The sequence below is a fragment of the Argiope bruennichi genome, chromosome 3, assembly GCF_947563725.1.
Source record: "Argiope bruennichi chromosome 3, qqArgBrue1.1, whole genome shotgun sequence".
NCBI classification, from domain to species: Eukaryota; Metazoa; Arthropoda; class Arachnida; order Araneae; family Araneidae; genus Argiope; species Argiope bruennichi.
In genome coordinates this window covers 29,892,144-30,036,322 of record NC_079153.1, presented here as the reverse complement: position 1 = coordinate 30,036,322, position 144,179 = coordinate 29,892,144, and the positions used below count along the sequence as shown (strand labels likewise).

Here is a 144,179-nt window from a genome sequence, read left to right as displayed (position 1 = left end):
AATGACTATGATTACATAAAAAAACTGTTGCTTAAAAGATTTAAATTAACTTCCGAACAACTCAGGCAGAAGTTCTTTACTCACAAACGAGATTCTTCTTCATCATGGCGGGATTTCGGTTTTGAACTGAATAACTTTTTTGAGGAATGGATAAATTGTTTAGAAATAACCGATTTTGAAGATTTAAAGCAGCTAATGGTCGTTGACCAGTTAAAGAGTAAAATACCAAATGACGTACGCGATCATTTTCTCGACGATTTGCCCAAAATAAAGAAAGTAGAAGATTTGGTTAATAAACTGGACGAATATGAAGCTGCACGAAGTCACCTTAAAAAGGAAACAAACAGAAATTGGCGTGTTTCCGAAAACAGAAGTAAATTTGATATCGCGAAAGAAGCTAAAAATTCACCATTGCCGTTCGTTCGTGCTCAAAAGAATTATGCTGATGATAATTACTATAACAAGAGTAATAATAAATGTTTTAATTGTAATGAGACTGGCCATAAATCAACTAATTGCAAGTTTAAAAACAAAGGATTGAAATGTTTCCAATGTGGTAACTTTGGCCACAAAGCCAGTAACTGCCCGCAAAGAGATTTTAAAGTGTCTCTCTCTAATAAAGTATATACTCGTAACTCTCCAAAAACTGTAAATAAGCTTAGTAAAAATGTTGAAATAAATGGTGTAAATTGTGATGCATTAATTGATACTGGAAGTGATAATACTATGATTAATTATGATTTTTATTTGAAAATTGGTAAACCTAATTTAATGACTGATAATGTGAAATTAGCTGGTATAAGTGGAGATAGCATTACTCCTCTAGGTTTTTTTTATTGTGATATATTAATTGATGAATATGTAATATCAACTAATGTGTATGTGTTAGAAATAATGCCGAACGACATAATCATTGGCATGGACGTATTAAATAATCTAAGCTTTTCATTTCAAGAAAATCAAATTATCATTCATGAAAAAAGAGCCCAAATAAATTACACCCGGCTGGTGAGAAACGAGGTCAAGGTCGTATCACTACGTTCCTCGGAGCTGAAAAGAGACAGTCAGGCACCTATTTTTGCTGAGACTGGCAATAAAATAAATACACATCCTCTCCCATACTTCATTCATTTAACGGATTCGATAAACTATGATGAAATCGACATGAGTCATGTAAAAAAACCGTTGAGACAGGAAATAAATCGTCTTTTAAATAAGTATTCGCCAAACAAAACAAAAAGTACGGATTTGCAAATGAAAATAATATTGAGCGATGATATTCCGATTAGTCATAACCCTCGAAGGTTGCCCTTTAAAGAACAAAAATTCGTTGAAACTCAGATTGATAAATGGTTACAGGAAGGGATAATAAAACCCAGTAGTTCAAATTACTCTTTTCCCGTAGTTTTAAGCAAGAAGAAGGATGACAGTTATAGGTTATGCATTGATTATCGTAAGCTAAATAAAAAGATGATTAAAGATCGGTACCCTTTACCCCTCATAGAAGATTTGCTCGACAAACTTGAGCAATCAAAAATATTTACTACTTTGGACTTGAAAAACGGATTTTTTCATGTAGACGTAGAGAAAGATAGCACAAAATTTACGTCTTTTGTAACACATCATGGCCAGTGGGAATTTCTTAAAGTACCATTTGGACTTTCCAATAGTCCGAGTGTATTTCAGCGTTACATTAATGTGATATTCAGGAATTTGATGCTAGATGGAACTGTACTGATTTATATGGATGACATTATTATTCCATCCAAAACCGAGGAAGAAGGGCTAGAAAAATTACAACGTGTTCTAAAGGTTGCATCAGAGTACGGTTTGGAGTTTAATTTTAAGAAGTGTCAGTTTTTAAAACCACAAATAGAATTTTTAGGCTATAGAATCCAAAACGGAACTATACAGCCCTCTGTATCTAAAACGGTAGCTGTACAAAAATTTCCACAACCACAAACTGTTAAACAAGTACAAAGCTTTTTAGGCCTTACTAGTTATTTTCGGAAATTTATACCCCACTATTCAAAAATCGCAAAACCTCTTAGTGATCTACTAAGAAAAGACATTGCATTTAAGTTTGAATCTGAACAAAAGGAAGCTTTTCAAAAACTCAAAGATATTTTAACTCAGGAGCCAGTTTTGCATCTCTATCAACAGGGATCAGTTTTAGAACTTCATACAGATGCTAGCAGTCAGGGGTTCGGAGCAGTGCTGCTGCAACAGGGAACCGACAATAAGTTTTATCCTATTCATTATTTTAGTCGAAAAACTTCCCCACAACAAGAAAAATATAGTAGCTATGAATTAGAAGTTTTGGCTGTGATCGAAGCATTAAAAAAATTTAGACATTATTTACTGGGTTCTAAGTTTAAAATTGTGACTGATTGTTCCGCTTTTCAACAAACTATGAGTAAAAGAGATCTTACACCAAAAGTTGCAAGATGGGCTTTACAATTAGAGGAATTTGATTACCAAATTGTTCACAGATCAGGAAAACAAATGGCACACGTAGATTCTCTTAGTCGAAACGCAGTACTTGTAGTTACTCGTTCATATAGTGAAGTGACCACTAAAATAGCCAATGCTCAAAATCAGGACGAATTCCTTAAGAAATTGAAAGCTTTGATAGATAAACAAGAAGACGGTGAACACATTGTGAGAAATGGAGTTTTATACAAATACGATAATGGTAGAGAATTGCTCATAGTCCCAGAAGCATTACAAAGAGAAATTATTCGAGAAATTCACAATAAAGGACATTACGCTGTGGCTAAGACGGAAGAAATTTTAAAGCAAGAATTTTACATACCAAAGTTGAGGTCAAAAATAGAAAGTGTGATTGCCAATTGCGTGGAGTGTATTCTTTGTAATAAGAAACGTGGGAAAGGTGAAGGTTTCCTTAACCCCATCCCAAAAGAAAATTTGCCTTTAAGTACTTATCACATAGATTTCATTGGCCCTATGCCTTCTACAAATAAGAACTATCAGCATATTTTTTCAATAGTCGACGCTTTTACAAAATTTGTCTGGTTGTACCCGGTTAAATCAACATCTACTCAGGATGCAATAACTAAACTTAAGCTTCAACAATCTACTTTTCGAAATCCGACGAGAATAATAACAGACAGAGGTTCAGCTTTTACCTCAAAAGAATTTGAAACATACTGTCAGGATGAAAATATTGAACATTTCAAAATTAGCACTGGAATTCCTCGCGGAAATGGGCAAATTGAAATAATGCATAAAATTTTAATACCCATTCTATCAAAACTCTCAATAACAGATCCTACCAAATGGTATAAACATGCTGCATCAGTGCAAAAAATAATCAATAGTACTGTTTCGAGGAGTACAAAGTTTACCCCGTTTGAGCTTTTAACTGGTGTAAAATTAAAAGATACAACTGATTTACATTTAAAGGAAATATTGGAAGAAGAATACACAAAAGCAATGATGGAAGATCGAAATAATATGAGAGAAGAAGCAAGGGAAAACATTTTGAAGATGCAAGAAGAGAATCGGAAAAGTTTCAACAAACGAAGAAAAGTGGCGCGCATCTACAAACTTGGTGAATTAGTGGCCATACAACGGACGCAGTTTGGAACTGGACTCAAACTAAGACCAAAGTTTCATGGACCATATCGGATTGTTAAGGTTAAACCTAAGGATCGCTATGACGTGGAAAAAGTTGGATGTCATGACGGACCAAATACAACTTCCACAGCAGCCGATTTCATGAAAGCATGGTCTTCAGACTAAAAAAAAAAAAAAAAAAAATGTTTATTGTTTTATCCAGATACTGTTTTCTTTTTTTTATTCTTTCAGATTTTTCTACTTTAACTTTCGAGGTCGAAAGAGACGTCAGGATCGCCGAATGTAGTGACGAGCGCCTGTTGGCGAGCGCCATCTGCTGGTTGTTAGACGGAGTTGACGCTGGTTAGACGGAGAGCAGATCAGACGGATCTGGGCGAGAGTGAAGACGTAGCAGATCAGACGGATCTGGGCGAGAGTGAAGACGTAGCAGATCAGACGGATCTGGGCGAGAGTGAAGACGTGGCAGATCAGACGGATCTGGACGAAAGACGAGACGCGACGTATTCGACGAAATCTACTGAATGTTCAATTCTTTTATGTTAATGTATATATATCCTAAATGTCCTAATCGTCCTAAATGTAATTAAATGTGCGTTCTAAAATAGTAGTGATTTCTGAGTCCTACATTTATACAATTCTGCTATTATATATTTTTTTACATAAATAGTTGTTTATACAAAGTTATTGTTTATGAAATACATTGAAGTAAACCTAAATTAAATTGCTGAGTGCATATAAAACAATTTGTTTATTTTCATTACAAAGAGTTATTTTTATTACAAATACTCAATCCATGAACTTATTTTCAGTTTTGCAACTTTCTTTATATTTACTTTTTTATTTGCTACCAATTAAAAATCGTCCTTGTTTTGTTATATAATTCAACAAATTTGTTGTTTGTGTACTGATTTTTCTTTTGTAAATTTGGAAAAAGATTAACACACACATTGCAAAATATTACGGAAATTTAGCAAAAAATAGTTTATCACAGGCATTGCAAAATTTAGATTGGTTGAACAAACCAATTTAATGATGTGGTGTTAAATGAGTTTCTTATTCTTGTTTAATCGGTAAATTAAACATCTTAATTAACCTGTAAAATAGTTAAAGGAATTCAATTACGGATTTGGGGCGCTAAGAACTATTTATTTGTAAAATATAACCAGATTTCATTTTACTGTCTATTATATATATATATATATATGGTGAGTAGATGAATAGTATCTAATCTGAGACATCTAATGAAAAAAAAATCACTATTTATTATGTCCGTTTTGAAATAATTCCTATCATTTTGCTGTAGAAAATGCGGCTGGATTGTAAGGTACAATTATAGGTCCAACCCAACTTTTTTTGATATATTCATCAATATGTTTCCTTATCCACGGGAGATAAGCCTCAACCTTAGTGTAGACTCCCGGAAAACCTGGTTCTGCACAGCGAAAGCCGAAGGAAATGATGCCCACCAGTGCCCATCTGTCCTTAGTGTACTCTCGGAGCAATGGGCCTCCAGAATCACCCTGAAATTGAAACAGAATTAATTGAGATTTATATACGAAAATCTAATAACAATATGATATTCATAAATTATTTTTACAATTTAAAAATTGTAACAGTGTTACGAGTTTATAATATTGCTTCATTACGCAGTAGGTGTTGGTAATTAAGATAATTCTACATATATATATGGCTGCTGAATGAATGTCATGTCAAGGACCCATGGCCTTGGTGAAAATAAATGAAGGATCCAGAATATCCCAGAATCTTGGCGATAGTATCATTAGGATTCAAGTTTCTGCGTTTGTTCTAGAATATTCGATGCGCTGTCAGAGAGACTATAAAAAGTTATTCGAAAGACGGAATCGAAAGAGGAGCCTAGCAATGGTTAATGAGTGTAGCCAGATGTGAGTAGTTGAGGCGATGTCTCTCTTTCGAGTATTGATATCCTGAGAATTTTTTTGAGCATTGCGTGCTGTTATTATTGCTCGTTACTAATATTTTGCTTATGTGTTACTGTTTATTGTAAATACTATTCTTGTACACATTATGTTTATGTTTTGTGTGTTGTGTTAAATCGTCTTTGTTAAATCTGAGCCAGTTGAACTTTTCATTCTACGAAGACAGTTGCAGATTTTTCCATAACAAACGATATTCAACGAGTGACACGTACACCCCATATTTTTTCACTAAATGATGCAGACTAGAGAGAAAATAAAAACAACTGTGCAAGCCACTGGTGAAAGTGCAGCGTGTAGTCTGATTCACAGAGACTATGGAAAATAATGGAGCAGACATGGGAAAAAAAAAAAAAAACCCTGAACATCGACATTGTCCGGCTACTAAGCGTTCACGCATTATCGTATGTAGTTCAAGAAGACAAAATTTTTCGTGTTATTTTTTCATATGTTGAAAAGCGTTATATACTATATAAAAGTATATAAAAGTTATTAAAATCTGAAATTGTAAAGATAATACATGTACACCTTTCTTTTGCCAAAATCTAAAATAATCGCTCATAAAGGATTTAAAAGAGATTTATGAGACTGAAATGTCATGAACTCACCAATCATAACATTAATTTTTGAATTAGTGAATACCTAAGTCGTAGAATGATCGTTTGTTTGATATTCTTGTGGTATAAAAGTTATTATTTAATGCCAGTTATTTTTCAAAAATAATTTTAATAATCCAACAACATTCATACTTTAACGAAAAAAATTCATTATTTTTATTCATTTGAAAAAAATAATTGCAGATAACAGTTCTTGAATGCCATAATTTAAAGAATCTGGTGATAGTAGATTCCATATTCAAGTCTTGTATACATAATGGAATGCGTATAAATGGTTCATATAAATAATGGTCTTATTATAAACAATGCAACAATGAGAGACTTTAAAGCCTATTTTAAATGTATTTCCATAGGAAGAAAAATTTGCAAAATCTTATTCAAGGGATGTTGAATAGAAGAAAATATTAAGATTTTCTGAGAACAATATCATGTTATTTACTGTTATCTATATGTTGTTTATTTACTGTTATATATATATAAAATACGAGTGAATGCATATTCAAAGCATATTTTAGAGCTTTTTGATATATAAATTAGATATTCTGTAACCGACATATAATTGCAAAAAATTGAAAAAAAAGTAGACAATTAACATTTAAAATTTTGTATTTTTGAAGGAATGTGATAAAATGACACACATGTGTAATGAACAAGTTACATCACAGTGGTACTGATATTTCATTTTCAAGAACATATGTCACAAGAAAGAACAAAATAACGAATCAACTCGAAGCAAATCTTTTGCTTAAGAAGCATATGATGTTAAGAATTCAGTTAATCACGTGATCTTCCTGGGTGGAACTAGCTGCCAATCATGTATCACGTGGTCTCCCTGTTGTTGTTTAGAATATATTTTTTTTCCAGTAGAAGCGAACTGGACACCTGTACTAGGAGGAGTGTTATCTCTGCTCTCGGTTCTCCCTCTCCCGAGAAAGTTGATGTGTAGTTCTCTAGGTCTTCTATACTTTGGCGTAATCATGTGCCTTTTGTTGTTGATGTTACCAATAAACCCCATAAAAGACAACCTGTGTCTTCAAGTCTTTTCACCCAGACCACAATCTTCACTATCAAATGAATTATTGTGCAATCAAGAAACGCAACGATAATTTATTTTCATATGACATTTTTTAAAGTTTATAAGAATTAAGCTACTGATGTGATTTATATATATGAATCTTAATACTATTGATATCAAAAAATAAATAGAATATACAGAATAAATAAGTTTTAAATATAATTGTGGTAATGCATGAATATTATTGTTTTCGTGCGTTTCACTTTGTGCTTTAAAATCAGAGAATATTTTTTGTACCTCTATGTAATTATAATTTCTATAATTTTAAATTTAAAAATGACTATTGATTATTTTTGTTTGTTCGAAGAGGAATTCCGTTTTCCCTCAACGCTGGACGTAATTATATTTTTTCACAATCAACTTCAAACTTAAGTCGCATTGTCGTTGCATATTTTGACAGCTGATATAACAGGATTTGTTTGTAAAAAAGTTAGTTTGATTCGGCACGATAGTTTTTGTTTGACGCTCTATCATGTACATAAAATCGAAACTAGCATTTTCGGCACATTTTACTTTTTTACTATCGAAAAGGTAAAAATGCTGTTTAAGCAAGAAAATGAAAATCATTCGATGTGTATGGAGAGAATGTATCTACAAAATGCAAGTACCAAAAATGGTTTGCAAAATTTTGTCCAGGCAATTTGATGCTGAAGAGGCACAATATTCTGAAAAGACAGTTGAACTGATGGCGGCAAAATTAAGTTGCTGATTAATGTTAATAACATGAATCAGCGTTTTTATAATAATATAAGGCGTCGAATACAGCCTGAGTAAAAACTTTAAGGCCAGTAAAAATTTTTGAGAAAATGGAAACATATAAACTGAGGAATTAAAATACCATTTGATTGATAATTATTGAGCTTAAATAAAAGTAAAAAAAGTAGAAAAATTAATTTGCAAATATTTTATTATTAGAAAATATTACAGAACACACAGATGAATATTTGGGCCTGAGTAAAAACTTTAAGGCCAACATAGAAAATAACATATAAGAAAAAAAATTACAAATTCTTAGAAGGTTGTGTAGGAGCCATTTCTTCGAATTACTTCAAATATTCTTGTTTTCATGGATGAAACGAGTTTTTGACAAAGGGTGGGGTTGGTTTTATACCATTCAACTTCGATAGTAAATTTCAGCTCTGTTGTTGATGTAAAATGTCTCCCATTTGCATAAACTCTTCTTGATAAGTCACCCCAAAGGTTCTCAATTGGGTTGAGGTCAGGTTATCTACCTGGCCGTTTCACAGTTTCAACATTGTTGACTTGGAACCAATTTTTTGTGCTGTTACTCGAATGAATCGATGCATTTGTCTTGCTGATATTTACAATTTTCTCCAGCAAGACATTCAGCATTTGGCAAAAGATGATTTGTTAGGACATTTTGGTATCCTTGTGAATTCATTCTACCTGAAACGAATGCAATTGAGCCCACACCATTGTAAGCAAAACAGGCCCAAGTCATGACAGACCCTCTACCTAATTGGCGCTTGGAGAATATTTCTTTTTCATTTCTTATATCATGCCAGTATAAATACCAGCCATCTGGTCCATCCAAATTACAATTTTTTTTCGTCAGAAAAAATAATTTCTATCCATTGGTTGTCCCAGGTCATGACTTTCTGGCCAAAGTTCAAACGCTCTATTTTGTGTCTCTGCAGTAACTGAGGCTTAGTCAATTTTGCTGTATAAGTGAACCTTCCAGACCTTCTAATTGTGTTATAAATCGTTTTTTGACAAACTTTTAAACCTGTCGTCGGAATCAGTTTCCTGGTTGAGTACTTTCCAGTAGATGCAAGTTGGCAAACTCTTCTTTCATCACGTGAGGACAAAGTTTTAGGTCTTCCCCCAGTATTCTTTTTACCATAATTGCCTTTCAATTTAAAAAAAATTGTTGACTACAGTCTTTGACCTTTCTATCTTTATCGCAATAGCACGACTACTCATTCCTGTTGAAGACAAAGCTTCGATCTGTCCTCTTTCACGATCAGTTAACTTCTGACCCTTCGCCATCTTCACAAAGATCACCAATACTTCGAATAAACGTATGACAAATATGAAAATTGCAGCGTTGTCACAAGCTAGTAGTTGCAATGGTAATTACACGATTATATTATATTTATTTCTTAAAAAATGACTGGTGGCCTTAAAGTTTTTACTCAGGCAGAAATACTAACTTTTTACATAACCACATGTTTCTCATAATTATGTATTTACAAATTATGTTTATGGCATTTATTTCTTATCAATGAACTTTAATAATTAATATTATTTGAATCCCTTTTATTTCATTTTACATTTTCTCAAAATTTTTTACTGGCCTTAAAGTTTTTACTCAGGCTGTAACAACTCTAGAGATCTCTGAAATATTAAATTTATTGCACTCAAACATTCATGATCGAGGGAAATGCCTTTGTTTAATTTCAAAACTAGACATATAGGCACCCATGTCCTTACAGAGATTTGTGATTTTCTTCTCAAATATATATATAAAAAAATTACCAATTTTCGAAGCGAACGTTTTCGAAATACTTTAAAAACCAATGTTAAAAAAAAAAAGGTGATGTTGTTTGTTTGATGGGTTTGCAAAGGAATCGGTTCCATTTTGAGTTTTTACGGGACAGCAGTGAATTCTGAATTAAAATCAATAATAATAATAATAAAAAAAAACTGTCATGAACGATATGAACGATCAAATTAAATGATTGACGATACAAATTAAATGTTATGATCATGAATGATACAAATTAAAGGATTTGCTCAAACAGAAAGAGTCAGAATTGATCAATAGGAAAGTTATAATGTTCCACCAAGATAATGTGAGACCTCATACAAGCTTAGCAACTCTCCAAAAGTTTGTGCAGCTTGGATGGGATCTACTTCTTCATACATCCATTCTCCAGATCGGGCATTTTTGGTTTATTACTTCTTACGAGCTTTACAAAATTTTTTAGAAGACTAACCTTTATTTCAAATGAGGACGTCAAAAATGACTTGAATCAGTTTTTTTGACGGTTAAAATCATACCTTTTATGAGCATGGAATTATATTATTGCTAGAAAGATGGCAAAAGATATTGAACCAAAATGGAAAATGTGCCATTCATTAAAATAGTTATTCATTGAAAGGAAAACGTCTTTTAATACCACCAAAGGGGGGGGGGGAACAAATAAAAAAAACGAAATTACTTTTCGAACATTTCGATGATAAAAATATATTTCAATATTAATAATATGCGTATGTAAAAAATGAAAGAAACATACCCTGCAAGAATCCACTTCACCTTTTTCGTGACCTGCGCAGATCATATTCTTTGTTATACCATTTGGAAACTGATTATTGGGTAATTTTTCGTAGTTCGAATTGCAATCTCGGTTTCTAACAATTGATATACCGTGAGCCTCTTGTAATGTCCTAGTGCTTCGACCACCTACAAAGTACAAATTTACAGTAATTGATTGAATTTTACTGATTCATTCAGATTCTAAAAGGATAATCAATCATTATGAATAAAACTAAGAATAAAAAAGTTATGTATACTTTCAACTGAAAATGAATGAAGGAAAGAAATAATATTAATCTTGCCGTTCTGAATTTTACTTTTCTTTTAATAGTAATATATGCAGGGCAGGATTAAACACTTTAGGGGCATCTCAGGCAACAAAAATCTCGGGACTCTTTCCCTCCTCCGAAATTTAAAAACTCAATTTTTTTTATTGATTTTAATTTCATCTTCATACAAGCAGTAAATAGCAAATTTTTACAAACTAAAATAGAAAAATGCATACTTTGCAGATCTAAAAAATCGTTTTCAGTTACATAGCGAATAAAAAATGCTCAACTGAAATTTAAAAGTAATTTTAACCCAAATAATTAAAAAAAAAGAGGCATGGTTTATTGGTCAATGATAAAAACAAGATGTTCTACTGGCATAGGGAGGGCAAGTGGCGCCAGGAGCGTAGCACGATTTTTTCACCTATTCCTGACCATCAAAGTAATCCACATAGGTTTAGAAAGTGTAAACGGCTCTATGATGCTGTCATTATCTTTAGCAACCTTTAGATATTTCAGTTGAAAAGGAGACATAAAGGTACAAATGATTTACTCATGGCATCCACCCCCTGAGAGTACATCTATACCCTCTTTCCCCTCTGTTTCTTATGCTCCAGGGTTGTCATCTATTCTGCAACCATTCAGCATTAAAGCAATTTGACATTAAGTATCCACGGATAGTGTATCATGCTTTAAATTGAAATCATCCATCATGATACATTAGCATAGCACGAGTTTTTTTTTCACTTCCGACCAATTCTAAGTAATCAATAATGATTTAGCAAGCGTGAATGGCTCACAGACCATGGCATTATCTTTAGCACCCTCTAGATATTTCATTTTAAACCTCTAGATTCTTTTTTTTTCCATTTTATATACGTAAAGGTACAATTGATTTACTCATGGCGTCCACACCCAGAGAGTACTTTGTCCTCTGTTCCTTATACCACTGAACCGTCATCTACTCTGCAAACATCGACCATTACTGCGATTTGATATTTAAGTATTCATGAACAGTTTACTTAAATGCTTGCAAGTGAAGTCTCCAGCTTCTTCTTCTAATAACGGAATCAAACAAATGTGTTGAATATCCAAATAAATTCATGGCTGTTTTATTGAATTGATTTTTTAGAATATTTGTCGAAATCAAATTGAATCAAAGGTAGAGTGGCAAATGCAGACAGACTTAGACGCACTTAGTGACACACTTAGATGACACATACTTAGTTTCAAATGCAGCCACCTTCAGAAAACTGAAGAAATCAACTCTAGATACTCCCTATAACGAGAAGACGAAAGACTTCTTAAAGTGTTGTAACGATTTCATTAATAACAAACTGAGTAACAGAGCGACTTTTATTATTTAATTATTATTTCGGCTCGAATTAAGCAAATGGTTTGAATAGTTAGAAGCTTCGGGCAAAGCCCTTAAGGGGTCTTTAAACAATGTATGTTTCACACCATTTTTTAGTATTTCAATTTTCAAAACCAGAATATTTTTATTTTTATTATTTTAATCTTTACAAAAGCAGCTTTTAAATGATAAATATTGTAACTGATTTAAATAATAAAACGCTCTTCATGGAAATAGGTTTCAGTAATTCTTATACAAGACAACTTCAAGTTAATTTTAAACAAAATGGTGGAAAAAGGAAATGGTGGAAAGTTTTAAACAAAATCTCAACATTTCAATACAATGTTTATAGAAGCCGTTGACATGCAAAATTCAATCAACTGCAGAAGAGATTGTGCCAGAACAATTTGAAACCATCTTATTCTGAAATTTAAGTTAGTCTTGATTTTAAGTTGAATAAATTTGAATTCATGGTGCTTGTAAATCAAATAAAAATGTAAAATTAGATTGCTTTGAAAATATACCTCCCTCTGAAAAAAAATACCTTTGGGTCCCCAAATAGTTGTCTGTTTGATAAACATTGCCTTATAGGATGATGAGTGCTCGTAAAATATTTCACCTTCTAAAATACTTAACGAATTTTCATTCACTCCGATTCATAGAATGATACTCTTAGTTGTTTTGTTGAGACAAAAAAGTCCTTCAAAATTGATATATCCTTTCGTAAACATCCGGGAATTTTACGATATGTCAGCTATCCGTAATACGGTTAGTTATTCTATTTAGAATTTATAATTATCTCATAAAATGTAATTTTTTTAGTTATATTTTAGAATTTTTTTACCAATCTTACGTGGAAGAATTCGAGTTAAATAGCTATAAACATCAAAAAATTTTCTGTCATAAACTTACCAAAAGATAATTGCCCCCAGCCTAGTACCGTTACATTGTCACCGTGTTTTAAATTATCTTCTTCTGGTACGCAGATCGCAATTGCGTCATTCGGTACTCTTTCTTTGAGACGTATGAGTGCAATATCATCATAGTAAAGGCCGGGTTGATAGTTTTCATGTGCCTTTATTTCGTCAATTTCGTAACTCGGATTTGATGCCATTAAATCAACTTCACCGATTTTGACCGTATACTGACTGGTGTTTAACCTGAAAGAAACGTTCTTAGTATAGACAATTGTTACATTTTTTCTGTTGCATTAAAAAAATTATTTTTATTTAAAATATTGTTTTGCGTTTTAGTAGTGTTTTTAAATTTTTCATGACCCAAATTTTAGATAATATAGCGTTCACTTTTAATTGCTATTACTTATATTTACATTCACAAAATTGATAAAATATATCTTAGGAAAACAAGATATATCTTAGAGTTAAATAATGACGAGTTAAACATTCTGCATTGCAGTAAAACTGGTATATTCTCATAAAAAAGAGTATATACCTAAAAATGAATTAAATTGTAGATTTTTTAGTTTTAATGAGCTTTTTAAGATGTGCTATACATTTTTAATTTTGCATCCTTTCCTTGCCTTCTGTTGTACCTGACTGTAAAAATTTATTCTGATTCCAATAAATATTTTTTTTTAGAATTCAGTGTGTTTCATTTTTTAATAAGCACAATTACTACTTCATATTCATTTCTGATAAAAAATTAAAAATAGTCCACCGTCTATTAAAGAATTATAAACAATCAAAATTTTTTGCTGTGAAGTAAATAAAGCAAATATATCTCTAAATTTTGTGAGCGTTGTGAAATTATAGGATTTTGATGCACAAAACAACAACATGGTCTTGAATAAATTTCAGCAATCTATATTTGTGATATGGTTTGATATCCTGCCGCACACATAATCCTGCATTAAAAAAATTTGATTACAAAGTTATGTATTAGTATTATGCATCGAAATAAGCTTTAAATAATAATTTTTGAAGTTTAGTATCAGAGCTTGAATGAATTTTCAATAATCACAAAACCTATGGAATTAAAATGTATCACTTTGCTCCATTATCAGAACGCTATTTGTATATTTATTTCTTTTATGTTTAATAAAGTTTACAAATACATTTTATTTACTGAAACATGTGATTAATATTTAATATATTGTAACGAAACTTGTTCTAACATGGCGCGGGCTCAATGGTAATATGCTATGAACTGAAAGCGACAGGTCGCAAGTTCGTAATTGGCTGCAGGCAAGTTGCCTAAGAATTGTTTTGTTATTGATTTACTTTCTGTTATTTCTCGTTTGTTCTAGAATGTTCTTATAATTTCTGTATCTTTCTAAATCTGGAAGTTTCGAGTCACTTCGTCTTGTGGATAAAAACAGATGTAAGGTTTAGTTCCTTGAATAAAGTCCCGAGGTGAGATTAGCGAGTGTTATCTTTGACTTTAAGTAACACACTGTTTATCTACGCTTCATACTCGCGACAATATTTTATTGACTAATATTTGAGCATTTAATCGATTCAATATATGCCATACATATAATTTTATAACAGTATATCTTTTTGAAAATTTTGGTTATGCTGCAGAAGTAATAACAGAGAATCAGGAGATGAGGGAATCATGTGCTTTTGAATTTGAATGTTATTAAACTGTTAATCACAATAGTATGTTGATTTAAATGAGTAAAAAAATAAAGCTTTAACTACCCTCTGGGATCAAAGCAATGGGCAGCTGTCAGAATGTGCATGTCGTCTATGACAGTTCCACCACAAAACGGTCTCTGAGCGTTCCTGTTATATATTCCAGCCTACAATAAAAGAATGTAAAATATAATATTTCAAGGTATTCAAAATCTAACGTGCAAACTGTTAGAAAAGAGAGAACACACGGACAAGTCAAAATTGCATCAGAAAGCCTGAGCGGAAATACTAACCGGGTGAGGTAGAAGGCTTCGCTTTCCAGCTTTTTGGTTGTATTGATGATGTATGAGTTAGCTAATCTGAAATTCTAATTGAGGACGTTTAAAACTACGATCAATGAGACGCTACGTAACCGATTTTATCGGAGGAGTACTTATCTGAGCTGCCAAATTTCGACAATATCTAGTAGCGTTTGTGACGGATGGGTATGAGCGAGGACAGAACCTGGGACCTTGTGGTTCGCAGTACAGTAACATGACCATGATACAAAAGCAATTGCTCGGGTAGCGAAGTTGTTAACTGGCTTATAAGCTATTCACCACACGTTCAAAAATTCTTATTTTGCTAATGTGAGATAAGTATAATAATAAGAAGAAAGGGTAAAAACACTGAAGTTAGGGTGATGTTTCCAGTTATTCATTCCTATGCAGTTCAGACTCCTTTCCGTGCTTTTGTCTTCCATAAATTTTGTATTCAGGATTTTGAATTACCTTATATATTTCTACATACATATTTAATAGTTTATTCAATATTACAGAACTTCATCAGTAAGTAGCATTTTTATGATTCATTGAAAAAGAGTTATAAAAGTAAATACTTCACGGTTTAGCTAATGACGAATATTCTTCCAGTTCTTATATATGCAAGTTGAGTAACAAAGATTTTTTGATATATATTTTTATATGCTTAAAAGTAGAACATTTTTTTATGTCTTACTTATTTTTCTTCTTGCCTCTAACTTAATGAAATGTTTAAATTCTGATAATGGTAATCTTGTAGCTACTGATTTACCGTTCTAGTAAGTTAAGTGTATTTTAAGTGATCGAATCATTGAGAACAGAATTTCACAATTCATCGCAAGTTTCTTAAATTTAATTTACCCGCGAAATTACACCTCTGCTATGTTTTTTCATTAAGAAGACCGATGCAGAAAATGAGTCGATAAAATATGCTACCAATGTTCCCTGGCGCCATCTAAGAAATAACAAGTTAACTAAAATTGTAGATGACTTGCTAAGAGAATACCGTGATATTAATCTCGTTCTAAAAACACACAAGAATTTTTAAGATTGGTTGCTATAAATATCATAAATCATGGCGACTGATAAAGAACAATATTCAAGCACTCATTTAATTAGAATCTCATTGGAAATTTCTTAATCGTGAAGCAGAGAATGCTGCTAAAATATCGTGATTGTTAAATATGTAATAGGCAGGAATTACGCTTTTATTTAATTTTATTTTCGTTATCCACGTTTATCAAATCGTCGCCAATGAATACTGACATGTGCAAAAGTAGAATGCGGTTTAGTCTTTCAGCATTTCCACAAAAATTTTGCAAAATTAAATTGATTTAAAAACATTTTTTTAAAATACAGTGTGTACATTTATTAGTGTAATAGAAATATCAATTTTTAATTTTTAAATTTTTATTATTCAATTTATAATTTATTATTTTAAATGTTAAGTCATCTTGAAATAAATTCATCTCTCATTTATTAAAAGGTAATACAAGATACATGAAATCAAAATTTAATAAAATTATTCAATTAAAGGATAATTAGAGCCAGAAAAGTTTAAAATAGGGTATTATCTTTGAAAATGAAAATGCGAACAAATTAAAAAATATAAACCTTTAGCACATCAGGAAGTTGACGAAAAAGTCTTGACAAATACGAAAATAAATAAATAAACCAAATCAAATATTCTGCTAAATAAGATAAACTGAATCTTTTCGAGAAAAGGACGAACTTTGTCCAATGAACTTTCAAAAAGTGAATATTTATTGAAAACAGTTTAGTCTTAGTACAGCTTAATTTAGCGAAAAATACTTTTCATAAGTTTTTTCTGAGGCATAACTTTATCTCTGTCTGTGTTGAAAGAAGAGATTATTTAATTTGCTTGATTAATACCATGTTTGATACTAAATTACGTGAGAGAATATTGGGAAAACATTCAGGAAACACAACAATTTTCTGCTCAAACATTAATTCAGCCCACTAGTTTTCCTTGGAAATCAAGTTAACAAGGCAATGAAATTCGAATAACAAATCAGTATACCTTTTTTTTTTGTATTTTAACTCGATTCGATTAAAATAATCATTTTGTTTTCCCGAAAAACCTGTTTCGGGCATTTCTTTTTAAAAATATTTTATTACGTGTTTCTCTGCAAGATATATAACATCTCTCTAGGAATTTCTTTCGAAAAATGAATAGAAATTCTTATTTTAAGAAATAACTTGCACTTTTTAATGTGTTTAATTTTTTCTAACGATTACTCTGCAATGAATAAAACTAAATATTCGAGTACAGATATCTTGCAAAATAATAACTTTTTCCATTCATACTATTTATATAGGCAAGTAAATAGTGAATACAAAACAAGTTATTATATAAAAGAAAATCTACACAGAAACGTATTATTTGCTTTCAGTTTCAAATAGAAATGTCGATAACTGAATAGGTAACAATCAAATATTCCATTACCCTGGCTTAGCCGTTAATGACTGTCTGTTCAACAGTTTTTTGAATCTCGTCCCTGGAAGGAGTTGAGAATCAAGACAAAATATCTTTAATAAATTAAATTCATAGTGTAAAACTTATACAAAGTCTAAAATTCTTTTTGCACGAATATGACGTTGTCACAAGAGTTTACATTTTAGTTATTTTTGTTTTCATAATTCTATGTTGCAGTCTTCCTCTGTCTTAATCTATCGTCGTGTCTTGCATGTAGCATGACTAAATCAGAAGGAGTAGTCCCTCTGAAACGTTCTCGTATACTTCTTGATATAAATGAGCAATCCCCCCCCCTTCCCTCATATGAAAACTGTGGACTTAGGCAAAGGCGTTAGTACAACGTGTGTTCAAAATTTTATCACAAAGAATTCGGGACAGGAGGAAGGCGGGAGGCAGGCAAGTCAAAGGAGTGTTTCTATCTTTCGACACTCGCGTGACAAGATTATGCGCATGAACATTTTGTACTTAGTAGTATAGTGGATGACTTTTAGATGTCTTTTTTTTTCTCGCTTGATTGAAATCGACATTTGATAGAAAACTGCAATTGATCATGCACCAAATTTCGTTTATCTAGATCGCTTCGTTTCTGAGTTATCGCCTTTACATGCATGGGAATATTAGGACACGGAAGCGGAGTTTGTTCAATTTGATACTAATTTGCACTTTAGATGTTAAAATAATGTACCAAATTTTATCTATTGAACTCTTTACTTAAAATACTTATCGTTTTAATTTGTATTCGAACAGCGAGATAGACAGACTTCCTCGGAGAAAATTTCGTTCTGTAATGAATAGACAGATAGTCCTTTAGCAGGGATAGAGAGAGAGAAAAAACATTAACTGACGGAAATGTAGCGTTGTTAAGATTTGTCTAAATTGTTCTGTGTTAATCGTGTTGTATCTAATTGTTTGTGACTGCAGTTCATTAGATCTTAAATCTAATTTTATTTGAGATAGCTGGCGTTTGTCTTTCTTAAATCACTCATTCGCCAATTGGTGCCACTCATTGGTGAATGAGTGATCACTCATTCACCAATGAGTGAAAGAAAGATCACTCATTCACCAACGTGTGGCTAATTTGTGATTTTGTGAATAACAGGATTTGACTAACAGAAACCTACAAATTTGGTGTATAGACCATATACCGAATTCCATTCATCTATCTCAAAGTATTTCAGAGCTACTGTGTTCACAGACATAATAATAATTCCAGAAATGTATTTTTCAGATTCCTACTGATCTGAAAGGGTAAATTCCTTTAAAATCTCGTGTTCACATTTTTCGGCAATATAAATGCTTTCTTTTGTACATTCTTCGTAAAAGTCACAATTGAAAGTAAAAATCATGCTTCATGTGGACTGTGATTATACCTCAATTTCTCATTTCATGAAGTACATATATTCTGAACCACTGCATTACAGTTTTTTAAATACTCACCATCCATGACCACTTTTGGTTGACAGGTGTGCCACCTACTACAACTATTTCCGTTCTTTCCGACGGATCTGGGGTAACATCGTCGATATTCCGGATTGCACTTTCTGGGATATCTGAAGAAGGATCTACCTCTCTAATACCGCAATCTAAAATAATAATAAAAAAAAACTGATTATATGCTTTTGTACTAAGATATAAATTATCACTTTTACCAAAGTATTTAAATTGTAAAATTATTAAATATATTTTGTTAATAATCATTTAAGAAATCTCAGTTTTTTGAAGTATCAGGGTTCATTGAACCACTGGTTAGCAGATAATATAGTTGTGATTTGTACAATGTAGCTATTATAGTGTGTCCCCTTGCATAGACTTTATCGGAGGAACGTCTTGTCATCGGCATTAGGTCTATTATGCAGGTAATACCACCATTACTGTATCTCAAGGAAATTGAGAATCTTCTTATTCCTGTATTTGAGATGACTGTCTTCTCGCCGGAAAGAGAATTAAAAGTATTATATAGTATTTTTCAATTAGTTTTAAGATTAAATAGGATTCCAGGTGACTTTGGATTGTATCAAAAGTGACCTAATGACCTTAATTTTAAAAAAAATGACTTTCTTTCGAAAAATTTTCTTTATGTTTCCAAAGAGAGGTAACCACAGCTTAAATATTCCGCCCTACCTAACTAAGGTATACGGATCAAATTTGAATGACCGAGTCACCACGCCAGCATCGACCGGAAATAAGATTGAGTCCTAAGAGCCCTCACCGGCCACGGTACAACCCTTCCCGTGTGAAGTACGTCCTGCCATTGTTGGAAGTAGCCGACCTTAACCATTTCTGTGCCTATCCGGGTGATGAGAAGCAACCACAATACCGGAAGCTTCTCTTCCGCATATCTGAGGTGCCCTCTGGTGGGAGCCGAAGAAAGATAAAGAAAATTCCGAGCTTTTATATAATCAAAGCTCGGAATTTTTTCTTATCTTTTTTTCGGAACAGTTTTAATGGAGTAAATGGTGTAAAACATGTTTTGGCAGATAGCTTCGTTATTATTGAGTATGTGAGTTCCTCAGAAAATATTTTCACGAAAAAATGAAAATTTTAAACAATTTGAATTATTTTAAAATTTAAAACAAAGAGATAATAAAAATGCTTATATTCTTCCTTCAAATATAAAAGATCATAATGGAATATATTCAAAAAAAATAAAGCACCCATTTAAATTCACAGATCAAATTGAGGCTCCGGAAATTTTATAAAACAAATAATTTTACTGAAGCTTTAATAATTTATTATTAAAGCAGTTAAGCTTTAATAATTTAAAGAAAAGGAACTAAATAAGAGAACAGAATAAAGAGCAGTCGACATATATCGAATTTCGCAATGTAAGGAAAAGAAGAAAGGGAGGAAGTTTCATTTCTTTTAAAATGGTTATAAGAAAGGACGTTCTGTTCAATTTTCAAATCAACAATTACGTTACAAAATTAGGAAAAATAATTGAAAATGATTTTATTTTATGAAATAATAAGTTTAATGTTTGTTTCTTTTAAGATTGGATTTTTTTCTTTTCTAATGGAGTTCAGATGTATATATGTTTTCTCTGAGAGCAAAATCACTTATAGCTTAAAAACAGAGATTGAATCTCAATATTTTATTTTATTTGTAATCGAATGACGATAAAATATTCTTATATTGTTGATGTTCTTTCTTTTTTATTCTTTTATGTTTTATTGTTATTCTTTCTTTATTTTATTTATCCACTTTGGGGCAATATGACCAGTTCTGGTCTAGCTCAGTGGAACATAAACAAGTGGAACAGGCGTTATACTAAAGCAAGAAATATATTTAAAACAGAACAATTTTGTCGTATTAACGTCTTCCATCATTTTAATAACCAAAGGGGAAATATTTTTCGCAAGTTCTCATGTACTATAGTCATGTTCAGATAATATTGTATATACATTAATTTATAATGAATTAAGTATATGCAACCCTTAATTGTTAAATTTTATCCATGATTAAGAAAAATTACTAAGCATTAATAACAACTGATGCATAACTGAAGGGCAATATGTCTATTACAAAAAGAAATGTCTTTTTTAAAAACATTCGTACTTCCTGCACTAGTAAGGCTGACTTTCAGAGGTTTACTCTCTATGTCTGGCTGTATATTTACTGCATCGACAGGTGCTGATTTCTGTTCAATAGAAGGTGGTGCTTCTTCCCCAGAATCTTGAGATCCTTCTTCTGTTGCAGGAGTTTCATCTTCTGAAGGGAATAAATCATCGTCATCATGCAATTGTTCTTGATGAATATAGCGAGGGCAGCACACTAGTGGCGTCCTATACGACCATCCGCATATCTTGGGCTGAATACCTGCATTGAATAAAGTCCAGGCAGCTGGACAATGTGTAATAACGCAGCAACTGTAATCCTGTGGAGGACATTGGCTTATTTTCTGATTCTCATAATGCACTCGTCGACCGACAGCCACCAAGGCATAAGCCGTCAATACTAAAGAGAAGAAAAGAAAGCGATCAATAGTAATAATTGGATAAACATTCACTAATTTTTATGCATTAATCCTTATGCAAGAAATTACTTATCTAAGGAATATCTTTTAATATATAAGTACCAATTTTGATTCAGATATAGTTTAATTTTAGAGTTCTACTGGTTTCTTTCGCCACTTAATTTTTCTGACATAGTTTGACGATGCAGAAAAAGTTGCACATTAGAGAGAAATACGATAAAGCAATTTATACAGAATCTATAAAATTTTTTTCCTCTTGCTTGAAGTTAGATAATAGTAGTATTAAATTCTGGAAAATTGAATTTTGGGAGGACATTTCTCACCATGAGGAGGAAAATGGCAGTGAAATGATCACTCTAGATGGAAAGATGTAGATATTTTAGAACAATTACAATTTTTCATGGTTATGTGAATATTGTGCAGCAAATTTAACCACACCTTTATTAATAATAAATATGAATTGGTGTCTGTTGGCGCTACACAGTCCAGACCATTTGATATATAACTACCAAATGTGGCACATATATACTTTAGAGAATGTGCATTTTGGCTCAATTTTTGTAAAACTGTGATTAAAATTTTAATTACTTAAATTCAGAGAGTTTTTGAGACCCTCCTGTTATAACATCTAAAGATATTACTGAGCAATTATTACCATTTTTATTATTTATTTTAGAATTTCGTTATTATATTTTTGACGGTTATCAATTTTATTTTTGTACGAATAATTTTGATTGCTTCTGAAGAAATTGTTCACATGTATTTTTTCTATAGTTAAAAGCAAGGAAGGGAAAATAATATATATAATAAATACATATACGCAGGGTATAATATACAATAAAAAAACAAATATATAACAAAATAGAAATATAACAACAAAAATATAAGTGAAAGTCGAAAATAAACCAGAGAAAAGAAAAAGTGCCTTTTACATATGAAAAAAATGAAAGAAGTTCCGCTGTTTTACGATTTTTTTTCCCATTTTTACTATTGATTTATGGATATATATATGTTGAATTTACAACAATAAATTTGTGCGCCATTTACCTGAGAAATAAAAAATTAAAGATTAAGCACAGCATAACACAACATGAAACTAATGTTAAATGATGCAAACCGTTACGATTTCCAATCATTTTTGACTCTTGAATCGAGTGCCTTAAAATGGGCATTCGATTCTGAATGTAATGCCTAAAACAATGAATCATTTTCACAGTATCTAAATCACACTTTTATTGAGAAAATCCAAACCATTGCCATAGTTAACTAATCACGAGTCAAGTTCAAAATTCTATAGATGATATCATCTCAGAAATACACAATAATTGGAATACATATCCAAAATTCTAAGAAGTAATGACAAAAGTTTTTAAATGACAAATTTTTGAACGTAACCACGTAATTTCTTAACGATTTTTTAACTATTGTTTAAGGAATTGTTTTAAAAGAATACTCGAAATGATCAATGTTTTATCATTCTGAATGCGGGAAAGTCGCTATTCAATACTGTTGATAATTGCTGCAAAAATTTAAATTCCTGATAAAATAGAATCTATGCAGTTTTTTTTTTTCTTTTTTTACCCTTCTGTTTTTTCAACGCGCCACAAAAAGTCTAGATTAAAATCACAACAATCAATAATTAGACAGCTCAACTTTATTATGGAATGTTACTTACATTAAGGTGTAAGGCTTTTAAATAGCGTGTTAATGTTTATCAAATTTGAAATTTGAAAGTATATCATTAGAAGAGTCAAAAGACCAATCTTTGCAAAATCATTGAAATTTCTTTCACTCATCAATCTCGGTGAACTAGCTAGTCGCCAAAATGGCAAAACTAAATAACATATTCCATCTTCTGAAATATTATATTTAATAATTATAAACATCATTTTTAGCATATTTCATCCAAACTAACAAGCCCAAATAGTATAAGCAAAATGCGCTGCATTATTTTAATGTTGGAGTCATTTGCCTTTTTTTATTTTCTTGTATATGCAGCATACAAAGACGATGTAAATGCTAAAAAATTAACTCGAAATTTTGATGAATTGCTGTGTGCCAAAATTACTTGAACACGAGAAACACATTTTTGTAATTATGTTTGCCTGTCGAAAAATCAGAGGAAGTCTTGTTTACAACATAAAGGAAGTAGATGGATAACATTTAATACACAGACTTAACATATAAAATGTAGGTACTAGTTAAATTTGAAATTGAATTCTTCAAGGTATTGACTGCTTGTCTGACTGTCATTTCGTAAGAATGTAAAGGCGATGGTTCAAAAATGTATTGAGTTTGACAAATGAAATGTGGTTACGGTCTTTACACCAAATTTATTACATTTTGAACGAAATCTATTTAGTGGAAGTCTGTCTGTCTGTCCCAGTCGAGGGGAACACAATAATTGCACAATGTGAAGAACCAGATAGATAAAAGTCAATACCCAAATTTGCATTTAATAAAGTTTGAACCAAATTTGTCAATTTGATACAACAAACTATCAATATAAATCCTATTTTTATTAAAACAATGTAGCTTAAGTATCGTTTATGTTCAAAAATACTTTGTTGAAAGAACCCTAATCCTCAATTAATGCAAAAGAGATTTAAATACATTAATAAAAACTAACCAATAATCCCAAAAAAACTAGTTTATCGTTAAAGGTGGCTAGTATTAAATACATATAAGTAAATATATACATGTTAAAGACATTAACAAAATAATTATTTTAAATTTCAAAAGTCAGTGAAGAAGGAGAGTTAATCACGATCTTTAGATCTTAAAGTTCTGCTCAAATATTTAAAGACTTGGAATATAAAAATTAAGTTATTTTAATTATTAAAAACGGTAAAAATAGAATTTATACAAAGGAGAAATTCCACAATATTGAAAATTCTAATGCAAAATTAAGGTAAACACTTTTTACATTAAACAATCTCATTGCAAAATGAACGATAATTTGTACTTACTTAATAATTTTAGAAGTGACCAAAACATCCTTTATCTCTTTTTAACCGCCTTGTCCTTTGTTAGAAGAGAATGAGATGCCAACGGTTCGTCTTAGTCACCAGATAACTTCCAGATGTCCACTTTGGGTTTCTACAACAAGCGATTAAATTGCAGTTGTTATGTTGTGATGCCTCCTATGCAATGTTTTCTTTTTGATTTTTAGTTTTTTTCTAATTTAATGGGATTCTCTTCTCTCTTTTTTTTTTCTTATTTTTTTATCGCGAAGCCAATTGAACGGAAAAGAATTTCATGAAAAACCTGTTTTCTTGCTTTAAGTACGTACAATCGAATGAATGAAGGTTTTGTACGATAAAGTACGAGAGTGGCTTTTTCCAAATGTACTTACTTTGGTTTTTGGTGCGTTATTAAAGGTAAACGCTCGCATTCGTGTAATAGGAAGGAAGGAAAGTGAAATCTGTACAGAAACTCAAAATTTGTCACTATGCATTGATTTCTTTCTCTTTCCTTCCTTCCTTCGTACTTTCTGTTTGTTGTTGTAATAAAAACTATCTCGCAGATGTTTCTTGAAAATCTGTTCAATTTTGGTGGAAGTTCCGGGTTATAAGAAGAGATCTGTGGTGTTATAAATCATTACTTCATTCGTAGTTTCAGATCAATCGTACCATCAAATCACTTTGAAAAATAAGTTTGCTAAATTTACAATTTATTAATAAAAAAATGCTGTCAAAATTTTCAGTATTTACTGAAAACATTAAGAAATATTTCTAACCAAGTTTGTTTTAGTACATATTCCAATAACTAATCGAATATTTTATTTTTTCATATTCAGAATACAAAAAGAGGAAGTAGTTGTAAATCTAAAAAGAAATTCGACATTTTGACGAATTTCTTATTTTACATTGATCAACTCGAGTCCAAGAAAACATTTCTTAATAGTATATTTGTTCATCTGTATGTGAGCACCATAGCTCAAAAAGAATTGAAAGAAGAACTAGAGCGATGATATTTGGTATGTGACCCTACCACCAAATGCTCCAAATTTGGATTTTTTTTCAAAGTTAGACTAAATTGTTGAAGAGAAGTCTATCTGTCAATTAATATGCTTATGCTCAAAGAACTAGATAAATGAAATTCGGCACGGGATTTTTCGATCAAAAAATGCAGATGGATATGAAAACTTTTTGGACAAAAAGTTTTGAGATAAATAGACAAAGGAATGACTATCTATCTCAATGCTTATTCACATGAACACTGAGCATGATAATTGAAAAAAAAAAATGCAATGATTTTGATAAATGAAATTTTTATGTTGTTTTTCTACAAAAATTTTAGATATGATTTGAAATCGGTTTCTAATCTGTTGAAAGGAAAACAGCCAAAATTCATAATAGATTTTCTTTATTATATATTATGCTTTAACAAGTGGTAATTGGTTGGGGAAGAAAGGATTGACTCTTGCGGACTTGCCGTGATCTTGAAGGGTTTGCTGCCTTTCTTTTCAATTTTACCCTTAAAGATTTAAAAAAAAAAACGAATTGAAAAGTAGATAAACTGCCTAAATACACAAATACTAGTACTGCCTAAATGTACAAGAAAGATGAGGAGAGAATACTCGAGAGGGTGAACACTTTATTTAATAAATTATAATGCCAATATTTAAGCTCGATGGCGGTCATTCAAAAACTTCCATGCATACTCTGTTACAAATGTATTATTAACCGTATTGGCATTGGCAAACAATAGTTACGAAAGAGCTCATTAGAGTGCGATTTTGGCTGTTTTTTTGGCGATAAATAGCTGGGATGCAGTTAATGCACATTTATAAAAAACCTCGAATATGTATTTTTGGATGCCTTCTTTCCAACCGATTGGAACCAAAATTTGATGCAGAATTTCAATTGAAGTCAAAAGATCACATACCAAATTTCATATATTTAAATAGCATTTTTGATTTATAGCGTTTACATTCTTCTATAAATACAGACCGACAGATGGTCAATCCTTTGATAAAGGTGGTTCAAAATTTCATGCAAATAAATTGCATGAAATTTTAAAGGTTTTAAGATTCTGAAATTGCAAATCAAATTTCAATTAGTTAAGCTGTTAAGTTTTGAATTATCAGCTTTCAAAGAAAAAAAATGCAAAAGGAAAAAATGATACACGGTCAACACCTTGATGAATGTGGCTCCAAGATTGATACATAATTACATTTTAGATGTTAAATCCATCCCTGGATCAATTTTCTATCTAATTTTTAATTTTGTAGTTATTTTGTTGACTTATAATCGGGCAGTGGGGCAGACAGACCTCCTATGAATATATTTCGTTCAAAATATTATAAAAATCTACAAATTCAGTGCAAAGATCATATACCAAATTTCATTCAGCTAGCTCATATCGGCTTTGATTCATTGTTTTCACATACAGATAGACAGATGGACAAATAGACAAACATAATTTTCAAAAATGTTTTTTTTTTTTTTTTTTTTTTTTTTTTTTGGATTTAGGAAAGTATGAAAAGTGGAAATTCGACAAAATTTCTAGTTCCAGCTGTTTGACGATTACAATTCTTTCTCTATATTTAGTTAATATTTGAGAAAGTAAAATTATTGCTGTGAAGCATACCATGTATTAAATAAATATTTGAATAAAATTATTGTGGAAGATACAAAACAAAATTTAAAAATTGAAGGTTTGATCGAAAAATTGTCAATATCCCATATTCTTTCTGCCGAAAATATATGAATATGATACTCAGTACCGATTCTTCGAAGTTAACTCAAACAATAGACACGGAAAAATTCAAATAGCGGAAGTCTGTAAAAAATAATATACAGTAGACTCCCGATTATCCGCGGGCGGGTTATCCGCGCCTGCCGCACAAAGTTTTTTTTTTTTTTTTTTTGAGTGATTTTTTCAAAAAGGTGCAGTTTTACAGTTATGCTTTTGTAAGTACATAATACATTACAGTATTAAAACAGTACATATGTATTCATTTTTCTGTGTATCCTTGACGCCTCTCATAAATACTAAGCACTTTTCTGTTTTCATTAACAAAATGCATTTTAGGTTAGTTTTGAGTGATATACTAAAATATTAAGCGTTAGTTAAACATTTCCTGCTGTTTATTTTACGTTTTATTGTACATAAAATGATTTTTCAAAGTTGGAATGACTGTTTTCTTTTTTGCTATACCCGTTTTTAGCTTTTTTCGGATTATCCGCGATTTTTGTTATCCGCGGCGGCCGCGCCACCCAATTCCGCGGATAATCGGGAGTGTACTGTAGTTATATCACATGAAAATGATATGACGAGATATGTATTGGACATTTTATAATTTAACTAAAAATAGCAATCACCCGTTGTGAATTATGCTATCATTGGCTATTTCTAGTTTAATATGGTGAGGTCTACGCCATTGTCTCGTGGTAAGTTTTATACGAAGACCGGAGGGTTCAAGTCTGGAAATCCATTTTCACCATAGAATCGCTGTGTAAATAGACCTGGTGCATGCCAAATTCATCTGGACAATATGTCTCTTGTTTGGTACAGAGCAGAAGCTTGAAGAAGAGATGTGTCAGCTCAGGTGTTATCCTCATCATCTAACCATGGCTCAAAATAATAAGATCCATCCGAAAAAAATCCTCGAGTTACTTTGAAATGGAAAGTAAATGTATTTAAATTCACCTTGAAATATATATATATATTTATTTAGATAGATAACATAATGCACATATATTCTTAAATGTATAGCTGATTGCTTTTTGTTCCCAAAATCCTGTATCATTTCATATATATATATATATATATATATATATATATATATATATATATATATATATATATATATATATGAACACTATACAATACTACATATTGCACTATATATATATATATATGTGTGTGTGTCTGTATATATACATACATAATATGTAAGATACGAAACGAAAATAAAGTAAACAAAACGAATTGACAATCATTGATTTGTATAATAAATTTAATACAAAAATATAAATGTACAATAATAATGTCACAAAAGCTAAAAACAACAACAATTTAAGTATAAAATCAGCATAAAAATATTAATGTACAATATAATGTCACAGAAGGAAAAAAAACTGAAGTATAAAATTTATATAAAATATAAAAATACAAAAGAGAAATTGCACTAACACAACTTTAATTACAATATCTGACTACACTACCGTAACTCGCATTCTATAAGCAGATATTTGGGAAAGGTTAAATTTAAAAGTTTAATATTGGATGAAAATAATTTAGAGTGATAAGAAATTAAAAATGTTTCAGCTACGCAAACGATGTAATGTTTAGTTTTCCAGAACACAATGCTAAGAACAAAAAGAAAAATTGAATAAAGTATTAAAATAAAATTGAATTTCACTGACTCAAACTAACAAAATTTCGAGAATGCTTTAAAAAATGCAGAAAATAAATTAGGTATGTAATCTTTACTGATAAAAAAAAGTGAACGTGTTACTAATAAAAAAAAAGAGAAAAAATTTATTTGTGTTTTGTCCCTCCACAGTGCAGATCGTTTTATCAAATTTGTCACAATAATACATAGGAGAATGAGAATGTGTGTTTAAGAGAGATTGTTTAGAAATTTCGTTACTTAAAAAGCAAACATTTTTTTCTTTCTTTTTTATAATGATTGTCTATAATATTTGCTCACAAATTCCATTTTTAACTATCGCATCATCTAAAATATTATCAATTTAAAGAAACCAATTTTGCTTTTCAATGTCCTATCCCGATGCAATATTTTCAAAATAATATTTCATTCTTGCAATAAAATTTAAATCTTTTTCATTGTTTCTATAAATATTTCATAGTGGATTTTTTTGCTATTGTTGAAAGCTAAAAATGAAATGCTTATTTTTCGCATCCTTTGCCAATGCAGTAGTGAATGAATTTTTAAAATTTATTACGAAATAACCGCCTTTGGCGACCAGCCGGTTCGCCAATCTTAATGCTCGTTAAAATTTTAATAATTAAATATTTTATGTAATTCCTACTTTAATCGCTTCTTCATCAAAATATTTTAAAACTTCAAATTTTGATAGCCATATAATTCGTTCATAATATTATAAAGGTCTTCAGTCATAACGTAATATGTATTTCTCTAATTTTTTGTTAGCTCCCGTAGAGTTTATGCTTTAAATTAAAGTGTAAATGATTAATCTGCAATTAATATAATACAAAGCATACAACTAACCTAAAAATAATTGAAATCAAGTTCGCATAAGTTTAAAATAGTTGTCAACAATCAAAACACAATGCGCATGCGTGAATTTTCAACGCCAGTTGGTAACGCAAATGCGTGAATTTTTCTACTCCAGTTGGGGTAACTCTATGCAGATTAGAAATTTTAAATTTCCTTTATTCTGTTTTATTTTAATTCAGAAGTTCTTCAGAATGAATCTGAAAGATCTATTAATTAACAATTTTTAATTTTAAATGCTTCAAACATTAAGAAAATAAACAGAATCATTTGAAATAATCGGCCGAAAAATATTAAGCTTAACCGTATTAGCGTGGGAAAAAACTGAAGTCTTACTCATTTGGCGGTGAGGAAATGAAAAAGAATTTTTGGCGGAAAAGTTAGTTTTTAATTAATAATTAAAAATTCTAATTAAAAATTCAAAAAAGGGACCCCAAGTGCACATTCCCGACCTCCAAGGTATGCATGTGCAAAATTTGGAAGCTGTAGGTCGAACGATCTGGCTTGTAGAGCGCCAACACACCACATTGAGCTTTATATAAGTATATATTAATATTTTAAAGTCTTATTTCAACACATTTTTTGGAGCGTCCATTAACAAAACCTTGGATGTTAATGAATATATTTAATATGATAAAAGATAATACTGGCTTTATTTTTAATATTCTTATTAGCAATTTTTTTCAATCGACTTAATTTGCTGCTCGTTGCCATTATATAAAACAAATAAAACCCGCTATAACATTTCAACTTCCGGAATAAATACGCTTTTTATATAGGAAATAAGAAAACGATTTTTTTTATATATTAGATAACATGCAATTAAATGCTGTATCACGTGGAAAATTACATTTGCATGCAAATATGCCATCATATAACTTGTCTCCGTTAGGGTGCTCCACAGTTAATAGTACCTTTAAAATATCTATTACAATTATTTTCTAAAAATATTCAGTTACATGAGTGTCAAATAATATACAAGAGATTCAATTCAAATTAAATACAACCAATATTCCTGGCGAGTCATTCACTAGTGGTGAAAATCATCGATTTGAACAAAGGTATCTAAATCAAGATTAATATCTATTTTATTTGTTGTTGTTCTTATGATACTGTCCTGTTATATTTTTAACGTTCATCGTGGTTTTTTTAGACATATGACAAAATTTACTGATATATTTAACAAAGAAAGTATACCTTTTTTGTTGCTAAGAGTTTTTTAATGGAATTATCTGTCATTTTCTTTAAACATTTACAAAATAAATTATTTAGCTCTTCTCGTGTTATTTAATGCATAGATAATCTTTTTTACTTCATATTATTTTTTTTGTTAAGGTTATTAATATTAAATAGATGTGACATGCTACAACCATTATCTTTAAATATCATAGTTTGGAAGATATGTTTAAATCGACAAAGAACATTTTTTTTTTCAGTTTAAGCATGTAGGGGTATTAATTTACTGAAACTTTGTTTCCAAAATATACATCAATTAAAGACAACTAAAACCAAGCAATTAAAAATCATGGTAACTTTTCATAAAAACACAAATTATTATAGCTTCTGATAATTTTAGCTATAATTAAAAAATAGAATTTTTGGTTAGAGAATGAGACTTCAAAAAATTTATAAATGCAATAAATGAATAAAATATCTTAATAATTATGAAAAAATTTCCACTTTGGGAGAAAAATGAAGCAGAAAAATAAAAATAATAACCTACCTTAAGTAGTAAAATTCCAGAAACAAACAAACAAAAAAAAACAATACAATTCAAACACTGAATTTGTCCAACGAATTCAGACCAATGAATAACGTTGGTCTCATTTTGCAATTACACACTATATAAAATTTCTTTCCAAAAAAAAATTACTCAAATATCTAAAAATAACTGAGATAATCATTTCACTAAAAATAATAGATAAATCATCTAGAAATATAGGGTGATCAAGAAATTTCAAGAGGTGTTCGGAGTTCTGTAGCGTGTTATGTACTCGACAAAATGTAACAAAATTTGGTCACCATACACATTAAAGTACGCGGTTTCAATTTATCAAGAAAAAACAAATAGTAGCAATAAACGCCGATAGGAGAAACCCTGGCGCTGCGATCGAAAATTTTATTATGTAAAGTGCTTATAGGGTACTTTGTGACATGACTTCGAAGATAAAAGGAAGGGTTGTGGGAATTTATATCATACTGCAAGAATTCGCCCTCAATTGCTTTGTTTTTACGTGAACCCGCCTTATTAGTCAAGCTGTTTTATCAGCGGGATGAAAATGCCAGTGCTGAATACTGGCAGTTAAAAGAGTTACGTAGAGGACCGATGACCATAACTAACTTACGAAGAATGGTTGAAGGATTTGAAATAACACGAATTCTTCGTGTGCAACCAGGCCGAGGACGTAAAGTTATCAAGCAGGAACAAGTTGAAGAAGTTGCAACTGCCGTTATGGATCAGGCGATAGCTAATAAGCAGGGAACCAGCAGTGCACGTTCAATATCATGACAAACAGAAACCAAGTTCTCGACGATGCAGAAGACAATGCGTAAGATCCTGAAATTTCATCCGTATAAGATAACACCCATTAACTGATGACACATGTTCTTGACATTCTTACTTTAAAGGATCAAATTACATTACATGTAATAAATGCCGATATGCTTCGAGCCACCGTCGAAAACCACGTGTACCGCATGCAGTTATTGGAACATCAAGTTGGCGGCCACCTTGAGCCAAATTTGTAAGTTTCTATAATAAACGTTTTTCATTGGTATTTGGTGTGTTGCTATTTACTGTTTCCATTGGAAGTTATGTATTCTTTTTCCACGTATTATGCGCTTGCATCCCCAGGGTTTACCCTTTCGGTATTTCTTGGTACTATTTTTTGTTCTTGATAAAATCGATACTTTAATGTGTATGATGGGCAAATTTTGTTATATTTAGTACAGTACATAACACGCTACAGAGCTTCGAACATCTCCTGTTATTTCTTGATCACCCTGTATATGACTTTTTAAAGATAATTTCACTGGCATTCCTTCAATACAATTCAATCAACAATAATTGATATATATTCTTTTGAAAAAAAAATCAACGAGAAAGTATTGGATATCTTTTCATTGAGGATTCATCGTTACATTAACTAGCTCTCCAAATCTTAGGTTTAAGTCATTAACGTTTTCTATAATCCACGGCAAATAGTTCGCAACTCTTGTGTAGACTCCTGGGAATCCTGCTCTTGCACAACCAAAGCCAAAAGAAATGACACCCACTAGAGCCCAGCGGTCTTGCGTGAATTCTCGAAGCAATGGACCACCAGAATCACCCTGAAATCAGCAAAGAACTAAATGAATCTAGTTAAAAAAATTACGAATATAAAGCCAACCAGTCAATTTTTGATTGTTATTTAAGAGATATAAAAGGCAGTTAATAACGGAGATATTTCTTGAAATTCAAGAATCATTAAACGACTTTGGAAAGCTAAAGTAAACCAGATCTAAACAACGAAAGAAAATAAAGCTCGAAAATCAATGTAAACTTAAAAAAATTCTCTGTTTTTGAAGTCATTAACTTGCATATAATGACTATGTGCAAGGAAGAGGTATTCATAATACTTATATATTAAAAGGACTATCCATTGTCGATTAGTTTTCGTAAAAGTCACGAGCAAGAATAAGGGGGCTTTGTTACCGATATTTAAAAGTGGCTTCAGGATTTAGCGCTATTTTTCTCTCTTGGCGCATTTGGCTTCATTATTCTTATTACATATAAGCCTAGTATTTACTTATATAAAATATATTATAAATCTTTGTCCTGTGTAACTACTTTGCAAAATGTATGTATGAGTGAATAAAAGAATTTAAATGAAATCCAGTTGGAGTCTTATCAATTTTTAATATTCTAACACAAAATATTATGATAGATATCTTTTACAATCTGGTACCTGCAGTGATGAGGCGTTGGTTTTTACAAGATAATTGGAGGAGGCTATTTCTAAATCCTATAGATATATATTTAAAGGCGTTATTGACCTGCTCTTGATGTCTTACAATTCTATTTTTGCATTTAGAAAAATAATTCTAGTTGTAAGCATTATTAATAAATAGCATATCTTATAGGAATATTAGTTATTCTAGGATGATGGATTCCTACGTTAAAACCAAGATATGAAATCTTTCTTTTAGACGAATCATATTTTCTTTTGACGCCTTTTATGATTAGATATGCAACGAAAAACATATTAGAGAACTCTCCGAGATTGGATTACTTCCAATTAAGAGTGTATAAAGGATATCCCAAAATAACCGGAATATTTGTATTTGTCACCATTAGTGCAATAAAGTATTGGCAATGCTATTAAAAAAAACCATCTGACAGCTGATAGTTAAGGGTTAGTAAAAATGGAGCGGGACACGATAGAACAACGGGTTTTCATTGTTGAACAATTTCAAAAATGATGAAAATCTGGAGATCATAGTTAAATCTGAGAATTGCCCCCCCCCCCCTAAATAATGTGATTTAACACCATTGGAATTCTTTTTATGGGGTTATTTGAAGACAAAGGTCACTCCACAAGCACGCATGCATTAAAGGAAGAAATTCAACGCTTCATCAACGAAATGCAGCCACATTTATGGAAAATGGTCATGGAAAATTTTAACAAAAAAGTGCGTATGTTCCAGCAAAGCTGTGGATGCCATTTGCTCTATGTGTCATTTCCATACATAACCCTATCCTGTGTACTTTACGATTCAATAAAAAAAATGACAATTTAAAGAAAAAACTGTGTTTATCATTTAGTTCAAATCTTGCATTAACACGTTTAGTTTAGTTATATTAACGTCCCCTTTGAAGCAACACTAGGGCTATTTTGGGACGGACCTCGTAATTTTGAACCCAGGCCAGATGACGAGGACGACACCTGAGCTGGCACCCCCTCTCCACACCACACCAGCGGGAGGACGTTTGGTCATAACGTGGATTGGATTTAACGTGCAACAGACCCCCATACACGACGGTTCTTCTGTGGAATCGGGTCTCGAACCTGAAACCCTCCGGTTCCTAAGCCGAGACCTTACCACCAGGCCACCGTGGCCCTGCTTTAACATGTTGTTCTATCATATAACGCTTTATTTTTACTAACCCTAAACTATCAGCTGTTAAATTGTTTTTCTTAATAGGGTTGCCAACAGGCGAATATTGGCAAATTCAAATCTTGAATTAGATTTGGCACACCTTTTATATATCAAAATAATGGTAGCACACTAGGTCTAATCTTGCACACTGGGTCACCAACATTTTCTTCTTCTTCTTCTTTAGATAATTTAATATCACAAGAGTTTAAATATTACCCATTTTGTTGTGACCAATTCGAATAAGTTACTTAAATGATTATGAATTATATAAAAATTTAATTTTAATGCCACATGTTAATGGCATCACTGTAAAAATCTAAGAAGAAATACATACACTGCAAGCATCTATTCCTCCTTCTTCGCGGCCTGCACAGAGCATTCTATCTGTTATGCCAAATGGAAACTTATTGCCAGATACACTGGAGTAGTTAGCATTGCAATCTTCATTTCTAACAATCGGTATGCCATCTGCCTGTTGTAAAGCTCTACTGCTTCGACCACCTGAAAATATCAAGCTTCTTATTTCTGAAAAAATTACTTAAATACATTCGCAAAAAATAAATGAATAAATACTTTTCATTAACATAGTGATCAAAACTTTGTAAAGTAACCATTTTAATCATAGCCGCATGAATTAAGGTAAGTTATATCACTGCCTCTTCGACCCACCCGAAGGCACACGGATAATAAATACTGAATGACCGGATCTCCGCTACAGCAACACTAGCGAGAACTATAGTTGAGTCCTAAGGACTATCACCGGCCACGGTGCAATCTTTCCCTAAGGAGGTACGTCCCGTCATCGATGGGAGGAGGGAATAATTTTAACTGAAGAAATAAAAACCAAGCGTTAAGAAGTAGTTATATTTGGTGATGCATATTTTATTGCCTATATATATATTGCATATTGGTGATGCATATATCAATTTTCCCTTGACACAATTTTTATTTTTTCTGATTGTAACCGAAATGTATATATTGCATTATAGTTCACTATTTATTGACATCAGAAACAATTAAATGCCTGTCATATTTGTTATTTAACGCCTTTTGACAGACTGAGACAATATATTACACTATTCTTTTCCATTTCTTGAGACGACTAATTTTCGGCAATTCTATCTCAATAAGGGGTGACTCCTCTCCTCTTTCCTCTCACCCCTATTTTGCCGAATTAACTCATCCTAAAACTCAAAAAAAAAAAAAGAAAAAAAAGAGGGTTTTAGAATCCGTTGGCTAACAATATATACAGAGAGATTTGTTGTCATTTTTTAAAATCTTTTCCAACCATACATCAATTTTGAATCCAATTTAAATTTGCCGCAGATTGTTTCTTTTTGAATGTTGTCTCCAGAATTCAATACTTTAAACGGTTAAATAGTTTTTTTTAAAGAATTTTTTGATGGAAAATAAATAGCTGGAAAAAATTTTACGTTCAATAACTGCAGATAGTTTTTATTGCCAATAAAGTACAATATTTTGGTACTGAAAAATAAGTAAAGATGCCACTCCACCACTCCAATGATAACTCTGCTTATCTGAACGGAACTGTTGCCATTCTAACTACCCCAAAAACTGGAGGACGCATATAAATCGCCGCGGAAGATTCGTAATGATTTAAGTATCATAAAATTGAATTAATAGAAAATTGAGTTGAAAATGAATATGAAATGAAATATAAATTGAAAAAATTGAATTAAATAGAATTTAGAATGTAAAAATAAATAGTATATAATAAAATTCAGTACAATAGAGCGTCACTTGCATGTATACTTGCTTTATGCATTACAAGTGAAATAGGAAAAATAAACATATTTAAATTGTTTATAAAATAAGAAAAATTTTCAGATTCAGATCTTGTGCAAGAAACAAAATAAAATTATTAAGTGCATTAAATGATTGAAAAATCATTTTGGAGAGATGTAATGAAAGGGAGCCATTTTTTTCTTTATATAGTACCTGGAAATTTAAAACTACTTCATTGATTTCAAGAATGAAACAAATTTTCTCCATCAATTCTACTTTTGAGATTTACTGTATCTAAATTATAAAATATTTAAAACTTTACACTGTAAATTATTCATAGAACAGAAGAATCAAATGAAAAAAGAAAAAGAAAATAAAATTCCTCTTGGCAAGCTGGAAGGCAAAGATTGATTGCAGTTATCGAAAACTGCAAAAAAGTTGTTTATCTTAATGAGGCGATCATTTGGCCAATTGGATTTTTTTTATCTTCAATATTAAGAAAGTTTTAGAGAAATGAAAATTTCCACCACCATTTCCAACTCCTTTGAGTTAGGTGGGCCATTTACGAACTCGTTAGAGATTTTTACATTTCTAACAACATATTCCAAGTCAGTTAAAATCCAAACACAATTACTCTAACTATTCTGTTCAAAAGATAATATTGGCAAAGCGTTATACGCATATATGTTTTGGATTCTAGGGACCATGATCGATGAAGAACTAAAGAAATTTTTCCAAAGTCTTGTCATGAGAACCATTGCAATAGGTAGTCTTCCTATAGGTATCTATCTAAAAAAAACAGAGGAAGAATGTTCGCATTTTTTCTAACACGGAAAGTCTTGAAATGGCTAAAAATAATATGACACAACACAGAGCTTTCGCTATCGAGTGATTAAATTTACGAACACCATTGGATAGTTTGTATAAACTTAAAATTTCAGTTATTTCCTTTCTTGCAACGAACACTATGTGAAATGTCCTGACTTCGTATATTTATAAGATAGAAGATCTAATAAGAAAAATGGGATATACCAGAGAGAATATAGCAGATGGAGAAAGAAATGATCTTAAAACCTTATTTTTAAAAAGTAAAATCGTCTTAAAATAACCGCTTATAAATCAATATAAGGTTAATAAAAATGCATGAAAATGGAAATGCTGGATTAGAATAGCCTTAATTTTTGCGATACTATAGGAAGAATTAGGAAAAGTTTAAACCTTGGGATTTCTCTGTGAGGATATGTATCATATAGTCTAAGACTTTCGAATCAACAGTATTTTTATCTAACTTCTTTACTGATATATATGAAGAACTTTCAAAAAATTTCTATTGCACATGCCCTTACTCATACACACTCATGTGTGCACTCACCCATACTCTTTTTCTCTCTCTCTTTTTCACATACGCATACAAATAAAAAAACGCTGCTATCTATCTGTAGAAGAAGAATGCCTTTTGAGTTAATATCGACAGATAGCAAGGATTATTTGTTGCTATTTCAACTAGTTTCTAGAATATCCTAAAATCAAACCCCTCTCTCTTTCATATCTCTTTGAAGAACTAGATAAATTCCAATACTGACATTCATTGACTTTTCTCTCAACTTTAAGAATTTTTCAGCCCTTCAACTCTCAGTCAAATCGAACTGAAAAAATAACGAGTTTCAAAAGTACAGTAAGAAAAAAGGAACGATGAACGAAGGATTGATTTTCTTGCCAAATATCTAAGTTCCTACGTGTTTTTAAGGTGCATCCAACTAATTAATCCCCCTATAGGGAAGATTTTATTTTGGATCAACATGGGTACTAGTTTGGTTCAGTTCAGTTCAATTTTGTTAAATTCTAGTTTCAAAACAATATTAGGGCTATCTGGGGATGGACCTCGTAATTTTAAACTGCAATAAGATAAGGACGACACCTGAGTTGGCACCCTCTCTCTCCAAACTTCCGCATCACACTAGAGGGAGGACGTTTGGCCTTGATTGATTTAACGTACATCAGACCCTCTTACACGACGGTTCTTCGGTGGAATCGAGCCTCTAACCTGAAATCCTCTCGTGGGTGCAAGTTTGGAACGGATCCCATAATTTTGAATGAAATACAATGATGGATATAATAACTGAGCAGATATTCTTTATCCAAATTGTCGCGGCATACTAGCAGAAAAATGTTTGACCAATGACGTCAATTTTAACATACACCGGAGTCTCAAGTATTTCTAATCTTTGGAGAAATCGTACTTCAAGACTAAAACTCCATGAGCCCCAAATCGAGAGCTAATCCTCAGATTATCATGGTTCTTATTGGATAAGAGCAATCTGCTATTATCTTTCTTAATCTATGAATAAATAAATGAATAATTCAACGAAAATAATTTCAGGAATTAGAGCTATTATATTTTGCTTAATCTTCTTTTGAAATGGAAATTTTTCAGATTTTCAGAAATCTAAATAATTTTTCAGAGGAATGGCAAATATATTGAAGCAATGGTGATACAGGCAGAAAAGTTTTTAATATCTTGTTCAGATTTAACCTTCATCAGAACTAACTGGATCAGAGAGGATATTATTTTCTTCTCAGAACACGGCCCTTTTCCTGCCTATTTCAAAAGAGTTCAATCTATTGGAGAGTGATCAGTGCACTTGTGGTGGGAATGGAATGGCACGGCACTTCATTATGCTACGGAATGCATCCTCACAATCATTTGGCACATGAAAACAATCATCACCAAGCCATGAACAGGAATGGCTGAAAAGAGTCGCCGGCAACTTCCTCTTCAGGCAAAAAAAAAAAAAAAAAAAAATAATAATAATAATAAATAAATAAATAAAAAAAAATTATACGATAATCAAATTTATATGTGAAAATGGATATCTTTTCTTGCCTCCCTAGCTTTCACCATCAAGTGTCATATACGCAAGGACTAAGAGAAAAAAGAAGAAAAAGACACCACAGTTTCTTCACATACATATACATTCCTAAATATCTTTCAAACAGAGATTCTCTGTGTTATCATTAACCAAATTATTTTATATTGAATTTTTTAACTGCATCCTCATCTAATATGTCATGATAACAATTGCAATAATCACAAATTCATACGTATCTTTCTGCATATTATTACTCCAGATAATTTTCTTATGATATTTCAAAGTAGAAAATCGTTTTAAACGGTTTCATATTATTATTTCTTATATGTTTGTAAATTTTGTACATAGTTTTTTTTTCAGTAAATATTCTGGCATTTAATAAAATTCCCCTAACATGCGCATCAAACCGTTCATTGGCCATAATGGTTACGAGTACGGGGGTATGAGATGACGTTCTGTATAGTCCTTAATGAACTACTTTTTGAATTGATTTTTTTAAAAGATTACTTACCTAAGCGATAAACTTACCAAAAGACAGTCGACCCCAGCCTAAAACAGTTACATTGTCACCCTGGATGAGGTTATCTTCTTCCGGAAGACAAACCGGATATGTTTCAGGCGGCAGGATCTGTTTAAGGCGAATGACAGCAATGTCATCATAGTAAAAGTCGGGTTGGTAATTATCATGTATTTTTATTTCTTCAATTTCATAGATCGGATTCATTTCCGATAAATCAATTTGTCCAACTTTAACCACATACTGGCTTGGTTCGAGCCTGGAAAAGAGAAATTGGAAATTTCAGATCGAAATTTAGTTTATCACATACAAGTTGCATGAAAATCTGCCCATTTGTTTCCAGAGTTTTTCAGTAAAACCTTCACAAATTCTTTTTTCAACTTTCACAACCGTTTGGATGCAATGTTTTCTTAACACTCTGCATCTAAACGGTTAATGGCTAAAAAAAAAAAAAAAAAAGTGAGTAGGAAGGGAGGGGGGGGGGCAAAGAGCTCGGCAGGATGAACTTTATTCATTTTAGAATCCAAAGTAATAATTTATCCTTGGCCTAATCGTTAACAATAATAATAACAACAACAACAAAAAGGAACATATCTGTAACTTTGTTATATAAGATTCATCTTCACGAAATTGGAGTAGATGGAAATAGCTTACAGGGACAGATTTGTTGAGATAGACGAATTGATTAAACGAATTAATTAACATAGTTAATTAACTGCTATCAAAATTTTTTCCATCACTGAAATTGAGATTTTTTTAACAATTCGATCCACCAGTCCTTTTTATGTATGTGTATCAAATTCCGTTCTGAAATTCGCAGTAGTTCTTGAGATATAATTAATTTTGTTTGCTGAAAGCTCCACTAAAAAAAGCCATTTCACTGGGGACCACACATGAAGTAAATCTCAGCTGTTTAATAGCAAGATCTGACTTTTTTCCTGTTTTTATTCACAGAAATTTTGAAAGAATAAACAAAACAATTCACATTTATTCTTTATATGAGTATGATATTTTCAACATATAAATATTTATTTTGTTTTTATTTAAATATTGAGATATTTCTATTATTTTTCAAATCAATTCATCATTTAGCTTTTTGAGTTGATCCCGTTCTTAGAATTTAAAATACATCTTAATTTTTATGGCGAATGAAACACGTTGTTTGAATAATTTGTTTTAAATCGCTGATTAGTGAGATACGAGTACCGTAATCGGTGTTTATTAAAAGTACAGAATTTTATTTTGAGGCGGAAAAGATTTTCATTCGGATGAAAGATTTGTTAAGTTTCAGAAGATAATTTTAACGCTAACTCAAAAATGGAAGTATTAGAAAGACGAATTTTTTTTGTACATTATTTTACACCAAAATCATTCATTTGAATGAAGTTTTAAATGAAACCGTCGAAATGAATCTTGCCATCTAATCTGTGCAAACATAATAAATAAAAAAAAGCTAGACGCCTGAAATTTTGTAAGGCTTCATGAGGTTTGTATAACTATGTCAAATTTTAAAATTTTAATTCTATTAGAAGATAGTGTCATTAGGTATTGAAACGCGAATATTCACATTAGTGAAATTTATTTTGTAATTATGACACCTGAACTTTTCTTTATTGAACTTTTGATTTGATCAGCAGGAGAAATGGCACTTTAAAGGTTTACCAGATTGAATGTAATAAACGAAGAAACTTACCAGAAACATATTTTGTAGCATACGGAAAATTTGTGGTGCTGAAAATCTTTATTTCGTTGAAGATTCTTGATGGACCAAATGACATATTTAAGTTCTTTTTAACGTGTTAATATTCATAGGTTAATAGGTTGTTTAGAAATTGCATAATGTAGCTTGCGAAAATCACTCATCGAAACAAAAGGGGAAAAATTTAGTATTATAAAGATCTATTTTAATAATGACAGAGTTATGGACATTCTTCTGTTACGCTGAGACTGATGGAATCAAGACAATTAAATACAAAGTTTGGTTCACTTTAGTTATATTAACATCCCGTTTTACGGTAACATTAGGTCTATTCTGGGACCGACCTCGGAATTTTGAACCATGATGAGATGACGAGGACGAACGTCGCGATTGGCTCTCCTCTCTCTCTCTCTCCAAGCTTCCACACCACACTAGCGGCAGGACGTTTCGCTCCGACGGCTTTAGCATGGACAGACCAGCTTAGATGACTGTTCTTCGCGTCACGAATATGATCGTCTGCGATTCCGAAGCCGAGACCTTTCAACCAGGCCATCGTGTACCAAATCAAGCACATTATCATGGTACAATTTCTCGAACAAGTTCGAAATTAGGTTTATTCATAAAATCAATTGCAAAGAGGAGAATTTTTTGTAGCACTGAGGGGATTAATTTAGGGATCTCATCAGTGAGTGCTCAATGAGTGCTCAAGATTAAGCCATTCGGTATATAAATAATGCAAACATTTTCAAACGATATCTGCTGGTACATAGTAAAAATGAATTAAACATTCGTACAGTCAATCTATCTTGTAATCAAATTTTATATCGTCTAAGTGCGAAAGAAAAATTCATTTTTTAAAAGAAAGCAAAATTCATATTTAATGGAAATTATCTGATCTAAAAATAAATTTAACATTTAATTAACTGCAATATTACGATGGCCGTTTAAGATCGTTCTTCATGAAAAGTAGATCTATAAATACAAATAAACTTAATATATGGTCCCTTAAAAAGTGAGTGTTGCAAATCGATTGAAGGAATTTTACAGTTTTTGTGAATATTTCGAAAACTGCTTGGGTTATGTGCAAGAGTTTTTGGATTCTGGCATTTTAGCATATTAGCTTCGCTCTCATGCAAAAATTTTACTATGTTACAATTCAATTTTTTTCACATTCATGTTTGAAAATTTATAAAAATAATATATTTGCGTTATTTATGCATTTATTTCAAGATTTTATGAAATATGATAATTTTCTTTTAAGTCAGTGTAAAACTTTGAGTATGTAATAGTTTCCGAGATATAGCCGAAAGTTCATAAGATTAATTTAACGTTGGAAGTGACATTTTTCAAAGTTCTATTAGGAATTTTCTTTTATTTCTAAAAGTTTAGAAAGGACGATTCTGTTTAATATCTGTGAAAGAATTATGAATATAAAAAAGAAGTTGTACAACAGATAAACTTCAGTAGCATGGTTCATGTACACAATAAATAGAACAAATATACAGCTATTAAAATAACACGGCTTTAATGCTTGCCCTAGTCTGATGCTTAAAAATATTTTGTTGCGGGACTATGAATATCAAATTATATGCAAACAATTAATTGAAAATAAACACAATATTCCCAGTGAAATATGAACATAATGATTGTTGTGACTGAAGACGATCTTTTATCTATAAACTATTTATTTTACATTATGCACAGGAACTATATCAAAAACGTAAACATGGATGAAATTCTACACTAATTTCTCTTCCGTTGCCAGTATCGCAAGCTGAATAACAAGTTACATAATTAGAAAAGACAACAGGAAGTGCGAAATATAAAATGAGTGGCAACAATAATATTCTAGTTAATCGCCAAAGGCCGCTGGTTCTAATTACAAAGAAATACAGAAATTTTATAAATGTGTGTCTATAAGTTTATCATTTTATGTGAATAACAAAAGATTCTATTACCCTTTGGAGTTAAAGCAGTGGGCTGCAGTCAGAACATGTTGGTTATCAATGACGGATCCTCCACAGAATGGAATCGTGGAGTTCCTATTAAATAGTCCAGCCTGAAAAAAGAATGGAAAATAATCATCATATTAATAAGAAATTCTCTCGATGTCTTCCAGTTTTGCAACTTAAATGCGACTTAACAGTCTCATAAGTAATGTAACAACGGAATTTTGCTTCAATAACAGAAAGTATATTCCGTATAATCAGCCCCTTAATATTAATAATGCTGTTTGTTACTCAACCGAAATAATGTTTTTAAATATTATGATGGAATTCAAATTGAAGCGGTATGGTATGTGCTAGGATAGAAGCTGGGACCTTGTGGTTCGCAGTCCAGTAACTAAACCATTATACCAAAACGATCGTTCGGGTAGAAGAGTTGTTAACTGGCTTATATGCTATTCACCACAGGCCTCTCCCACCAGTGAGTCGGAGGTGAGACGAACGATATGTATGTTGAGTGGTGATGTATTGAGTAGCTGTTGTCTAAATGGGCCTGTATCCTATTTGAGTAGCGCTAAGCGTTATGGCGAGCGTTTTGTGTGTGCTGATGCGCCAAGTGTGTTCGGCGACTTTGGGTTGCTGCGTCAAGTGAGTCTGACGACTTTGGTTTTGCTGCGTCAAGTGAGTCTGACGACTTTGGTTGTGGGTAGATGGCGCCACAACAGCTGTACGAAGGTTGAACTAGCACATACCATACCGCTTCAAAATCCACCCATCAAAACATACAATCGCGTGTTTTTAACCCCATAGCGAGACGTTCACTTTCGTTTTTATTTCTCAGTATATGAAAGTTTAATTTGAAGTAACTTGATTGAATTTAATCCATGTTTTTCAGTCATATCACATAACAAGATGACATATTAAAAAAAACTGCTTTCCATATTAACACTAGGTTTACCAAGGGATCATTTGGACCCCTCTGAGAAACCTATCGTTAATCTTCTTCTAGTAAATTATTGCCGTACTTTATGAGATTATTTTTAATAAGTTTTAACTTGCATTTATAAGACATATAATTGCAAATGTTACTATCTTCTTTCTTTTAAATGTTGCTTAGTTTCGGAGGAATGTATATAGTATACCCACTTTTACCATAAGGGTCATTTTGATAATTCGAATAAAAATTGTTCAGAATACATACATTTATATTTAAATATATAATGGCTTGATAGGGATGCACATAGATATAGGCATAAATATAGAAATAAGTATGTGTTCGTGAAATGTGTGTATATAGGAAGCAAGAAGATGAAGCCGAAAGTCAGTCAGATAAAAACTATTAAAATTTGTTGGAAAGAAGACGTGTGAGTCAATGTTTTGGTTGAAGTTGATGGTAGAAGAAAAGATAGTCTTGAAGACCTAGATTAGAAAAGAAAACTCTTTTTTTAGTAAATAAACATAAAGGAACTTCCTTTTCATCATACCACACTTCAACAAATATATTGAAAGTATAAAAGTTTTTTTTTTTTTTACTTTAACTTCATAATAGATAGGTCAATTTATATTTTTTCTAATTAAATACCGAAAGGAGTAGTTTTGACGCTTTTGTTAGAAATAGGTATATGCCAACTCACGGTAAACCTAGTGTTAATCATTTAACATCTGTTACTCACCATCCAAGTCCATTTGTCATTGGTTCTTGCACCTCCCACAACTTGTATTCTAAACATGTCAATGAAGCGACGCCCCCCTCCTGCAGGGGCACTTGTGGTAGTTTGCGGCGAATCCTGGTCGATGCTGCGAATATCTGCTTCCGGAATGTCTGATGATCTGTCCACTATTCTAGTGCCACAAACTGCGATAAAGATAGATGCATAATAGGTAATAAGTTCACGATAAAAACTTGAAAGTGAGGATAGAGTCTCTTCTTACACAATGCTATTGCGAGCAGTTATCAGCAGCCTGTCATCGGTAAAATTCTAAATTCAGATTATATTACACCAAAATCCGATTTAATTTTGTTAGATCAATGTCCTAGATTTTTTTTTGGGGGGGGGGGATAGGCCTAGTGATTATATTGGGAAAATCTTATATGGCTATTTTGTCCAGACAACAAATTGACAGATCGTTTAGGAATCTTTTCTCCAAACTTCCATACCATACCAGTGTGGGAGTTTTGACTTCTAAAGACATATTTCATATTCATTAACAATACTTATTTAAAGAATTTTCCATTGTTGGTTTGGAATGAACAACAACAACAACAACAAAAAACTTTGTTAATATACCAGTATTAATATCTTTAAGGAGAAAAATACTCCCAAACTTAATGTTAAAACTTTAGAATAATCAAGAAATACAAGATGCTGAAAATCATTTTAATTCCTTCAAGAAGGGTATTTATTACTCCCAATTACTACTGTTAAAGTGTTTAATGCATGATGATTCAGTTTTTAAATTACTTAATAAAGAAGGTAAAGGGTTAGCATGCAATAAGTTTCACACTTCAGTGGATTCCAGAATGCGTTTGATTGGTCCAAATGAGAAAAAATTTGAACTACAGATAATCCAAACGATGCTCCTGACATTTATATAATAAAAATTAGTACAAACATTCACCAATAGATGGAGTTATAACACAAATGGTATTTATTCATATATATTGAAAATGTGAAATATTTGTATTGCAATGCATGCCTATTAGCATATTCTTTAGATATATAAAAGGTGGATTCTGCACCAGCCTTAGTTAATTTTCCGTACATCATACCTACGTTGCAAGGATTGGTTTGGTTATGTTATATTAACGTCCCGTTTGAAGCAACACTAGGGCTATTTTGGGACGGACCACGTAATTTTGAACCGCGGTCAGATGACGAGGATGACATCTGAGCTGGCACCCCCCCCCCCCTCTCCACACCATACCACACCAGCGGGAGGACGTTTGGTCATGACGGATTTAACGTGCAACAGACCCCCTTACACGACGGTCCTTCGGTGGAATCGGGTCACGAAACTGAAACCCTCCAGTTCCGAAGCCGAGACATTACCACCAGGCCACCGCAGCCCTAAGTTGCAGGGAAAAGTGCTACTATTAAAATTGTTCTACCATAACTAGCAGAACTACATTGGAGCTGTAAATGAATTCCGTCTTATGAATCAAATACGAATACATCCAGTGTCACCATGTGCTCTAAGCAAGACGATATAGACATTTGAAACCACTGGGCAATTTGACATTCTTCTGGATGGAGAACAGCAAATCTTATCTTCTAGCGTCGAAAATATGATTATAGCAATCAGTAATAGTCACTCAACGCATAGTAGTATGAATGTGTTAGTTGCTTCCTGTGCATTGGATATGCATATTCTACTGTACGTAAAGGGCAACGGCGGATTTTGTATATTTATCCCTACAAAATCAAGACTACGCATCTATTTTAGCATGGGGGGCTTAGAGGCTCGAAAACGTTTGCACTTGAGTTCCTTGCTGGAAAGGAGGTTGGCGTCATTTGGCTATGGAACATTCTGTGGAAGGACTAAACCCATTTTTGCCTCACTGGGCAAAGTAATACCCCTAACTGTCGCATTTGGATAGTTCAAAACCCTCACGCTATCCAAGAATATATCTTGAATGCTGAAAAAGCAAAAATATGGTGTGGTTTTATAGCTGCTTTTATTATTGCATCGTATTTTTTTTTTTGAAAAAATAACTGCAAATGGAATTCAAATCGATTCCGTCACACAGCAAAAACGTCGTCGTGATATGCTGAAGTATTTTGTAATCCCATACTGTTAATAGCGTGGATACTTTAGGGATAACATTTTCATGTAAGACGTCGTACTGGCTCGCATTGATAATCGTGAAAAGAAATTGCTAAGACAGCACTTCACAGATGCACAAATAATCAGCCGTCGTTTTTCGATAGTCTTGAAGCGATATGTGATGCGCGAGGATAGAACTTGGGACCTTGTGGTTAGCAGTCCAGTAACTAAACCATTATACCAATCAATTCAATTGTTCGGGCAGAAGAGCTGTTAACTGGCTTATATGCTATTCACCCGTAGCCGACGAGAGATAAGGCCGCAGCGAAGAATTTCTTTATTGCTCTGACGTCATATCCGGTAGGGTTACTCCCGTGATCCTTTCTTCTGACTCTTGTTTCGTTCATTTCGTTGTTTTCCCGCTCTGTTTGAGTGTGAAATCTTAGCCATTGTATTTTGCGTTTTTCTCATCACTAGTTTTGTGGATTATAAAATGCCATTCACTTGTTGTGTACCCAACTGTAAAGGAAATTATAAAACTGGGCCCAAAGTTTCAGTTTTTAATTTCCCGAAAGATGGGAATCTACGAAAACGGTGGATTGCCGTCATTCACAGAAAGGATTTTGAACCCAGCAAGGTATGTAAACTATTTCGTCAATTTTATTAATATATTATTCAAATCCCCGTTTCATGATATAACGTAAGAATTATGTTATCTTATTTTCTTCAAAAATGAGATATCGAAATAGGTCTTACTTTTAAACAGAATCTAGTACTAATAAGATAATTTTCTTTATTAATTATTTTTGCTCTGCTTGATTATTGATTCTTGAGCATCATTTATTGCTGTTTATTTATTTTATATAATATACATGTATTTACCATTATCAAGTTTGAAATGCTAATAATTCCGAATTGGGGTCAGATCATGATGCATAGTGATAAAGATCCTTTTTTCCAATTTATAGGTGAGCAGCTATGTTTAAAAGAAATGCGAAAATTAACATATTCCCCAGAGATGTTGGTGTTTTGTACACTTTTGTATGGCTTGGCTCCAAATGCATATCAATTTATTAGAAAAAGTAGTAAACTTATTTTGCCCCACCGAACAACAATGCAAAATCTATGCTCATCACCAGGCATTAACCCTCAGTTAGAACAAAATGAAAAATACTTTTTAAATTATTTAAGTCAGAGGGTTCTGTATTTATCTGATTTAGATAAAAAAAGTTATATTGCAGTTTGATGAGATTCACATAAAACCATATGTTGATTATAAAGCAGGAAACATTGTTGGTCTCTCAAAAAATAATGGCCAGTTGGCTACCTCAGCACATGTATTTCTGATTTCAAGTGTGACCTCTTCTTACAAAGATGTTGTACATGTGTGGCCAGTTAAAAGCATAAAATATGATGATTTGCATTGCATGATAAGGAAAATAATCAATAAGTTAGAAAACATTCGCTTTTCTGTCTTTGCTGTTGTTAGTGATAACAATTCCATTAACAGAAGTGCAATGTCCCAATTTGATACTCAGGTTGATCCAAAAAAGAAAAAACAATTTCGAATGGTTTATCTTCATCCATGTGATAAAGAAAGGCCTTTGTTTTACATGATTGATCCAGTGCATTTACTTAAAAGTGTACGAAACAATTAGTTGAACCAAAAAAATGATGGTAATTCATTTTTTCCCCCAAATTTTGAAAAGGCATGAAGAAACGTTTTCACCAAGCTTCTTTTGCATCACTTAGAAAATCACATAATGTTGATGCTAATAACTTAGTTAAACATAACTGTAAATTAACATTAAAAGCATTATCTCCTTCAAGTCTTGAGAGACAAAATGTCAGTCTTGCCTTAACAGGTTTTTAATGACCATACTGTTGGGGAATTGCAGGAGGTTGGCAATAAATATGAAATTCAACATTTTGCAGATACAGCTGAGTTTATTAAAATAATCTTGACTTGGTGGAAGGTTATGAATTTAAAATCCCCTAGTATAGGTTTAAGAGAAAATGATAAATTTAAGCAGCCTCTATTGTACATGGTTAATGATGAAAAAGTTCAATTTCTTGACAAATTTTTAAATTGGTTGAACAAATGGGAAGAAATTGGCTGTACAACTGGTGGATTGTCAAATGAAACACATGCTGCCTTAAAAGTAACCACAAATGCTATTGCAGAGATAGCTGTTTACTGTAAAGAAAAGTTTGGATTAGATTTTATTTTGCCAGGAAAATTTCAAACAGATAATTTAGAAAGTAGGTTTGGTCTGTATCGACAAATGTCAGGTGGCAATTATCATATATCTATAAGGCAGCTGTTTGAAACTGAAAAAAAGATTAGAATGCGTTCTTTATTAAAATTAGGTATATCTTCCAAAACTTTTGGTCAAGTTTTAATTACAAATAATGATTTGCAAGATTTTGGTGATGTAGATGAAGAAAGTGTAGTTCTTTTATTTTGGCCAAATATTCAAGTTAATGATGAGGATATAGAAGAAGTTAGGGAGGTTTTAGGTCCATTAACCTACATAGCAGGATATTGTGTATTTATTGCTGTTAAGAAAATAAAATGTGATATCTTCAAAAGTAATTTAACAGTAGATAAGACAATTGAAATTGATGAAAGATATGGGCTCATTTTTAAATTAGACAGGGGCCAGCTTCTTTGTCCTACACCAAATATAGTTAATGCTATTGTACATAATTATATTATTATTAAAAACCTCTGTTTTAATTTTGAAGATGATTTTATTGCATCTGAAAATCCAAGAAAGATTGCTTTGGGACTATCTGAAAATTATTTAAATTCTGAAAACTTAATTTGAACATTATTGTGATAATAAACATAGTGACGAAAAAATTCTCAAAATGTTACTGGGGTCATCTACAAATATATTTTTAAATAATTACTGTAAAGAAAAAAATCAGTGTAGGAAACAAACTGCAAAACAAAAAAAATCGTAAACTTCAAACTCTAAAATAATTTTTTTTAATATTATAAATTGTATCTAAAAAAATTAATTTTGTTTACTTAGTTTAAATTTTAAAGTTACAATAAAGGATTTAAAATTCCCCATGGTTTAAGAGATTGTCCTTGGTTTTCATAGTTTTCTTTCAAGCAAAAATTTAGCATTCCTGACATAATAATCTGATTATTGTAAATTCTTTGCACATACATTATTTCATATGTAGAAGACGTGTCTGGTTTGTAAGAAATTACAGTTTAGCTTTTATGTAAATTTTTCTTTTATACAGGAGATACTTTTAATTACATATTCTATTTTGCATATTATATGCTGCTTGAAAGAAATGTCCCAATGGTCTGGCTTAAGTGATAGACCAGGCATATCTGGCTTTCACTTGAGCTCTAGTCTTTTAGGACTTTATCATTTCTATTATTTTCAAATACTGAGCAGAAATTTCTGGCTTTTTATAAAGTTAGTGAATTTTTATTCTCTAATTAAATTATATAGACTTCACTGAAATATAAAGACAATTTATCAAAGATTATCTTTACAATAAATCTTGTATATTATGTTTGAATTTCCTCTTTGAGAAATTTAAATAATTTATTTTTATATTTTAAAGAGGTTGGTAAAAAAGCTATATCAACTGATTGTCACTGTAGACCTTGTGTTTGTGAGGGAAAAAAGAATGTTGACATTAGAAATAATTTTAAAATGTTGCCTATAGTAAAATCAACGAGAAAATCTAAAATCTTTCACTGATGTTTTGAAGTTAATAAAATTATGCTGTAAAATTTTTCACTTATGCATTATTTAAGGCATAGCATTTGACATGGGGAGGGATAGAGTTTGCATGAATGTCATGATCTGATAATTTGTAAACTGTGTGATTTGTTTTGTTAAGCATTTCACAGAGTAATGTAAGAAAACACTTCTGTTATTTTTCGTCAAGATCTTGGTCTTTTAACTCTTAATCACTAATAGTTTAAATATGTTTATCATATTTGTAAATATTCTCTCCGGAAAAATATATTTGAAATCAAATAACACTTTAATAATAAAATAGAACAAATATTTATAATAATTTTTAGTTTTCAAATTATGTAATTGATAATGGAAGAAATTTATTATCTTTCCCCCTCAAGAAAACAGGCAAAATTCTTTAAATGCATTGAAAAATTTGAAATTTATATTCTAAAGAGATACTTTTATCATAAATTTTTACTTTAAAAAGATTAAAAATACTCCCTTTTTTTTTAAATAATCGTTATATTAAAGATAGACAAAAAAAAATTCCCATGTTTGTTAAAGTTCAAAGTAAGTTTTTATTTCTATTTAGTTAGCATTTTTAATATCAACGAAAAAGGAACGTTATGATTTTAGTATATCTCCTTTGAACTTAAAATAAAATTGTCAACAAATTTTGAAAATAAAAGGAAATAAATCCCCATCTAAAATGGAGACAAAACGATGTATGCAACAGTTCGCTATTCCCGAATCGGTAGAGAATAACCCTAGTGATGATGACGTCACGAAGCAGCACTGAGGCCTTATCTCTCGACGGCTACGATTCACCACAGACTCTCCCTCCAGTCAGTCGGAGATGAGACGAACGATATGTATGTTGAGTGGTGATGTATTTAGCTGTTGTCTTAATGGGCCTGTACCCAGTTGAGTCTGGCGACTTTGGTTGCGGGTAGATGGCGCCACAATAGCTGTTCGAAGGTTCATCGTCCGAGGTCACCAATGAGGCGAGTAGCGATGCGCGAGGATAGAACCTGGGACCTTTTGGTTAGCAGTCCAGTAACTAAACCATTATACCAAAACAATTGTTCGGGCAGAAGAGCTGTTAACTGGCCTATATGCTATTCACCACAGTATGATTTTCTCATTCATATCACCTCCCTCATGTGATTTTTGATTGTGGGATTTCTTAAAAGACGTTATTTACCATCAAATACCAGCATTTAAAACTGATCTAAACGACAATATTTAGTTTTTTGTTCTTAATATTCCGACAGACTTACTCTGCTCAGGTGTGAAATTTTTTTCTGCGATTAGAGTTGATGAGCATGAAGGGGATCGCATTGAGAAATTGTTTATTTATAATATTATTTAACATTTTTAAAGCTTATTAAATGTTTTTGTAACACCACCTATCGATGGAGTGATAAACTAATTTTTTTGATAATTACTAATCAATTTAATTTTTTAATAAAATGCAATAAATGCGTTATTAAAATTATTTTTATTTTAGATTTTTTTTTCATTTGGACCAATAGAGCGCATTTTAGAGTTCGCTGAAGTGAGAAACTTATTTCTTGTTTAACCTGTATATTTTTAAATTTTAAAAATAGCAGTTTTGAAATTTAAAAATAAATATTCCTTATTAAATGGTTTAAAAAATAAACCATTTACCATTTATCACTTTCTAAAAATGGTCCATGTAATCAAAACCATGCTTATAAGAGTTAACAATAACGTGCAATATGCAAATATATTTTATATTACGTTAAAACGGTACACTGCATCTCGTGCACTTTGAGCATCGAATGTCCTCCTTTGTATTCAATTTTTAGCTTATACAGTGGATTCGTTCATTCATTTACTTTATAGTATATTTTTTTTTTATCATACGCCAACAAGGGAATATTTTTTGTATGTTTGAAATATTTCACAAAAAAAAAAAAAATGAGTAAATATCAAAGAGAAACAAAATTTTGAAACTGTATACTTGGCTCGAAAGCCAAAATGAATGAATTCTTTTTTCAAACTAAAGTGAAAATTCTGTATTAAATCCACTTTGTTTTTAAAAGTTTTAATCTGATAATTCAATATATAGGAACGTAAAACAAAAGATTTTGATTTTGGATTGGAAAGATTTTGATATTGCTTGCTGATAGATGTATAATTAACAAAGTTTAATCATGGTTAATAAAAGGTTTTGAATATTTCTGCAGATATTGCTACAATTTGATTAGAAATTTTACATCATGAAGGATTTTTAAATTCTTCACAAATATGGATAGAGAACTATAATCAACTCCTCCATAATTTTTTGGCATACATGAAATAACTATGGCCAGTTTCTTTGCTCTTCTTTTTCGAAAAAAGGAAATGAGAGTTCCATTAGTGAAATGCTGTAAAAATTTCAGTCCATTAGTTTAAAATGTAATGAAACATCCGATTGAGAGACTAACACACGAGACAAAATTTCACAGTTAGCATTTAAATAACGCAGTAATTACCGCAAGAATTTCGGATACAAGTGTTTTCTATTTAAAACTCTTCCTAAAAAGTTTTATCAAACCAAACACCTTTTTTTAGCGTAAAAAACTTTCTCCGATTGCTAAAAGATATAAAAATGCTTTTAAATTCTATTTATGGTATAAATTTATTTTAAATTCATGCATAAACTTGTTTCCTAGTGAGTATGTTGAAAGATTTAATGTTCTTCTTTCTAATTTGAAAATACCATTTGTTTCTGAAGCAAAAGGGTTTGCTAGAGGAATTTTCATTATTATTTTGATAACCAAAAAAGCATTTTTCTGGAATGCTCTAGAAATTACATTTGCATTGAGCTACATTTCCAGCTAAAAATATAAAATGTAAAAATAAAATAAAGTAATCTAAAAGAATAAAAAATTTAATAACATATCTGTGAAAAAAATCCTACCTTCGGATATTGCTGAACTGATCTTTAGCGGTCTTCTTTCTTCTGTTGTTTCAGGTCTCGTTTCACCGGCAGGAGCTGGGTTTTCTAAATCTGAAGATCGTCTTCTTTCTTCAAGAGGCCTTGAAGTTGTTAATCTTCTTTCATTAGAAGGAAAGTCTCCAGCAGAAGGTGTTACTTCGTCATTAAAAGGTGTATCTTCTGTTATGGTAGATAATTTTCTTTCATTAGAAGGTACATCATCTGTAGAAGGTGTTACTTCGTCATTAAAAGGTGTTTCTTCTCCTACAGGAGATAAGTCTTCTTCACTAGATGGTAAATCAGAAGGTATTTCATCGTCTTTATAAGGAGTTTCTTCTCCTACAGGATATAATTCTTCTTCACTAGATGGAAAATCTTCAGTAGGTGCTTTTTCATCATTAAAAGGTGTTTTTTCTCCTGGAACACCTGTTTCACTGGTAGGTAGTGATTGATTTCCATTAGATGGTAAATTCCCCGCAAGAGGTGTATCTTGTCTAACAGGGGGTAATCTTTTTTCACTAATAGGAAACCATCTATCTATAAAAGTTAATCTTTTTTCACTTAAAGGTAATCCTTTTTCACTAAGAGAAAGACTTCTGTCATTGAAGGGTAATCCTTTATCACCATAAGAAATTCCTCTTTCACTATAAGGAATCCTTCTTTCACTATAAGGAATCCTTCTTTCACTAAAAGGTAATATTTTTTCATTGAATGATAACTTTCTTCCATTGGGAAGTATATTTCCTGTGAAAGATAATCTTCTTTCATTGGATGGTAAATATCCTACAACAGGTAATCTTGCGTGTGAAGATAAATATCCCGCAGAAGGCAAATATCTTATAGAAGGCAGTATCGCTACTGTGGTTTGGGGAAGTTCTTCTTCTATCAAAGGTGCCCTAAGGATATAATGAGGCTGTGCAGGAACATAAAGGGGTTCTTCATCATAATAATGAGAGTTTTGATGAATAGATTCTTGATCAAACTGAGGACAACAAACTAATGGCGATCTGTTCAACCATCCGCAAACTTTTGGCTGTTCCCCCGATCTGAGTAAAGTCCAGGCAGCTGGGCAGCTTGTGATGGCGCAACAGTTGTAATGTTCTGATGGGCAGCCGCGTGTTGTCGGAATCTCATAGTAAATTCCATTGCCGTCAACCAGTGAAATATATACAGTCAGTACTAGATAAGGAAATATTAGGAAACATGTAATGACTGATAATTTTTTTGACTTTTCAAGTCTAATGGAATATGAAAATGAGCAGATCAATCAAATTTTATTATCGTAAACTTAAATGGAAAAGAAAAATGGAAAAACGATAAAACATTTTCTTTTTTTTTTCTTCTCATATCTGTGTATTTACCTGAATTCTTACTGAAAAAGCTAGATGGTATTTGGTTCTACATTTGATTGGATAATACAATAAGTTTAAACACTACTAAACCAAAAAAAGAAAAAAAAAGAGCAATGACATTTAAAATTCTTTTTAAATTATTTGCTTTTTTTCTTAGATATAAACCATTCAGAAGATATAATAAAGGAATTTTACTATTATAATTTCTGTAATATTCCTCAACTGTTAGTATTACGACTGTTGTGTCAGGTTTTTAAAGGGCTGTTTGGGACGTCAGTTAAAAATACCTGGAAAATTTTTCGTTTATTTGGAATGCTAAAAATTATTCTTGACTTTTTAATTTTTTAAATGACGAACTACACCTGTATTTTGTACAGGTTTTGGTCTTGACCTTTACATTTTTCAAACGATTCAGATAAGACAGCTATCTGAACAGATGAATAACTCATCTCTTAAAGGAGAAGATAGTTTCGCATAGCTTTTTTATGCAAACGCTTCAAAACAATATTTGCTTTAAGTAGCAGAGACAAAATGACTTAAGCATGAAATACGAAACATTTCGAATGCCTCTTGTTAAATATTCTTATTCGAAAGAAAGGCGTTGAGCTTGCAAATAAGTTGTTCATTTAAATTATATATATAGGACAAAAATAGAAGATATTTATGAATAAAATGTTCTGTGCTAGTGCATATGTTATCGATTCGTAGAAACATAAGGATCGTTTAATCATACTGACCATACAGTAACTGAAAATTAAGATTAAATAAATAAAAGAACCCAGTCTGTATGATTTATAAGCAAGTAAAAATTAATGCTAATCTCAGTGATTATAATTTAGAACTAATTAATACTGAGCATGATTCTTATTAATAATGATAATTAAAAATCCAATCAATAGTAATAACTACCAGTTAAAATTAATACTAATCAAAGTTATAGTAAATGCTTTATCGCATTGACAATAACATATATATTATATTAAATTGTATCATTTTAATGATCTTCTCTCCTATATGTATCGGGCTTTTAGAAAAAAAAAACATTTCTGATTTATATTGTTTATTCTAAAGTAATTGTTTTGTATTATTATGCATACAGTGATACTTGAAATAAGCGAATAGTGAGTGTTATTTACACGCACACATATAAACGCACCCATACCCAATCTATCTTTCTAAAAAATGATGTCTAGAACATAAGAATTTCTAAAATAAGACGAATCATTCTTCCTTCCTTTCTTTTTTTTTTTGAATATAATTTTTTTCATTGAAATATCTTGTTTATCAATATGAAGATTTCTTCAGTAGTTGTACATGTTCCTAATATTATCACAAGAAAAAAGATAGGATAATTTGTAAAAATTCAAAATCTGGTAAATATTTTTTTTATTTATGACTAATTTAGATGAAAAATTTCCTTTCTTTACATTCATATTTTCATGTTCAGAGGTTGTAAATATATGTAACTCATATAAATTTCTCACCCTGAATAAAAAACTAAGGTAAATCTGACTAAGCGAATAAAGTTGGAGAACACATAGAAATTTTCTTGCGAAACTTTTAATATTCTTCTATGCAGCAATTTTTTTTTACTTAGGAATTAAATGCGGCATTAAAAACGTATAAAAATCAAACCAGGCCAATTGTAATTAAATTTCTGTATTTGTTCCTCCATAGCAAAAAAATTCACACTATATTTTTTTTCTTGTAATAAACTATATATTAAATTTTGGGGAAATTAGTAAACTAATTTATTATGAAATAATCAATTATTGATTACTTAACGATGGAATAAAAATCCTTCATTTGTATAAACGTCAATGTTAATGTTCTAAAAATCAAAATATATCATTTTCAGATGTATTAAAACAAAATAAAAATTATTTATATTACTTTAAACAAGAGACTACAAAAATGATTTAATAACTTAGTTCTTAAAAATAATATTAAACTAGCCGCCTTCAGCAACCAACGATACAGCATATTAATTGTATTTGCTTAATCATAACAATAACCTTTGTCAATCATCTTATTACATAAAAAAGAAAACATTAATTTAAATTATACTTACACAATAAATATAAACATTTTAACTAGAAACTATGCTTATAAAATGACAATGAAAATTAGCAAAATTAGACCAGTTATTTAATCTGGTGACTAGATCAGTTTTCATATACCTCGTCAAAGAAAGGTACTAGGACGTTACAGACCATTCAGGAGCCAGGAGTTTTCATCTATTATCTATTACTTATAATAAAGCTCAATGTGTGTGTGTGTGTGTGTGTGTGTGTGTGTTGGCTCTCTACAGGCCAGACCATTTGACATACAGCTATCAAATTTGGTACATGTATACCTTAGAGGTCGGGAATGTGCACCTGGGGTCCCTTTTTTGAAATTTTAATTAGAATTTTAATTATTAATTAAAAACTAACTTTCCCGCCAAAAAAATCTTCCATTTCCCCCACCGCCAAATGAGTAAGGCTTTAGTTTTTTTTTCTCCCAACAGTAATGAGGCTAGGGTTAATGTTTTTCGGCGGATTATTTCAAACGATTCTGTTTATTTTCTTAATGTTTTATGCATTTAAAACTAAACATTGTTAATTAATCCATGTTTCAGATTCATTCTGAAGTACTTTTGAATTAAAACAACACAGAATAAATTAAATTAAAAATGTATAATCTGCATAGCATTACCCCAACTGGCGTAGAAAAATTCACGCCTTAGTTTCTACCTAACTGGCGAAGAAAATTCACGCATGCGCATTGTTCTGATTGTTGTCATGACAACCACTATCAACGGATGATTTAAATTATTTTTAGGTTAGTGGCATGCTTTTGTAAGTAAATTGTATTTATGTTATATATTTTTTGCATATGCTTATAGTTTTAAGTACATCGTTTTTTAAGTAGTTTTTTTTTAACCTGTTTTCAATGATTGAAATTATTTTTAGGTTAGTTGCATGCTTTTGTAATTAAATTGTATTTATGTTAGTTATATATTTTTTTGTATATGCTTATAGTTTTAAGTACATCGTTTTTTAAGTAGTTTTTTGAAACCTGTTTTAGACCGATTATTTTAAACGATTCATTTTATTTTCTTAGTGTTTGATGCATTTAAAATGAAACATTGTTAATAAATCGATCTGTTCATGATGAATCTGAGAAAATTTTGTTGACAAATTCTTGAGATATTACATAAATTAAGAAAGATATTCTTTAGTGCCCATAAAGTTTAAACGCTCAGAGACTCTATTATCAGTAATCATATTATTAAAAAATATGCTTTGTTTCAGTAAAAAATATTATTATATTAATTGCAGATTAATCATTTACACTTTAATTTAAAGTATAAATACTATGGGAGCTAACAGAAAATTAGAGAGATACATATTACATTATGACTGAAGGCCTTTATAATATTATGAGTGAATTATATGACTATCAAAATTTGAAGTTTTAAAATATTTTGCTGAAGAATCTATTAAAGTTGGAATTGCATAAAATATTTAATTATTAATATTTTAACGAACATTAAGATTGGCGAACCGGCTGGTCGCCAAAGGCGGCTAGTATAAAATAAATATTGGCGAAATTGGTACAGTAGTTGTAGTTAGGAGATTCTGAAAAGGTTTATCTCATTGGGAGTAGGGCTAAAGTGTTTTTGAGATTTTTTTTCATAATTAGTGAATGGTGAGCTTAGTTTAGTTATATTAATGTTCCATTTGAAAGCGGTATTAATCTATTTTGGGACGGATCTCGTAATTTTGAACCGAGGACAGGTGACGATGACGATACCTGAGCTGGCACCCCCTTTCGAAACTTCCACATCAAACAAGAGGGAGGATGTTTGGCCCCGAAAGATTGGTGGATGATAAGAGGCAAGAGACAATTGAAGTCATAAGTGAATGCGTTTTTCTTCGTGAGAATCACTGGTCGGGCTTTACATCGATTTTAGAACGGCATTTCCTCTGGTTCGAGAATCGATTTCACCAAAGAATTGTCATGTAAATAGGCTGGTGTAAGTTACATCTGTTAAGGTCAAACCTATTCTTGTTAGCGTTGCACGGAAGTTTAAAAACGCTGCAGATCAAGAGCTAATTTCTTCATCTAAACGCTGTTAAAAATTAGTGATATATCTCAAAATAACTCTAAAATTGCTTCAAAATGGGATGTTAGTGTAATTTACTATACTATAAGGTAATACCAAAGTTGCACTCCACAAATGCATCTTCACATTAAGGCAAAGGTTTTTTTTTCTTTTTCAGTCTGTCTGTTAGTTGAAAACCCTCTTTTCACGTCTTTTTTCCTTTTTTTCTTTTCTTTTATTGCTCTTCTTAAGCCTCTCATTTTTCCTCATCCATTTTTCTCCTTTTCTTTTCTTTTAATATTGTCGTCAAACTCCATTTTTTTTCTTGTGGGTTAATTAGGAAGGGAGATTTTTTACAGTTAAGTGAGTCTTTGTTAAAATCTTTCTAAGGTGAATTCTTCAGGCAAGATCTGAACTTTGAGAGCGCGACATTTGTAGTTCAATTGTCTGCTTATATTTATAACAGCAAATCGAATTACATGAATCATACAGAAGTCAAGATAACTCTCACAAGTTATAATATATGCCCCGTCGCATAATTTTGGACATTTTTGTTGAGTAATAAAATATATTACAATTAGAAAAAAAATTCAAACAATCCATTATTGAAATAACGGAAAAAAACAAAAACAAAATAAATAAATAAAAATATTTTTGAAAAAATAAACTAATTTATCACAAATTTAATTTTATGATTTTTTTCCTCATTTACTAGCTAAACTGTTGCATATGTTCACAATATCTCACTACACGTTTCGGCTGACAATGACTTTGATGATATAATAGGACCTTTCATACGAACAATATTTAGCAAAAATTCTAATTAAACTTTTAAAAACCTCTACATAAAGTTCATGTTACGCCTTGCCCTTGTTACAGTTAGCCTGGGCTTCTCTGTTTAATTCAATTTAAATCTTTCAGGTACATTTTTACGTATCTAACTTTTCCAAATTATCATAAGCATTAAAATTGTGCTGTTTTAATTATTTTACATATGTTCTCTTCATTGTAAGCATGGACTTTTCTAATGAAGACCAATCCCATGACATCATAGAGTTTGGAAAATGTCTAACTTATTCGTCTTCTAAATTAAGCGATACTGCAACTTTACTTTTCAATTCGTGTAAATTACATGGATATTAAACAAACCATTCTTTAACTTTCAACAACGGAAGAAATAATGAAAAAAAAAATTATTCAATAGTTATTGAGACAATGTAATGGGTTAAATTTCAAGACAAGAATGTAATCTATTATTGATAATTGGGAAAACAATTAAAAAATTCCTAACATTCAGAAAATTTGCTCTATTATTAAATGGGCATTATTCAAAAAGCCTGTTTAAAAAATTTAAAAAAACGGAATAAAATTTATTTTTGTGCGATATTTTTGGAAACTATCGCGGAAAAGCTGCAGAGTCCTATTTAATTTCCAAATAGTTAAAATTCTAATTAGAATAAAAAAGAAAAAAAAATCATTTCAATGTGTATATCCATGTTCTCCAAAGAAGATACGTGTGAAATTTAGTAATTGCAGCTCAAACTATCTTATTTGCACACACACACACACACACACACACACACACACACACACACACACACACACACACACACACACACACACACACACACACACACACACACACACACACACACTCACACACACACACACACACAGACACACTTCAATTATTTGTAGAATAAAAATTATTATTAACAAATTGCCTTTTTTCACCAAAAGTTCCGATTAAGTTTTATAATTTAGATGATACGTATTCATCATGTTTTTATTATATTAGAAAAAATATTCATTTATTTAAAGAATTGCTAAATAAAAATACGAAAAAAAAAAAAAACCAAACAAACTAGAAGAGAAATATTTTTAATACTTACTCATTAGCTTAACAACATATGAATACATCTTTTTTCTTTTTTGCATCACTTTCCCAAATATTAGAAGCAATTAACGCGAACCAACGTATGATCCTAGCTGTCGAACAACATTCGATTGCCCACTCCTGGTTTCAAATGGCCGTATGTAAATGGCAACCTTGCTGTTTCATCTCATTCGAGATTATCGCTCTCAAATACTGTTTTTCTTCTTTTCTATAGTTTTTTTTTTCTTTCTACTTTTTTTTCTTCTTCGAGTCAATGGGTGAAACTATTTAAATTGTGACAAACAAGTTCTAAGGCGTCGCTTGCAGAAAAACCGTATGACAAAAGACTAAACTGGACGACTCACGATTTCGAAAGATTAGATGAAAGGATGGGTATTCGAAAAATAGCCAGTTTCATTCGGCTGTGTGTTTGTTCTTACAGATGTTCTCAAATTCGTGTTGGAGAAATTAAGAAATAAGAAAAATCTTTACAACGTGACTTCTAATTATAAATCGAATATTAGTGGTTTTAAGCTATTTTCCTCAGTTATTGCTTTTTTCTTCTTTTTAATTAATTTGAGAGAAAACTGAAACTGTTATTAAAGTGTTCTTAAAATTCTGGACAGCTTCCAGTGAAGATCCAGGTCAAAGCACTTGCGGTGTTTGAAATAGTTGCTTTATTATCTGTGCGGAATATTAATTGTCTGAAATATTTATGGTTTAACATCGTCGGAAGATAGCCGACTTAACTAGATTTTCGATTATTTAATGAAGGAATTTACTAGAAAATGAATATGTGGGAAAACTAAAAGAGAGGAAGTTTCTGAATATTTCGTATTACATTCCGATTATTTTATATCATTTAATGTAATTTAAAATATATTTCTCGAAGTTATAATGCTAAGTTTCCAAGATACGTTCTCCGATGTGCTTTTCGAACTTACTTTCTTTCTTCATAAAAATTTATTGAAATAAGAAATTGTTGTTTTTGTTGCAAAAACTTTACTGTCTTTAGATATGTTCAAAATGCATGTTATAATTTATTAAAAAAATTCAAATTATTTGTTGAGTATCAATGCCACTGACATTATAAATCTATAGTTTACTTATTTGCATAAATTCAAATAATTTGGCATCATTAATTTTTTATGTTAGTTTTACATATCTTGATCATTTTCTAAGGAATGCAGTTTTTTTTAAATAAGCATATTTAATAGAAAATTTCATGATTTTGATACTTTGTAATATTTTAATGGATTTCACTGAATTTTTTAAAACATATTTTCATTCAAATTATAATAATTCCATTCAAGCAGTGAAATTCTGAGTAATAGTTTTTCAGGTGTTTCGTTGCATATACCTAATACAAATAATATCTTGTTATAATATAATAATAAGACGTTATAGTATCTTGTCCATTCGATGCCCTTGAGTATAACCTTAATGAATTTCAAAGTAATTCATATATTTGAAAAATATTTAGCTTTATACCTTTCCATATTTAATCCTCTGAAAAATTCTTTTAATTTTGCAAATCGAGCTCAAATGCAAATGTTTGTATAAAATAGCCCTAAAAATATCATTACATGTTAAAATATAAAAAGTTTATCCATATTTAAAGTTTATTTCTCGGGATTAAAATTATTTAATCTTAGTAATTGTTCGCTTGAAAGGTTAAAATCAGAGTTTTATGATTATATTTATATTTTTTTTTTCTATTATTCTTAGATATTCAAAAAGATTTATTACAAAATCCATTCAGTGATAAAATCATTAATAATTTTCTAAATATTGTTAAATTATCTTAATTTTCAATTACAAACATTCATTTTATTTGTCTTTATGTTGTTGTTGTTGTTACTTATGGCACTTTACAAACCCGCTGACAGATCTGTCTGCGATTTAAGCCGAGTGAATGTCTCTTGTTTTTTCAGTAGTGCCAACTAGGGCCAAGAGTGCGACTTAGCTACTTCATGCTTCACAGTCCCTTTTTACAGGGGGGCACATTCACACACCTCACAGATAGAAAACAGAAGAAGAATAACCATGCCCGAACAGGAACTCGAAGTCGGGACGCCCAGATCACGGGGGAGACGCGCTACCCCTATGCCAGGACGGCGGCTGTATTTTTGTAATACTTGGTTCGAAAAATTGCTTTGTTCAGCCACCTAATAAATAAAATTCAGCTGATTAGAGGGCGTTAATGAATCTTATTTTTAAGTTGAAAAAAAATTAACAGACATTCGAACTTCTAATACATAATTTCCTAGCATGATAATGTTTTATGTTGACTCTCTTTGTTCCATTTTTAAAATTTGATCTTAGTTATATGAAAGCTATAATGTGCATCCGAAAAATGTGTTTGACAATCGGCACAACGTGAGTTAACTAAAACAATGAAAAGTATTACTGTAAAATATTTTCAAATATTTACTAAAATTAAAGGAAAAAACTGGAAGGGAATACCATTACATCACTGAAAATCTTTATGTTTGAATTTTATAGTGATGTAAAAATAGTTTTTTATTGAATATTTCTCCCGATTTTTTTTCTCCGAAATTATCGAGAGAAAACATAAAAATTTAGATTTATTTTTAATTAAAAATTTTTAAAAACTTTTTGGCGAGAATAACTACACAATAAATAACTACATATTTCAAATATACTGGGTGCGTGCCCAAAAGTCTGATAAGCAGAATATTTTGCATAACTTTTTCAACATGCATATCTAATTGGAACGCATAGATAGTATGCTAACCTTTACCTGTTGTCATGTTAAAATCACTTATGGAAAATTTATTACATTGACAAATATAATTTACGAAGAAGTTATCAAATTGATATTTACATATTATAATCAAAGAAATACTTCAGTTGGAATAAGTGTTAGATTTTTATTAACACAATCATACAAAGAAACATTTCAGGCAGAATAGCTGATTGACTTTTTTTAACATGGTTATAGGAAGAAACACTTCAGACAGAATAAGTGTTTGATTTTTATGAGTAGAATTATAGCTAGAAACACTCAAGACAGAATAAGTGATTGATTTTTATTGACTCACTTAATTATAATTGATTTGATTGATGGACCACAATGGACTTTTGATTCCGGCAATTAATGTATATCTAGATATATCCCTGAATCATATCAACGAATGAATGGAGAGCAACAGACAAGCATTGACATGAAGTCCATAAAAGTATTTTCATTATGATTGAGGAGGTTTGCTAAACAAGACATAAATAGGTCGTGGTGCCCCTTTTTGGCTTTGCTCGTCGATGTACTTCCTTATCCACGGAAGATAAGACGAAACTCTAGTGTAGACTCCTGGGAAGCCTGGCTCTGCACAGCGAAAGCCGAAAGAGACAACACCGATCAAAGCCCAGCGATCTTTAGCATATTCACGAAGCAAGGGACCACCGGAATCCCCCTGGAGAGAAAACAAGTAGCAAATTCAATATATTAAAGTGACTGTATTACTTTGCAACATTTTGACGTACTTATGGATTCCAAGAGTCTGTTAGAGATTAACGATTTAAAAGTCACGTGTCAAAAATAATCACAACTATACTTTTATTGGAAAAAATACTTGACTTTAGATTCGAAATGCGTTAAACTGATATAATATTAACACTTTCGGATGAGCAAGTTCTATGCCAATTGCTAAAAAACTCTGAACAGGCGTCAAAACTTGTTTTTAGAGAGTGCGGATTTTATTGGAAGCAATTTTAATCAGTATTTCTTGCAAAGCTTTTAAGAATCTAAAAATTTAGAGCTAAGAGAAAAATTACAATGTTAATGCTTTCCTCTGGATTTTTTTACGTACTAATTCTATGCAGTAAATTTTCGTGCACTCTTAGTATAGAAAATAAAACCCAGTATACATTTTAGATTGTTTTCATTGCTTCTTGATTGAAACCAGGTCACAAGCAGTGTCTATTACTCTCAAATTACGCCACTGAACTGATTGGAAATTAGATTATGAGTTTGAAACGGAGCCGCTTAAGAGAGAGACTATCGGAAGCAAAAAGTCCAATCGGCTAAAAGAACACAACCACCTATACATCTATGTGTTGTATAAAGTGGTGGATATGTCTATAGATGGCTGTGGTCGTACTCTTTGAGTGATGTAGAAAGTGGCCGCATTTTACTTATTAATGAACTCTGCAATATATATTTCTCTAATTGTGTTATGTAGAAAAATGAAAAATGATTTATACGTGAAAAGTAATTACTTTTAGTCAACGTGTGTGAATAGAATTCAATGCTAAAGGCAACGAAGTGTCATGTCGAGTTGTGACGTTTTGGGAAACCGCAGAAGTTATGTCTATTGGTAGTGATGCCAAGGACCGTCCCTGACTGACGGCAGCTCAGTAAGTATCAAAAGTGGAGCCAAAGACGTTGAAAAATTCATTTTAGGATAGGTTTGCAATTTAAATATTATGCTTCATAAAGGGCTTATAATTTACCATATATTAATTCTGAAATGAAACTTGTTGTGCAGAATGCCCTAAAAAGTTGGGATAAATCCATTTCAGTTCTTTTCAACGAAAGCATTTATTGTTTAATGATGACATCTCGGAAGCTTCAGAAAATACTTATCACTGACTTTAAGTGATAAAATTATGAAGTTGTTTTGATATGAAGGAAATAGAAAAATTGGAATTTTGGCCAGTATGCGCAATTTTAATCGCAATTAGCAAAAACATTAAAAATTTGCTTGGTAGAGAGTAATAGAGAGTAATAAAATACCTGACAAGCATCAACACCTCCTTCTTCAAGACCAGCGCAAATCATATTATGAGTGATTCCTAAGGGGAAATGATTGCCAGGTAGCTTCGCAAATTTATCGTTGCATTGTTGATTTCCAATCACTGGCAATCCATGTGCTTCTTGGAGTGTATTAGAACTTCGTCCTCCTGGAATGTAAAAGTTTTCAAAATTATTTGAAAAAGAATCTAGAATCAGCAAGGTATATATAAAATTACTATATATTTGTTATAAAATGCAGACTTCTATGAATTTCTAGCTATTTTAGAAATGAGTTTATAAATATTTATACAAGCGGCAAGTTTCTCTGTTAGGATATGATATATGAGAAAGATTTTTGCCGATTTTATCATCTTCTACAATTTAAAATAATTGTATGAAATGGAAAAAAAAGGCTTATAATTTATATGAGTGATTCATCATGCTCTAGAGGGCTTCTTAAGCAATGCCTCTTTTCAAATTATTTTTATATTTCCATTATTTAGACATTCAAATTATTTATGCATTCCAATTATCTCAGAGACTATAGGGTAATTGGAAACACATCTTGTTTTCTGATTCCAGTAACGAACTGATTCAAAGACAGTATGTTTAAAATAATGAGAAATTAATAGTTATTTTTCAAAATTTTTATTAACAACCCTTTCCAACCACTGTAAAATACTGGCTTTTATTTTCTCGTATATGAAGTGAAGTATAGAGGATATATTGGAATCGTCAAAAAATTTGAACTCGAGATTTTGAAGAATTTTTACGCTTCAGGTTTCCCTGATTCCAAAAAAACACAATTTTTTGGCGTTATGTCTATCTAGTTACGAATAAGATGACACATGAGTGCTTTGAGCAAAAGGGATGAAATTTGGTATATGGACTAAAGACCAAATTTGTAGATTTCTATGAAATTTTGAACGAAATCCATTCACAGGAAATTTGTCTATCCAATATGAGTAAGTGAATTTAATAACGACAAAACTTTAGAAGCAAGGTTGATAAAATTTGATTCATAGATCTAGTAACTAAAAAAAATGGATTCTCGCCATTTTTGGAACCAACTCCGGCAGATGGTTGACTGTTCATTGGTTTGCATTTTCATATGCATGTAAAACTTATAGCTTATATAATATAATCAATGAAAATTCAGTTTGTGATCTTGTGACAGCAACTGTAATTACATGTCAAATTTTGAATTCAATCGGTTGTGAAAAAGTATCCAAAATTCATATTAGCATGATAAATTCAGTAAATGGATTTACGATTAACGTTATCCAAGATCCACAATTCCTTGCGGTTGAAGGAGGAATAAAACCTTTAATGGGGAGCATGTGAGAAAATTTGAGGGCAATAAACCCCATAAATTAAATATATCGACACCAAAAATTTAATTTTGATTAAGAATCTCAAGTAAGTTTTTGAATCGGAAATTCTGTCATCTATATACTTATAATAAAGCTCAATGTGTGTGTGTGTGTGTGTGTGTGTGTGTGTGTGTGTGTGTGTGTGTGTGTGTGTGTGTGTGTGTGTGTTGGCGCTCTACAGGCCAGGTCATTTGACATACAGCTACCAAATTTGGTACATGTATACCTTAGAGGTCGGGAATGTGCATCTGGGGTCCCTTTTTTTGAAATTTTAATTATTAATTAAAAACTAACTTTCTCGCCAAAAAAATCTTCCATTTTCCCCACCGCCAAATCAGTAAGGCTTCAGTTTTTTTTTCTCCCAACAGTAATGAGGCTAGGGTTAACATTTTTCGGCGGATTATTTCAAACGATTCTGTTTATTTTCTTAATGTTTTATGCTTTTAAAATTAAATATTGTTAATTAATCCATGTTTCAGATTCATTCTGAAGTACTTTTGAACTAAAATAACACAGAATAAAGGAAATTAAAAATGTCTCATCTGCATAGCGTTACCCTAACTGGCGTAGAAAAATTCACGCATTTGCGTTACCGTTACTGGCGAAGAAAATTCACGCATGCGCATTGTGTTCTGATTGTTGACATGGCAACCATTATCAACGGATGATTTAAATTATTTTTAGGATAGTTGCATGCTTTTGTAAGTAAATTGTGTTTATGTTAGTTATATATTTTTTGTATATGCTTATAGTTTTAAGTACATCGCTTTTTAAGTAGTTTTTTTAAACCTGTTTTCGATCGATTATTTTAAACGATTCATTTTATTTTCTTATTGTTTGATGCATTTAAAATTAAACATTGTTAATTAATCGATCTGTTCATGATGAATCTGAGAAATTTTTGTTGACAAATTCTTGAGATATTACATAAATTAAGAAAGATATTCTTTAGTGCCCATAAAGTCTAAACGCTCAGTGACTCTATTATCAGTAATCATAGTATTAAAAAAATGCTTTGTTTCAGTAAAAAATATTATTACATTAATTGCAGATTAATCATTTACACTTTAATTTAAAGCATAATTTCTACGAGGGGTAACAGAAAATTAGAGAGATACATATCAGGCTATGACTGAAGGCCCTTATAATATTATGAGTGAATTATATGACTATCAAAATTTGAAGTTTTAAAATATTTTGCTGAAGAATCTATTAAAGTTGGAATTGCGTAAAATATTTAATGGTACGACTGGAGTTTAACCCCCTGCTTGGCACAATTTTTAAAAATCGCCAACAACGGCCTTGCGAAATGTTCAAAAGCAAAGGAGCAGATGTTCAATTATAGTGCATAATAAAGATTGCCCCCTTATCGCAACTTTGCGAAGAAGGGGGTTAAACTCCGGTTCAACCTATTTAATTATTAAAATTTAAACGAAAATTAAGATTGGCGAACCGGCTGGTCGCCAAAGGCGGCTAGTTGAGATATATAGCTGAATAGAACTATAACTATTTACTAAAATAGGTAAGTTAAAGCTAAACAGAACTACTTAAAGATAGTGGTTTGCAGATGTTAAAGTGTTTGTTAGTATTTTTGCAATCAGTAAACAGTCTTATGAGCTTCAAAAACAGACAGAAATTAGACAAGATTTTTAAAAGTAAAACGTTCATAGCCAGAATTGAAGTGCCATAATTCAGTTATAAAGGATGCCAAAATCATGTTATTGTTAGAAACATAGATGTGTTTGATTACTGAGGATTTGACGCTGTTAACACTTTAATCTGCGGTTGAATTGACATTAGCAAATACTTTCTTGTTACTGACTTACGTGGGTGAAAACCTGGTGATCAGGGTGACTTATCTGGATTATTATCTAATCACTTAATATATTGTTTCAAAATTTTCTACAAATACCGCAGCGCATTTAATCGCTAGTTCAACAGCTTGCTTGCTGTCTAATCCTCCAGTTCTGTTACTTGTCGGCGACTCCGACTACTCTCACACACAACTTCTGACGATACACATGACTTCACTCACACGACTTCCCTGCAGATTCAAAGTGCCTGTCTTTTATAGTTCCGGGAGGCGGGGCTGGAATCTTCCAGACCAATCAGGACGTATCTGGATGTATCTCGGTTCTTAGTGGATGGATCGTGAAGGTTCACGAACTCTCCAGTATTATCCATTTAGTCGCCAAGCTCACCAAATTCGTCGCCAAGTCGCCAAATGGTCGCCAAGCTCAGCACGTACAGGACAGAGCGTACAACTGTTATTCTTACGGTGATACTAGTCGTGCTGGGAGGCAAAATTACAGATTTGTAACAATATTAACTTCAATCGGTCTAATAGTTCACTGAATGTTTAAAACAGCAAATGAGGGGCTAATGAATCTAATGACACTAATATCTAATGACATAGAAAAAAAAGGAAGTAATTTTTCCGCCTTATATTTTTTAGAAGGTTAAGAAAACTTGCATCGAAATGAAATAAATTTCTTAATGGAGAATCTTAAAAATTAACTTACCGAAAGATAAATCTCCCCATCCTAAAACCAAGACGCTGTCACCTTCAATCAACATGTCTTCTTTCGGCAGGCAAGCAGGAATGACATCTGCAGGCAAGCTTTTGACAAGTTGTATGATGGCGATGTCATCGTAATAGTAGGCGGACTGATAACTTTCATGCAGCTTGATATCTTCGATTTCGTATGTGATATCTGATGATCTTAAATCAATTTCACCAATCTTCACTACATATAGATTTGGGTTAATACTGGAAAAGAATGACATTCAATAGATCTTTTATACAGCAGATTTTTTTATATAATATTTCAAGCTAAAAATATTAAAAGATAGTTTCTTTTTTCAGAAAGGAAAATAAACGCTGCTTTTTAAAGAGAAAAAAAAATATTTTAAAGGAACTGAAAGCGAATATTTTTTTTGATAACACTTCCGGAGTTTGAAATTGAAATCTTAAAAATTTAAAGATAATGATCGGAATCATAATTTATGATGTATTTTAATTTTTAGATGATTAAATTTTGAGACTTTTTTGTTTCTATTGATACTTATTGTGGTTTTGTAGTTTTATTGTTGCTTTATTATGTCAAACGATTGTACTATTTTTATCCGAACTCCGGATTTTTATAAAAAAATTATTTAACCTTTTTAATACACTGAAAAAAGCGTTTTATATTTATTATTTTTTCGAATGAATGAATATATTTCATCATATTCATTACATTTTTATGAAAACGTGTCATACTTAAATACAATAGAATGTAGTCTCGCTACAACCAAGCTATTACACCAAATTGGCTTATTTTTCTTATGCTTAAGTATAAACAATCATATAAAATTTGACCATAAAGAAAATTACTTCTATTAATATTCTAAATTTCTATAAATAGATTTTAATTTCAAGATATTTAATATAATTTATATACTAAATATTCTTCTAGAATGTTAACTATTCCAATTATCGTTACTCATATTTCTATTTAAAATTAATCTAATATTTCTTCTCTTTATGTATTATTTTTAACTTTTTAATCCTTATAAAAATATGAATTTTAAATCAAAAACCTAAAAGCACGAGATTCTGATAGAAATTCTTTTAGTTAATTTTGCATTTTTATTACATTTATAATATATTTTAAATTTCAATGAATATCTATTGAATTTCTTAGGGTCTCATTTTTCTTCATGTGCTTATAATTACAGGGTACCCAGATTGTTTTTTTTATAATATTGCTTGATTTTTCAGCAAAAAATATTATTTCTTATTTTTTGTACTACACTAATAAAATGGTACTTAAAACTTCTCAAAACAATTCAAGGTTATTACAGAATTTTGAAATTAATATTTCGGAACAAAATTTCTAGATAAAGCCACTTCGATGAAATTTATCTTTCGCAAAATTAATATATTAATTGACTGTTAAGAAATTGAAACAATTAAAATAGTCTATTCTCATCATGAACCAATAATGCTACAGAATTTAGAACTTTATTGCATGAGGAAAAACCAAATACAAAAATCCCATCTTATAAATAAAAACATGCTTCTAGAAACTTTTAGTTAAAAAAAAAAGAAAAAGAAAATCGAAACAATAAAGAAATAAAAATTATGATTATTCAAAAAATGTACTCCAAATGAGTTTTTTTTTAAACTATCTTTTCCTTAAATTTAGAACAATTCGATCCCTTTCTATTCTGCTTCTGTTAATCCATTTTTATCTACAAATATATAACATTATTTATTATACAAAATATTATTTTACCTACTATTATCTATTACTATTCAAATTCCGCCATCCTTTCTTAATATTTTTTAAGTTATAGCATTTGTTTGATTTGAAGCTAAAACTTCTTTTAAAATTTTTAAAGGCTCAGTTATGAATGAACTCATAAAGCCCTTAAATTCTGTCTTCCGTCTTCTGAAACTGTCTTCGGAGACATTTGGATTTTAACGGACAGTCGTGTCTCTATACAGCCCTTTTCTCATTGGACGAAAGTGGGGGACAAGATTAGCATGAATATCTTAGACCCCATTGCCAGGCTCTCCGCTGAACTCTCTAAACACTTTCAATGGGTCCCCTTACATGTTGGTTTAAATGGTAATGAGATAGCAGATAATTTAACTAAGACTGCCTCAGCTGACATATTTCATGGTGATGCAACACTAACTTATTCTGAAATCTCCTCTATCAAAAAGATGGAGTCGGAGAGTGCCACCTGCTCACCCTTGGTACTTTGGTAAGAGTCCTGGTTGATATCACCGCCTGAATATCTCTAGAAAACAGTAAACGGCTCTCTCTCGTTTTTTAAGTGGACACACCAAATCCCTCACCTTCCAACATGGACGGAGGATCTTTGATGAATGTCCTTGGTGCAAGGCGGATCAAGCCACCCCCCCCCCCAGTCCCATTCTTAAATGTTTAAATTTTACGATTTTTGAGATTTTAAGGGATTTTCTATTGTTTTTGGACTTTTTAGAGATGTTTGGTTTCATAGAGGTGGTATAGAAACAACAACAACAATAACATTCAGTCTTCCGTACAAGAAATGCTATTTTTTTATACCTTGAGAAATATAATGTACTTAGAAAAAATATTGGTTCTATGAGGTGAATATTACTTCAGAAAACTAATACAGGATACTTATTTACTTCCTATGGTCAAAACAATGAGCGGCTGTGATGATATGTCTATCGTCGATCACAGTGCCTCCACAAAATGGTCTCCAGCCTTTCCTGTTAAATATGGCTGCCTGAAAAAAGGAGAAAAAAAAAGAATTGCCTTTTTTTATTTAGTTATGTAATTTATTAGATTTACTTTTCCGATTCAGAATTATTCTAAAATATCGGTATTAAAAATAATAGTACTTAAAAAAGATCAGCTAAGCCCTTTTTAGTAGTGGATTGTATTTGCGAAAACGATATGCTCAGGCAATAAAGGATGCTCTCTTACAAATCATTGATTCCACTCACATAATTCAATTTTAATTCATTAACATCTTATTTTGAAATTGCGTAAAAACTATTTTTGGGACGAACTTCTCCATTTTGACCCCTCTTCAGATAACGAAGACGACATCCGAAACAGGCTGGCAAACCCATTTTTAAACTTTACCAAGGCTTACCAGTGAGAGGATGTTTGACTCTCGATTTTAGATTTGGCCGCATTCGCAGTAATTTGCACCACGAGGTCTCCATTTATATTAATCCTCTGATAAAATCGGTTATCGAACCATGAAATCGCCTACTTCTGTGTCAGCTGCTATCAGAAATTCTTATTAATCTTATGATTTCAAGGAGTTTGCATCTTTATACAAACACTTGTAGTTCATTGATATAATTTTTGTGCAAGAATTGATGAGTGAAAACAGAACAATTATTCGAAGGATGTACAAAATAGAGAACTACCGAATCACCAAGCAATCCAGTCTATTCATTGCAAGCTGAGCAGAACTGGACTATTCTTTGCTTCTACGCTTGATAGAATAGTAGAAGTTACCTTAGAATTCCTTTAGGGTTAAAATACAATAAAGGCTGTGTGATGTTGTGAGAGTGAGTGTGTTAGATGCGAGAGTTGTCTTTGGCTACCTTCATCACCAGATTTAACATAAAGAATGTTTCTGTTGGGAATGTATTAGCACCAAAAATATATGAAATCTCCATTAAATTCAATGAAAATCTAGTTATCAGAGACAAAGTTAACGGTAATGTTCGGGAAATTCTTTATATTTTTACAATTGTATGTATTTACAATCCATGAGTTGCCCATTAAAATTTTGTTGATGATCTCTATTTTAAGCAATTATAGTAAAAAAGAGAATCAGGACATTTATTTCGCATGGAAACTCATTAATATATCAAAAATAGTAATTTGTTCCTTACTATCATCGATCTCTCTCTCTTCTCTATAACTGCTTTATTCCAGATTTTGCTGCTGCCGGATATCTCATAGCCACTATTTATAAGTAGTCTGCAAAATAAATATGCGAACTAATGCATCAAGGTGACCTTGAGATGATGCTTGTCCTTGTGGACTGTTTCCGGTGGTCCCACTGAAGCATTTGTAACTGCCAAACATCTACCAGAGCATATAGCTAATAGTAGATATTTTTTTGTATTTTTTCCCCTTAATGTTGGCGATAAAGTAGTGTCTCAACATTGATAAATTTGGAAAGAATAATCATAAAAATTACATTCACATATTCACTACTCAAATGATTAATTGCTAATAAAATAAATTTGGGAATATCGGGTGTACATATGATCCTATCAAAACAAAAGGGATTTTTAAAAACTGCGTGCAAAAGTTGTCCCAAAAGTTGTTGCACATTTAACCGTAATTTTAACCACTCATAATTCGATTCCCACACTGGATTATCCACCTCTCATTTGTCACTTGTGGTATATTTTTTTGTCCCAAAAATGATTAAATGGAAATGCAGAAAAAGACCTGAGACATTGTGAAGATGTCAAATGATGAAATGAAGAGGCAACTGGAAAGCCTCACTTCTCAATGCTGATGAGATCCTTCAATGTTGCTTTGAACAATGGAAACAGAAACATGGTGTACTGATCCAAATACTGTTAGAGTATTTTTAGGAAGAAAATATTGATATACCTTATATTTAGTAGAATCTTCATGACATTATTTCTGAAATTTATTATGATATTCATCTATTTATCAAATATAATGTAAACAGTTTTCATTAAATTATTCATTATCAAACATCTGTGGAATCTTTATGTTGATAAAGCAAACTGAGTAGAATTATATACGTGGGTACTAATATTCTATCTATTATTTTATATGACAAATTTATTTTACATAATTATTTTTCACTAAAAAAAATCGATAAATTAACTTACCATCCATGTCCATTTCTGATTGGCCGTAGTACCTCCTACAACAGCCGTTCTAACAGTATCGTCATTTGAGGACGGCGTGCTAGTTGCTGTCAAATGTACATTTGACGAATTGCCACTCTTTCTATAGCCACAGCCTACCATAAAAAAATAAAGAATTCACTTTCTAGAAAAATTCTGACAGGGATTTAATTTGAAATAAAGATGGAGATTATATATTCAGGGTAACACGTAATTAGGAAGTTAAACAGGAATTATTTCACGGAAATCTAGAATTACGTAGGATGAAAAACAAATATAAACAGAGACTGAGGAAAATACTTTTTTTTTAAATTCCCATTTGTGACATTTCCCTACTTTTTGGACTTTTATGTTTAATTATTCCTATATATCATTCCTGCTGCCAACGTGCCTGTTTTTCCCAATTTAATGAAAAACTGAAAGCAACGATTAGGAATTTAAATTTTTCTGATACGATCTATGTAGTTTAGGTTAAAACATTCGTTTATTTCAAATGCAAGAGAGACAAAAATTAAAGTTAAAAGACAACACCAACTTTTTTGCTGACCATATTTTTGTAATAGGCGATATCTTATAATAACAACGAAGCTTATGTATGGATCGAGATCGTGTTATTTACAATCAGATCTATGCTTTGTTAATTTTCGAGAATTTCTAATTTCAGATTTATTTACTTGGATATTTTTGGAAAATTCTTTCTTTTTTTTTAAATAAAAGGACAAAAAAGAGTAATACTGAAGCGAAAATCAGTTAATTATGTGAGCGTTTATTACTTCTGTTTATCTGTTGCTTCCTAAAAAAGGAGAATGTATGTGTCTGCACGTGCAATGATGCTCTACAAGGCAGATCGTTTGTCTTAAAGATACCAAGTTTCATTTAACTATATTTTGAAGGATTGATAGACATATCTCGGTTAATTTTTTAAAAATATATAGAGAGAATTTTAATTAATTAAATATTAACAGTGATTTTGAATTTTTCTGTAATATTTTCCAAACATAATTTAATGCACAAAAGTAAGTTTTAGACCTTTATAAAATTCAAAAAATGAATTTTTAATGGAGTAGTATTTCAGAAATTTGACAGTAAAAAGTTTTTAGCATACATTTTAACAGTATATTTCATTGTTGCAAGGAAGTTAAAATCGTCTTAATTGCGTCACCAAATATTTAAAAGCCTGATTTACTTCCGCTACTGAAAGTTTTCGGAAGAATCTGTTTATTATCTGCTCGTTACATCTCTACTAATAATAAAGATGACAGTGTGTGTGCGTGTTAGCTCTCTACAGTACAAACCTCTTGCCTATTAGCTATCAAATTTGGACATATAAATCTCGGAGAGTGGAAATGTACATCTTGGAACCCACCTGGAATGTACATCTTAATTAATTAAAAATTAGCTGAACTTTAATGTTATTCACGATAATTTATGAAAATATTATTAAACATTTCGCCATTTCAAAATTTTTAAAAACAACTTTTTAATGATACCAATTTAATACCCTTGCAAATTTAATACACATGCACATGTAAAGACGAATTTCGGCCACTCTTAAAAAAAACTTCCTATCCAATTTCTAATAATGAATTACATTGTTACTCTGAAAATCAAAGCATTTTCTTTCTTTTAACAAATGTTTAATCTCATGATCTTCTTTCTATTTTTGAAATATGAGGAAGAAGCATTCAGTTTAACATTTGTGTAGTTTACAATATGAATTACGAATAGTAGGTAAAATATTATGGAATTATAAAGTTGAATCAATCGGTTATTTTAATAGCACTATGACATCATGGGATTGTCCCATTTAAAAAGGATCATGCATGCAATGAGCAGAACAAATTTATAACAATTAAAATAACAAGAATTTAATGTCTGACAATTTGTCGGAATCATGGAATAAAGTTATACCTAAAGGACTCAAATGAAATTAAATATAACCAATGTCGCTATCAAAGCAATTACGATTAGCAAGAAAGTAAAGCAATGGTATTTTGAAATACGATTTGCAATTAGAAAATATATTACCAAAACAGCCACTCTTTTAATGTCACTAAAAAGTCGTGGCACTTGATTCCAATATGAAGATTCATTTGCAAAATAAATAGAACAAGAGAAAAGTTAACAAAGCTTTAATGCTCACCATATTGTTTAAATGTATTTTTTCATATATTATTTATACTTTTTTTTTTACTTTTACTTTACTATATATATATACATTTTTGAAGATATTATGGAAATCAAGGAAGCGCAGAATAAGGATTGAATGGAAATTTAACATAATATTCCAGCGACCTTGTAGATTCTCAAAGGCAGCTAATAGGATTTAAAATTATGAAAGGTTTTTATTAATATAATAAAAGAATGTCAGAGTGTTAAACTTTTAATTCAGTTATTCATTACAATCTTATAACCTATTATCAACAAGTTTTTTCACAATTAATACAATGCCTATAGCGATAAATAAGACATCGATAAATATTAGTTTTTTTAACCATTTCCGGCACTGTATAGAAGCTTACGTGAAACGCATTTTAAAATTTAAGTAAGAAGAAAAATTTAAATATTTTAGATAAAGCGATATGGAGTCCGTCACACCTTTTTTACTATTTTACAAAGGCATCCTACTTAAATCATGTAACTTTACTTTTGTCAACTTATCCTAACTAGCAGAAACCAAATGTATTAAATCATAAGGTTAAGTTTACTTTTGACTACTTATCATAACCAGCTGAAATTAAATGTACTAAATCATTTAACTGAGTTTAATTCTGTCCACTTATCCTAACTTAGCTGAAAGTTGAGGGAAATTCTAAAAAAAACAACTTGTAGCGAATTATTTATTCCGTAAGTTCATCAATGAACAAAATGTCGTGTTCCTTTAAAGATTGTTCACTTTTATCGTGGTCCAATAACTAATTTCTAAACCGTTATAGAGATATAAATCCAGTTGGAAAAATGCTTTAAATGACGGGTAGAGTCATATTTTACGTCATTTGAGTCAATAAATCTATCTTTGGAAAAAAAAAAAAAACTACCTTCGAATTCTAGCTTTTTATATTTCCCTGGTCGTATCATTCATTTTTAGTAATCAATTTTCGATATTCTAAAACAATGTTTAGCAATCGGTGGTCCGAAGGAGGGTCTTATAACATATTTTAAAAGTATATAACAAGTAAATATTCTATAAAAATACTTCAAAATGCAAATTTTAGCATCTTAATTTTTAAAAATTTTTCAAAGTGAAACATCGGATCTCTCACCCCTTGAAAGGAGATATTACACCCTGGATGGTCTGACTCTCCTTAAATCGTTGGTGGGTGAGGGTGGTCTGCAGATTGTTTAATTTGTAGGTTAATGGTCCGCAGACTTCTACGAATCTGGAACCACTGCTATAAAACTTTCGATGAAAAGTCCTCATCATTTTATGATTGAAATCAATCAAAGTTTAACGATTTTAAATAAAAAAGAGTCATTTTAAGAAAAAATTTGGAAAAGTAACGCAAAGCTGCATAATTTCTATCTGCAGACGATCCTTTAAGATGTCCCTCGAGACCCCAAATTTATTTGTAAAATTCGTCTACTATGGTGATTTTCAACGTTTCATAAATTGAACAGTTTTAGTCGCAGAAAATTGGATTTCTATTTGGTTGTTTAAAATGTTACAGAGTCAAGAATATTTTACCAAATATAATTAATAGGTCTGGAGGAATGTATGAAAAAAAAATTAGATTTCTTTTTTTGCGTTAAATGAATTTATTGACTCAAACAACTTAAAATATAATTCTTCCCGTCATTTAAAGTTTTTTTAAGTGGAATTATATGTCCATCTCTTGCGATTTCGAATGTAACTATTAAGTAGTGATGTGAGAGGACACCTTATATAATATTTCTGTTGTCAGGTATGCTTGATATCAAATATCACGAAAAGATGAAACCATTTTTTTAAAGTGCGCGGAGGAGAATCTATTGAATTTCTATTGAATAAATGACATATAAATATATTATTTGGCTTTGATTGCCAGAAAATATGCTATTTAGATTGATTACTTCAATTTTCTTCTTTTTCATATATCTTGAAAGACTAAATTTTAAGAAAAAATATCTAAAACAATAAAATTTAGCATACTTTAGATGCTTTCAGGTAGGATAGAATTAATTCTGTTTGTCATTTATTTGTTATTATTCCAGTCATTTTCATTTTTTTTCTAACAAAAAATATTTTATGTCTCTCTCTAGTTTTTTTGAACGTTTTAAATAAATTTTCAGGTTATTAATAAACTGTAAAAATTCTATAAAATTATTAAGAAACAATTCATACCTCCAGAGCTAGTAAGACTGATTTTCATCGGATTTCTTTCTGTTCTTAGTTCCTGTTTGTCTTCTAAGTAAAAGGTGTAGTCCCCTGTAGACATCCCTATTTCCTCATCAATAGATGGTGCCACTTCGTCAGGATTTTCGTTATTATTAGGTGGTTTTTCAGTTGGAAAAGGCACTTCTTCATCAGGTTTTTGTTCTTCACCCTCAGGTGTTTCGCCACTGTATGGTAATTCTTCGTTTGGTCGAGGAATTTCATCGTTAATATTTGGTGCAACATCTTCAGTTTTCTCATCAATGTAAGACTGCTCATGTGTAGTATTATCTGGGCAGCAAACAAATGGTATATCATTTACCCATCCGCAAATTTGTGGGCTCCTACCTACTTTATATAAATTCCAAGCAAATGGACAGACTTTAATTAAATGACAACTAAAACCTTCCGGACAAACTCGTCTTGTCTGTGACTCGAAATGCAATCCCTTTCCACTGACCACTAAAATGTAGGCTGTAGTTACTGCAAAGAAAGCAAAAATGTTTTTATATTTTTTAAGAAAAGATAAATAAGAATTAATTTTTGCAAAGTAAAATATGTCGATGCACAAATTGAATCATTAAAATTCAGTTTAAAAATACTCAATTCTACATCCAAAAACAAAACTTAGAAAGGAAAAATTTAATTGTATTAAATAACTACTGAGTCATTCGTCACATTCATTTCTTTAGTTAAAAAAATTCATAATTTCTAAGGAACAGATAAAGAATTCTTCCTTAGTAAATCATGATTAGATATGGCTTTGTTGCTGTTATCTGAATCATGCCAAAGAATGTGACTGAAACCTTCCTTCCATATGAATAAATGAAAGATTGCTTCTTTTTTTCCAAATTAAGAGAAAAAAAAATCAAAGACAGGTTTAAGTAAATTCTGTTTTGTGAATAGTTTCCAATACATTCTTTAAAAAAATATATATGCGATTGCAAAAGTAAAAAATAGCACCTGTGCCCACTTTACCCCGAGCGAAAATAACAAATTAGATCGCTATATTCTATTTTGTTCTTTATTTTATTGAATAAATTTATTGACATCACAATTTTTATGTTAATATTTCTAAAAGCATAAAAGATGCAGTTATAAATGAAACCAATGAAAACTGATTAATAATCATTATGATTTCCCCATGTCACGAAGGTAAAATGGAAAGAAATGGCCAACTTCTTTCAGCGATATTCTATGACTTGAATTTATCGCAAATTCGGAACGTACAGCCGGTATATTTAATTACTAAGGTTTAATATTAAACATAAAACAATACAATTCGTTTTGTTTATTTCAATATATTTTAAAATGCATAAAAAATGAATTCCTTGATTTTTTTTTCAAAATCGAATTATTAATGAGAAGCAATAAAAATGTTAAATAGGAACACTTAAAGTTTGATGAATGAAGTATGGTATAGGAAAAGAATAATATAAATTCAAACAAGCACTTTATGCAAAAAAAAAAAATAAAATAATAATAATAATAAATAAAAAAGAAAAAAAGAAAAAAAAAGATATAATTTATATAGAATTATTGTAAGTGAATTATTGGAAAGGAACATCCCGTGCTGGGTAAATGCCTGAAAAAAAATAAAATACCATTAATCATGCGGGCTTCTTTGGGTAATTCTTACAGCCAAAATTTTCTTAAGAAAGATGAAGCGTTATTTTTGAAATCCGTATCCATCATTATTTCCTTTTTATGCATTGTTAACAAATATCCTAATCTTTTATACTCCACAGGTGGCTTTTTTGGAACAGAAGTAGGTAAATGAATGTCCTTTCCTTCATATAAAGAAGTGGTTTGGGCCAAAAAGGTTAGCTTAAAAATATTTTGACCTATTACTTCAAACAAATATTAAAAAAGAAAATGTGTTTCGGGACTTCAATTCTTTCTAGTATCGCGGTCAGTCAGGGTCTCTAAAGGGCAAATTTCAAATCATTTTTTAAAAAATCTATCACATCCTTCTTTTGATGTGTTCACTTCTGTATCTTCTTGTGCTGTGTGCACTTCTTTACCTTATATCAATACTTGAAGAAAATTCTCTGATGGCGATTACAGATGGACAAATAGATAAATTTAAAGTTTTTGTAAAAACAATAATATAAATTCTGAAAAAAAAGCATAGCTATAAGTGAATTGCAGTATCAATATGTAATAACCTCTTTCTAATTATTCATACTTTGAGCAGCTACTATAATGTACTAAAAATCCAAAGAGCTTTTTCTAAGACTGACAAAAACTTTAATTTTTCTCATGTGTGTAATATAAAACGACGAAGTATTGTTATCATCAACAAATTGATAACTTGACTTTAATGAATCTTTATAACATCCTGAGTCCGGAAAAACATTTCTGGAGTTGTTCTTGTCTTAGTTGGGAACACGAAAATCACAAATATGCTTAAAACAAAATAGTTGAAATTTAGTATGAAATCTTTACACTAAAATTCTTGATTTTTTTTTCAAATTTTGGAAGAAACAGCCATCGGAAATTTTGTTTGTTCATCGATGTCCATGAGAAAAAATTACTATACAGCATAACAAATTACGAAGATGAAATTTAGAATTTGGGTTTCTGCCGAAATTCAATATCTGTATAAATGTCTGATCCTAATCCGTTATTAATTATTCCATTAATAGGTCAAAAAAATATTATTAATCATACGGCTTCTTTTGGTAATTCCTACAGCCAATGTATATGCAAAAGTCATCTCGAAAATACAACATTTTAGATAAATGGAATTTGTTATGAGATGGTATCAAACACTAAAAATTATCAAAAGGCAAGATCTGCATCCAATTTTGGATGTATTCTGATTGACGGGTAACATCCAAAATATATAATAGTGCTTGCTTATCATATTTAGAAATTCGAAGGGATATCTTTTCAATTACAAGTGAGCACACTTTCACAGAGTGACGAAAACTAGTGATTAGTTTATGGATCATTGCTTATATTAATTAACGTCTCCAAACTATTCATTTGAGATTCAAAGAGGAAAACTTTGTTCATTTAATAAGAACAAAGAACTACAATATTTTGAGGTCCCTTTTCTAAAATATTTTTATACCCGGTTTATCAACAAATGGGCATAAAAAGGATCAACTTCTGTACTCTTATTTTATGTACATTAGGCAATGTTTATTGATTCATTTTGATGCAGAATAAAATAGTAACTGATCATTTAAATAAGGAACATTAAACAGAAGGAAAGGAACTCAGCTTAATTTGTTAGATGATACAAATTTTGAAGAGGCTTAAATTTTTCGATTATTTGATAGCTAAATCCATCACTAAATTATTTTTAATACAAATTTGACAATGGACTATTTTGTAGCAAATTACATAATAATATTGCATTACTGAAATATTGAAAATATTTTTTTCCAGTATAAAACGTTTTAATTCGATATCGCAGTCAATTTAATGCAAAAAATATAAATTCAAAATTGCATTTAATATCAAATACTTAATGCAACTTAGTTTTGTATCTTAAATTCAATTACAATTTATATTACCAAATTAATTTTTAGTTTAAATAATTATAGGCATAGATTCAGCAATGAAATTTGAAACTCTAAACAAATTTATGATCAAAATATGATTAATACAATTTAAATTAAACTATCCACACTCGGATATTACAATTTAAAAATATTAGAATATTATATACTCATATTTATACTAATATTTAAAAACAATTTATATAATTTTAGGACAGCAAAATGGGTAATTAATTATTCACACTTACCAAGTAATTTAAGAAAGAACCAGTACATATTTTTTTTAATTAAGTGTGTTCTTGTTATGGCACAAAAAATAATGTTATTAGCTCTTGCCAAGTTTGATGTTGAGCACTTTTGGAAAACCACCCGTTATAATGTTTTCAGTTTTACTGTTTTTCCAAAAAACAAGTCATAGTCGAACAGAGCGCCACCTATGCTATTTCTAAGAAAAAGAATTTTGATTTCATTTCTATTTTTCATTTGTATATAAAATATCAAAAATTAATAATTATTTAACTCAAAGCGATATTTGTAAGTTTTATAATCTTTAATGCAGCGTATTGTTTTAAATAATTTAATTAATTATTGACATATTTTTTTTTCGGAAATTTGGATCGAGGAGTCATAAACCGGAATGCTGCTAGGGTAATCTTATCATTAGAATGTCGTTCCTTTTATCACCAGATTTGGTCATAAGGAGGGGGACTTTTTAGAAAGAATCAGAACATTTCTCGAATGCATCAATAGTACCTGAATCTGAGGATGTTTCAAGTCTTTGTCCATTGTCTGATGGATTAAGCTCTTTCAACATGCTGCGATATCAATAGATGGCATGTTTTGAAAAGACCAAAACCAGTCCTGCGAGATCGCTTTCAGATAAGGAGCTACAGGTAGATAAACTAAGACACATGAAGGTTGTAGGGCATTTTTCAATGAAAAGAAAAGATAATAGAAATGTTGTGATTAACAGTATATGATTTCATTAAATTGAACATAGATTTCAGTGATGGAATTTTATGTATTTATTTTTACTTTCACGTATGCGAAGTATGGAGGAAGTATTGTAACCGTCAAAGGATTCTAATTAGATATTTTGACGAATCTCTACGTTCCAGACCTCATTGTCTAAAAACCACATTTTTGGAATTATACCTGTCTGTCTATGAAAACGATAAATCAAAATGCTTTGAACTAAATGGTTGAAATTTGATATATCGAATTTCGGCACATTTTTCGATTTTTAACAAATTTTGAAAGAAAGACATTTTATAGGAAGTCTGTAAAGCGTATCGGACTATCCCAACACAAGTGAACTAACTACAAAATGGAAAACACTAGGTCGATAAAATTTAGTACACAGATTTAGCATCTAAAATATAATTTGTTAAATTTCAAAGGATATCAGTCGATCGGTTGACCGTCTTTTTTTGTTCTTTACTTCCGCAAGCATGTAAATGCAAAAACATATAAATGCAATGGCATACATCAATGAAATTCGGTTTGCTGTCTATAATCTGAATCAAGTGTGGTTTCGTGTAGAATTTTGGTGCCAATCAGCCTGGAAAATGTCCTATCACTGACTCTCCGACCCGCCCGAAGGCACACGGATAAAGAAACTGAATGACCGGACCGCCGCAACAGCAATACTGGCGGGAACTGTGGTTGAGTCCTAAGGGCCATCACCGGCCATGGTACAATCCTTCCCGAAGGAAGTATATCTCGTCATCGATGGGTGGAGTCAGATCTCCCACCTTTTTGTGTACCCTTCAGGGTGGCGAGATCCTACCACCATACCGGAAGCATCTCATCCTCTTTTAGAAGTGCCCCCCCCCTCGGGAGTTATCAGCCTGAAAAAAGGCCGTCCAAAATACCTATACTTGCGGTAGATTCGTGCCAAAGGATAATATTTCATATTTCTCTCAATGTCATACAAGGCATCAGCAGACTTACTCAATGTACACTGTTTTATGCGAAGGAAGGAGATAAGACCATTATTGGGTAAATATGCAAGAAAATTTCAGAGAGAATACTCCCCCTGGTTTTAATCTTTTAATTCATTATCTATTTTAATGTATATACATAACAATGGCATAGTGAAATACTCCTGAAAGTAAATGATAATTATACATTTATCACGAGTGTTCTTCTTCTGAAAAGTGTAAAACTATAAATTTTTATTTGCCTTTAATTAATGTGAAACTAACATATTTATTCATGGGCAAAGAAATTGTTTTCTAGTTATAGATGTCTAAATTACTTGATATTTTATTATTTTAAAACAAAGATAAACAGTCATTGGCTTGCTAAAATGATCTTGAGAAACTATTTGATTTGAAAGCAGTGTTCAAAAAAGATATTTTAAAGATTACTCCATTTTAATTTATTCATATTTTGTTCTCTTAAGAGGATAAAACTGGTCTAACAATTATGTTTCTTAATGCAAAAAATAGACTTTCGAATAATTTTCCTTGTAAAATGAATAAATAAAAAAATATTGTTAGTGAAAGTTTTTGATTAAATTTCATTGCTTGCAACATGTTTCGTGTCTTTAATATATCTAAAAGGACATACATAAATAGTATTTCAGAATTCTGAATTTTTCATTTATTTTATAAGTTAACTGAACAAAATTACAGTCTATTGGTGAATAATTTTTCAATGTTTTGGATTAATGTGGGGAATAATACATCCTTCAATTCATTAAATGTTAAATGCATATATTAAGCTTTTTGCCACCTCTAATTACAATTGTTATACTCTAACTTCAGAGACAACAAACAATATTAATACGCATTTCGACCACTTAATGTGGTTTTTAATAATTTCATTAATTGTTAGTTATCTATTATTATTTTAGATAGTAAAAATATGGGAACATCAAGCACTAGCAAAAAGGATAGCGTTCTCATCAGTTTCCGATGAGCCGTAAAAATAGATAATTCCATTTTTCATTTCAAACCATAACTCACTGGATTTGCAAATTAATTATTAACTATTAAAATTAAAGGATGAAATTAATTTTTTCAATATACTAAATGAGTTTCTTCTTTTAACTCAATCACAATAACAATTTTTTTAAAAAAAATATTTCTTAACTAGGCAAAATAGAATTTTAAGAATACAAAAATATACATATATGGAAATATTTTAAAAATCCCGGATGAAACAGATAACATTTTTATTTTCACATATATTTATATAGTATAGAGAAGGTATAATAATCTTCAAAAAATTTGAACTCGAGATTTTGATGAATTTTCTTGTTTTAGACTTTCAAGAGTTCGAAAAATACATTTTTTTAAAATGTCCGTCTGTCTAGTTGTGACAAAGATAACTCAAAAACGTTTTGAGCTTGACGATTGAAATTTGATATATGGTATTTATAGCTAATTAGAGAATCTCTTTGAAATTTTTAGTAAAACTATCAGAGGAAGTCCGTCTGTCCGGCTGTTAGAATATAACTACAAAAGAAACATGATAGCGCGATAATTCAAAAACGCAGTCACTTAAATAAATCAATTGGATATATTTAAGACTATTTATTATGAATTATCAATTGGATTTCGTGACTACAAGTTCAGTTTTGTGACAAATCTTTGCTTCAATCGGTTGTGAAAAATCGTTTCTAAATCACATATTCGATTTCTAGATATTATTAATCACATGTCAGATATTAGTCGCCAAAAAATACGCCAAGGATAACACAATAGATTCTGTAAAAATGCTAAATTCATGCCAAAAGTTAACATTTCGTAACGATTGCGTGCCATTGTTATGCAATCATTTTCTGGCATGACAAGTTTATAAGAGAGTACGCGAGAAAGTGTTTTGGGAAATCACTCCCGCCGGTAAGCGAAAACTTTGCTTACTTAAACTTAAAAGCGAATACTTTGCATACAATCTTATATAGTATTCACTCTGATTTGAAAGAGAGCCTGCTGTGCATACATGTAATTAAATGTAATTAAAAAATATTTTAAAAAATTACTGGATTTCAAAATAATTTCTTTCTATCTGTAATGAAATTGCTATGTTGTGAATAAAAGTAATGAAAGTGCAATAATTTTTTTCTTTAAAAGCTTTGATTTAATCCGGTATTTTGCTTGTCATTTTAATAAATTTATTCAAATCAATTTAAAATTATGTTATACCGCTTTCAAAATTTGTCTTATAAATTCTTTTAATGAAAAATTAAAACTAATATGAATAATTATTAATAATAACTAATTCTTAATAATAATACTTGATAACTAATTCTTAATAGCTAATTCTTGATAATAATTCTTAGACCATTGAAGACCATTTTCATTTTGCAATATAACTAACAAAAACAATAAAAAACATTTTTTGCGTTAAAAATGTTGCGGAAAAATTAAGTAGAGTTTCAGTGAACTGATGTTTTAAGAAAAGTGCCATCAATCAGATGGCATGTTTGATTATATTTATCAAACTTACCTTGTTGCCCCTCAAATAGGGGAATGAGAAGCTTCCAAACTGACGGTTGATTCTCGCTTTCCAGGTGGTTGTAATAAGGTTGTGAGGTCGAGTTACCTTTACTTTCATGATGAGACATGGAGATTTTATGGGAAAGGAAGTACTGTAGTGGATAATAATCAGTAGGAGTTAACCTTAATTTTTGCCTCCGTGCCGTCGTGAAGTTGATCGTTTAGATTACTCTTGATATTTAAATAGAGTAGAGTAACTCTGACGTCAGTTGACTGACGTTTTCATAATATTGTGATATAACATGAGTCAGTGTTATTTGGCAGGCATTATAAAGAATATACTTAATATTGTATATCAATGCATTGAGTTTTTAACGCAGATAATAAATATAGAGTGAATGTCAGACTAATCAATTAAGAAAACATTCATTTTGCAATGGATGATATATTTATTTCCTAACCAGCTTAAGGAAAATTTGGGACTCACGTGAGGGGGGAGCACCTCACAATTGAGGATGAGCAACTTCCAGCATGGTTGTGGTTCTCACCACCCTTATGGATACACGAAAAGGTGAGGGTCTGGCTTCTCACATCGATGACGGGACGCACTTCCTTGGGGAAGGGTTGTTCCGTGGCCGGTGATGCCCTTAGGACCACAATTTCCACCAGTGTTTCTGTTGCGGTGGTCCGATCATTCAAGTTTTTCCGTGTGTTTTCCGGCGGGCCTGAGTAATCAGTTTGTGTGCGTGATTACGGTAAATTTGATCTGCAAGGGTAATCTGCTAACGAATTACCTGGAAAGCACATCTATCTTCTCTCTGGAAGAGTCCAGCGCAGAACATATCATCTGTAATACCATGAGAAAATCATCCCCTTCTAGGAAACCGTGCAAATATTTGATTGCACAATTCGTTTGAGATAATAGACAAACCGTGCACTTCTTGTGAGTATCTGGAGCTGTAGCCTTCTGAAATGTTCAAAAACTGATTCATATTTCTATTATTTTTTACATTCTTAAAAAGAATAAAACTTATGAATGTTTTTCTATAGAGAAAAAAAATGCATAAAGTTTAAATTCAACATAATTATACCAACTACAAACATGGCATACTTTTTCAGCATCTTTGATGCATGCTTTGAAATCCTGCCGAATCCATGTCTTAAGTTCATCAACGACAATTAGTAGTATTGAAACAAACACCTGCTACTCGATGTATTCTAATAAAAAAACCAAATATTGCCAGAGGCGCATATTTGCATCCTTGCAAAATTCCACACCAAGCGTACAGAAAGAATTGTGGGATGGACTATCGTTCCACTACGATATCCTTCGCAGTTCTAGACTCACATTAAACACTTATAACTGTATTGAATTTAAATTTCAGAAGTTATTTTTGATTTTCGATGAACAAAAAAGCTGTATTTTGTTTGTTTTCTTTTGACAGCTCGACAAATTTTGGATATTTATTTATTATCACCCTGTATACCAATGGGTTTGTGCTGAAAGAACTTTGGATTTTCCTCTAACCAGTGATGTATCGTATGTGCCTCTACCTATTCAATCTTCAGAAATAAATATTTTAAATATGAAGCTTCGTTTTGAAAACCCTTTACAGTACATTGCAGTCATAATAGTACACTTAATGGATATAAAATGAAACAAGTATTCACATTTTCTCTTCAACACTCGTTTACATAGAATTTTTACATGAAAACTAATAATTTACAGTGAATTTAGACATCTTTGTGATTGCTTCTTTTAAAATTTTCACTTGATCAATCTTTATTACCACATGTGAACATGATGTTGTTTTGGTTTAAGGTTTTTGAAGCCACAAAATGTACGGGCAGAAAATTGGCGATTTACTGCTTTTGAAGTATTATTTTTTTTTGGTTTTAGAGTTATTAGAAAATGATAAAGAAGGTTGTCAGATTTAGTAACTTAAAGCCAACAAAAAAATTACAACTCGACGAGAATATCCGATATGTACCCAATTCTCCAGACTGAGCAATAAAAAGTAGGGTTGTAAGAAACACAGAGAAGAAAACGCGGAATGACCGCGAAAAAGCGAGGGGAAGTATCGAAAGTTATACTATATATTATATAATTTTTTAAAATTTTTTAATTTTTCTATCTGGCTAAAAAAGTTTTGGAGCTCGAACAATTTTGAAATGGGGGAAAAAAAACCCTTGCTTTCTAAATATCGACACATGTGTAATCTTATAATCACGTGATCATTTAAACCTGGTCTAAACTGGTTTTTCATTAAAAAATTCTGGCCTGGAGACAAAAAAAAATTTACAACTCGATTGATTTAGAGAAGGTCAAAAACTATCGCTTTTTTAAATATTGGTGATTGCGAAATATGAATCATGTGAAAACATGTTGTAATTTATATGTCAAATTGATACCAGGTGACTTAAAAAATAATGTTCTCACATGATAACTTGAAATTTGCAATAGCAGATTTCAATTTTATATTTATTATTTTTAAAATAACACGTGCGTGTTTTAAATTACACATATTCGGGGAAACAGATTATAATTTCAAAGCAAATCTAACCATAATTCAGATGTCCCCAACCTAAAACTGTGCAGTTGTCGCCTTCAAACAAAAGATCTTCTGGTAAGCAAGCTGCAACATTATTTGACAATTCTAGAGCTAAACGCATAATTGCGATATCGTGATAGTAAAATCTGTGATCGTAGTTTTCATTAATCTTTATTTCTTCTACTCTATACCTAATTTCAACAGACATTACATCCATTTCACCAACGAGCACTGTATACAATCGAGGATCGTGGCTGAAAAGAAAATTGAATGATTATACAAAATTTAAATGTCCTTAAATTTATCACTGTTTTTTGAAATCTAATATTTCATTTTTTTGTGCAGAAAATTAAATGAAATTAGTTATCAGATTCTCATGCATATATCTCTCATCTAGAGATTGGAAGCTAAGATTAACATTTATAAGATATAAATAATATGTAATGAATATATTTGTTGGAATTTTGATGCGAGATTATTTGACTTAGAGCTATCAATACAACAATATATGCTTCGAAGTGTGGGGATGTGCATTTTGGAGTGATTTAAAAAAAGTTAAATTAACTAAAAATTAAGAGAAATTTCAGTGATTTTTCGTGGTCTGTTCCGAAAATATTACAGTGCAAATAGAAATTTTAAATCAGCTTAAAATTTTAAAGAATTACCCTTTTAATGATACTACTTTTTCTCGAAAATCTTTTAAACGTTTCATTAACGTTTAAATAGTACAAAGGATGTTCAAATGAAAAGGTACGAATCGACACAGTGTGTATAAATAAAGTTTTTATTTAAAGTATACACCATAGGCCTGAGCCAAACGATCCCATTGATTAATGAGCCGAAGAACATTTTTAATGTTAATATTTTTGGTATTTACAGGATTTCCAGAACATATTGTGTTTCCAAAATAAACTTCAATGCTGTTTACAAAAGTCAAAAAAGAAAAATAACAATGGAGTCATTTTGACTTCATGTCTCCAGTTACGAATTAAATATTTTTGGTCTGAAAGAAAACTTACTTTATTTTACTAAAGTTTTTAAAAGCTTAGAAAAATGGTGGTCACATACATACATGGTGGACTTAAATAACTAACTTCCTCTCTACTTCCTCCAGCCGGTTACTACTGCCACTACGGTTACTACTGCCACTACGGTTACTACTGCCACACTGGAGCTGCCGCAATTACTACCGCTGGAGCTGCTGTAATTACGATGCCATGTGCAATATAATTAGGGCGACAAACAAGAGGTATTTCCAAATCCCACCCGCAAATGTCCACATAGCCTCCCGCATTCAACTGGTTCAAAGCATGCGGGCATGAAGGAAGTGGAATGCAACTGTCAGTTGAAGAGGTGCAATAGTTTATTCTTTGGATCAGAAAATCGTTTGCGGCCACAATAAAGTGCTGCTTGCAAAAACTAAAACAGAAAAAAAGAAGATGATAAAAGTAAAAAAAGATGATAAAGTACTTTTTTCATTTTCCCGTTTACGAAATGTGCAGACAGAAAGTATTGCCATCCATAAAAAAAATTCGATCTCGAGATTTGGACGAATATCCACGTTTCTGACCTTCCTGATATGAAAATTTATGCCAGTTTTTAAATTATGACTGCGAACATACTAACCAGTTAACCGTTTCAGGGGTGGGCCATTAAAATTTTTAAAATACGATGAAAAATCCCAATTAATGTGATTAATAGGTTATGTAGATATAGATTTTGAAATCAAAATTTTTTTTAACATCCCTCCTTCCACAGCGGGTAGTGTCCTCGTTTGAGAATACCACCCGTCTAGAGTGTAAAGTCTCGATCCAATAAAAGGTAGCGTTATGATCAAATTCTTTATTTACAGCTTCATTTAAATAAAATTACAGTTCACCGTCTAGGTTAAATGAGTTCTAGGTTAAATGATTCTCATTCGACACAACAAGGATAGTTCCTCGAATACTTTCGGAGAAACCTTCCAAGAAAACAGCTAGCCGACTCTTAGCGTTCTCGCAAACACAGGCGTAGCTCCAGGGATCCACCGAATCTTTTCGGATGGAATTCTAGTCGGACACTGCGCTCTCTGCCTCAGTGTCCACAATTCTTCCTTTTTTCCAATCTCCTCGCACTTTTATCCTGTTCCTACCCATTCACATCGGACCATTTTCCCGGTTATCCAATAGTCGTTCAGCAACAACTTCACTGGTCTACCGTCGACCGTGGGAATCCGTTGGGGAGCCACCCTCCACGATGTAAAGAATGCAGGTTTACATCTGTTTCAAATACAATGCAGGTGGGGTCCCTTATCTGGACTCGCACTAATTGCCCAGATGTCCTTACTTTAAAGGGGTTGACCACCTGGCACTTCTGGAAGCACTTACACTGCGGTAGGGCGTCGCCATTGCTGATACTGCTGTCTGGATGCTAATTATGGAGCGTGGGAAAAAGGAACGTCACCATGGTCAAACAGGGAAGAAGCTGAATCATTACAAGAGCAATCTCTGTGTAAGAAAACCTTTTGAAATAATTGCACAAATTTCTTATGATAATGGTAGTACTTATGAATATGTTAGGTTAATAAACATTTTCATTTATGATTTAGGAATTTGAAACATTTAAAATACTAAAACTAAAATTTATAGCATATTTATTACGAAATTTCTAAATTATATCTTATATATATAAATAATAAAAAATAGAAACCATTGCAATTTAATACAAAATATCAACTAAGAATAAGAACTGTCTAACTAAAATGCTAAAAATATATATTCACAATTAAATTTAAATTGATAAATATCAAATAAAATTAAGAATAACTCATTATGCGGCATGAAATCTTCGAAATGTAGGAGTGTCTTTTTGTCTAACACACAGTGGGACATTGCATATTTTGCACATTGTTCGTGCTTTATGCACATTTTTTTTGGAACTGCAAAAAGCAGATCTTTCCCCAAGACAATACCCTCTACCCCCTTCGCGAACACAAAATCTGCATCACACTCTTCTCTGAAAATATCAAGTTATAGCTTTTCCACGGAAACGAAAGGTGGCAAATAAGAAGATAAATGAACGAAGAAACAGATGTCCTAGAGGGGTGGTGTTCCCAAATGTAACCACCCAGAAATTAACCACTTTGGTTTGTACTTAAATTCATTAGAAGCTTCAAAAGAATTATTATTTAAAACCTCATGGATATTGTAAGAAAGCGGGTGACTGTTTTTGATAAAATTTCAATTCTTAAGAACTGAAAAAAAAAAAAATACCCACATTTCAGGCAAAAAAATCGAGGCATTTTTAACATAAAATTAATACCAAAATACAATATAAAATTACTCGGACTGCCATCTATTCATTAGAAAAGAAACCAATTACATTTTTCCAACATTTTTTTGAGTTTCACAATCAACAGTGTTTTTTTACAGAAATTTTTTTTGATTGGTGTCTTTTTTTGCGACCACCGCCCCTGAAAGGGTTAACTGTTTTTAACGAGTATACTCGTCATGGAAAAAGTACAACACTTTACGTTATGACGAGTTTATTCGTCAGAAGTAGTGACAATTTGCAGTTTGAATTACAATCTTAGTAAAAACACAAACATATTTGTAAATTTCAAGATGTTTAAAATTATGGATTGCAATACCGGACCAAAATTTCAATACCGGTATTCGGTATTTTTTAGATCTTAATACCGGTATTAGAAATTTTAGAAAAAGAAAGAAAACAAGGTGTTTGTTTTATTTGCCAGTTTTGTAAGAGAGTGTAATATCACAAAAAATAATATGGAACCTATAAATTATAACAGTATATAAAGAATCCCAAAAAAGTAAAGGAACAACTTATTTATTTAAATCACAAAAAAAGTGTAAATATCACTATTCAGTCTGTGGTACTAATACAAATTTTTGAAATGTGATCTTAAAAAACATAATGCATCAGTTGTACTGTCATTAAAGTTGAAAAGTAATTTTGTGTAAAAATTACCAGCTGCCGAAAACGCCCTTTCGGCATCTACGTCTACGTTCTTCAGATAGTGATTTGTGCTGTTCTTTTATGATTGCAACATGAAATTTATTTTTGCATTAGCTGTTAATAAATTAAAATCTCTCCGACATAATGCCTCTATAGTTAGTTTTATTGGAAGTAGAGCTGATATAGTTCTGGATATTAAGACGAATTCACTGTCTGAAAAAATTAATTTGCAGGTTTAAGTCGATTATTGCTTTTTGGATAGGATTTCTAAATTTCAAAAACCGTTCCATCATTAAGAGTAAACTGTTCCAACGTGTCTTAGAATATATTATTAACATATATTCTATTTTATTTTCAGGTAGTATATATTTTGAATATAGAATTTTTTGTAGGGAAAAGTTTAAATATCTTAACAATTTTTCGAACTTTATAAATTATAGGAAGCAATTCTTGATGGGTTAATATTTCCTCCTCATTAGCAATATCTTCTTCCACAATTACATTGTCATTGTCGATATCACTCTCACTCTTACTCTCTTCAATGTCGGAATCCGAAGTTTCTATATCCACAATATTTGGATTCTTCTGTTCTTTATTTTTTTGGTATAATACATCTATTACTCCTAACTGAATTTCATGTGCATAGCACAACTGCTGATTTGCACCAATCAACTTTCCAACTTTTTTCAATTGTTGCTCCATTAGTCGTTATGGATACAATATCTTCTCTCAGGGATAATCCATGTTTAGCTAATTTAGATTGAAGCAATTAATTAAGCCATTCATTAGCTAATTAATTTCGCCCGTTGGGGAGACATAAAAACAAAAACGTATACTATTTTGCTATGTTCGCGATACCTGAACATATAGTGGAGACAATTTAAAAAATTTCTTGTAAATACCGAAAAACCGGTATTTAAACTTGTAAATACCGGTATTACGAAATTGTAAAATGGCTCAAAATACCATTATTCCGTATCCCGGTATACCAGTATTGCAATCCCTATTTAAAATATTATGAGACCAAGTCGAAATCAAAGGAAGAAATTAAATTTGATAAATTGATTAAAAATCTAAGTAAATTTATGGAAACGCAATTAATATTGCTGTAAAGATAATTTTTTGAGTTTTAAGACGGCATAAAAATAATGTTGATAAGGCAAAAAGTTCTGAAAAAATGTTCTGGATAGAAAAATGTTGAAACCTTTTTATCTTATTTGAGCCTTTTTAGAAAACCAAAGAAATTTTTAATAGAGCAATTAATTCTTCCAGATACGGTACACTCTCGAGTATCCGGCCTACCATGGCGGAAGGGAAGGCCGGAGTTCTATGAACTAATTTCTTTGCCCATTAATACTAGAAGACATTTACTACCCATTAATACTTTGCCCATTAATACTAGAATTCCAAACTCACTGTTATAATGTGTATTTTCTCACTTTTTATTTAGTACTGAGCCCTCCATGTATCTCAAGCCACGTAGAATGTGAACGCGACCGCGGGCCGATGAATCAAAAAAACAGTTGCCGCTAACGTCAAAATTGAAGGCTCTGCTCTGTATGTTTATATACTGCACTGTACATTTCAAGAATTTATTAGAGAAAAAGTAAGTTAGAGAAATTAAGCTGTTTTCATTTTAACATAAATTCTATAATTTTCACTGTGATGCATTGAAAAGAACATTAAGCATACCCCAAAAACAATTTACGAATACTCTACGAACTGTGCAATTATAATCAGAAACAACGGCAACTAATGGGGTCCCTTACACACTGACGAAACAATAAACAAAGAACACAACGCTGCTCTTTCTTTATCACAACTTGTATTTTGCACACGACATGTAGGAAGATTGTAGAAGATACCAGCTTCCAATGCTTTGGCAATGTTTCCAATGCAACACCTTGCTTTCTTGATTTATTTACGATAAAAGAAAATTAGTCCGGATAGTACGGAAGCTGGATAGTCGAGAACCGGATGCTCAAGAGTGTACTGTACTAAGAAATATGTACACCAGGTGTCGGATAAATTCGTTAACAAATGTGGTATTGCATAAGGTTTCAACAACAAATGTGGTATTGCATAAGGTAATGGACATTCAGCTTTATATATAAGATAATAAATTATATTTTATAATATAGGAAAAACTTAAATAGACTCAAATTACCGCAAAAAGTATCCATTCACTTCATTGAACCAAGTAAGTGTTTTATTTATTGATTTAAGATATTACTTGCTTAGTAGATATGTAATGGAAATTCCCATCGTTACCTGCTTCCTGAATATGGGGCGTGAGTTTAAAAGATGATGACGAATTTCGATAAAAAAATTCGATGAATAAATAGATGAAATTTTATATTAATTATTTATCTATTTTTGTCGCTTGTACTGAATCATCAACTTCAATTGAATGCGGAATCTAATTCTAAACTTGGGGCAAAACCATTTCATTCTGGCATTAAACAGCCCACTTTCCACTTTATTGTTTCACTTTCTTTCTTCTTGTATTTGTTCTGGAATTGAAATTTATCTTGTTCATGTAACCAGCATTTTTTTGAAAAAATTCATGTATAATTCGAATAACTGTTATACTTTTTGCAATGGCAGACTCAAAACGGGTCATTGAAAAAAAAAAAAAAAAAAAAAAAAACATCACCATAATCTGGCTAATACCGAAGATCGGCGATGTTTCAACTGCTTAAAATGCGGCGGTTGTTTGAGTAATTGGTGGAACTTTTCGGCACACATGAAGTAGGCCAAAATTGTAATTTCTAAAGTGTGCATCTAACAAGATTTAAAACTTTGTTACAATAAAAACCGAAAGTAGGATATTACGAGAATAATATTGCTCATTCTTTCGGAAAATTTTGAAATTATTCCCAGAAAGTAACAATTTAAATTTACCGTTGAATCTTCATTTAATGAAATTTTAATATCTACTTTAAGAATTCCTTTTTAAAGAAATTTCATTAGAAAGCTATCTGTAAATTAAATAATATAAAGTAATAAAAAAGAGACCGATGCTTACCAATCTGCTATGTAGTATTTGCGTTTATAATATAATCACTGTTGACATATTTTTATTAACATTATTTTTTAATTTAATTGAATGATTATTTATTTATTAACATTTATTTTGAATTAAGAAAAGGTTATTATTATTACTCCTGATGTTGTTTATTAATAAGGTGTAGAAAATACAATTTCGAAAAAATAATTCAGTTCATTTTAAAAGGCAAAAGAAAAAAAAAGGGGGGGGGGGAGAAGAAAAGAAACACACAAGATTTCGCTTCCACGATTAACATGTAATAAAGATGCAATGAAAAGGAATAAAGCACGAGAAACTCTTGAAAATTTCCGAGGCTAATTAGTTATTAGTTAATGTTTAAAAATGTTTAGTTCAAATTATTAAATTTTGGTCCAAGTGCATTTATTTACTTCAAAGGAAGGAAGTCAGCACAGAAGTTTATTCATTTATTCTTTTAAAATGTAGCGTTATCATTATATTTAATGCTGAACTTCGCTCATTATTTATTCGATTTCGGACACATCGTGAATAATGGAAAAGAAGATGGAAACTTATCATCTGTTGGTAACATTTTCTTGAATTTGAAATGTCTTATTTGATGCATCAAATGTTGATAGCGGTTCTTCTTATGAATATTTTATAATAGACTCTTCTTTATCATCGTCGCTCAGTACAATGTCTTCATTATAATTAGTAGCATTTTCCAATATGGCATAATTCTAAGAGCATTAAGCAGTTACAGTGCATTTTTCAAAGTCTTGAAAATTTCAAGACTTTGATATCATTTTGAAAATCATTCTTCGGCAATTTTCAGGTACTGCATATTTTATGATAGATCATTTCGTTAGTTTTGTTGGAACTTTCACAAATGCGAAATCGAAAAACTTTGTTAAAAGTTTAGAAGGAAAAATTTCGTTATATAGAAAGTGATTTTCTAGTATGGAGTGTAAAAGTCAAGGTTCTATAGAAAATTTTGTTAAATCAAAAACTTTATTAAATGGAAATTTGTTGAATGGAATACCTATTATATGTTCTTTAAATTTATGAATGGCATTTAATCTTGTATGTATGAAAAAGATTAAGAAAATTAATCATTTTGAGCACATTTTCTCCATTTTAAATTTTTCTGAAAGTCTTTTTCACGTTTACGCTCCCTTAACCATAGATTTACTATAATCGATGTATAAACAAGACATTAAAAAAAGTAAACTTAAGAATTCATTTTTCAAAATTGTATTTGATTAGAAATAGTAGATAATTTGATAAAATCTCAGCTGTTGAAAATTTCAAAACTTGATTACCTCCCGTCTCCATCATTAAAGAAATTGTTTTATAAGTTTGTTTTATAAGTTTGATGAAGTTTTTTTAAAAACTTCATCAAAATCAATTAAAAACTTTCAGACGAAAACTTTACTCACAAAAGAAATATGAACTTTTTCTCTAGAGTTTTCGAAAAAGGATCTCTAATCATTTAATTAATTATCGAGGTTAAGTATTCAATTTTTCTGTACATTTTCATAAGCACTCACAAATTCTTCATCTGGTAGATTAAAATAAAACTGCAATGATATGAAGAGAAAGATAAATGTGAGAAAAACATAGATTATTACCATTTTGTCTGTAATTTCTATTGAACGTAATAACAAGCATTAAAATCTAGTCGCCTTTGGCGAACAGCAGAATTACCGGGATTATTTTTCTTGTTATAAAAAAATATTCAAATTTAATAAAGAAAGCTATAATTAAATTTCATGAAGTGAGGTTGGTTTTATAAAGATATTAATTCTGAACGATTTATCGAATAATATCAGCTGTATCTATATTTTACTGTTTTACTGTATAATGCAAACATTTTTTACTAAAATCAATTGTGAAACTGCTAAGTAAACAGATTAAAAAGCACATTGAATAATTATTTACTGATGGGTAATATATGCCTGTAATAAACTAACGGGTACTATAGGTTCATTCCACATGTCTTTCAAAATGATAAAAGTATTGAAGATAGACCACCATAAAAAATGTCTTTGGAAAAGATTTTTGAGCTAATACCACTCATAAAAAATGTTACAGCAATACACTTCATATTATTCTGAATACATGTCATTTTTAGAAAGAACATAAAATACAAAGTGGCTGTTAGCTATTATTCTGCTGGGACAATCATAGACAACATTGCTGCTATTAGAACGTTTCTAAATTTTCTAGGACTTGATGCGGAATCATTTTCTTACTTGCCGCACTCATCTGACCTAGAGTCTGTTGACTTCCATATATTCTGTTATTCATAGAAGAATTTAAACATTGAAAATGGAGGACGAATTTCTGAATGTGAAAAGAGAAATACTTTTTTTAAGCATTCAGTTATTTTCCTAAATGTATTTAAAAATTAACAATTTGATGAATTGTGTTACATAAAATAACATTTTTTTAAGAAAAAAATTTCTTTGATTTTAAAAATTCTGTTTGATTAATCTCATGTAGCGGTTAAAATTTCTGTATACATCCGTCATTTGAACTTTTGATAAATAATCAAATATTAAGATTGTCAGTGATTCATTCATAAAAATATAAAAATGCCAAAATATCAGATTTCTTTACCAAAAAAAATGAATACTTAGCAATCGAAAAAAAAAAAAAAACATTTAAAAAATTAAATAATAACAATAAGGAAAATGTCTGTTAGATTTGTTTGGTTGCAAATCGTTTTTTGTATCATTTCTTGTCTTTTCAACTAAAGGAGGAAATAAACACTAAGCCATCCACACAATAGTACATTGTTCCATTACAATAATAGTTGCAATGACTATTTAACTATTACTTTCTGTTGTTTAATTTTCATTATTCTAATGTATTTACATATTTGAAATTTTTGTATGAAGTTAACTGAATAATATAAATGTTACTTGAAAGGCGTTTTGTGTCATTTTATCACGTGAAAATCTTTTAAATCTTTAAATGAAAGTGTGTCGAGTTAATGTTGCATTATTCATGTCATACCGTGGAGCAAGTTGCGAATGAAATTGTTATGTTCTGCACATAATCCTTTCAGAAACTGTTTTCCCGAATGCCTAACAGGCCTGTATTTCATTTTTTAGGTTTATGTAAATTAAAATGAATAACCAATTAAAATTGCTTATGAGGAAATTAGTATCCACATCATATCACATATTGAAAAGAGGAGAGAAAGAAAATCGAAATTCATAAAATTGTACAAATTTTATGCTTATTACTTTACATAATACTGGACAATTTTTAAGGAAAATATCCATCATTTAGTGTTAGCTATTTTCACAATTCTAATGCAATTTTCTTTTCGCTATAAAATTTCATTTAAAAATGGTGCAACTGAGCTAATTTTATAAGAAAAGTTAAATTAATGATCACGAAATAAGATAAGAAATTCAATTAGTTTCATTATATTTATCAAACTAAATTCTCTAAAATTTATGTATAATCCTTTTGTGATTCAACCATTATATACGAAGAAGCGTTTTTGCATAAAATTTAACATATGTTTAATGTAGTAAATATTCGTGAAGACGGTGTTTACGTCCTATGAGCTGGTGTTCTGTATTTCAAGGACTGTACTTCATAGAATGAAATTCAGGTAATAAGGTGTGGTATGTACTTTTTAGAAAAAGTGTCTGATACATGCTTGTCTATTAGTACTTAATAATTTAGTTTCATTTCACTTCCAATGAAATGGGAAGGCTTCTAAATCCGCATCGTCCTTTTTGACACAAGAACAAGCCCTGTCTGACACAAGTATTGTGATGCGAATAGGGGTTTCGTTCGGCAGTTCATTTCTACTTGGCAAGAAACGTGATATTTGTAGGTCCAAAACAAATTGCATTCCATTAGATTTACATTTGTTTTATGGCCTGTTCTTCCTGTACGAGAGGTTGATATTAAATTAACTAGCCTTTGCATAGGATAAACTCTATATATTCAACACCGTCTCCTTTTTGATGAGAGATTGCCGATCTGTCCTCGATGTCAAGTTGATTTTAGTGTTATATGTATTTTAGTTGAATGTAGTTCTTTTTATACTCATTGCCATTATTATTTTAATTCACTGTCTCTGGTGAAAAACACCACCAAAACATTTTTAACTTTTTAAAATTTATTTGTTTTTATAATCGGATTTAGTACATTTTACTCTTTATGTCAACATTTAAAGTTTGTTATACTTCTGAAGTTTTTATTCTTTTTCTTTTTCATTCATTTTTGCATTTATACATTTTATGCATTTTTATCTCTGTTAATTTATTTTTAAGTTTTAGGAAAATATTTACCATCTGCTCTTATATTTTACCAATTATTTAGAGAAGCATAGCCAAATATGGCTCTTTCCTCAATAAACAACAACAACATCCCCCAAAATGAGTTTATCGCAGAAGCCTGCTCTTTGTAATGGTCATGACATTTTGGAACACATTTTTTTTATTAAAGTTGTTTATGTTGGTCTGATGATTCAATAGATGATGGTTGATATCTTTTTTAGACATTCATATAGTTTGTGCAAATATGTATTTAAATGAAAATCTCTGGAGTATTAGTAGGTATGCACATACAAGGTAACACACGCTTGAATCAAATCATATAAGAGTGCAATTTCTAGTAAACCCAGACAATTCCTAATCAAAGAGGAGCCTGCAATCTAATATTACATGTATGTGTTTTAAAAACTAGAAATGAAAAAAAAAATCAAGTGCATGAATATTCGTTTTAAAAGTATATGTACATAAAGGAAATTGAAACAGATCAGAAATGTTTCGTCTAGAAGTAGTAATACAGGTACGACATTTCTGACTAATGGAATTTCAAATATTTTGAAATATTCAGAGCTATCTATATTTTTTGTGATGCATTTGAGCAATTGCTTGTGATAGATCTGATGATCTAGGTATTCAGGTTATTATCCCACTTCACAAGTAACAAAGAAATGATTATAACCATCGTGTTTATTAGTTGAATTTAAATATTGCAAAAAAGCATATATAACCTTGCTATGCCCATAATTGCCTCTTTGACTGGGATTTCTATCTAAAATATTTCAATAAAATATTTTTTTAAATATACTTTAATTAATCTACTAAAACGCATAATATTTTTATTTATTATTTTTTACATTTTAATATTAAATCCAATATTCATTAGAATATATATTATGGAATCTTGAAATAACTTTTTCTGAAATTCATTACCATGTGGCACTACTTATATGAAATCAAAATTCAAATAGCTTAATCAGTTAACTAATAATGAAATTCTGAGAATATTGAATTGGTTTTTATCCAAATCATCCATCAGTATACTTTTCATTATAAAATCCCATCTTTTTAAACATAAAACATGCCAAGTTAAATAAAAGTGTTTAGAGCCCCCGATCAACTCTCTGTGGATTGTTCAGTTCCCAAGAATCGATGGCATTTACTTCATAACTAAGTGTCTTGTAAATTGTATCTTCAGTTGCTTAATGTCAAAAAAGAAAAATACAAAATTGGAATTTAGTAGGAATTGTTTAGGATAAGTTTTTCTTTTAATTATCCGTGAAGAAAATCTCCACCATATAGAAAAAAATGTTTAAAATAGATTCAATCATCTCCTTAGCAAGGTAATATGATATTATTTTTTGATTCGTCTATCTAGCTTATTTTTAAAAATATATTTTTAATTATATCAACGATAACTTGCATACAAAAGGGTATTTCATAACACGAGTTGTACGTCATACAGCTGGCTGTAAATGAAATATAGTAGCATTCAAAACAAATTAATTTTAAGTTTTTGATAAAAATAATTTTTCTATTTTCGTAATTGGCAACTTTTCTATAAATACAGACGATTTTCCGATAAAAGCAAAATTTTTGAATTATATTAAAGATGGAAGCCAAAAAATAATAATTAAAGAGATGCAAGATAATGGGATGACAGCCTTTGTAGCTAAAAATCCCTAAATCCTCCTCATTCAAATTTAAACAAAGATGTAAGATAAAAAAAATTTTGCAAGAAAAATCTTTAAGCAATTACAATGTTTTTATTTTAATAGTAACATATATTTAAAAACTAAAGAGGGACTATTGGATATCAATGGCTTAAATATTTACCTAGGTATGATCATCGAAGCTAAATTCGTACTAAAAAGTATATAAAAAATCGCGAAAAAACGTAAAATAATCTATAAAAAAATGCAATAATCTATACAAATAAAATGGCTGCAGAATACTGCTTGAGTCATAGAACTATACAAGTTATTATAATTAACGATTGGGTATCTGGCCTTATTGCAAAAGAACAGTTCAAGCTTTGCTTACCATATAAGTATTGGAAAGATACAAGCAATTTCTGAACAGGCACAAGAAATTGAAAAGAACAGTTCAAGCTTTGATTACCATATAAGTATTGGAAAGATACAAGCAATTTCTGAACAGGCACAGCAAATTGCAAAGAACAGTTCAAGCTTTGATTACCATACAAATATTGAAAAGATACAAGCAACTTCTGAACAGGCACAGCAAATTGCAAAGAACAGTTCAAGCTTTGCTTACCATACAAATATTGAAAAGATACAAGCAACTTCTGAACAGGCACAGCAAATTGCAAAGAACAGTTCAAGCTTTGATTGCCATATAAGTATTGGAAAGATACAAGTAATTTTTGAACAGGCACAACAGCAATATTATCTGCAAAATAATATTTTTCGACAAAAAGCTATTGAATTGGACAATAATTCATTGCCACTGTGGCAATTTAATTCCTAATTTTTAATATCTTTTAGTACAAAAATCATACTGCTCTTCAAAATTAAGTTGGTTGGTAGGATACCTTAGCGAGACTTTTAAATCGTGATAGTTCCTTTGAGAGCTTTCCTAGTTACCTTTGAAAAATGCAAGTGAATCTTTCATTGAATATAATTTTTGCAGTTGAAGAACAGCGAACATAAAAATTAACAAGTTATTTTGACAAAAATTTGACTAGCTATTATATTTTCTTTGATAAAATAGACTTCTTTTTATGTTCAATATATTACAAAATTAGTTAATGTTAGAACATTTTGCATTAGGTCCATAAATATGCAAATAAATTATTTGTCGAAATTTTGTTGGTTTATTTACTGAATAAATTTTGCAGGTAAACTTATTTAAGAATTATTAATTGAAATAAGTAATTAAGTTAATAAAAAATTTTTTTAAATTTTTGCATAAAATAAATTAGAAAAAAAATGTAAAACCAAAATATATAAGTTTTTTTAAAAAAAGAAAAGGAAAAGAAATCCTGGGGGGGGGGGGCTTAAAAGAGGTATAAAACAAAATTCTTCTTGTTTAGATGTAAGTGATTTGTTCCACATCTTGGAAACAAATTTTAAAAAAAAACATAATCTTGTACTTAAACTAAGAAATATTTGGTTATATTTATATTCGATCTTTAAATAGAAGAATTCGAAATATAAACAAAGCGAAAGTTTCAATTTTTTTTACGTGTTATGAAGTATCTAAACAACCGTAAAATCTTAAATGAAGAGATTTTTTTTTTGTAGTCGAAAAACTATAGAGCATATTGAGAAATCATTATACGAAATTTGAAGAATATGAATTAGATTTTAATATATGCGCTTTCTCCCTCAGAAGATTTTACAAGAATTTAGAATCTGAGAAAATAGCATTTAAAGATATAAATACCACTAAAATTTCTATTAAAATGATGTGAAAGTGAATGCAGCTTTCCAAAAAATGATTTTATAATGAAGATTCAAATGGTTTTATAATGAAAACATATCAAAAATCAAGATTATTAAATGAAAAAAATGTTTGTTATCGACTTTAACGTAGTCTCCTTTTCATAAACAGATCTTTTTTTCTATTTTCTCATTTATATATAAAAAAAAGGAAAACAATGGATTCCTCATTCCACATTTTTTATTTACAAACATGTATTCATCTTTCAGTTTAGTAATCCGGAAAAACAACTCTTTCATTGTGCGACTTCCATAAAGGTAATCCATCGACGTAGTCAAAACTCCGGGACCTGATTTCCCCCAGGACTTCATTCTGTGCTCCAATATACTTCTGTATCCACGGCAGGTAAGCAGATACTTTGGTATAGACTCCTGGAAATCCTGCTTCAGCGCAACGATAGCCAAAGGAAACCACCCCGACAAGAACCCAGTAATCTTTATCAAACTCTTGAAGCAGTGGACCTCCAGAATCACCCTAGAATTAGAATAAAATTAAACTAAATTTAGAGAAATAAAGTTGAAAAATGTATAAAAGCAATGGGTATTTTTCCATTATACCGGCGTAGGCGATAAAGTCGCCAATAATGATGTAACCAACGCCAAACGGAATATCGCTGCTGGTAACCGTAACAAGTAACTGCTTGGTGTGATTTGTTCTGGCGACTGTGTGCTGTCGCCAAAAAGTCTGCTTGGCGAGATTTGCACCGGTATAATGGAAAAGTAGCAAGCAATGTTATAAGTGCAACCGTTATCATGTTTTCAAATATGTATTTTAAATACTTGTATACATTTGTATCTGAAAATTATTTACAAATATGAAAATCATTATTTATTATTATTGAAAAACTATTATTACGAAATTTATGAAAGTTATTAAAATAAATATTAAAATTTTATGTATAACAAATTATTTATGCCATAAATTGATAATGAACTATTTATCTACAGTTATTTAAAGAAATTAGTAAATAGCTGTTTGTTGTAAACTGTCAGATTGAGCGCATCGTTGCCCTTGACATTAAAAATGTCAACAAAATCAAAACGACAATAACATAACGCCATCGGTGCCTATAACACTGAGTTATCTAAACAGTTGAATGGGCACAAGATAGAAGAGAGGGGAAAAAAGAGAAGAAAAGGAAGGAAAAAACATAAAAATAAAACTGTGAAAAATAAATAAAGAAAATATTAGGGATTTTCCCCAATTAATTTTTTTTTTTACAATAATATAATTGATGAATTACAGACAGCAAAAATCGGAACAAAAACTTTCAAATGAAATCCGAGCTGTAAAAAAAGAAAGATATGATAAAATAAAGAAATTTCTTGTAAATGATGGAAACAGTTTTAATTATGCGAACATAATAGTCATAATTCTTGATTTCCTAATTTGGCTTCTTACCAAATCAATAAAGAAACAAAGTTTCTAATTTATTATATAATAATTTAGAAGCAAAAATTTCCTGAAATGTATGTATCTCTCTATCTTAACATCGTTAAAAATTGTGAAATGATGACAAAGAATTGAAAAAAGAAACAAATTATTGGAGATTGAACTAATAGTTCGAACCATAGTAACATGATAATGTTTTAGTCTCATATTATTTTTTAAACATTTATATTAGTTATAATAATTAAAAGGGCACTCAAAAAGGATATAGAATGCTAATGTATGCAAATATTATAACCAAAACAATGATAAGCATTGTTGTCAAACAGACTTTAAAAATTTTGAAAAATTATTAAATTAAGAGTAAAAATTGTATGAAAATAAAATCTATATCACTGAAAAGAAATTTTCTAATTTTAAGATGGTGTAAAATGGTTTCTGTGCAATAATATGTTCGGAAGTTATCGAGAAAAAAAATAATTTAAATAACAATATTTTGATCAATTTTTCGGAAATCCTTTCTTAATGAGTACTTGCATCTAAAAAGTAACTCTTTTATGGTCAGTGTGATTAAACAGTTATCTATACTTATAATAAAAATAACTATGTGTGTGTATTGGCGTTCTAAAGGCCAGACAGTTTGACCTGTAGCTACCAAATTTGGCATATGGAAACCTTAGAGGTCGGAAAAGTGCACCTCTGAGCGATTTTTTCGAATTTTTTATTATAATTTAATTAATTAAGAATCAAACGAAATTTTGGCGTTTTTTCGCTGTAACTTTCGAAAGAAAATATTACAGCGCGAAACTAGATTTTAAAACTTAAAAAAAATCTTTAATCTGTGTCTAAGTTGTGTTTTCCCAACCGATTAAAGTCAAAATTTAATGCATAACTGCAATTGTAATCACAAAACCCAATACCGAATTGGATGTAACGGTGTTTTTTAAATTTTCACATTTGCATGTTTCTGCAAGTACAGATCGACAGTCAGTTTACTTTTCATTGGATTCGGCTCAAAATTGGATAGGAGTCTATAATATTGAGGTTTTATCTGTGTACCGAATTCTATCTGTCCATCTCTCTCTTCGTTTTATAGTTATCGTGTTAGCGTATATTCGTACAGTGTATATTCGTAATTTGTTTTGTAGTTAGCGTATATTCATACAGCGTACATTCGTATATTCGTTTTGTAGTTATCGTGTTAGCGTATATTCGTTTTGTAGTTATCGTGTTAGTGTATATTCGTAATCCGTTTTGTAGTTATCGTGTTAGCGTATATTCGTAATTCGTTTTGTAGATATCGTGTTAGCATATATTCGTTTTGTAGTTATCGCGTCAACTATATTCATATAGCTTATAGCGTATATTCGTAAGACAGTCTTCCTCTGGATAGATTTTGTACAAAATTTGATAGAAACCTACAAATTTCGTATGAAGACCTTGTATCTTATTCCAGCCTTCTAATTCAAATCATTTTTGTTATTTTTGTCACAATCAAGTGGGCATTTTCCAAAAATGTGTCTACAGGTCAAAAAAAAGTGGTAAAGACGAAAATAAATAAATAAATAAAAAACACAGCAAGAGTAGTCTCTCCAAAATTTTCTCACGTACCCTCTAATAAAGGGGTTATCTCAGAGAACGCCTTGCATAGTATTGGAGTACAATAATTACGAAAATTAATCTTTGACGTGAATTTAGAATTCTTACTGAATCTAACGTATTATCCTTGGCGAGTTATTTAGCGATTAATTCCTGGCATGCGGTTAATATTTGAAAATCGAATTTGTGTTTTTGATACATTTTTCCCAACTGATTGAAACAACGATTTGGTACAAAATTACACTTTTATTCTCAAAACCACATACCAAATTTGGTATATTTCGTATTTGAATTATCGCGTTTATATGTTTCTAAAAATATAGACCGACAAACAGCCAATCTCTTGCTGGATTTGACTAAAATTTTGATAGGTGTCTAGATTATAAATGTTTATTCTGTGTATCCATTTTTATCTTTTTGTAGGTATAGTATTAAATTATATTCGATCAGCCGGACAGACAGACTTTTTCTGAGCGGATTTTGCTCAAAATTTGAAAGAAATCTGTAAATTCGGTATAAAGACTTATACCAAATTTCATCCGTCTAGATCAAAGCCCTTTTTAGTTATTTTGTCACAGACAAACAGACGGACATTTTCCAAAATTGTTTTTTCAAACTCAGTGAGGTCTAAAATGTGGAGATTCGTCAAATCTCGACTTTGATTTTTTTTACTATTGCTATACTTTCTCTATATTAACATATACGAGAAAAAAAAACGGATTTTCATTATTTTGTCATTTATTAAATTTGTAACAGCATAATTTATATTAAATTCAATTATATAGCTATATCTTAAAAAGGAATATAGCGCCTTTAATCTGATAGAAACGACAGTTGTTGAATCCATTAAAGAAATTCATAATTTACAGAACAATTTCATGATGAAAGTTTGCTCAGGTGCTGTGGTTTGACAATAATCTCGAAATGAGGAAATCTAGCATTTTTTTTAACTGCGAATTGCAAACAGAAAATATCCAAAGGGGGGAATTAATTTCAATATATCATTCTAGGTATACGCGTTTTATTTTTCATAAAAAGGCAACGAATTTAAATGTCATGGTCCACGCCTAAGTGTAAAAAAGAACGGATTTTGTGGTTTAAATAAAGATTTCTGTATGTGGATATTTGTGTTCATAATCTAACGAAATTATTTTGTAGTTGAATGTTTTTGATTATCAACGTGTTCACCGAAATATATTATTACTTTTCAGCATATTAAAGTTTCTAAAAATATTCTTGTTTTTTTATGGTGAAAATCAAATTTATGAAGAAATTATTTGCTTATTTTTAAATATAATAAAATAAAAACCTTTTAATTTTGTTTTATGTTAAATATATACTCTTGGGCAAATTCAGAAACAAAGAATCAACAGGTAGGAAAAATTTAAAATATTTACATTATCATATATATTATATAAAGGAATAAAAGAACTAGAACACAAAATGAAATAATATGAAAATTAAAATGAGCCTTAAGACACAAATAAAATGAATCAGTAAGAATCAACTCTAAGAAAATGATACAATTAAGAGCGACATTAAAAAAATATTTAAAAAAAGTATTAAATGTATTCGAATGTGTCACATATTAAATTTCGAGAAGAGAAAAATATATCAGAATTCTTTAGTCATACCGTCTAATAGAGAAAGATAAAACCGTATGCATCTAGAAGGAAATATTTCAGACAATATTAAGTATTTTATTAATTAAAATAAGGCGAAATTTTGTTTTTTCATCATAACTTTTAAAAACATAATTCCACAAATATGATTTTGATGCCACCTTAGAATTTAAAAAAAATTGTTTCAATGATATTTATTAACAACATTAATTTTTACAGCATTTTAAAAATATTTTTCCTGATTTTCTTTTTCAATGAAGTTCAAACATGTTTTATTATTTCGATAAATATCAATGGCATTTATTCCTTTCTTAGATACTAAAGAATGAAAATTTTGTTTATATGTTTATATCCTATATTTATATACCGATGAATTTTTATTTCTTATTTTATTTTATAGAATCTCTTTTAAAATTTGTGATCAAAGTTCACAGCAATATTAAACGCATCAGAAAATATATATGCTCCTTTAGATGATTATAGTTGACATTCTTTAATTTTCTTTTTGACAGCTTTTTCTGTCCTCCTAACATGGCGCTAGGTTTGTTAACATAATGCACGCAAATTACGACCCATGAATTTCTAACTGGATTCAACCGCGTATTTTATATGAGAATTAATGAAGGGAAATAAGAAGACCATTTAAGACAGTCTTCTTTAAAACATTATAATTGAAAAAAAATCCTATTAGCCTAAAATTCCGAACAATATTGCTAAGACACCATATGATATTGTAGCAACATATCAAGGCATCGAGGACATATTGTACAATGTCTTATGCTAATAGAGATGCCAAGTAAAACCCACTATAAAAAAACTGGGTCACTGAGATATCAATTTTCAGCAATTCAAAACACAGTTAGTTTGAAAATGTAACAAATTTTTATTTATTTATTTTGCAGATGCCGTTGATTTTTCCTTATAGAAAATTCATACCAAAGGACTTGATGATAAAGGCATTTAGAAACATTTATTTCTTACAAAATGGTGTAATTTTAATTGCTAAAATTAGTATTTTACTTTAAAACTCATCATCACTTTCTGGAAAGAATTTCTTGTAGCAATTGTTGTCAAATTTCATTGCAACATATATGTATACTTCGCCTGGTAGAAATCAATATATAACATGATTTCAGACCAAAAAACAATCCTAATTACTAATTATAATAACTTAATATTTTACTTCCAAATAATGCTGTAGTAAAACCCATGTATATCAAGACCGCATACCATAGATTATACAAGGGTATGAATTTTAAATCGTTTTTACATCTACTAATCTGTTAACTCTAGAATGAATGACTTTTTACTTATTTACAAAAAAATGAATGTATTTTGAATAGCTGTATATAATTAGGAACATTATTTAAAAATTTTATTAATTATTTTTTTGTGAATTTTTTTTAATTAAAATGTGCTAAATAAACTTATGAATTAAACAATATCCTAGTGACACATATCGCAATATAATAATTCTACGATTAAAAATAAAAGTCCCTTTTTACCAATATATTTTTTTACCATGCAAAAAATTATTTTAATAGCATTTAAATGGTAGAACTGTTCATATAATCACCATCTTGATATTTTCCTAATTTCCAGTTTAAATCTAATTCTAGAACCACTATGGCCATATATCGGTCTTTTCTACAAATGTTTATAAAAAAACATTTGAAAAAGGATTTCCAAACGCGCATCTTTGCCCTCAGAAACAGTCATGTGAAGCATATAAATGGAAATAAAAGCATCTAGTCAAATGGCTACACAATGCATTGCAGGGTTAATATTTCCTAAAATTGTTTGCAAACAAAGTACCTGGCAAGCGTCCTTTCCTCCTTCCTCTAGACCCGCGCAGATAAATGTCTCTGTGATGCCTCTTGGAAACGGAATGCCTGAGATCTTTTTAAATTTGGAGTTGCAAGCTTTGTTATTAACCACATTCAATCCGCCCACTTCTTGCAATATCTTAGTGCTTGGTCCGCCTAAAAATTGAAGTGGAACAAATGAATGAAGAGAAGATATAAGATCCTAACTTGGTGCATAAGCTATTTTTATAGACATATATTTACTGAAGTATTCCAATCATTATCTTGGTTGCCATTTAATTCACTCATCTTTCCTATTTCAACTATAATTTGCCAATTTCGACGACCAATTGTTTGTCCATCTTGTTAGTCCTGTCAATTAAGTAGAATTTAAGTAGTCAATCGTGAAGAATTACATTTTATCACAATCAAAAGAAAGTACTGCTTTAAATTAAACTTGCATAACAAAGAATTGGGCACTATAATTGGTTTACAGTATCTGTTAATTGACGGAATCAGCCCCATTGTTAAGGCTTGAGGCTCTGCCGCAGTTTTATTGTACGATGTTTCTCGAAAATGGAGTATGGTGGAAGACCACTGATGAAAGCTGCAGGAGTCAGAAGCATGCATACGAAATGAATGTTTTCGAAATAGGTACTGCTGCTATAACTGGGGGACCTCTATCAAAATTTCTCACCATAGAAAATTTACACAAATAATGACGTATCTAAGAGTAATAATGGATTTCCATATGAAATAAAAAATTTCGAAATTGGTTAAATGGTTCTAGATGGGGACATCTGTGGTGAATGTTTCGCACATAATATGTATAGTGAAATAGTGTTTTTTTAAATTTATCTCGAATATTTTAATGACAGCTAAACAATGATGCCATATTTAGAAGTAATGAATTTACATATGAAATAAGAATTGGCAAAATTGGGCAAGTGATTGGAGATGGGAAACTGGTTCTTCGGTTTTTAAATTGATAAATAATAACTAATATAACAAAAAAGATTATCCAGAATTATAAACGAAGATGAAATAATACATCGTATAAATGGAACTCTGCAATATATATTCCATTTCTACTAACGCGTATACATTAGTGAGAATTAATCATAAAAAGTATCATCGTTTATTATATGCAAGTTGATTATTTAAATACTGATTTGCTGAATATGTTCTTACAAACATATCATCTATTGTTAATGAGTATTCAGTTTATGATTGTTACTAGAAACGAGAAAAAAGAAAAAGTGGAAAGTAAAATATCAGAAATATAGTGGTTATGCAATCCGCGGAAACAATGCAAAGCAAGTTGCTACTTATCATTACATTCCTACTTATGATGTTCCTGTGAGCATTTACTTAAAAGGGTATTAAACAAACAAACAAACAAACAAAGTATTTTACAAACAACACCTCAGAATCATGTCAACAACAAAGAACAGAACAGAACAGAGATGATAAATAACTAAATATATAAATAGATTTTTTTTTTTACCACAAAATGTTCTTTTTTATATATTATTACTAACTTTACTTATTCTAAGTTTGTAGATATGAAATTTGACAACCAGGTTTCCATTCTCTTGCTGATATGGTAAACTTTGCTGTTTTTTTACACCTATGTATTTACGATAATAACTCATTATTTCAGCTATTAGTTAAATAAGTCATTTCGAAACTTTAAGTCCAATACTATTGGCGACACCTGGTAGTGATCTAAAGAATGAATTGATTTAAAATAATGAATTATAAATTAAAACCTGAAGAAACCATTTGAATAAAGATTCTTTTTAGTACGCAAATAAATATTATAATTTCATTAAATATTTTTCTAATCTCAAGCTGTTTTCAATATATATATATATATATATATATATATATATATATATATATATATATATATATATATATATATATATATATATATATATATATATATATATATATATATATATATATATATATATATATATATAATTTGTATTTTTACCTGTTTTGAATATGAATTGACCTGGATGGATTCCTAGCTTATTCTTACCATATGTGTTTTGTAAATCTACTTTTGCAACTAATTAGAATATTACACAGAAGGAAAAGTTTATAAATAGAGTAAGAGGGAAAAGTGTAGAATAAAACGCTTTAGAGCTTTTTATTTTGTCACATTTTAACAATTCTTACTTTCTGTGGGTTTACTTTACTATTCTGCTAGATTTATCTCTAATAATGAAGAATTTTCACTGGGATTTTAATCATCCGTATGCTTAAAGTAAACAAATTTCTGCTTAAAGTGAACAAAAAAGTGAACAAACTTCTGTTTCAAGTACTATTTCTAAAGAGAGGGGATATTCCAAATCAAGCAATATTTAAAATACAGAAACAATAAATCCGAGTTTCGTCTATCGCTAGAGAACAGGAATATATTTGGAATATAACAATATTTCAAATGAAAGAGACTGTAAACTCGTCATTGGCAGTTATCACCCGTGAACGGGAATATTCGTTTGAAATGTAGAAAAACTGGTTAAGCATTCACAGTAAAATACAAAACTTCCTTCCCCGCCATCCCTTATTTTAAGCCCATGCATGCTACTTAAAAAAAACTGAAGGATTAATGTTAAGTTCTTAGGTAAATTAATCTATGAAGCCTATTCCCTCATTTCACTCAGATACCACATGGATGTCACAGAAACATTCAAAGTAGAAAAAGAAGAGTAAAACAAAATCAACAAAAGGATTTATTAACTTAGAAGGACATTTGCAACTAATTCTTTTAAATTACTTTCCCAAATTAGGCTGGAGTGAAACCAAAGATTACTCGGTCAGTGGCTGGGGAATATTTAAAAATCAAATGGAATACAGTTAAGGTAAAAATTATTTCACATTAAGAGATGTGGATGAAATGGCCCTCCCTCTCTGTATGTATATGTATATATATATGTTTGGAGAGAGCGTGACAGATAATGATTGCTTTTTGTCTTGGATTGACGAAAAATATGGAAAAAAAATAATATCAAGTATTAAATTAATTGATTACATCTGCTTGCAAACATAAGTAGGACCAAAACATAGGTAGATACTAATAAGTTATTTTTAAAAACTCATAACTTATGCCGATGATAGTTAAAATAATAATTAAAGCAAACATCTTTTCTTAAAGGATATTTAAGGCCTTACCAAAGGACAGATCTCCCCACCCTAAAACCGTAACGTTGTCGCCTCCTGATAGTGTGTCTTCTGCGGGCAGGCAAACAGGAATGACGTCGCTTGGCAGGGATTCGGCCAGACGGATGATGGCGATATCGTCGTAATAATACCGAGGGCGGTAGTTCTCGTGCATTTTGATTTCTTGGACATTATAGCTGACGTTCGATGAGCCAAGGACGATTTCTCCAATTTTTACAGTATACAAAGTCGGATTGAGACTGGAATTTTGAAATCGAAAACATCTTATTATGCAATGATAATTCTTAAACAAATATCAGTAAATATTATAATAACATTTCTAGGCTGGCATGGCATTTGTAAATTATGCCATGCGAAGTTCATAACAAAAAGCAATCTCGTTCAACAGGACAGATCGTTTGAACTAGACATATAAAATTTTGTACCCAGTCATTTCTTGAGTACCAAGTGCTGATTAAAAACAGTATATTTGAAAATTTTAATGAGATATTTGGTTTAAAATTAATCAAAATTTCAGCATTTCTCCACAATAATATTGGATTATATTATTGCACTAATTTCAATTCTATACCTGTTTAAAATACATGTCAGAAAACGTGCTTATATTTTTAATTCTCATACAATTTTTTAAAAATTTAATAACTTTTCAAAATGTTTAAAGCATATTCTATGATAATGTTTTTTCATTGTTTCATATGAAATACGTTTTTTGTGCACATTATGACTGCTGCATTATTAAGGATGAGTTTCAAAAATAGAATAAAGATAAAAGAATAAAGACGTATCAGACCAGGAAATTCTTATTTATGGATGCGAGTCTAATTTAAAAAAAAATTCAAGATGTTTATGCTTTTTCAGAAATTATATTTTTAGAAAGATAAATCAAGTAAACCGTTAAATTTTTTTTTCTGGAATACTCTTATCAACCAATCAATGGATCACTCTCAGTTGCAAAGCGTATATTGTAAATAGGGATTGCAGTATCGGACCAAAAGTTCAATACCGGTATTCGGTAAATTTTAGATCTTAATACCGGTAATAAAAATTTTAGAAAAAGAAAGGAAACACAGGTGTTTCTTTGTTTTATTTGCCAGTTTTATTATAGAGTGTAAATATCACAAAAAATAATTTGTAACTTATAAATTATAACAGTATATAAAGAATCACAAAAAATTAAAGGAGCATCTTATTTATTTAAAAAAAAAAGTGTAAATAGCACTATTTACTCTGTGGTATTATTACAAATTTTTGAAATGTTATCTTAAAAAACATAATGCATCAATTGTACTGTCATTAAGCCTGGAACGTAATTTTGTGCAAAAATTACCATCTGTCGAAAACGTTCTTTCGACATCTACGCTAGTTGGTGGTACTGTTAACAATGCGAGATATATTTTTTCCAAATATTTGCCTCTAAATCCCTCATCTTCAAATAAATCGATTTCTAGTCGGTTGGTTTTGGATATAGCTGATTTCTGTATTGCTATTTGGTTTGTTGAATTTTTTAAATTTATTGCTAATTCTAATTTTTGTTCAAGAGACAAATCCTTTTCACTATCGACATTAGTGTCATCATAACCTTCGATAACTGTTCAGAATTCTTCAGAACGTGGATAGGTTTGTGGGTAAAAAAATGTAAAAAAATTTACTATAAACTTGATCAGATTTGAATTGGTTAGTCTCTTTTATTCTTTTTAATTTTCATTTTTAAAATTATTATAATTATGTAAACACCGTAAGGCATTTTCTATTTAGTTATGCCTTTCTTCTATGGGATTTTTCTATGTAATATATAGATAGTGATGTGTGTTGTTCTTTCAGTGACTACAACATGAAATTTATTGTTGCATTAGCTGTTAATAAATTAGAACCTCTCCAACATAATGCCTTTGGAATTAGAGCTGATACAGTTTTGCATATTAAGTCGAATTCACTATCTGAAAAATTAATTTTCAGGCTTAAGTCGATTATTGCTTTTTGGATTGGTTTGTAATGTTTACGTTTCATGAAATTGCGAGTCTTCATTGTTAAATGTAAACATCTCCTCCTTTCATCTTTCCTCTCACCCCTATTTTGTCGAATAAAACCCATCCTAACACATGCGCAAAAGCGCGGAGGATTTTACAATCCGTTGTCACACAGTATTTTATCAGTATATTATATATATATATATATATATATATATATATATATATATATATATATATATATATATATATATATATATCAAACATTTGCTTGCATTAGCTTTTATTATGATATAAAATAGGAATTATTAAATACTAGCTGCCTTTGGCGACTGGCTTGTTCTCTTCCAACATTGACTTTTCTCTGTTAAGTTACTAATATAGAATACTTTTATTTTTAATTTTACCTCTGCATTTGAAAAGACGGGAAAATATGAGTCGATTACAAATCGCCACGCATGCAATATACTTATATACTAAAAAAAGGGGAAATCCCATTTTTTTTCTTCCTAACTGTAACATTCTTAAAAGTATAAGGATTGAATTCTGTGTTGGAACATCGATTTTAGATAGAGTTTGATATAGAAAACCGTGTAACATGCAGTGCATTTACAATGTACAAAAATTAACTAAATAGTCAATAAATTAGAAATTAACAAAGTATTTTTATGTTTTGAACTACCTTACCACAATATATTCTTTTAAAATTCTCTTTTAATATATCTCTTGGAAGTGCATTTATTGGTCTTAAAGTAGTGGTTTAGCTGTGTATGAATCTAAGCTATGTAGTCGGCCAAACAATCTTCCTTTACTACATTCAGCATTTGTAAACAAGTTTCGCAATATTAATAAGCAAATATCCTCCTGAAACTCCTGAAAAAAATTAGCTATCGTAGATTTTTAAAAGTCGTCATGTTGGACTAATATTCTACTTTTAATTAAAATTAGATCATTAAAATTTTAATCTATACAACAATTTTAATATTATAATTTTCTACACAAAAGTAGTTTTTCGTTAAAAATATTATAACTGAAGAGGCATTCATATATATGTATATAATGTTGCCACCGTACCTTCTGCCTGCGAAACAATGAGAAGCTGTTAAGACATGTCGGTCATCGATGACGGCTCCACCACATAGTTGCTTTTGCTTGTTGCTATTAAATATGGCCACCTATAAGAAATAGACCAATTAATAATGCAGTGTACCATTTAATCTTACAAAAAAATAAGCTTAATTATTTATATATATATTTATATCAAGCCATTTTACAGATCAACTTTTAACTTTTTGTATTTTGAAAGCATTTTTTTACATTAGTTGCCAACGTGTAAGTTTAATAAAGCAAAATTTAGTTTATTCTAATTTGTTGATTACAGATTTGCGTTTTATGTAAAATTAAGAAATAATAAAGCTAATGGACATCAAAATGCATTTCAGTAATTAAAAGTTGTGGCAGACACATCAAATCAAAAATTAGCAGCACCTCAAAATATATTAAAATATTTTTAATTTAAATAAATTTATTAAACTACGCTTTTTACAAATTTTAACTGTTAAACTCTATAATTTTGCAACACTAAATTAACTATTAATGGTTATACTATTTCATGGCTGTTTATTTTGCTTTTTTTCCATTTAGAATTAGCATTAGCATAAAAGTATTCTCCAAAATATACTTTTTTTTCGTTCTAATGACAAATTAGTTTTATCCGAATATTGTACCTATTATAGAATAAATAAAAATAATATTTCAAAACGACCTATTATATAATTAGTTCTTCTAAATTTTACAATTAAATAATTAAGTATTAAAATCGATTAAACTAGGTCAGAAATGGTATAAAATACAGTCAAAAACAAGTGAGATAGATTTAAAAAATTTCTAATGATCTTATCATTAAGTGCAGGCTACCAATATAAACATTACCTTAAGAGTTGTCTAAAGAGTTTAGACAACTCTTACATAGTTTCGTCATCTTTCTTCTTTATAATTCATCTCATATTGGATAAAAATGTCGTGAGTTGTTCACTTTTTTATTCTTATTGCACAAGCGCTCATTTAAAGCTTTTAAAAAATAAGTTGATTTCATTTTTAAAAAATCATCATTTGAAGGGTTTCTCACTTGCTTTTGCTATTATTAGATGGTCTCTCTATTTTCTTGAATAATGGTAACATCACAACTTTTTTGCTTATAAACTTGCCAATTTTAGCAACCAATTGTCACTTGAATTTCATGTAAAAAAAGAGGCTCTTCTCTCAAATACCTTCTTTTTCCGAGAGAAATTTCAAAAGAATTACTTCACTCTGCTTAGAGAATCTATAACCAAGTTTGCCGGTCACTATCACTAAATAAAATATCTAATGTATTGTTTTTGACGATTTCAATTTCGTGCATAAAAGTTCATAACTCATCAAGAGCCATCTATTTCTTGCACTTCTGTTTTTTGTGTGATATTGCAAAATAAAACTTAAGTCTGAAGGCCCAAATTCAAGAACTGGTGCAATTTTACCAATTTTTGAAGCCAATTGATTTCGCCATTTTGCAAGTGTAGCTAATGACCACAGTTTTCACATACATTTACCATTGTCATACCGTAGTCATAATTTAAAATAGAATTTTCTTCTTTTTAATAGGATATATTTCATCAATTGTATTGTAATAATTGTATTTAAACCTACCGTGTTTAAGTACATCTTATTACAAAAAGTATAATAAAAAATAGCAACAGTAATATAAGAAAATGTTGCATAATAACAATAGACCATTCTGATTGGTTTGCTATATTTCAAAGGAAAAAAAATGATGATGTGATGAGGAGCTGTGAGCATTCATCTGAAGTAAAATGTTTTGAAATCGATTTTGGAGCTGATGAACTATGTTGCAATATTTTTCCTTAAATATATATAGTAAAGTTTCATTCTTTTTTTCATTTGTTTCTCTTTGAAAATGGAAGATATGTAACTCATGCGACTTTTGATGGCCTCTTGAAATCATGAGCTCTCATGTGACGCCAAAATTATCGAAATTGGTTCAGTGGTTTTTGTTGGCGAACTTTGGCACACTATTTTCTCATAGATAATGTACTATGAAATTTTTTTCTAATCTATCTCAAAAATGAATCGTGGTGGAAGGTAATGGACTCTTGATATCGAGGTGATGATTTTCTACATGAAAAAACAATTTGTAAAACCCGAAAAGTGTTTGGTCTGGGCAACTGGTTCATTGATTTTTCTAAATAATTTAAATGTGCAAGTACTGCTACTAGTGTCAGTTGTTATTTGACCAGATGCCCATATAATTTGGGGTGATCTAGTTTTTGGAACGGTTTCTAGTCTGTGGGTGAGCACTGTTTGTTCCAAATCAGTGCTCACCCATCTTCTACAGCAGTCGGAGTTAAACTCAGAAAATTTGGTAGCTTTCGTACTCACCATCCAAGGCCATTTGTGAGGAGTCGGCACTCCCCCTACAGCAGACATAACGGGAAATGTGAAGGAAAAATCTGGAAAAGTGGGAGGAATGTGACTGGTGGATTCTTCGACATTTCGGGGTTCTATGTCGACAGGTTGATCATCCGTTGATTCACGATTACTTTCCGCTTCAAGTGGTCGAGGGTTTACATCTCTAAAGCCACAACCTGAAAAATATCTTTTACTATTTAACTTACTGATCAATCAGTCATGATCATTTAATTCCCTTGTATAATAATGCATGTATCAGATATACAGTTGTGCTGCCACCGCTTTTCCCCCAAAAAATTGATGTTTTACTCTTAAATAGTATTTGTCTATTCATGATCAAAATAATGTCGATTGCTAGCTACTACTTTTCCTAATTTCTTTGAAATTTTTCGAGTACCATTTCGAGAAAATGATGCGCCTTTTGAGGCAATCCACAGTTCAATCCATTTTTTGAATTTTTTCATATTAGCGAAAATGCTGCTCATCTAGACTAATCACCATCGACCGGTAATTGGAAGGAGCAACACCTGGAAAGCATGAAAAGTGGGGTAAGACCTCCCGTTTTAAAGTTTCCAAGTATATCTTTCTCGGTCTTGAAATACCGACGCTCGGTTAATGCGGCCGAGCATTGATATTTTAAATCACTTAGGACTTTTGACTCACCCATTCTATTTGCATTTAACTGTTTTGAAAACAAATTTAAATGATAATTTTAATTAATAAATTTAATTGATGATTTTGTACACATCTTGAACAAAGATTTGGTATGCAACATTTGTAAACCAACAGTTCAAAACAATGATTATTTACATTTAGCTTGCTCAAAACTTATGAAAGAAGTGACAAATATTTTATTAATTTCTTTAGGTGAAATAAATTTATGAATTAAATTTTAATCATAATTTTAATTGATAAATTTAATTGATAATTTTGTACGCGTCTTGAATAAATACTTTTAATGTAACATTTGTAAACTGAAAGTTCAAAATAATCAGTATAAGTAACATTTAGCAAACTCAAAGTTTATTAAAGAAGTGATTAATTATTTTTTTTAGGTAAAATGCAATTTTGAATTACAGCAGATCAGTTTTCGAGTTTTAAAAAAATGCATAAATCTGAATATCTGTAATCTGTTCCTACCTTCTGCGCTAATAGAGCTGATCATTCCAGATTTCCTTCTTGTTGTCGGCGGTTCATTGTCATCCTCGTTGTCCTGCGGGCAGCAAACGAGGGGTATTTCCTTCTTCCATCCACAGACCTTGGGGGGCTCCCCCTTCCGGAATCCGGTCAAGGCAACGGGACAAGAGGTGATGCTGACGCAAGTATCGTCCGCCGATGGGCAAGGGGTTTTTCCCGGGGTCTCAAAGCGAATTGCTTGCACCAAGAGTAAAACATGTCCAACCAAAGCTTTAAAATTAAAATTATAATAAAAATATTGTTGATATACCGATTAGTAGAGATCCAGTAATTAAAAAAAATAAAAATTAGCTTTATAAATGCACTTAAAATATCATTAAAATTATATAAAAAAACAAACATTTGAAAATAAAATTGGTATCACTAAAAAAAACTTATATTTTAAAATGGTGTAAAAAGGGTTTTAGTTACACTAATACGAATATAGTTACTGAGAAAAAAAAAGTTAAAACGTTTAATAATTTTTAATTAAAAATATGATATAAATTTTTAAAATCTATTACTTATTGAGCATCTACGACTCAAGAAATCACTATGGCCCAACTTTGGCAGTTCTAGGCCCAACAGTCTGTCCTATAGAGTATTTTGAACATTTGCTTAATACATGGCGCATAACACAATTTGCAGATAGTAGACCTGATTATAAATATTATCATATTAAAAAGAAATCAATAGATATTCAAGATTTTAATTAATTGTAGCTTTTAATTATGTAGACTTAATTGCTTAGTGTTTATGTGATTTTATTATTTATAATATTTTGTTTTTATTTAATTACTTTATTTGTATTTTTGTTTCTTTGTATATGTATTCATACAGTAAAGATTAATACTGAACATAGATGGCGCAGTATGCGCTAACCCATATGTATGTTTGGAATGTGGGGGAAGCGCACTTAAGCTGTTTTTGTAATCACTTCTCCCTGAGAGTTGGTGTGAAACTGGTGCAAGTAGGCACCGCTCGCTCTTTTGTTAGCGGCAAAAAGAAGTATTCGTTCGCTCTTTGTTAGCGGCAATTTCTACTTTAATTGTATATAGTATTATGTGTTACCTTATATATGTGAAGTCATCGTCCATGTGTTGTTATATGTGTGTGTGCAAAATAAATAAGAAAAGACAAGAAAGCATCACAGGTAAGATACACAGTTTAACTATAGACCTTTTAAAAAGCCCTTTCAAAGTTTTTAATGTAACTACTCTTATGGCCCCATCCTTACCAGGATGTATAGCTACAACCTTACCAAGAGGCCATGTTGCTGGGGGAATATTGTCTTCTTTAATAATTGCAATATCACCGATTTTAATGTTTGGATAACAATTTTTCCATTTTCTCCTATTTTGTAACGAGCTCAAACAATCGATATGCCATCTTTTCCAAAAATTTAATTTCATTTTTTGGACAATATCCCAGCGCTTCCTCAATGAAAGTGTAGACACTTCCAGTGTCTCAGGTGGACTATTAATTACATCTCCAATTACAAAATGAGATGGTGTTAGAACATTTAAGTTATCTACATCATCATTATCTACACTAACTAGGGGTCTTGAGTTTAATATCGCCTCTATTTGAGTTAATAAAGTATAAAGTTAAATTTGAATTTCCTAAAACTCGCTTTAAGTGAAATTTTACCGATTTTACACCAGCTTCCCAGAGTCCACCAAAATGCGGACTCAAAGGAGGGATAGTATGCCATTCAATTTCCTGTTGAGAAAGAAAATACGAAACCTTTTGATCTAGATTAATTTTAGATAAATGGTTGTATAAATCTTTGAACTTCCTTTTAGCTCCTAAAAAATTAGTCCCATTGTCCGAATGAATATGTTTAGGTGTGCTCCTTCTTGAGCAAAAACGTTTCAATGCAGCAATAAAGGAATCGGACGTGTAATCCGTAACCAATTCTAAATGTAAAGCCTTCGTAGCAAAGCATACAAATACAACCATATAACCTTTCGTTGTTTTGGCTCCTCTGCCTCGGTGTTTCAATATAGAAATTGGACCTGCATAATCAATACCACAGACAAAAAATGGTCTGTTGAGAGTCCCTCGTCCCTCAGGAAGATCTCCCATTTTTTGTTTTGACATATTACTTCTAAATCTACAACATACAACACAATTTAATACACATTTTCTAACTATTCTTTTAACATTTAATATCCAAAATGTTTGGCGTAAAATACCCATTAACAAATTACCACATGCATGCAAAGTTAAAATATGAAAATATTGTACAATCAGAATACTTAATTTATGCTGGTTAGGTAATATGATAGGATGTTTTGCATTATACTGCAAAGATGCATTTTGAAGACGCCCTCCCACTCTGAGCAACCCGTCCTTATCAAGGAATGGACAAAGTGCTGATAGTGGGCTTTTCTTTGGCATTGGTTGGTTTGACCTTATACAATTGATTTCAGCATCAAAAAATACAGTTTGAACATATTTTACAATAATATTACGAGCAAAAATTCTTTCCTTTGAAGTTATAGGTCCAATTATACCTGTAGAATTATTAACTTTACCAGTTTTACAATTATTTATAAATCTAATACAAAAGCATAATACATTAATTAACTTAGTATATGACGAGTATTTATCAATTAATGAATCTATTAAGTCATTTTTCAAAATTGCAGCAAATACACATGCAGTTTTTTTCTTTTCCTTAAGGACAGAGTCATTGTTTTTGAATACTGGTTGCTTTGGCCAGTCAGCCTCTGATGATGTTAGGAAAGTAGGGCCCTCCCACCATAGACGACAGTCTGGCAGATCCTTAGGAGACAAACCTCTGGATCCTATATCTGCTGGATTTTCCTTTGACGGTACATACCTCCATCTATTTTGAGGGATGAGGTCCAAGATCTCTGAAGTCCTGTTGGCAACAAAGGGCTTCCAATTTCGAGGAGGTGAAGACAACCAGGAAAGAACAACTTGAGAATCTGTCCAAGCATATATATTAATAACATGATCATTAAAAGTTTTAATTAGAACAGATAATAATCGGGCTAACAGGAGAGCTCCATTTAACTCTAACCGTGGAATGGATACAGGCTTTAGCGGAGCTACCTTGCTTTTAGCTGCTAAAATAGTGACTTTAGTAACACCATTATCAGCTCTTTGAACAGCATAAATTACACAGGCATATGCTGATTCCGATGCATCCGAAAATCCATGAAGAGTAATTTCCTTTTCTGTAGTTAGAAGCCATCTCGGAATAGAAATGTGACATATTTGCTGAAATTCCTTTTTGAATTTACGCCACTTAACTGCAAAATGTTCCGGTAAGGCACTGTCCCAATCAAGTTTCAGCAACCATAACTGCTTATAAAAGATTTTTATTAATATTGTGCAGAGTGAAAGAAAACCCAAAGGATCAAATAGCCTTGCTGATTGTGACAGAAAAGATCTTTTGGTGATTTCATTCTCAAAATTAAAGTCAATTTTAAAAACAAAGCAGTCAGTTAAAGAGTTCCAAATAAGTCCAAGAGTTTTAGAACAGTTTTCGGGATGAATTTCCACATTAGATTCCTTGGCACTCAGGCATTCAGCTAAATTATTTAAGACATGTGGAGAATTAGAACGCCACTTTCTTAAGTGAAATCCTCGGACATCTAGAATTTCCGACAATTTTTGAATTAACGCGATTGCTTCTTCATTAGATTTTGCTCCAGCCATCAAGTCATCCATATAAAAGGAATTTTGAATTATTTTAGATATTTCAGGATTTATAATTTGAGAATCCAAGCCTATTTGATGTAAACATCTAGTAGCTAAAAATGGAGCGGATGAAGTTCCATAAGTTACAGTAGAAAGTTTGTATTCCTTAATAGTGGAATCAGGTGAATTTCTCCACACTATTTTTTGCAAATTTTGATCTTCTGAATCAATTAAAATGTGTCTATACATTTGCTTTATATCGGAAGTGAAAGCAACTTTATTTAGTCTGAATCTGACAAGAATAGTAAATATATCTGGTTGCAATAATTTTCCTACCCCCAACATTGAATTCAACGAATTAAAGTTAGGCGGTTTCCAGGATCCATCAAACACAACTCGAAGTTTGGTTGTAATACTGTCTTTCTTTTGCACAGCATGATGAGGAAGAAAGTAATCCGGTTTAGAAGAATCAAAATCTTTATTAGGTGACATATGCCCCAATTCTTCATATTCTCTCATAAAACTCTTGTATTCCATTTCAAATTCTGAGTTAAACTTAAATTTCCTTTCCATAGCTAGAAGCCTAGAAATAGCCATTCCCTTTGTATCTCCTAACTGATTAATGTCCTTATAAACAGGTAATCTTACAACAAATCGACCCTTATCATTTATTCTGTAAGTCGATTTAAAATGATTTTCACAAAATTCTTCTTCATCTGACATAAGAAACTTTTTATCCGGCAACTCTTCCATTTGCCAAAATTTTTGCAAAATAGAATCAATGTTACAATCATTTTCAACGGAAATCAGATGCGATTGTGTGTACAATGATGAAATAGAATCTCTTCGAATCTGACCTGCGACAACCCATCCAAATATTGTGCTTTGCGCAATTGGTTGTCCTTCAGACCCACTGATTTTTCCATTACGAAGGATTGAGAAAAAGCAATCAGAACCTAAAATTATATCACATACTGATGGCCTTGAAAAATCTTCATCTGATAGAGGGATCCCCTTCAAATAATCTAACTCTTTAATGTTAATATTCTCAACTGGGATTTGAGAAGTAACCTTATTTAAAATAAAAGCATTAACTGTCAAACATTCTTCACTAAATCTTGACCCAATTTTTAAATTAACTGAGCCACGTGTGGTTCCTGCTTGAACCCCACTTATCCCACTTAGAGACACTCTAGCATTCTTTCTTTTTAGTCCTAAAATATTTATTACATTTTCACTGACAAAACTGGACTCCGAACCACTATCTAGTAAAGCTCTGAATAAGAAAGAATCACCCCCACTATTATACAGTAAAACCTTTGCCGTGGGAAGGAAGGTTATAAATTTGGAGTTGTTTAGACATGTGCTAGAACTAACAAGCCTTTGAGGTTCCACTGATTTATTGCGTTGCGTTTCTCCCCCTTGGCGGATGTCGTCTTCGGAGGGGTGTTTTGGGGTTTGATCGTTAGGTTCGGGTTCGGATTCTGAAACACGTGCACTATTTACTACCCTTTTAACATCTTCATGCAAGAGTGAATTATGGTTTCCTTTACATATGGTACACTTTAAATGGCTATTAGTGCAATCCTTAATTTTATGAGAATTCAAACATAAAAAGCAAAGATAGTTTCGCTTTACAAAATTCTTCCGAGCATTCAAATCCATATTTCTAAATTTAATACACTTAAACAATTTATGCATTCCCGAACATTTCAAACAATTTTTATCACTTTTATTTCTTTGAATATTTTCACATGCAACAAAATTAGACTTAGTAGGAATTTTAGCATCAGATTCATTATAAACCATTAATTCAAGAGATGAACATCTGGTATTTAAAAATTCCAAGAATTCTTCCCACGTAGAAAATTCTATTTCTGAAGTTTTCACGGACCAAAGTCTTCTTGTTTCAGGATCTAATTTTTGCAATAACAAATTAATCAGCCATGGATCTCTGCTAGATGCCTCTTCTCCTAAAGATTTTAACCCTCTCAAAACCTCATCACTCGTGTCAACTATATTTCGCAAATTCGTTGAATTGGCTTGAGAGATGCCTTTTTGTTCCAAAAATGTTTTGATTAATGCATTAATAATTTTCTTCTTCTTATCATACCTGTCCATTAATTTTCCCCATGCTTCTTCATAGGAATCATTGGACAACGGTATGTGCTTAATTAAAGAAGCGGGTTCATCAGACAACAAACCCTTTAGATATTGAAATTTTTGGCTATTGCTTAGTGAAATCTGCGAATGAACTGTGGATACAAATAAATCCTTAAAGTTCATCCAATCTTCAAATTTACCAGAAAACACTGGAATAGTAAGTTTTGGCAAACGAAAATTCGAAATAGATTGAACTGATGAATTTTGTGTTACAACAGAAGTAAATTGTGATGTATTAAAAACATCAATTTTATTTTGAAACTTTAATTTCAAGGAAAAATATCTATTTTCGAATTCCTCTATTTCAGAATCCTCAACAGTTAATTCTGAATCTAATCTTTCGAATTCTTTCAAAATTTCTTCTAACCTCTGCAAACGAATCACTACTTCATTTTTTGATTCTAATTCATCTGCAGAATGTTCTAATCTAGTTAAGGAGGCCTTAACCTTGCCTCTTGCGACATTAATTTGCGTTATGTGTTCCTTATATCTTTTCGGATCGTCCATGTTGAAAAGAAATTATATAACAAATCGTTTGCGAAACGGAACCGAAACTAAAGAAAATTATGTTCGCTCGCAATTCGAGAACTTCTTATTAACTCTTCAGATGTTCTTCTCTTTAAAAACATCAAACTAATAATCAATAATAATAAGAAACAAATGAAAGAAACTTATCTGTTTCTCATGCTGACATCTCGTCGGTGCCTCCAATTTTATATGTAGAGCTGGTTGAGTGTATTTAAGCCAAGGAAAGATGCTTTCTTGTCTTTTCTTATTTATTTTGCACACACACACACATATAACAACACATGGACGATGACTTCACATATATAAGGTAACACATAATACTATATACAATTAAAGTAGAAATTGCCGCTAACAAAGAACGAACGAATACTTCTTTTTGCCGCTAACAAAAGAGCGAGCGGTGCCTACTTGCACCAGTTTCACACCAACTCTCAGGGAGAAGTGATTACAAAAACAGCTTAAGTGCGCTTCCCCCACATTCCAAACATACATATGGGTTAGCGCATACTGCGCCATCTATGTTCAGTATTAATCTTTACTGTATGAATACATATACAAAGAAACAAAAATACAAATAAAGTAATTAAATAAAAACAAAATATTATAAATAATAAAATCACATAAACACTTAGTTTCTCATTGGTCATATTCTCCATTAAATGTATAAGCAGTATTAAAAATGAAATGCTATTTCTTTTTATTTAAATATCTTTGTGGCATATTTTCTTGTTTTATTACCCAGAGAAACAATTAGCAGATGAAATATCATTTTTCAATCTGTAAAACTTGCTGAGCTATTAAAAGGAAATTTTATGGATTTGAACGATTTTTCCATTCCTCAAAATTGGCATTTGAGCGAGTCTTCCATTATTTTTCTTACAGGAATTATATCACCGTATAAAATAATATCGCTAATTAAAAGAGCGAAATCATAATGCATATGATGCATTTATTAATTCTCATTAAATTTTGAAAATTGATCAAATAATATATTAATTGAAATGCTTAAAAAACTTTTTCAAAATGAACACCTTCGACATTTATATAAAGTCGTAAAGTAGCTTTCTTCTAATAATGCTTGCGTACGCGTGATCCAACTCAAACACTTGGCCATCAAAGTTAGCTTCTTGCATTCTTCTGCCAAAATCTGCTGCTTCTACTGGAAGTATTTTATATAAAGTCATAAAGTAGCTTTCTTCTAATAATGCTTGCGTACGCGTGATCCAATTCAAACACTTGGCCATCAAAGTTAGCTTCTTGCATTCTTCTGCCAAAATCTGCTGCTTCTACTGGAAGTATTTTATGGAAGTAATTCAGCATCCAACCATCGTCTTATAGCTGATGTGTGGTGAGAAGGAACGCCATTTATTTGCGGCTACATCTGTAGAAGTTCTAACAAAGGCCAAAGAGTTCAGAGACGATGCCATACAAAACTAATTAAATATATCATTCACCAATCAGCATACTGTTGTACAAAACGGGATGAATCAAAGAGTTTCTAAAAATGCCCCATTACGCATTTACAGAAAATTGTTACTGACGATGAGTTTCTTGTATGAAGATTTTTTTTCTTCTTTCATTTGAAAAGTAGTCGTTTTTGATTCTATCCCAATTAAATTTGCCTGAACAAATTAAAATGCATAAAGAAGAAAGATTTGATCCATTTGAAGCGGGACTTAGTATTAAAATTTATCGCTGATCTTTATCTGATTGCAGCTGCCCGTGAATACTTATGGATTTCAATAATTACGTAGAAGTATTCTGTGCAATGCCCTTTCTGGAATAATGGTTCTGAATTAACTATTCTTATACTAACAAGCATGAGGCTAACCGGGAAAATAAATAATCCAAAATGTTTGTTTCTCTAACGTTGTGATTTAAAATTGCTAAAATTCTCTGTAAATAAACTTTCTTGAAGAATATTGAAAACTAGGAAAACTATGTTAGTATTCTTCTATATTTAGGACATACAATATACATTAAGCATACAATATAACAGCATAAAGTATATGAAGTATAAATATACATTTTGAAATATTCCTCATTACTAAATGGTGTCATTCTTAAAAAAATTCAAAAAGTTTAATATCACATACATAATTGCATCATCATCTTTTCTTTTTTGGTATTCCACTAGCTCTTTGAAATATCTAAAATATTTCAGTTCTCAAATTTCGATGTAATGTATGTTTATAACAAAATTTGAATATAATAAATATTTCTAGCTAAATTTTAAAATCAGCAAATTTGGTTGATAGAAGTGTGTAACTTTGTGCGGACAACAAAGAATGTAAAAAAAATATATATCTTGCTTTTTGAAAATTTTACATTATGAGAACTGTATAAAAACATTTTTTTTTTTTTTACTTTTTAATTTCAATTTTTTATTTCCAAAATACAGGGTGTTCATTAATTATTGTCGGGGTTTCCGTACCTCATAACTTTCGAATAAGAAATATTACGCAAAAACCGATTACGTATTCGTAAATTACAACTCAAAGAATTTTACTCGGCAACAATGCGATCTTTGCGCATTTGGTTTACTAAAATTCTTTGGTTTAATAAAATAATTGGTTTGGTTTAATAAAATTGCAAAGTGCAAATTGTGCAAGCTTTACACTTTAATATCATTAATAAAATTCTTTGAGTTGTAATGTACGAATACGTAATCGGTTTTTGCGTAATATTTTTTATTCGAAAGTTATGAGGTACGGAAACCCCGACAATAATTAATGAACACTCTATATTTTCATACATTCGAACATCTTATTTAAATAAAGTGTTCAATATATCTGAAGAGATACATATTGTAGGTGTAATGTTTAGGAAAATAAACGTTTGTTCGCTTTCTTGGGGCATCCTATATAATCTCTTAATAAAATGAACCACTCTTTCATTGCAATCGTCGTAAATGTAAACAAAGTCAGCGGGAGAATTCTCGTTTAAATGCACATTATGCTCCTCTCAGATGCAATTTTGGTTATCATACCTCTGAAAAAAATCACGAAGTCCATCCCTAAAAAGCCATCATTTTTCTTCAAAGTGAAATGCTTAAATATGAATAGTAATAGTAAAAAACTACATTATCCTTTATTAACATGATAACAAGTAATTAACTTTTAGATAAAACATAATTTCATTTTACTTAACATTGGATTTAATTCCTTTATCCTCTAATCTTAAGAACTATAAACCCTTAAATGTACTATGGTATGAAAAAAAAAATATTCATAATGACTCATAACAGCGCATTAATGTTTTAATTAAAATCATAATACTTTAAATTTGTATATAATGCACAAACGGAGATACTTTTCCTGTAATTATTTCTTCCATTTTAATGACACTATTTTAAAACTACCCTGCTTATTAAACTCGAGAATTTTTCTATCATATTGTTTTAAATATGCTACTTTAGTTTTGTTTGATGCAATATCACTAGAACATGCAGCACGTTAATAGGAAGGAAATAAATAGATTGTGAATTAATTTCTGTTTCTAGCAGCAATTAAGAGGAAGATAAAATTTAAAATATCATTCTATCGCTATCAGAACTTAAATGTTTAAAAAAACATTTAAGATTAGTTCATTAAAAAAATAATTTTGCAATAAAATAACCTTTTAAAATCTTGCAGTAACTATTATATTACACTTCCATTCGTCATTTGGATTCGATAAAATCAGAAATTTTGCAGAAGAATATTTTTTTATTGTATAATATGAGATAGTATTCGCTGTATTCATTAAGCGGACGATCTTGATGAAAGTGGTAATGTGTCGCTTTTAAAAGAAGAGTGATTAATTGATGCAATTATTTGATGATGATGTCGTGTCCGTGTTACCATCGAAAGGGGGTGCAGTAGCTTCTGAGGGTAAAGAACCCTGAGCACCCGAGGGCAGAAGTCTGACTTCTAGCTCATATGAAGATGAAACACACACATTCGCTTGCACAACCCCTTTTTACAGGGGGGGCACATTCACACACCTCACAGATAAAACACTGATGGAGAACAACCATGCCGGAACCGGGATTCGAACACGGGACGCCCAGATCACGGGGAAGAAAGCAATTATTTGAAATTCCTATATGGTTGCTCATGTTAATGAATAAACATGTCGGTGAGAAAGACAAACAAATATGCTATTAAAAATCGAATTGAATGGTTAGATTCGGCTTCAAAGGAATTTATTAAAAAATATATATATTTATTTATATGTATATATTATTAGTAAGTTTACTGTACACAGTTAATTTTTCAATTACGTATAAATATATACCACAAATGCAGAATAAAATTAATTTTATGTTTTCAAATAAAGTGAAACCTTGATGAACATCCTTGTGCATAATCGTCTATTACTTCAGGATACCGAGACTATGACTTTTGTACGATTTTATCCCATGTAGGGGTGATATGTAGTGAGTAAGATGAGAGCATTTTTAGATTTCTTTGCTAAGCCTTGACAACGACCGTTGCATGAGGTTTCGTCTGTTTTTTTTCCACTTCTCATTTTGAAAAAAAAAAAATTAAAAAATTAAAAACCAAATCATTTTAATCCACAATATGCATATTTATTGTTCATATGACTCGTTCAATTTTAGAGAATAATTCATGATTTCTGTGCTGTTTTATTCCACTGATAATTGAGATTTACTATATTCCTAAATAAGATATAAGTATCTCCTGATTCAAATTTCATCTTACTCCTATTTTAATGAAATAAACGTTTCCTAGCGCATGCGCAATATTACAGAGAGTTTCCACTACTGAAAATAATCTCGATTTTTGAAATAATATGGCTGAAAAGTCTTTGAACTTTTCCCCTATCAATCATGGAATGGCTAATATCGGGAGAATTGCCTACATATTTACATTTTGGATTGAATTTGATATTATTAAATCACGATCGGCATTCAAGGATAATCATTGACTATTGACTCCTTGAAAACTATTTATATTTCTGCAATCCTTGCATAAAAAACTTAATAATATTATATTGTATTATATAATTGGAATTTAAAAAACATCGTAATGAAAAATAACTTCGAATAAACAAATATTAATGTATTGGATAAACTATTACTAATACATTGAACAATTTAATACTAATACATTGAATAAGAATTTTACTAAAATGATGTAATTAGCTAGGGAACAATAATAATGCATAAATATAATATTTTGAATTTACATAATAATCAAATACAATATATATATATATATATATATATATATATATAATATAATAATCAAACATAATATCAATAATATAATATAATAATCAAATATAATATCGATAATATAAAAAAATAAACAAATTTAATTTTAACTATCAAATATAATATAATATTTCTCAAAATTAAATATAGAATAATAATTATTGCATTTGAAAATCTTTTTCGTCATGAAAAACCTTGAATGGTGCTTTTTTTAACTATGTTTATTAAAATCAATAATTGAATGAATTAGAACTTAATTATTAAAGTAAATAAATAAAAAAATACATACTTAATAATCTTAAAACAATTTTGCAATTCATCCTATAGAAATGTCCTTCTAATCCGTTCTGCGACTGGAACTGAATCGGGCTTCCATTAAAAAGAGGTTGAGTAAATCAATGCATGCTCTTTAAATGACGTCCAATTGTCCATTCTGGGTTTACACATTTCTCCGTTATCCGCAACCGCATTTGACAGCATCCATCCCCTAAAAAAACTTAACACTTCATTTCTTTCTTTCAAACGGACTTAACAATTTCCCCCCTTTTCAAGTTTCCCCCCTCCCTCGCACAGCTAGGTCAGCAGAGAGCGGAGAGTTTCGAAAAAGGAAAACGTAAATTAACCAATAAAAACCATTCGTTTCGCAAGGTTGTGTGGTGAAAGTGAATGTCGGCGAAAGGTAAGACAAGATGGGTAAGAGGTCGGTTTGAGGTAAAGCGGTTTGAGTCAGTTCCGCTTTTGGTGTGTTATCGAAGTTACGCATTCGATTTCAAAAGGAAGGAACGAGGATTTAGATTATGATATAGTATATTCGCAAAGTTAGGATTACGGCTCATTTTTTTTTTTTTCTTTCAGCTCATTCTTTCTCTACATGGGTATAAAATATTATGCAGAAAAAGGCCATAACTCCGCGATTAGCCGAGACTTTCTCGAATTTCGAATTTTTCTTCATGCTTCGAATTGGAAAAAAAAGTTTCGAATGGAATATAAAATTCTTGAGCTAACTCAACTATTATTTCTTATCAAATAAAATCGAACATCAACAAGAAAAAAATATTGGGCATTTAGAAATTTTGATTTAGAGAAATTTTATTATCCTAAAAATGTGCATTGCTATGTTTCCCATCATTTTTTTATTGAAAACAATTATGCATAACTCATTTTTCTTAGGATTAACACTTATAGGTTTCAGTTTGAAAGCCATTTTCACTGTAAGAAATCTAAAGTTGAATAGAATTTAAGTAAAATTCTGGATCCAATCCAAGAAAGTAATTCCTCTCAACAAGCTGGAAGGCAAAAGTAGATTCTTTTACATCTAAATTACTATCTGGCAGCATATACCGTTGATGTTCGTCAACATTCAATTAAACCTTCAAAATTACTTTCAGCCCCTGTCTTCTAAGATATAGCAGTTATCGAAAGACTTCAAACACAAAAGTTGTTCGTCTTAATGAGGCGCTAATGTGGCTAATTGGAGTTATTTTTCTATCTTCAATATTAAGAAACTTATATTGAAAGGAAAATTTTAACCCTCCACAATTTCTACTCCCTTCGAACTAGATAGGCCATTTACGATATCGTCCGAGATTTTTACATTTCTGATAACATATTCCAAACCAATTAAAATCCAAGCAAAATTACGCAAGTTAACCTGTTCACAATATAACATGGGCAAAGCGTTATACGCATGCTTTTGAACAAAAGGTGGTTTTGGATTTTCTTACAGAAATCTTCCTAATATTTGATTAGGAAGATTTCTGTAAGAAATTCTTCTTACAGAAATCTACCTAATATTTGATACATAAAAATTTCATTACCTAAGAATGTATATTGCAGTTTTTCCCCATTATTTTCTTACTAAAAACAATTATGCATACCTCATTACTTTTTTTAGAGTTAATACTTAAAGATTTACGTTTAAGAGTCACATTCATTGTTGCACAAAGAGTCGGTAAAAATTTAACTTTCTTCTTATTATCGAAATCATTAGGTGCTTTTTAACTGCAACATACATAAATGATATTTATGTGAAGATTTTGTTCACTATATAAAAAGTGTGTGTCTTTATTTATCGCTCTATTCTTCGATTTCAGCAAATAATTTATGCATTTATATTTGTTTAATAAATATTTTTGTTTGTTAATATAGATATTTTCGAGCAATTTTCTAGAAAAACATGTGGTCCTAATCAATACAGAAAGAGGAAACGGAAGCTTCATTCACAGAGCAGCTAAAATTATTCCAAATAGGAAATAGTACGACGACAATGTTAAAAAAATGTTTCAAGGCCAGAAGTAAATAAAGAGAAAGATTTTTCTCAGAATTCACTCTAAATATGGTCTCTTTCTCTGCTATAAATATAATAATTTTTTCATGAAAAATCTTCTTTGTTAAGTTTTAGGAAACTTCGTTATGAAAATGCTTTGTACAATTATATCATTTTACATAGTTCTTCAATTTTTTTAACAGTACTCTAATAAACGTAGTAGTAACTGTACAGGAAAGAGTGTGCAGTTGGCTTAGCAGAACTGTGATGAATCATTAGTTCAATACTAATAAAATGTTTTTGCACGTATAAAAAAATGTCTTTAACAAGCTTCAAATAAATATACAAGATGGTTATAATTAAAGTACAAATGTTTGAAGGGACTTAGAAGAAAACTTGGGAAAAAAAATTTGGAGTATGTTGAAAAATTTGGTATTTGAAATATTTACACATTGAAGAAATAAATAACATAACACAAAAAAATTAGTTCAATTTTTTTCAGTATATGGCTTTACAATTTCTTAAAGCTATTTTTCTTTCTTAATTATGTCAAAATGCTTAATTTGTCATTTCAATTTAATGAACATTTTGCTTATAAAGGTAATAAAAACAGCTTTAAACTGAAACAGTGACTGTGTCAACGATAGAAGATACTTGGCTGGGAAAATGTTTTTACTAAAGTAATATCAATTATACTGTCGTTTTAAAAGAATATCTTCGCTTTAAATATGTTTTAGAAAAAGATCATATCTATGACTGACTTGAGAAAAATGATTAGTAAATTTGAAAATTTTAGTCCTGGAACTAGAAGATGAAACTCTGTGAATCAGGAAGTTGTGGAAGAAATTAGGGTTGCAATTGCTTCATTATCTGTAAATCAGCGACATGTAAGCTCTAGAAGTGTAGCAAAGACTTTATCAATACAACTGTAGCAAAGATTTTATCAATACAACTGCAGCAAAGACTTTATCAATACAGCTGCAGCAAAGACTTTGTCATGGTCGATCTGTGTACATTTGTCACTGTCCATTTTACGGCACTATTCATATAAAATTAAAGCAAAGCAGCTCTTGCAAACCGGTGATTCACAACAAAGAAATGATTTTTGCAGCTTCATTCTTTATAAAATTGAAGATGACAAATCATGGATTCGAAAGATTTCATGAATTATTGATATGCCTTTCACTTTATGAGGATAAGTTAACACACGTAATTGTAGAATATTTGCTCATCCAACTCGCATGCTATATTTAGAAAACCTTTGCATTTAAGACTTGTTAATTTTGGTGTGGTGCAATTTCTGACTTTATTATCGGTCTAATTTTTTTTCGAAAACCTGTTAACAACAGGGCTAATACAAGGTATATCATTACAGGCACAACTTACAGTAAAATTATAGAAAAATTATATGATATCTGCTTTACAAGGAAGAAAATATCTAAATTCAACACTTACGCTGAATAGAACCCAGTTCATGTTTCACAGTCTGTTTAAAAATTGCTTCCCAAAACTTTTGGATAAGATCGCATGATTAGCAAATATGTCCGAGATGCTTGGCCACCCTGCTCATCTGATTTCTATTCTTGTGACCTAATAGTGGAGATATTTAAAAGAAGATCCCTGAAAAACATAATTTTGTTATTGATTCAAAATGTATCATTAAATGCACGTCCTGGACATTCACCTGGAAACATAAGGTACTACTATGGATCACATTATCTTGCATTAGATTTAATGCATCATTAAATGTATGTCCTGGACATTCACCTGGAAACATAAGGTATTACTATGGATCACATTGTCTTGCATTCGATTGAATTTGGGGGCTCACATTTTGAGCACATATGGCAGTAATTCACTTCATATCTTTTAACAAAGAAAAATATACTATAATTTAGTTTACAAAGTAGCATCAATAAAATAATGCCACCTATCGAAAAAATTGGGCTGACTTTTTTTATTGCATAATTTGTTTCTCCATGATATCAATATTACAAATATCAAGTTTCGTTAACATACTCCAAATAATATTTTTTCTAGTGTTCCTCAAACACTTTCACTTTAATTATAACAACTCTGTATTAATTAATCATGCTCCTTTTTATTCTCTGGAATTTTAGTTATATGTGTATGTCTTTTTCCAGCATTTCCATTTTGATGCTTTAATAAGAATGGCCCATAATTTATGCACATAAATTTATAACGCTGAAAAAAAATTCCTAAAATACAGCCCATTCTATAGTAACAGTTTTATAAAAATATTATATCGCTTCATACATATATTTTAAGCCATTAATATAGAAAATATTCCACAATTTGTATAGTATTTTTCGAACAGTGTTTCTCGATTATTGGAAAAATTAAACACTAAACAGCAGTTAAATAATATGCTTAATTTATAATAATATTTTAAAAATATCTTTTGATTCTGAAAAAAAATGAAAAAGAAGGGAGGAAATACGTATTTACCACCAACAGTTACTCGTAAAATTCACTTCTTGCTCAACATCAAAATAAATCCGTTAAAGTTATTATGCTTTTATTTTTTCATCTAATTAATTATGCTTTATACCTTAATGCATATATTTTGTTAATTTCTAGCTTTTAATGAGATACACTTAGGAGATTTTCACACTCATCTTCCTTATCAAAGCAAAAGTATGATGCTATCGTTGGTTTTTATGCACATTCTAACTATATTCAAGAATTTATATTTTTGTATTTAGTATATTTGAATTATACTTGATTTTATTCAAACTTTACTTGCTTAAAATATTAGGTTTTATGTTGATTAATAATGTCTTGCTGAATTTAGGCGATTCATAGATAAAGTAAAATTTCTAAAAATGGTGACACATAAAGTCATTTTACTTGATAGTTATTTTACTTACTAATCAAATATTTTTGATATTATATAATTGCAAAAATGAAAACAAGATAATAAAAAACGTTTAGAATTAACATATAATAAGAAATACTGAAAATCTTTTCTAACGGAGAGTTTCAATTGTGTCTATCTAATGCTGTCTGCTTAAAAATATTTTTGTGTGTTTATATACACTCTAATCTTGGTCCAATATCTAATTTTTATGCCTCCAGAAATAACCATATACTTTAAGTAAAAAATGCTAGAAATAACCCAAAGCTTTTTATTTTATATTTTTTATAAATGTATTTCTAAAAAAATAATGAAGTCTTAAACTTTTATACGGTTCCTCGTTCTTATTAGCCCTATTTAGTAAAAAAATTTCTCATCGACAAGTAAAACTGTCCGAATTCTAAAGCTTTGAACATCATTACTTTAGCTGATTTTAAACTATTCCAGAGGTGGTCTGAGTTTTAATATTTATTTCTCATTAATTCATAATCTTAAAATCATGAAATCATTTTCTTAATTCGAAGAATATGCTTGCTTCTAATGATTCAGAGATTAGCTATTGAGCTACAATTAATGCAGCCACCCAATATATCAGTTAATGTATATGAATTCGCATTGAATATATTTAAAAATCAAAAAATATTTGATATCGAATTCAAGTACCATCAATGTTAAGTTTTGTGAGATTCAGTAATAGCTGCTTTTTCCGTCCAGTAATTTTAAGAAATTTCCCCAACTTTCTTTCATATTTACTCTATCAACAAAAAACGAAATGCAAAAGTTGAGCAATGCTTTATAACTTTTCCTTTCTTTGTTTTTTTTTCTTTCTTTTATACGTATCTGACACAATCAAACATGCGATTAAATGTAATCTGTATTGTGACATTAGAATGCAAACAATTATGTTGTATGCAAAATTTGACACAGTAATGTATTTTTGTGAAATGAAAGGATGGAACAACATCTTGAATTTTGTGTTCTGCAAAACAACGGGGACAACATTTATTTAGGACAAATGTAAATTCTACTGGAACAAACTAAAACACTGGAGGAAATGGATAAGAATAAAAATAAGAGAGAAACTTGATTTCATGCAAATATGTTTTCTTATCTTTTTGTTTGTTTGTGTGTCTGTATGTCGTACTAAACTGTTTATCAGAAGATAGTAATTATGGAAATATTAACGAATGCCTTACGAAATAATTACGTTCAAGTATAAAAAGGAGCATATCTGTTACAATGTTTTTAATAAAGTATGTCATTTTTAAGTAAATTAGTAAAAAGTTCGATAAATTATCTATTTCTACAAAAGAAGAAAAAAATTTTAATTCTTTTTCCCATCAATTTATCTTTATGAACATTTAAAATAATTTTATGTATTACTAAATGGGAACGCACATAAAAAATACTATCAAACATATATCAAAAGAATATTATTTTGAACAGGATTTTAAACAGGATTTAAAAGATAAATTTTTCCTCTGGCTTTATAGATTGCTTTACAGAAATTACATAAATAAAAAACAAAAAAAATCAATCAAATTTTATATTATAGTCAATTTATTTATTGTAATATTTGTCGACTTTGTCAACGATTAGTTTCTCAGGAATATTGGTTGTATTTGATTTCTATTAAATCTTTCGTGCATAACTTGAGGTTCATTATTTTCCAAATAGAATATTTTAAACATCAAATAATAAGAGCCATCAAAGTTTTATTTTTTTATTTTTTAAATAGCTGTTTTATTTATTCTGCACATGAACTATCTTAATGAAATCCCATAGTCTGTCACCACAGAGCCATTACATATTTATATGCCTGGTTAACCAGTTTCAAATTATAAATTATCTTTTGGGTAATTCATTTCATTTTCTGATTCCTCATGTAAATGTACAGTTAATTAGAAGAATCTTTCTTGCTTAGATTATATCTATGGAATAAACCACGGAATGAAATATTTAATGAAATAATGAAGGGGAATTGAATTTCGTTTCTACTATGAAATCAATTGTTGAATATTATGCAAAAAATATTCTTTAAATTGTCAAAATTTGGCATAAAAAATTACTGTAGAATTAATTTGGCATCATTAAAAAAACAATATTTAGTATTTAAAAATGTTTTTGGAATTTATGGCTATAAAACACCAATATTTCGTATAATTTTTGAGGAATTAAACATTTGAAAGCTGAGGTGCACATTCTCACCCCAAAAGTACATTTGTACCAAATCTGCAACTCTAAATCAAATAATTTGTCCCATAGAAAGACAACACACAAATACCTTTTTTTTAAATATTAGTAAAGATAATTTTTTTAAATTTTGTATATTTATAATACACCTTGGTGTATTTATTGTATACGATATAATATAATATAGTATTGCTAACACAACATGAAAAGAATTTTAAAATACCACAAAAGATATAATGGAATTTCATCTATAAAGTTCCGCTCTACAACACGTCACCCACTTCCACAACTAATTTTGTATTATATTTATTAATTAAATTAATTTGAAGTTAATCAAAGAAATGAATTGTGCTCTCTGAAACTTAATTAAACTATAATTAAATTGATTGCTAGGAAAAAAATGATTTTTTTAAATGTTTAAAGGGACATTTATTTCACTTCATTTCCAATTTTTTTTCCACCGTTTAGAAATTTTCTTCAAGAAAGCTGAGAGTTTATTCATAGTCAGTAATTAATTTTTTATTTACTGAATATCTAAATTGTTCTTAAAATTTATCATAATTTTTTCTTATATATTAATTTTTTTCTTGTATAAGTATTTTATATATTAAATTTAAGTGTAAGTAAACATTAATAGCACAAATTTCATTGTAAACCATTACCACAATGTATTTTTACATTGAAAATAATCTGATTATCGGCAGGAGTCTTCGGAAGCAATATGTTGTAATAATCATATTATATTATCTGGTAATATTTGAATTTTCCTGTTAATTTGAAAGAAAGAAAAAAAATTATCAAATAATTCTGTGCATAATATGAAGAATATAAAATAACGCGGGGGAAGAGGGGAACAGAGAAAAAATCGTAAAAAAATTATAACTTTGCAAGACGAAAGAATAAATGTGCTATATATGTAAAAACTGAACGATTTTCAATCGTTTAGGAGATCATCTTGGTGTTAAATCATCTTATAAATTTTTTTTCTAGGAAACTAACTCCCAAAGAAAATAATCTTGTACAGAATTTCTTAGGAGGAAATTTCCAAAATTCAATGGATTCCTAAACACTTAAATTTACACTACCATGAGAAAACTGAAGAGATTTATAAACCCCGGGGTGGTAATATATATATATATATATAAAGGAAAAATAATATATTCAAAATGAAACCAAATAAAATAAGAATCCGGCCTGAAGACTTTCTCAAGGGTCCCCTTCAGGCAGGGATTCTTTCTGTGAGGAATCAGACTTTTGTCCAACAGTATTGAAAAAAAGAGAGAAAGTCTTCAGGCCGGATTATTATTTTATTTGGTTTCATTTTGATTATATTTTTTCCTTTTAACTAGGTATTTATTACTAATTGTCTAGATTCATCTGTTTTTTCCATCATTCATTTGCGCTCTCTAAATACAATGGTACTTTTCCTGTTTTTTATTTTTTTTAGTTTTTGTTTGATTCCGAAAAAATTTTTTAGTTTCGATTCCGAAATAATTTAGTTTCATTACTGAAATAATTTGGTTTCCTTTCCGAAATAATTTTAGTTTTAGATTGTTTATATAATAGGTTTTAATTTCATAATGCTTATATTTCTTGGTTAATTATATATATATATATATACACATATATAAGGAAGATTAGAAAAAAATCTCAAAAAACAAAGAATCTAAAATTGAAGTTACATTAAATCCTAACTTTTTTTTAACACTAAGATGCTGCATTCCCTTGAAAGCATTCACGATAAAAAATATAAAAAATTCTGAAAAATCTGAGGCGAACGATTTAGAATATTCGTAATTTTAACCACATGTTTGTGTTAAATGGGAAATATAGCAAAAATTACGAAAGTTTCTGCATACGGTGACAATCCTGGATGCAAGGTAACAAAATAAAAGAATTCTTCAAATTACTTATGAAAAAGACATTCAAATTTCTTAAAACTTTAGCAGTAACAATCACACATGCACAAAAATAAATGGAGTAATATGATTAAAATTTCAAGAAATCCTGATGACGATGAACGCTTCAATGATGACTCATGCCATTTTCACCGCATCAGTATTCGAATAAGTAACCTTGATGAAAATATTTAAGGAAAAATTAAAGTCATCATTGTTATTTTTCCTCTTTCTACAATTTCACACTATGACATATGAATAAAGAGACCACGAATTACGTCACACACCGTACTCCGTTGTAATACCAAATATTTGTTTTTAAAAGCCTTAGGTAGTGGAAATCTTTTTTTTTAACCTTGTATAATTATAAATTGATGTTAATGAAAAGAAAATTCATACATAAAACAGAAAAAGGAACTTTCATTACGCCGCGTAGTCTTTTAAGAAAAACTCAAATTCAATTTTTATCTTTTCGTACTCTCAAATTTCTTTCAAAATTTAACTGTATAAAATGGTTTGCAAATAAAACTTTTTTAAACTTTTAAGAAAATTAAAATGCATTAGATTTTATAAAGATTTCAAGCAAAAAAAAATATACTTATTTGAGTCAAATAAAGGATGTTATGATTTAATGAAATTTAAATAATAATGCAACTAAAACAATATGCTTTCATCCAAACTTTATGACAGCCGCATTTGGCGATCATCTACTATGCGGTGAATATTTGTTTTGTTTGAGTGCAATTCAAACTTCTTTATTGCTTATTATTCAAGTTTTAAGTTCACAGTTCTAGTGTTTCGAATTCTAATTCTCCAAAGTTTACTAAATGAAATCGACATCATGGCATAATGCTATTAAAAACTTAAATGTCTGGATAATTTATTTTAAATTGTATATTGTTTTTTTTTCAGTAATCTAATTTTATTTTTTATTTTCATATCAATATCATATCATATCAATATCAATTTTATATCATATCAATTATTCAGAAGATTTGCGGAATCTTTCATCCTTATTTTTCAAAAATGGAAGAAAATCGTACTATTAATTATTCGATGAAACAGTGAATTCCATGGATCATCAATCGGTATCATCAAAAGAGTATTTTTTAAAATTTGAAAATGATGTAAAAATCAATTTGTACTGTAATGCTTTTGGAAGCTATGGTTGGAAACATCAAAATTCCGCTCACTTTTTAATTAATTAGAATTTTTTTTAAAAAAATCGCTTTTTGATATATATACTCAGCTTCTAAAGTGTATTTGTGGAGAATTTGGTAGCTTTAGGTCAAGTGGTCGACCCTGGGCAGCGCCGATACATACACATAAGCATTTCCTCTAATGAATATAGATAAAATATCTCAAATAAATTGCAGGAAATTTTGAATTTTTTTTCCCGTGTGATCTGGAATAATGAGACTTAAATCTTACTATTTGTTAATTATGACATAAATGCATAAGGAGAAGAACAGAGAAAGATTTAACCAGCATATTATTATTTGAGGTTTTAAAATAGCAAAGTAGTGAGTTGAATTTGCCTGATTAATGAGAACAATATCTGGAAAACTAAGCTTCGTTCACCATTCTTTTGTGCGTGTGTGTGTTTATGTGTGTGTAAAATCTTTTTTTTTTTTTTGAAGAAAATATTTAGATACGAATTACATATAAATATTGTTCAATCTTACCTTATCTCACATCCATCAGCTCCATCTCGCAAAATTTTCAAGTACCAGTAGGTTACCATCCTATGGAAACAATGCAAGTAGCACAAAAATTTACGAGATGTACTATATGACATTATCAGCATGAGAGCAGATAGAAAAAGGCTCTAATGGTTATTTAAAAAATGTATTTTTTTTTTGTGTGTATTTGTGTAAAATCGTGTTTTTTCAGAAAAAACACTTATATAAATAAAATTAAAAATCAAAAATATTAAATATAAATACATAAGTAAAAATTAAAGCAAAAAGTGGGAGTCGAACCCACGTGTGTGTGTGTAAAATCATGTTTTTTTTTTCTTTCTTTTTTTCTAAAAAAGAAAAACTTTATCTAAATACAAAATTTGATTCAAATTGGTAGAGCAGTTTCCGAAATACACGAAATAATATATATATATATATATATATATATATATATATATATATATATATATATATATATATATATATATATATATATATATATATATATATATATATATATATATATATATATATATATATATATATATATATATATATATATATATATATATATATATATATATATATATATAACAAAAATCACATAAAAAATTAAACCAAAAAAATTATTAAAAAAATATTAAAAAAGAATCTTGCCTGAAGACTTTTTCAAGGGTCACCCTCAGGCAGGGATTCAAATAAAGGGATTTTTTCTGTGAGGACATACAGACATAAGTCTAATAATGATTCCTCGTGACCCGAAAATCCCCTGAAATTATGCTCAAGAGATATACCATTTTAACAGAAAGGAAATACAAAATAACAAATTAGAAAAAAATAACCACAAAGTAAAAATACAATAAAAACAATAACAATAAAAACAAAAACAGCATTAAAATTAAAATTAAAATTAAAAACGAAAAGGCCAGAACATACCATCCAACA

The 144,179-nt window shown here is 30.4% G+C and overlaps 3 protein-coding genes across 3 annotated transcripts; all 3 read right to left on the bottom strand.

Moving 5' to 3' along the window:
* Positions 1-4,842: 4,842 nt before the first annotated feature.
* On the bottom strand, positions 4,843-24,903 carry LOC129962649 (clotting factor G beta subunit-like). The gene is made up of 7 exons (XM_056076532.1): positions 24,486-24,903; positions 21,099-21,497; positions 18,981-19,126; positions 14,814-14,914; positions 13,063-13,310; positions 10,508-10,674; positions 4,843-5,120 (listed from the first exon to the last, which is right to left on the bottom strand). Exons 1-7 carry the CDS (start codon positions 24,511-24,513, stop codon positions 4,890-4,892), a joined length of 1,320 nt encoding a protein of 439 aa, XP_055932507.1. The 5' UTR covers positions 24,514-24,903; the 3' UTR covers positions 4,843-4,889.
* Positions 24,904-31,680: 6,777 nt separating this feature from the next.
* On the bottom strand, positions 31,681-83,605 carry LOC129962797 (uncharacterized). Its single transcript, XM_056076792.1, has 13 exons — positions 83,539-83,605; positions 79,244-79,756; positions 74,905-75,038; positions 72,691-72,791; positions 70,046-70,293; positions 66,151-66,317; positions 64,612-64,828; positions 54,059-55,255; positions 45,319-45,500; positions 43,658-43,758; positions 40,012-40,259; positions 35,202-35,368; positions 31,681-33,058 (listed from the first exon to the last, which is right to left on the bottom strand). The coding sequence occupies exons 1-13, from the start codon at positions 83,597-83,599 to the stop codon at positions 32,849-32,851; spliced, it is 3,546 nt and encodes a 1,181-aa protein (XP_055932767.1). The 5' UTR covers positions 83,600-83,605; the 3' UTR covers positions 31,681-32,848.
* Positions 83,606-104,674: 21,069 nt separating this feature from the next.
* LOC129962679 (clotting factor G beta subunit-like) lies at positions 104,675-132,819 on the bottom strand. Its single transcript, XM_056076586.1, has 7 exons — positions 132,607-132,819; positions 120,695-120,961; positions 119,525-119,730; positions 117,164-117,264; positions 114,114-114,361; positions 110,938-111,104; positions 104,675-104,986 (listed from the first exon to the last, which is right to left on the bottom strand). The coding sequence occupies exons 1-7, from the start codon at positions 132,635-132,637 to the stop codon at positions 104,723-104,725; spliced, it is 1,284 nt and encodes a 427-aa protein (XP_055932561.1). The 5' UTR covers positions 132,638-132,819; the 3' UTR covers positions 104,675-104,722.
* Positions 132,820-144,179: the final 11,360 nt, after the last annotated feature.

Bases quoted from the DNA above. Each gene is read 5' to 3' on its own strand.
- LOC129962797 (XM_056076792.1), bottom strand. From the start codon at position 83,599: ATGTTGAAAGAGCTTAATCCATCAGACAATGGACAAAGACTTGAAACA. The intron at 55,256-64,611 runs CATAATGAAAAT...TTCCTTATCTAG, and splicing joins GTTTAGCAAACCTCCTCAAT to TACTGACTGTATATATTTCA. The intron at 33,059-35,201 runs GTATGTATTTCT...TGCTGATTTCAG, and splicing joins GAGGAATAGATGCTTGCAGT to GGTGATTCTGGTGGTCCATT.
- LOC129962649 (XM_056076532.1), bottom strand. From the start codon at position 24,513: ATGTTTTGGTCACTTCTAAAATTATTAA. The intron at 10,675-13,062 runs GTAAGTTTATGA...TGTACTTTGTAG, and splicing joins CTGGGGGCAATTATCTTTTG to GTGGTCGAAGCACTAGGACA. The intron at 5,121-10,507 runs GTATGTTTCTTT...TTTCAATTTCAG, and splicing joins GTGAAGTGGATTCTTGCAGG to GGTGATTCTGGAGGCCCATT.
- LOC129962679 (XM_056076586.1), bottom strand. From the start codon at position 132,637: ATGAATTGCAAAATTGTTTTAAGATTATTAA. The intron at 114,362-117,163 runs GTACGGTGGCAA...TCAAAATTCCAG, and splicing joins CATTGTTTCGCAGGCAGAAG to TCTCAATCCGACTTTGTATA. The intron at 104,987-110,937 runs GTACTTTGTTTG...TTCTAATTCTAG, and splicing joins GAGGAAAGGACGCTTGCCAG to GGTGATTCTGGAGGTCCACT.